The sequence below is a fragment of the Adiantum capillus-veneris genome, chromosome 17, assembly GCF_014529385.1.
Source record: "Adiantum capillus-veneris isolate H3 chromosome 17, ASM1452938v2, whole genome shotgun sequence".
NCBI classification, from domain to species: Eukaryota; Viridiplantae; Streptophyta; class Polypodiopsida; order Polypodiales; family Pteridaceae; genus Adiantum; species Adiantum capillus-veneris.
The window spans coordinates 157802047-157946225 of NC_140947.1; the positions used below are offsets into that span (position 1 = coordinate 157802047).

Below are 144179 nucleotides of genomic sequence, written 5' to 3' on the forward strand. Positions count from 1 at the left end.
TCACATAGAAAATCGGGTAACACTAAGGCCAGTCCAGTGCTACATGAGTCACTATTTTCAACAGACTGGTTTGAAGGACTCGGAACATGACCAATTGCCAAAAGACCGGGAGTTGAACCAAATAAACGCGTCAGACCATCTAATTTTCAAAAATGGGTCAAAAAATACAGTGGATCAGGGAATCCATATGACCACTTAGCAAGCTTTAAGCAAGTGCTAAGAGCAAAACAATTCAATTTTCATACTCAATTCGAGGGGTTTGGAATGACATTAGAAGGAAAAGCATTGACATGGTTCCAAAACATTCCACCAAGGTCAATCATGGACTTGAACACATTAGCTCAAGGATTTGTAGCTGCTTGTTCCAAAACAGGGATCAAACATAATACGGTACCTCAAATCTACAGCTTTAAATAGAGACATGGTGAGTCTGTTAGGGATTTTGCAGCTCGAATAAAACAATACATTGCCAGATGCCCATGGCTAGAGATACCTGCAGAAGAACGACTCGTATCTTTGTTTCTAGAGGGACTTCTAAACAAAGAACTTCATGCTATACTCTATAGTAAAAAGCATACAACCCTAGAAGAGTGTGCATCAGATGCTATTGACAAGAGACAATTGTGATATTTTTAACGAAGAAGATGTCCCTAAGGATAACCAAAGTGAGAAAACAACATCCACTAAACCAGCACAAGTGGGAACGGCTGCTATAGTACCACTTTCAGCCATAGAAGATATGCTCAAAAAGATTAATGACATGATGAACAACATGCAAAAAGCACCTATGAGGGAACCAGGACAAGGGATATCTCAACAGGGACAACCAATTAAGCCACAAAAATGGTGTGAAATTGAGGGTAAATGGACCAACCATGAGACCCACGAGTGCTACTTCAAACCAAAGTATGATGGGAATGTTCAGTACATGTCTATGAGGCCACAAGGACAACCGATGTACAGATATCAGCCTAATATGGCCCAAGCTCAAAGACCACCAATGGGTATGGAAAGACCTCAACCTGTGTTGGGACAACAACCTCCATACCCATGACATAATGCAATGCCTGTGAAGTACATGCACTCCGAAGGAGTCGTAGATGAACAAGCATTAGTGCTTGTTACACCCTATGCGGAGCCTAGTCCATCTAGAGTAATAATAGAAAGAGATTGGTATAATTCACATCCACCACCAATGAAAGAAACCGTCACTTATGCTCCACTAGAGCTCACACCAATGTATTATGTAGCTAATCAAGGTGTCAGACCTCCCATGGTTAGACCCATGATTAAGCCAAGAACGGGAAACTATCACAACTGTGGTGCAGATGATCATTGGAAAAATGAATGTCCAGAGCTTGACAAAAACCTCAAACCAGTTGAAGCCTATTGCATACAATGTTACAAAAAGGGAGGACACTTTCCAGAAGATTGTCGTAAAAATCCTTTAAACAAGGGTAAAACAAAAGTAAACGTAGTCCAAGTGATACCTAGTAGCTCATCAGAGTGTGAACCGATTGTTCCAATCAAGATAATCAGTAGAGCCTACGCCAACAAAAAGAAATACAACTCCTCTGATGATGCATTAGACAGAATTCCATTCGTAGAGGAAGACTGGCCAGGACACTTATGGGAAAAAGTTAGAGAGATCAATGATGGGAGCCTAACTCTAAAGTCAGCTCCTATAGAGGAAGTTTGGTTGGATAACCTACCTTCTGATATGAACATGGATCTACAATCCTTGTATGGGGATTGCGCATCTGAAGCTTCAGGAATGTCGAAATCATTGACCTTGAAAACATTACCTTCTTACTTGGGAGATAACGAAGATGAATCCGTAGTGTGTAAGACCACTCAAGTAAAAAGAGCTGAACAGACCCTAGAAGTAGACAACATTCATTCAATCATGTCTACACCCATCCAATGCACTCTTACCTTGGGAGAATTGTTAAAACTCAGATCATATTTATGGAATGATCTACAGAAAACCCTAAAGAAGGTGGGGATAACGGGGTTAATCTCAAAAAAATTGGGAAAAATGAAAAATGAAATGGACAATAAAGAGATTCAATCTATTCCCATGAACAAAGTCGGAGAATATTACGAAGGGGAAGAAGGAAACACCACCCTTCCATTGAAATATAATGTCATTGAAACCATGGCAATACTGGATAGTGGAGCAGGCATAGCCATAGCCACTAAAGCAGTATGGGAATCTGGGGACAACCAGCCATTAGACAAACGTGAATGAAATTGCAATTGGCTGACGAACACATTGAAATACCATTAGGGTTGCTTGAAAAGGTGATAGTCAATTCTTGTGGAATTGAATATCACACACTTTTGCCATAGTAGACTTTGGAAAAAACCTCAATTATGAAATCATATTGGGAAGACCTTTCATGCGACAAGTACAGCTCATCCAAGATTGGAAAAACAATTATTTGTACTTGAAGCAAGTGGGATCTATAACAAGAGTAAATCTAAAAGATCTCACTTATAGAGATGTCTTGAAAACACCCATACAAAAGTTTAATTCAGCTTCTTTGGCTAAAACTAAGCTTCCATCCCAGTTAAACAAAAACACTCCTATTTGGATGTGTGGAGCTTCAAAAAATGGAAGCTTAAAACAAGAAGAATGTATTCTAGAAAGGGACTGCACAGATGAAGCCTATGTACATGAACCCTTTCCAGAGCATTTGTTTGAGCCATTCGAGTGGACTCAAAATTTAGCGACAATAGATGTATTTGTGAATACGTCTATGCCTACTCAATTTTGCAATGAGGATGGCTACAACATAATTGCCAATCAAATGATTTCAACCCTCAACATTGAAGAAGAAGATGAGAAACCCAAGGACTTGATGAAAGCTCAACAAGTCTTTTTAGACCTCTACTAGGATGCAACTGATGAGTTAAATGAACACTCAGCTACCTCAGAAGGTTTGGGGTCAAAAAAAGAACATATGAGAGCTACGCTACTCTTGAAAGAAGGGGAGGAAAAGTTTTTTTACTTTCCCAACCAGAAATCAAGAAGACAAAAATGGTATAGACGAAAAAGAGACACCAGAAACGTGAAAACACGACCTATGCCATCAATCTCCAGTAGAACACAATTCCTGATGCAGATAGAGGCAAGTGATTGTGTCAAGGACAAACTCACTGACAGATATCCTTTAAACAAAAATTCACAAATATCTAAAACATAGAGAAAATCAAGGAAGGATACTCAAGCAAACCCACAGGATAAGAAACCACTCATGACCCGAGTCGAGCGGAAAAAGAAATATCAAGAGTTGAAAAAAACTCTAAGGAGATATATACGACCGAAATGGAAACCACAGAAGAGGATGGTAAGAATGTAATGAGCGTTCCATCCCATTACAAAAAGTATACTCTCCAAGATAAAAAAATCATAGTCGAACAACCTGTCAGGGAACTACGAAAACAGGGCGAGTCCTACGAAGGGCCTGAAAACGCTAAAAAGATAGACCTGGCTGAACCAGGCGAAGAGCCTAGACTTGCTTACATTGCGAATGACCTAACAGAAGAAGAAGAAGAGCTCTTGTTGAGCTTGCTAAAGAAATACCGAGGTATCTTTGCTTGATCTTACAAGGATCTCAAGGGTGTTGATCCAGAAATCTATCAACATACCATACCCATGAGAGATGATGCAAAACCAAGTAGACAAAGGCCATACACGTATAATGAAACATTTGTCAGGAAGATAAAAGAAGAGATTGAAAAACTAAAGGAAGCCGAATTCATTTACGAAATTGAACACACAGATTGGGTGTTTCCAATTGTGGTAGTATCCAAGAAGAATGGAAAATTACCAGTGTTTGTTAATCTCAAAAAAGTGAATGCAGCTACCATTAGAGACAACTTTCCTCTTCTAATCACTGAGTATGTTTTAGAACGAGTTGCAGATAAAGAAGCTTACAGCTTCTTAGATGGCTTTTCGAGATACAATCAACTTTTGGTTGACCCAAAAGATCAGCATAAAACTGCTTTTGCAACAGAATGGGGTATTTTTGCCTATCGGGTTATGTACTCCAGCCACATTTCAAAGGTTGATAAGCCATTGTGGTAGTATCAACCAATTGTGGTAGTATCCAAGAAGAATGGAAAATTACCAGTGTTTGTTAATCTCAAAAAAGTGAATGCAGCTACCATTAGAGACAACTTTCCTCTTCTAATCACTGAGTATGTTTTAGAACGAGTTGCAGATAAAGAAGCTTACAGCTTCTTAGATGACTTTTCGAGATACAATCAACTTTTGGTTGACCCAAAAGATCAGCATAAAACTGCTTTTGCAACAGAATGGGGTATTTTTGCCTATCGGGTTATGTACTCCAGCCACATTTCAAAGGTTGATAAGCCATGCTTTTAAAGACTATCTTAGGAAATTCTTAGAAGTATATATGGATTATCTATGCATACATTCATCAATCCGAGCTTATCATTTTGAACACCTCAAAAAGGTATTCGAAAAATGTAGGCTTTATAGGATTTGCTTAAATCCTAAAAAGTGCACGTTCATGGGTACACAAGGAAAAATTCTTGGACATATAGTGTCTAAAAATGAAATAGCTACTGATATAAAAAAAATTCATGTCATTGCTGTTTTGCCTAGACTAACAAATAGATACTGATATCAAAAAAATTCATTGCTATTTTGCTTAGACTAACAACAGTCAAGGGGGTACAAGTCTTCATGGGGCATTGTGGTTATTATCGACAGTTCATCTACATGTACGCTATAATTGCAAAACCCATGTATAGCTTGATTACTTTGAGTGGACCGAGGCATGTGAAGAATCCTTCATGAAGCTTAAGCAAGCTCTCACCTCAGCTCCAATATTGAAAGCACCAGATTGGAATAAGATATTCCACATACATGTAGATGCTTCCAATTTTGCTATCGGCAGTTGTATACTAGCTCAACCAGGAGACGAGAAAATTGACTTTCCTATTTCCTATGCTAGCCGACAATTGAACATGGCGGAAAAGAATTACACCACCATCGAAAGGGAAGGATTAGGAATGATCTATGTTGTTAAAAAGTATAGTAAAAAGTATAGACATTACCTATTAGCCAACAAGTTTGTGTTCTTTGTAGACTACCAAGCTCTGTTGTATTTGGTCAACAAGCCATGCAGCACAGGAAGAATAGTGAGATGGTTCATCATTCTTTTGGAATTTGATTTCACTGTGGTTGTAAAAAAGGGCACTACACATCAATGAGCAGATCATTTGTCAAGGATTGTTTTAGGAGAATCATCTAAAGGGGTAGACGATGATCTACCAGATGCCTATTTGTTCTCTATGGAGATGATACCTCGATGTTCGGAAAACATTGTGTCATTGATGACAATAGATCAAGTGGATTCACAAATACCACTTCTTATTACGATGGGATTAATCGAGCAATCGGCTATGTATCAATTGCTAGCTGGTAGGCTATACAAAAGAAATCGAGATGGAATATTGCTCTTATGCATTAATCCTGAAGAAAAAAACTAGTACCTAAGTCAAGCACATGTTACCATAGTAGGACTTCACTTTGCGGAAGACCAAACTATGCAATGACTCTTGAGACTTGGAGTATTTTGGCCGACTATGAGGAGTGATGTTCGATCTTTTGTAAAGGATTGTCCTCAATGTCAAAAACAAACACCCATACCTCATGTAACAATGTTTGAAATGTCACTTGTTCCTAAGTGGAGTAACTATCTATTTACTTACTTATCAAGCCGAACATTTTCTGAGGATATGAGCAACACCGACAAAGAGCAATTTGAGACTGAAGCAAAAGACTATGCTCTTATTGGGAACCAATTGTATCGGAGGGATAAAGATCAACATTTGCGTCTTTGTGCAAACAAAGACGAGTATATTCCGATTATAGAACAAGCACATACTGGATTAGCTGGAGGTCACTTTTCTAGTGAGACCACCGCAAGAGCAATCTTGATGGCAGGCATATGGTGACCAACACTTTTTGCAGATGCTAAAGAATATGTTCGAAGGTGTGATGCTTGTTAACAAGAAAAAATGCCAACACGTGTAGATAGCATGCCCTTAAGACCAATGATAGGAACTAGAGCTTTTGCAAAATGGGGTATAGATTTTGTTGGGCCAATTCAGCCACCTGCTTATAAAACCCAAGCTCGATATATCATTGTAGCTACGGACTATTTGACCAAGTGGGCCGAGGCTAAAGAAACTCAAAAGAATGATGCTAGAACCATTGTTGCATTCTTATACGAGTATGTATTCACGAGATATGGACTGCCGATAGAAATTGTCAGTGATCGGGGAACTCATTTTCTCAATGAGGTAATCGAGTATTTGCTTAATGAGTTTATGGTCATCTATAACAAATCAGCTCCCTATCACCCACAAGCAAACGGACAAGCTAAGCATAAGAACAAAATTCTTAGCTCAGTCTTGACAAAAGTGGTTAGTTCAGGAAGGACGAACTGGGAAATGAATCTCCATGCTGCTCTATGGGCTTATCGAGTTTCATTCAAAATAGCTTCAAATGCTAGACCCTTTAACCTTGTTTATGGTCTTGATGCCATACTGCCGAAAAGCTAGATGAGTAAAGGCTAACTGTTGTAGCTCACATCTATGCACAAAAGCGAAAAAAAAAATAGTTTTTTTATTCTCACTTAATCACAAAATTCCTCAAAAAAGGGGACTTAGCTTTAGTCTATTCCCTTAAGCAACACATTCCCAAGTTTAAGAAAAAGGGAAACGGACCGTTTATCATTGAAGATGTATCTCCAAGTGGAGCAGTAAAGTGTCCACCCTAGATAGTGAAACAATGGCTAATTGGCTTAGTGGATGTCGTTTAAAGAAATACAATTTGCCGCTAACCAATGAATTGCTAGAAAGAATGCATGCAGCCAAGCAAAGAAAGATTAAACGACAGTAGGTTATTGAGGAAGCCCAAGAGGAAGCTCAACTTCGGGTACTCAAATGGAAAGCTGCTCTCAAAAATCAACAGATACCAATTCCCATCAACACTCTGGAAATAGATTACCGACAATGTGAATTACCTAAAGATACAGTTTCAATAGATGATGATTGGTTAGACGAAATGGACCTGCACATCAAAGTACAGCTCAACAATCATAGCACCAATGCTTTGGTCAACACAGGAGCTAGAGTAAATGCAGTCAATTATTTAACGTACAAGAAGGCAACAAGTCAAGCATTGACAGCAGGAATAGCGACAATCAAAGGATGCAACAAGAACACAACCCCAACATTGGGAGTAGTCAACTTGAACGTTATAGTATATGGATGTTCATGTCCTCATCAGTTTGTATGCTTACCAAATGAACACATGAATGAGACGATGATTCTTGGAATTCCCTGGATGCGGACATACAAAGAGTACCAGATTGGGATACAAATTAGCTCAAGCTATCACTTAAAGGCGGGCAACTTATTGTTCCAATTGCACCAAGCAAGGAGGAATGGAAAGGAAGCAATCAGCATACCAAACCACGAAGTAGTCAATCTTCTCCATCCCCTCGACAAGCAAATGCTACAAGTAGCATGCAAGAAGTCAGACAAATTTGGGTACCAAAAGAATAGCTTAAGGATAAACCGATTCAAATCTGGGGCCTAAAACTTCACCGACAAAACAAAAGAAGGTTCCAAGGGTTAAAACACAGAGACGAGCATCTCCGAGCAAGGAACCTAACATGAAATTGGTTTGAAAGAAAAAGGAGCACTTATCTTCTCCACAAACCGTAAAACCAATCAAGTAATGGCGAGTTAAGTCTCAAAAGACTCCACCACACCATACAGCACCAAGCAAACCAAGCTACCAATGGCGAGAAAAAGCTCGACAATAAACAAAATTGCTACCAACAGCTCAAGCAATCAGCATGCTGAAGCATCCTGATGGTACAATCAAATAGAGAGCACACAAGCTACAAGATCTGCTCTTTGGAAGACATCAGCAGCAAACCTTGACATCCGAAACCCTTGAGTTAATTACTCAAGACCCAGCTCTTGCACAGCATAGTGGTTTGAATTGCATTGATCTTCAAAGCATGGTAGAGCCAACGGCTATTCATAAACATGATTGTTCAATCCATGCACACAGTCGTCCCGGAGTATGCCATCTAGGAGGAGTGGAAGGGCACTAAGTACTAAGTAGTTAAGGACAATGTTTGAAGAGGGAGGAAAAAGTTCGATATTAATGTGTGATTTTTTGCAAAATTACCTAATAATGTCATTATAATTCATCATCAAGGGAAAATTGATTGATAATATCTTCAGGATGAGTGTAAATAGTGTATATATTATCAAAAAATCATCAAACCATAGTCCTTTTTGGGTATTTTTAATCATTTTTATTGATAATGAGACTTAAAAATACAAAAATCCAACAAAAAACAATAAATTTATATTTTTTAATAGATTTTCTTAATTATTGGATTTTCACTTTTCTTTTTTAGAGCATTCTGCTATTTTCTTTGATTTTTTTCAATAAACAAGTCAAAAATTAATAATAAATAGAAAGGAAGCTCAAATGGAAAAATGAAAGACACAATGGTGATCAGAAAGACAAAGGTGGACAAGCACAAAATTTTTTGATGAAATCAGAAGATGGAAGCAGGAAGCCTAAATTAGGCGGCCAGACCTACTTTTGCAAAATTCTTGCAGAATGAGCTACAGGAATCCGATCAAGGAAATTTTTGAGTCTAACATAGATTTCACGGCCTAGTATGACTAACGGTGGAATCTGGGAAAAATTGGTTCGGGAAGTCCGGGTATAGATATCCAAGGTAGGCTAAAACCACCTCATTTTCACTTGCGGCCTTTGCAGAGAGAGCTTTTTGACCTCTTTCGCGCATCTTTTTCGGAGTCTACATTGCCCGTTTTCAGCGCCGTCTTGCACGAGACATGAGGGGTAAGTTCTTTACTCGTCAATGATCCATTTTGTACAGCCGGTAGCTAGTCTAAACCCCTAGAAAAAACCCTAGAAATCAAGCAGTGCACGAAGACCTACGACCAAAAACTGACCATAGCGGCCTGTCAGCTCGACCAAATCAGATGGGATTTGAATTGTAGCATGCCCTAACATAATAGAACCTTTCTATATCATCAGGTGACCATTCGGCAAGGGTCGATGGGGTCCCCAGTAGAAAAGCTAAGTTTTTAGCAAATGCCAAAATTCCAATCTGACTCCACAAACAGCTTCCCTACGAGGTTCATATACAATGTATATGATTGGTTTAGTGAAATTAATTAAGCAAAGCCCTCAAAAAGCAGAAAACGGCTCGAAGGCTACAAAGCGTCAAATTCAACATACGAGGTCAAACTGACTCCAAATGAGCCAGAATTTGATGAGCTGCTTCACGACTATGTTGAAGACAAGTCCAAAGCCTTAAAGTTTACTGACCAACCCAACAGACAGTGTAGTCACTAAAAATGATGATTTCAAAGTCGACAAAGCACAAAGTGATGCCGGCATGACCAAACTTGATCGATTCAATCTAGGACTTGTTTTAGGTGTATAGAATGTGTTTAGGTCAAAATTTGTAAGTTTTGCAAAAAAATTGTCACTGTTGTAAATAATCACGGTTATTTTGTTTTGCACAATTTTTGCTTGGAAATTGTACCATCACCTCACCTATCATGTGTACACACCTATTACATGTCAAAAATCAAGTATGAGCCAAAATGAGTACCTATAACTTGGAAAATTGCCAGAAAACGCAAAGAAGTCTTTGCAAGCCAATTTTTGGATTATAGACAAAATTTCTTGATCCAAATCACCTCATATCTCATACACAAGGTCTAGACAATGCCTAAAACCAAATTGTACCAAAAAATGTTGATTTTGGTAGAAAAGTTAATAATCGCGATTATTTACTTTCTAGCCAAATTGGGAAAGTTTTGGTATTTTGCCATCATACATCCAAAGTACATGATGTGTTAAGCCCACTAGCCAAGTTTGAACCAATCTGGAGCTCAAAATCTCAAATTTCCTTTGTATCTACTGTTTCATAGATCTAAAGCCAAAATCTGGTACCATTTTCACTCTATGCATCCAAATGAGCCCATATCTCACTCAGAGTATGTATTTGGTATATACTTCAAGCCTATGAAGCCAAGTTTGCAAAAAGTTGAAAAAAATACCAGCTATAAATAATCGCGATTATTTACTTTGGTTGCAAAAATTTGTTTTGACTTTACAGTTTTGTCCCTTGCATGTTTTTATGCATCTATGCTTGTTCAAAAATTGATTTGAAGCAAATTGGACCAAAATTGTCAACATTTCATACTAAAGGACATTTCAGAGAAAATATTGACAAATCTGCTAACTTTGACACTCTATTCACTGAACAGGAGCCATGCAAGCAGCATAGAGAGCCAAGAAGAAGCTCAACCAGAAAGAAAAGTTGCAAAAGCTGCCCGCATACCAATTGGATCCAGATTCAGTCAAAGCAGCCAAGGCAACATATCTTTCAAAAGAACAGCTAGAAGAGCATCACACTACAGTATTCACCGACAGATTCAAGAGTGAGGAGGGACATCAGGTAGAGTTACAACTTCTACCGAAAGAAGTATATGATATTGCCGCAAAGCCTGAGACCAAAGAAGTCAACCGCAAGCTGGGACTCAAAGATTTTTATGAACAGGAGCCGTGCGGTGTGGATTTCCAAAAAGATTACGAGCTTTTATCCACAATTAAAGAAGATGGAATCGCCCAAATTTCTGACTCGCAGGGAAATAAAGTCGAAGTGGTAATAACTAAAGAAATAGTGGCAAAAGCACTCAGACTGCCCATAGAAGAAATGACCATGAGAGCAAGGGACAAGAAAATGGTAGGTACTTTCACCAAAGAAACCGTCGCAGCCACCTTTGTAGATTTAATTCACAAGCAAATGGAAGAACTAGCTAGGTTACACCACCAGCATTTCCACTTCTTGGCAAAAAGGCCACCAAGGTACACCACGCCAAATCACGCGGTTGCCACCACTTTCACAAAAGTTCTCAAGTCAACAACCAGGCAACCGGTGGACCACGCATAGTACATCTTGACCACTCTGGAGGACACAAAGAAAGAAGGGAAAAAACATGCCTATCAGCGCAACCGACAAGCACAAGGAAAGGACCCGAAAAAATGGGTACCAAGCAGACTTAAGGGCCCAAGGACAAAGCATCACACTAGAAAATAAGCTGAAGACCCAACAGAGTCTTTGGAAAAAATGTATCAAGAAGCAGAAGCCCTGAAACTGAAAGAAGCCCAAGACGAGGCAAGGAAAGCAAAAGAGGTAGAGGACCAGAGACAAGGACCAGAGACAAGCCAAGGAAACGGCAAGGGAAGAGGCACAGCATGACCAAGGTTACGAGTCTCCCCGACCCACTTCACCGTCTACAGAACAGTAGGACAATCATATGCCAAGCCCACCACCATCACCTGCAGGTAGAGACACCGCAAAAGAGCCGACTAAAGAAGTTGAACATGAGAAAGAGAAAGCCACAGAAGCTGAGCCCACGAAAGAGATAGAACCTGAATCAAAGCAAGTAGAAGAATCTACCCAAGAGGCTACTGCTACACAAGAGCAACAAAAAGAGCAAGAAGTGGAGCCGGAACAAGAGAAAGCAGCCAAATCTGCACAAGAGCTTGAATAGCAAAAGGTAGACAAATCTGCCCAACAGGAAACAAGTACTGCAAAAGTGGACAAAACAAAACCCGAGCCAACACCCTCTACTACAGCACAGCAAGAGAAGGCCGAGACACAATCCTCTACCTCCACGGAAAAAGAACAGCCACAGCCTCAAGGGCAAGAAGAACCAGCAGCCACAACACAGCCAAAAGACACACAAGAGGCTGCAGGCACATCAACCCAGCTAGCAAGAAAGGAAGACTGGCAGTCTAATGATGAAGTAATCCTGCAAGTAAACGAATATGCAAGGAAAATGCAGGATATGATGCAACGACTCCGATCAGCAACACTTGGTCGTAGCACAAAGGCCAAGGAGTTGGAGATGGTGATTGACGCTCTCCAAGGAGAGTTAGAAGACAGAATAATGTCATTACCGATCTTCAGAGGCAAGTGTAGGAAATGAAAGCTGAAGCTGAACAACATCAGCTAGCTAGAGATAGACAACAGAAAGATATGGAAGAGTTAGGAGATCTGCTTACAAAGTTATCAGATGCATGTAAAGCCAAGGATGAACAGTTGACAGAAGTTACAAACAAACTTCTAACGACCACCCTGTCAGGTCAGAAAATTCAAGTGCTGTTGGATGTCGCCAAAGCTTCTTTACAATATTCAGAACAAAGAATAAATGATCATGCAATTTTCTTACGGCAAATAAGAGAGAATCCAACCGTAGCCTCGATCAAAGGGACAGATGAAGTGTACAAAGCTTTAGAGAAAAAGAACAAAGACCTCGAGCTGGAGTTAAAGCTGGAGCAATCTCAGCGCAGGGACATGGCTTTTATGTGGTTCCAGAGAGAAGAAGAGTTTCTGAAGGAGATAGCTAAGCTTAAAAGAGTTAACCAGCTTTGCTGAGAGATGAAAAGCCAAAGATACAAGAAGAGGCAGGCACTTCAGAGCAGCCGCAAATAGATATACCCTCAGTGTCATTTGTTGAACTGGAGACACAATCCACAGCAGAGCTGAGTGGGGAGGAGGATTTTCAGGTAAACATTACAGATGAAGACACAGAGCCCATTGTCCAGCTCTCAAAAGCTGAAGAAGACACACTAAAAGAAAAGATTACACAAGAGGTGGATGAGCAGTGGAAGGCCGCGATGGATTGGGAGTTGAGAGTTCTTCACTCTGTCAACGTTACACAACTCACTCCCAATCAAATCAGTGCGCAATGGCATCATCAATCCCTACCATACCCTCTAATAAAAGTGGAGTTAATACAAGTTAAAGAAAGGCTTTACGCAAACATGCAAACAAATGGCACAGATAAAGACCCGGGGGATTCACCATGGAAAACTTACCGCACCATGGAAGTGCAGGGGAGGGGGTTTTTTTTACAAGTTGCATAAGCGTATAAGTTAGGGGTAGGCCCCCAATAATTTATCTCCCAAGCTTAAAAATAAGGAAGGGGGTATCATATTTAGGGGGGAGAGTGAGAAAAGGGAAACATGAGAGGAAGTTTTTGTGTTTCAAAATCATGGCTTCCCAAAAGATTCTGCCCTCAAACTTGTGAGTCAATAGCTACAAAGATACATGCAAGAACTAAAACTGCTTTGCATATAGTTCATTCATTGAGGGATGAAAGCTATAAAGAGTTTGTATAGATGCAAATTTACATGGAGAACCTAACAAAACTTCGTAACCATGTTTTTGGAGTAACAATTGGACAAATAGCTAGAGTGCAGACTGAATGGGCACATAGTTTGAAAGTCAAACTAAGACACATTGAGGGTACATCTAGTTATCAATAGAAGTGGTTACTTAGTACGTTGCCAATCACTATGCTATACGCTCTTTGACTAGTTTTACTCACTTAGATCATGTAAGACCTAATTTTATATGTAAGATAGGGGTATGATAGTTTTTTGCATGGATTGTCGTATAAGCGTAGAAAGGGGGGTCATATTCCCTAATATGAGTCGTATATAGAGGTTTTATCAAAGTTGTCCACTCGCAGGTGGCGTCCCGCTTTGTATATAGAGTGAATCCCCCGGGGATAAAGACCACTCGAAGTGGAGGTTGAGCTGGCTGAACAAAAACCCAAGGTACTTGATTTTGTTCACAAGAGCACCTGCAGCAACACTACAAAAAGATCCCACTTTCTGTCCTGTACCAAGAGTAAGGACTTGGCAAGAGCATGAGGCAGTAACGAAGAAGCGGCCAACCTGGCTGAACTACCCAAGATTGCCAGCTCCACAAAAGGGATACATGGTGAAAACCCTAATGGGCGCCATGTCTTTCTTCAAAAGTCTATCGGATCTCTCTTGTGCAATGTTATCTAAAATATACCGAATGCTGCTCACCCGTATTGAAGTTTTTAATGAGCCAGAGCAAGCAGGCACCTTGTGGATGTCATTCCTCGAGGGAAATAAAGGTTTGTGCTATGCTCTCAGTGGCCAACCTTCCAAAGAAGTCCTCTATGGCTTCTACGCCAGATGTATGTTCTTACCATCACATAATATGCTGGCATTCGAGGAAGCGTTTTACACGGGATTCTTCACTTGGCGAACGAAGATATTTGCACGAGTGATCAACAATCTAACCTCAAGGTTTATAGGCTACTCAGCGGTGGAGCTGAAGAACAGAGTAACCATGCAGTTTCTGCAAGTGTCAGATAAAGAAAGGAAAATCACATACCAAAAGGCACTGAATGCGCTTAAAGATCGCCTCGCCAGCCGCCAGTCCGAAGACTATTTCAGCCCATAAAGCTGTGTCAAGGGACGACACAGGCGAGGAGGGGGGGAATGTTAGCAGCAAGCTAACACGGATACCACAAATACCATTTTTCGGAGTTCTCATTGTAAAACACTTATTATTTTTTATAAATCAAGAATATTGTAACTCCTATTTTCTCAGATAAACTTTGTAATTAATGAGCCGAGGCTACAAGCTTCCAGATGTATCAGTCTATCATTACCTATCTTTGGTAGAACTCCCAGATTATTAGTTTTGACCACCAAAAACCTTGGTTAAGGTATAAAAGCCAATTTTTGTAATTTTTTTATAAGTTTAGGATAATGAAATACACAGCATGAGCTAACAGCGCTCACTCCTCTCCTTCTCGCGCTTCCTACTCCCTTCCCAATTGTCACATTGCAGTCGCGTTTCTTGCATTGCAACCGTAGGTAAGAGCTCTACGCATTGACGTAAGTAGTTCACAGTATTTTGTAGCTTTTGGCATCGCCGACCCGTGGCCTAATTTCATCATAACTAGAAATTTACACTTTCAAATCAAAAACTAAGCATAGGCGGGGTATTGGGACATCATTGCTAAGCATTTAGATGCATTCTGGGTCGAAAACGACTAGGTCAAAAATCCACCGCTGTTAATAATCGCGATTTTGGAACTTGACCTAAAGTGGGGTTTGAGACCATAAGCATGTGTGCTTAGGTCTTATAAACATGTCCTATAAGTTTCATTACGTTTGGATGTCATTTGATACTGTAACAGATGTGATTTGTTTGTCGATGAGCGATTAGCTTTTGGTAATTTCAGTCACTTGAGTGTAGCTTGAGTTAGATGTGAGTTGTTAGTTGTTTTCCACGAGATTGACAACCTCTTGTAGCCTCTATGCACTAGTCGAGTCAGCTTCGTCCCATGGATTGACAATTTAATCGTGGTTCTCGCTAATACTGCAATAAGATAGGATGGTGAGGTTAGGCATGCGTCCCACACACAGAAAGAATAATGGAGATAACGTAGTAGCAGAACAAGGTGCATCAGAAAAGAAGAGAGAAAGCTTGTGAAAGGTGAGAGAAATAAGAGGTTGAGTGATTCGAAAGTGGAAAAAACTATTTGCCACCAAGTGAAGTAAATGAGAACAAATTTCGAGGTGAGCACCAAAGGAATGTGAAGAAATTATATCTTTTTCAATATTTAGAGATATGTACCTAGATAAATTTTAGATTGCGTAGATATGCTTTAAATGACCAAAACGGCCAAATTTGGAGCCGTTTTGACCATAAATGGCTCTACTAATTAGTAAGTTAACCAATTTCTTACACATCCCTTTTTGAATCGTTTTTGGCCCTAATGAGTCTCTCAAGGCTTGGCTATGGGGGCTCGTGGGCTTCATGGGGGGGAAGATGGTGCATTTTTTGGATTCCCACTAGCCTGGCCAGGTGCCTTGTCACCTTTTTTGGTCCCTTGGACACTTACTCCCACCCTTTCCCTGGCCAAAAAGTCACTGGTTGCCCACTTCATACCTAGATTGAGCCCAAAAAAGGACCGATTAAATGGAGCCTTGCAAGAGAGCCTTGTCGGTTGAGGAGAGAAAAGAAATCTTTTGGGATAAAAGATAAGAAAAGCCCTCATTATAATAGCTGCAATTCTCTGTAACACCAAAAAACTTTCCAGAGAGCTCATTTTTTAGCAAGAGAAAGTACACCCCCAACTTCAAGTGGCCATATCTCTCTCATCTTTTATCTGTTTTTAGCCTATGGATGCTCTACAAACATCTACTCGAGGATGAAGTACATCTTTATGTCCTTGGTTTGTCCTAATTCCAAGTGTGCTTCATGCTAGAAGGGTTCTTCATAAATCTTTACAGGTGCTTATCACAGGTGGTTTCGATGGTGCAATAGTTCTTCCTTCCGACGGTGTGACTCGTGCAAGGCTATAGAGGCACTCATTTTCCTTGCCATTTGCAACTAACAATGCACAACCACTCTAGCCCTCCTTGTCAGCACCACAACCATGGCAAGAAGCATCACCCAAGCCCCAAGCAATGTATCAATTGCCATTGGTTTGATCATATTGCTAAGAATTGTCGGCAACCCCGTAATCAAGGTAATTTTTGCCCTCCTGCTGCATATTCTCATTTTTATCCCTCATACCCTCAAGGGGGGACTAGGCCCCTTCTACCCTCACCTTCTTCTCATGGTCAAGCTCATTATGCCGATATCTCTACATATGATAATAACCCTTCTTATCCTATGCAATTATATGGTGTTATTATCCATATTTCATCCCCTAATCTCTGGCTACTTGACACCGGGGCCACCCACCACATGCTCTATCAATTTCATTGGCTTTAAAATTTAACCTATCTCAATACTCCTCTAGAAGTTTGTATCGGGGATAATAGCATCCAACTCGCTGCAGCCTATGGTGATGCCACCATCCATCTACCCAATGGCTTACACACTACATATCTAAAGTTTATTATGTACCAGGCCTAATGAAAAATCTTATTTCTGTTAGCCAGCTCACCTCTTCAAGTATTACCATTAAATTCACAAAAAATGGTTGCAACCTATTTATGGACACATGTTAGACTCTCCTTATGCTTAGCCACATAGTGTGCTTGGATCCTATTGGCTCGGCTAATGAGGGGTCCAATGAGCTTCTAGTTTCATTCAACAAATATCTAGATATTTTCAGGCTCTCTCACTCAAAGGGGTAAGGAGGACACTTGTCGAAAGACTACCCATGTGCTTGAAATGCATGTTGCATGTGATTGGCTAGGGGGAGAGGGGTCCAATAAGCCTGAAGCTTGAGCGAAAAGGGGGGCTCACCCAAAGCAAGCAAGGGGTATGCTTGGGGGGTACACACCTCTCACACGCTCACTTTTTTATTACATTCTCACTTGGTGAAAGTAGAGGAACTCCATCTCCTTCTCCAAGCTTGTTGAGAAGTTAAGAGCCTACTCTTGGCTATGGAATGCAAATCCAACCAAGAGCCATGCTTCAATGCTTAAGCTTGTCATCATCTCCATCTTCATTACTATGCTATTATGTATGCTAGCAAGAAGAGTGATGATAAGTGAGGAACTATTTTTTTCTCATATGGAATGTTTCTTCTTCCTCTTCCCTACCCTCATTCCCTGCTAGCTCTCTCCACCTTCGAAGGTGTTTGAGGCCTTGGGACTGAGGCTTGGAATAGTTAATGCTTTCTACAAAGTTTATGTTATGCTCATGATGCATGAAGCTTTCCATCTTCGTTGCATCACCTAGGTCATAAGGAGCACAAAGATTGTATTGTAGCAAGTCTCTCTTGATGGGAGAAACTACAATCCAAATGCCTATTGGAGGGGGGACCGGCTCCGCATAAATCCGGTCCTCATCTGTTGTCATGTTCTCTAAACTCTCTCTCTCTCTCTTGCAAAAGTATTGTTCATGCCAAGTTAACTAAGTACCATGTTTATGTTGCTACCATCAATTAATTTCACCCATTATGCTCACAAAAGTGTTTTATCTAATTTCCTATTCCGCTACTCTCAAAGTTCATAGGCCGTTACCATTACATTGGTGTAAGAGCATTTTGTTTCTCTTTTCTTTATTAAGAAGAGAGGTCCTTAAGTAGCGTATTAATGGTTGATTTTTTTAATTATATTAGGGTAAGTGGGATTGAGTTCTATTATCGGTTTTGTTGAGTCCAATATGTGGGATCTGGTGCACACCTCGGGAACTTTGGTCTTAATAATGGAGTTTTTTTAGATTTGCCTACGGCTTTACCATTATTGAGCCATAAGAATTCTGAAAGGAGCTATCCCTCGACAACTTTGCTATATTAGCCCCACTCCACTACTCTCTATAATTAACCAATTCGAGCCATGGGTGTAGATCCTTAAGTACTGATTTTCAAAGGCTAAGAGGACAACTAAGGTTTTGAATTGCCAAAGAATACACTAAGTAAACACATAAATTTTGTTAACATGGCTGACAATAGAGAAGTGATTAGGATCAACATTGATAACTCATATTTTGCACATGAAGGTGCTAATGATGATTCCCCCATGTTTGTTAATTATCTTGTTACTAGGTTGCAACAAGCTATGGGCAACCCCGCTTTGCAAGCCGAAGTTACTCAACGATATCGTGCTTATGGGATTTCCTTTCCTCTCCAAGAGGAGAGAGAGCTTAGGAGGCCTCTTGATGAGACCCTTAAAAGAATACTCTCTCCCATACGAGAGGAGGAATCCAAAGAACAAGAAAGTAACGAGTCCCTAAGTTCCTCCAAAGATGTGGTTCCACGAAGACGACGGACTAAACGATCGCCAACTCCTCCCAAGAGAAATCAATCAACCCATAGTCCTTCTCCTCGTCATTCCAAAAGGGATGAGAGGAAACAAAGGAAGAAAAGGGAAAGAAAGAGGTCACCCTCTTCTCCTTCTTCTTCACCTTCCTCCTCTTCTAATGAAAGCTATGGCTATTCTCCTAGAGAATACAAGAGGGGAGGACATCGCAAATCTTACCCATGGCGAAGGTCACATGGTGAAGGTCACAAAAGCTCAAGAAGTTCAAAGAGTGAGGAAAGAGTATCTATTTTCTCACCTATGATGGCACCTTTGGTGCTACCAATAAAGTATTGGCCTTCATCCAACAATTCGATGCGGCCTTTGGAGACGAGGGCTTCTGACGAGGTCCACCAAGCTACGCCATGTAGCTATGCACTTCCAAAAATTGGCTCGTCAATGGTGGGCTAGCCTTCGTGGCAATGGCAAAGCCCAAAGACATGGAAAACTCTACGAGTTTCCATCATGAAGCAATTTCTTGCAAGCGATGCAAAGGACAAAGTTGTCACCAAATGGTGCAGTTTGAAGCTTCTCTCTCATGAGTCTATCCACAAACACGTAGACAATTTTTGGGACTTACATCTCAAGGCTACTGTCTTCCAAAAGATAGACTTTGCCGAGCAAAAGCAACAATTTTGTGCAGGATTACCCAAAGAGATAGCCGAGTATGCCAACTCCCCGGCCTAGATCTATCACCGAAGTAATCCACCACACTATGGTTTCTTCGTGCATCAATTTCCAACAAGGGGTTAGACAGAATGTCAAACCCATGGAAAGCAAAGACAAAAGTGATGCAAAGGAGAAAACCATTGCCCAAAATTCTTCCCAAGGCCATTCCAACAACAACAACAATCGGTCCAAGGAGAAGGGAGTTTACAAAGATAAAAAAAAACTCTCTCCTGAAGAGCTTGAAGCTTTTTGCAACAAGGACCATAAGTGTTCTAAGTGTGGGGAGCAAGGACATGGTTATCGTTCTTGCCCCAAGAGAAATGCCCGCAATGAGACTCCTAGAGCTTCCACTATCGAAGCTCCAAAAGAGGATGCTCATTGCAAAGAATCTCCTCTCTCCTATGCTTGGGGAAAGGTAAGGGAGCATGATGCCTTCATCTTGTTTGACCTTGGCTCTACTCACAACTTCATATCAATGGAGTTGGCCACCAAGTTGGCATTCAAGCTTCCGACCAGGAAGCGCACCATCTAAGAAGCCTCCTTATCGAGTTTCCCAAGCTCAACACGAGGATATCATGAGGTAATTATAAGAATTGGATAGAAAAGGGGATGGTGAGGCCTAGCTCTTCTCCCATTTGTTCTCCAGTCCTTTTAGTGCAAAAGAAAGATGGTACATACCGCATGTGTGTGGACTATCATGCACTAAACCATATCACTATCAAAAACAAATTTCCCGTACCTCGGGTAGAAGATCTGTTTGATAAGCTACAAGGCTCTACCTACTTCAATAGAATTGACCTTAATAGTGGCTACCATCAAATAAGGATAGTGAATGAAGATATCCTAAAGACCATGTTTTGTACAATGTTTGGCCTTTATGAATATCTAGTAATGTCTTTTGGCTTGAAAAATGCACTAACCACATCCAATCATATAATGGTGAAAATATTTAGACCCTACCACAAATTCTCTTGGGTGTTCTTTGATAATATCATCATCTACTCCAAGTCCTTGGAGGAACACAAGCAACATCTCCAAGTGATTTTTCAAGCATTGAGGGAGAACAAGCTTTTTCTCAATCAAAAGAAAAGCAAATTTTTCCTTCAAGAGATTCAATACTTAGGTCATATTATCTCTAAAGAGGTATCCATATGGATCCATCAAAGTTGCAGGTAATAATTTAGCATGGCCTAATCCAAGGAATCTACATGAGCTAAGAAGCTTTAATAGCAGGACCATTACATGACTTACAAAGAAGAACGTTAAGTATTCATGGACTACTAAGGAGAAAAATGATTTTGACAAGCTCAAAGAGAAGCTTACCTCCCAACCATTCCTAATGCTTCCAGATCTCTCAAAGCCATTTGAGGTCCAATGTGATGCTTGTGGTGATTGCCTTGGAGCAGTCTTGCTTCAAGAAGGGCATGCCATAGCTTATGAGAGCCGAAGGCTTAATACAGATGAATAGGCCTTGGAAATTTACGAGAAAGAGCTTTTAGTTGCTCTACATATCCTAGACCCATGGAAGCACTATCTATTGGGGACTCCATTTATTTTGCGAACTGACCACCAAAGTCTCAAGTACTTCATGACGCAAACCAAGCTTTCCGATAAACAAATGAGGTGGGCAAATTTTCTTTCACAATTTTATTTTCATATTGCTCACATTGTTGGTAAGCACAATCAAGTGGCCGATGCACTTTCACGATGACCAAAAGTTAATGTTGTGTCTATATAGCAACTCAAAATTATCTATCTTCTATGATAGATGAGCATGCTACTAACCCTAACTTTAAAGACATAATGTCAGTCCTTGCTTTGGGGAAGAAAGAGGAACCATTCCCTTGCAGGATGGTTATCTTCTCCATGGCAATATGTTATGTGTTACCCACTCCCTTCGTGAGAAAGTCATGTATGAATCCCATGCTCCTCCCTATGCGGGGCATAGAGGCATTCAACCTACTCTTCAAGGAGTAGAGACGTACTTTTATTGGCCTACCATGAAAGTGGACATACAAGAGTATGTTTCAAAATTTGTGGTATGCCAAAAGACCATGTATGATAAAGGGAAGCAACCTGGATTACTCCAGCCATTGCCAATCCCTACTTCACCATGGAAGAGTATATCCATGATTTTATCTTTGGGTTACCCAAGTCTATCCATGGGAATACGAGAATATGGACAATAATTGATAGGTTTAGCAAGCAAGCACACTTTATTCCTGTCAAAAAGACTATTAAGGCACACCAAATGGCAACTCTCTTCATATCTCAGATTTTCAAACACCATGGATTTCCAACATCCCTCGTGTCAAATAGAGATCCTAGAATGAGCAGTAATTTTTGGAAAGGTCTCTTTGAAAATCTAGGTACAAGATTTAATTTCTCTTCGGCCTATCACCCACAAACGGATGGCCAAAGTGAGATAGCCAATCTTACGATTCTTGATCTACTAAAGACCTATGTTACAAAAGTAGACCAATGCTCACAATGGGAAAAGTACTTACCTCTTGTAGAGTATGTGTACAATAATACTGTCCATACTTCTACCAAAAAATCATCTTCTGAAATCAGAGAGGGAAGACTAGTAAAAGTCCTAGCTACTCAAAGTACAGGGGAAGATCTTCATTGCCAATGAGTATAGCTTGACCTGCAAGAATCTTTTCAAACAGTTACGGAGGCTATATCCATCTCTCAACAGAGGCAAAAAGCTATTGCTGGTAAGCACATAAGGGCCTTAATGTTCAAAAAAAATGATTGGGTCTTACTTAAGTTCCCCAAGGCTCAATTGAGGCAAACGACGGGAAAAAATCCTACGGGCCATCAAAAGTATTATGCTAAACTAGCAAAAAGATACTATGGTCCTTTTCAAATTTTGAAGCCAATCAATGAGGTGGCTTATCAACTCAAGTTGCCCAACCATGGCTCATACACAATGATTTTCATGTGAGCCTACTTAAGCCCTACAAAGGAGAGTCACCAAGTGAACCAATTATTGAAGACCCTCCGGAAACCAAAGACAAAGAATAGGTGCTACATCCCGACGATATACTTTGGCATGAAGACAAGATACTACGACATGGTAAGATTATCCGACGGTATCTTATTAAGTTTAAAATTTATCATTTTGAAGATGCTAGATGGATGCAAGGAATAAAGCTTAAGGATAGCATGAACCTTGTCAATTCTTACAATGCTACATTAGAGTAAGCAAATGTACATGTTTCTTTTAAATTATCAATGTTTTTGTCTTATAAGACTAATTCTCTTTTTATTGTGCACAAATTTAAGTAGTATGCATATTTAGAATCATGTTTGTGATGACGACGTCTCTCAAACACAAAGTAGAATTTGTCACTCTATTTGAGAGAATGAAATGGACTAAAGAGCAGACATGCTTGCAGCAGCTATGTCTCCCAAGCACCAAATGGATAAGTCATCCATCTTGGAATGATGTTGTAGGGTAAAAAGGTATTCTCGAAACCCGACCTAAGCTTGAGGTACTTGTTGTGCTTAATGACTAAGGTGCTTGAGGTGCTTTTTGTGCTTGATGACTAAGGTTCTTGTCATGCTTGATGACTAAGGTGCTTGAGGTGCTTGTCATGCTTGATGAGGAAGGTGCTTGAGAAGCTTACCATGCATGGGGGGTAAGGTGCTTGAGTCAAAAAGAAACCCTACAAAGGAGGGGGAAAGCCCCAAAGCTAGGGGAATCTTTGACTTAATCTCCCACTCACCCAAAGGGCACCCCCTTTCGCAAGGGGCACATGGACACATGTCAGACTCTCCCTATGCTTAGCCACATGGTGTGCTTGAATCCTATTGGCTCGGCTAAAGAGGGGTCCAATGAGCTTCCAGTTCCATTCAACAAATATCTAGATATTTTCAGGCTCTCTCTCTCTCTCAAAGGGGTAAGGAGGACACTTGTCCAAAGACTACCCATGTGCTTGAAATGCATGTTGCATGTGATTGGATAGGGGGAGAGGGGTCCAATAAGCTTGAACCTTGAGCAAAAAGGGGGGATCGCCCAAAGCAAGCAAGGGGTATGCTTGGGGGGTATACACCTCTCACGCACTCACTTGTTTAGTACATTCTCACTTGGTGAAAGTAGAGGAACTCCATCTCCTTCTCCAAGCTTGTTAATAAGTTGAGAGCCTACACCAACACTCTTGGCTATGGAATGCAAATCCAACCAAGAGCCATGCTTCGATGCTTAAGCTTTCCATCTTCATTACTATGCTTATGTATGCTAGCAAGAAGAGTGATGATAAGTGAGGAACTATTTCTTTCTCCTATAGAATGTTTCTTCTTCCTCTTCCCTGCCCTCATTCCCCGCTAGCTCTCTCCACCTTCGAAGGTGTTTGAGGCCTTGGGACTGAGGCCTGGGATAGTTAATGCTTTCTACAAACTTTATGTTATGCTCATGATGCATGAAGCTTTCCATCTTTGTTGCATCACCTAGGTCATAAGGAACACAAAGATTGTATTGTACCAAGTCTCTCTTGATGGGAGAAACGTACTATAATACAAATTCCTATTGGAGGGGGGACCGGGTCCGCATAAATCCGGTCCTCAACTGTTGTCATGTTTTTTATACTCTCTCTCTTACAAAAGCATTGTTCATGCCAAGTTAACTAAGTACCATGTTTATGTTGCTACCATCAATTAAGTTCACCCGCTATGCTCACAAAAGTGCTTTATCTAATTTCCTAATTCCGCTACTCTCAAAGTTCATAGGCCATTACCATTACAAAGCTCATACTTGGGATCTAGTTTTGCCCCCGGAGCATCACAACATAGTCACCTACAAGTGGATTCTGAAGAAAAAGTACTTCCCCAATGGCACAATCGAGCGTTACAAAGCCACTCTTGTCACTTGCGGCTACATAGAGGTATGGCATTGATTATTTTAACACATAATCCCTTGTTCTTGGCATGACTGCATTTAGGCTTTTAATAGCTATAACTGCAAAGTACAATTTGCCCATGCATCACCTTGACATAAAACTGCATCACCTTTATATTAAAATTGTGTTTTTGCACGGCCTACTCTATGAGCTTGTTTACATGACCCAACCACCGCACTTTGCAAATCCCTACTATCCTGATTATGTTTGCAAGCTAAATAATCCTATACATGGTCTCAACAAATCTGCACGTGAATGGTACACTCGTATACACAATTATCTCATTACATGTGGTTTGGAGCGACTCAATGTACTTCAATATCTATATCTCATGTACAAGTGATGACCTTTCCATTCTGGGTTTATTTGTGGATGATATCCCGCTCATCGGCACCATCGAAACCATGGTATTGTGCACCATCGACTGTCTTCAACAAGAATTTCCTATCAGCGACAAGGGACCCATGACGTACTTTATCGGCATTCAAATCCTTCGCGACCCCTATGGCAAATGGATTAAGCTCACTCAAGTAAAATACATCGAAGAGCTTCTCAATTATTATGGCATGAGCACTTGTTCTTTCGAATTAAGCCCCCTCCCTTTGAAACACAACTTAGCACCTGAATTCCATGCTTACACTCCCATTGATGAGCTCTATTGGTCCTCTCTTCATTACCCCAAGTTTTGTGGCCAGCTTCGGTACCTCATATCATGCACTAGTTTTGATCTTTGTTACACCGGCCACATTTTATCTAGAGCTATATCACATCCATGCAAAGCACACAAGCAAGCCGCAAAACGCATACTTTGCAATCTACTTACCAACAAACACTATGCTCTCACTTATGCTTATGATCCCACTACACCCATCTCCCTGAGTGGCTATGTCGACGCCAATTGGGCAGGGGACTATCCCCGTTGCTTCTCCACAGGTGGATATATCTTCTTTATTTCAGGTACACTCATATCTTGGCAAACGAAGTGACAATCTTCAATTGCCTCTTCATCGTCTGAAGCAGAACACGTTGCTGCCGCCCTTGCTTCTAGGGAAGCATTATGGATTTATGAGCTTATTCACAAATTTCAGCTCCCATACCCTATCTTTGAAGAACCGATAATCCTCTACTGCAACAACCAATCTACAATCACCCTGTGGCTACTTCCCCAAGTTTCTCTAGCAAACTTAAGCACATTAAAACTAGCTATCACTTCATCAAGGAGTTGGTGGCCAATGGATTTTTGAGGATGCAATATGTGCCCATTGAACAAAATTGCGATGATTTTCTCACTAAATTCGTATCTGCTACAACACAGACGGCATCATGTCGTCACTTGTCCCTTGTGCCAACTGCTTGCCCACCTCATTGAGGGGGGGATTCTGTTAATAATGAGGTGTTCACCCTTACGGGGGGATGTGAAATACCTTTTACTAAATTGGTATGACGGTGCACACTCCATAAGCCCTGAATTCTCTCACCCACTAGCCCCAATCAATGGGCCCCTAAGTTAGCTCATTTACCCTTCAATCTAGCACTTACTTAAACGGCACCTCTTGCCTACAATGTATATAAGGATATGCTGATAGTGCAATCCAAGTGTGTGCAAGTCTTTTCTCTTACCAATACATTGAGTTCTTGAGTCTATGTTTTTGAGTACATTGCAGTGTTTTATTCAAGCTTGATTAGTTATACATGTTGCACTATGCTACCAACAGGGGCAAAGTTGAAGGGTGCAGGGAGTTGAGGTGCAGCCTTTGAATTGCACGCCGCCACGTGCCAGCTCTCATTAATGAAGACCCTTTCATGATTCTTAGGGGCTACTGGGGCACTTGCAAGCGACAACGGGCTGTAGGTTTCCACCTTGAAGTGCAAGAAAGCATTACTTATACGCTATGAGTTGCGAGAAGGGGAAACATAAACCTTTCTATGCTCCTGTGATCGCGTTTCTCCTGTACTACTCTGAGTCTCCCATATCCGGAAAACCAACCATGTTTGCTATTGTCTACTTCAATGACTCAAAAGCAGTAGTAGATGTAGCTGTCCTCCAAAACAAGATGCAGTGGTGGCCCAACTTCTCAACAACCGTACTGTTGTTGGGCTCCTCTGTCGCTTCAAAAGCGGCACCACTAGCTAATTATATCCTTCAAGAAAAGGTGCAATGGTAGCCCTCCTCAACTATCAGCAAGCCTATAGCTTACGACGTTGAGAAGTTCAATCGGTGAGCGTTCTGCAGACGTGCTATAGCTAATTAGGCAAAGCTATAGAGAGCGGAAACAATTAAAGTGATTTTTAGAAATATATTTGAGTCGAAGCTAGGACCAAAGATGTACATGCACCAAGTGCTCATCGAGGTCGAGTTGATGGAGGGGGCATAGTGAACGGAGCACGGTGGCAATTAGGTTGTAGTGAGTGCAATAGTTCTTGCCTCCATTTAATTGCACTCACTGCAACCCTCCATTTCCTCCATTTAATTCAAGATCTTGATTAACACCTCCTTCATATTTGTGCGAGCTAGATTAGGAAAGACGAGCCGAGGGAGGGAAGGAGGGATGGGGTCAGATCAAAAATGCTACGAAGTTGGGACTCGCCGGTCTTTGTCCACTTTTGTGTTGACCTAGTCCCTCATCCAATATCGTACGCTCTATTTCTCAACAAACCTTGCAAGGTTCCAATAGCCACTCCCTGCATCGTCGTCCCCCTATCTCTAGTGCTGCACGCACAATACATTGTCAGTGGTCACAGCTAGCTAGCTGCACCAGCTAAATCGTTTGTGCAAAAGTTTCCTCTGTGTGTAGTAACAGGATGTCGACTCTCGAGTGTTCGTGTGTGTGTGTGTGTGTGTGTGTGAGAGAGAGAGAGAGAGAGAGAGAGAGAAAGAGAGAGAGAGAGAGAGAGAGAGAGAGAGAGAGTACGTCACCATTATTTATGTGTGTACTATGAGAGAGAGAGAGAGAGAGAGAGAGAGAGAGAGAGAGAGGCATAGAGGTTTTGTGTGTTGTGGCTTGTTGTTGGGCACCACCACTTTCTCGTCGACTTGAGAAACCCACAAGTGCCTTCCATCTTCACATCCATAGAAGAAGGGAGTTGGAATGCACATCAAAGGCAAGGTGTGCTACAGGCTGCTAATAGGCCAGCAATGAACATTCAAGGGCGGTGTTAAGAGAAGTTTGGTGGCTGCACAGAGGCAAAGATTATTGGCAACTGCAATGCTCAAGAAGCCACGCATGTTGCATGAGAATGAGAGAAATGTCTCTCTCTCTCTCTCTCTCTCTCTCTCTCTCTCTCTCTCTCTCTCTCTCTCTCTCTCTCTCTCTCTCTCTCTCTCTCTCTCTCTCTCTCTCTCTCTCTCTCTCTCTCTCTCTCTCTCTCTCTCTCTCTCTCTCTCTCTCTCTCTCTCTCTCTCTCTCTCTCTCTCTCTCTCTCTCTCTCTCTCTCTCAAGAGTAGGGTGGCACTAATTGGAGATAGGTTTGGGAAGGTTGACTAGCTAGCAAGACGTTGTATTGAGGTTGATAATATGATAGAGGTCGGAGGGAACAAGAGCTCGCAACAAGCAGCTTATCACAAAAAGGTCGATCGAGGGGACCGTGATAGCTGTAGAGGTTGAGGTAGTTGGAGCCTCGGTTGGAGCATGTTGAGCGGCATCAATTCTAGGGGGAGAGTGGCTTTGATAGCTCATGCTGCCAACTTCATGAAGGCATTGTAGCATACTTTGGTCAGCCAAGCGCAATTCCAAGCAGCATAGCTAGCAACATTTTTTTGTAGCCAACTCGGAAAATGGTGCATGTTGGGTGAGGAATCCCACCAAGATCTTCTTCTATTAACCTTACATGTCTTCTTGAACAAGAGCAATGCTTTCTCTCCCTCTCTATAGCGGGGAAAAGTTGTGGTTGGCTTCGTAGATATAATGATTGTAGCAAGTTTTGATGGCCCTCTTTTCTAGAGGGTGCTTTGACCACCCCCTAGCAAATATGCAAGAAAGAAGCGGCTTTCAAATTTTATGTGAGATTTTAGTAAACTTAGGATTTTTTCAAACACTGTGGTATAGAAAGCTAGAATTACTACTCTCTAGCTCTCAGTAGTGTCTCCAATAATTTGAGTGATCATAATATGCATGTGTGTAGTTTTTGGATGTCCCTTATTCACCTGCTCGCAAAGTGTGTCACTACCAATATACACAAGAGAGACCACCCTAGACCTTGCCACCTTGAAACGTGTCACCTTTGAGGAAAATTGTAGCATTTCATTCTTTCACTTGCTAGACCATTGCAAAATCTCAATGCCTCCTTTTTGGTCCATATATGTGTCACTTGCGACTTGGATCTACTAGATGAGTACCAAACATACTTTAGTAACATAAGCTTAAGGGATAAATATGGCATTGCACCAAACCAAGCCCACCACACTTGCATGATTGATCTTTTTGTGGTCATAAATGCCTTTTCAGAGAATTCACACATTGTAGGGTCTGTCCAACATAGGTCAGGGAAGGAAGATTTGGGGATTTTACAAAGGATGTGAGGACATATCTCCACATGCAATATATACTATCTATTAAGCAAGCAAGGCTTTTGGATTTCCATGTGGTGCAAAGGGAACATCTACAAGGGACTCACAAAGAGTTTGGAGGCAAATAAGTAGTGACTCCTAGGATGAGGTGTTGAACGTCAACAAACGCTTGCGCCGAGGAGGGACAACGATCCTGAGGACAAAGATACAACCAGGAGCAAGAGTTCCTAGAGCACACATAGCAATGATGAATGGATGATTGTTCTCTTTCAACGATTCAGGGTACAAAGCTCCAAGAGGACACTTGTAGCTAGCGGCTACCAACACCCAAGTGGCTGAGAGACTGAGAGGGATTCAAAGCTATACAAGCTAATCCACCCCTCTCTCACCATCATTCTATGGCCTACATACAAAATATGTAACAAACTCTCTCTCTCTCTCTCTCTCTCTCTCTCTCTCTCTCTCTCTCTCTCTCTCTCTCTCTCTCTCTCTTGCGTCTAGAGAACGGGTTACATACTAATTAAATGGCTGCCCCAAATTATTGGCACATAAAGGGCCTTCTCTTGGTAAACAAATTTATGTTTTTCTTTACACTTTTTGAGCTCCTTTCACTTATTGACTGCAATGCTCTTAAACTACTCTCAAAATTTGATATTTACAACTCATTCTCTCCCCTTTGTATCACTCTCTTGAGCCGAATCTCTCTCTGATCCCTTTCTCCCCAATGGAGGCACCGTTGTTGAGGGGGTCAAGCTTGATCATGAATAGCATTAAGCAACTCACTCTTTTGATCCCTTGCTTCCCACTAGAGGAGCCCTTGCTAAGGAGCGATCAAAGAGAGACATCGACGATTCATATCAACTCGGACATCGTCAGACATTGGGACAAAGATAAGTTTCTCATGTAATGCAAGCCTCTAATGTGCTGAAGGAGGTTGCAACCAACTTGGAAACCAAAGACCCATGTGTTTCTAAGCAGGTATGTGAGGCTAAGACTTGAATTATAGAGTTGCAAGTTGTAGGGTGCTTAAATGCAAGAGGCAACGGCTCTCATAGTTAAAACAACAGTCTTTAAAAAATATAGCCCACTTTCCAATTGATAAGAGCTTCACAATTTGACATCTATACCAGAAGGAGATGCAATCCAACCACGTGTCACAAACCAGAAGAACAAGGAGTGTGGGTTCATGAGTGGTAATCCAACATGTGGAGAAAAGGTGAACAAGGGACATGGGGAGTTGAAAGATATAGGAAAACTATGACATTGCACCTAAAAAATAGCAAGGGCCTCTCTCAACATGCAAGGATCTATTCTTCAATCTGGAAGGCATATGGAATAACGTAAAAGTTAAACGAGGTAAACATATTCATGAAAGAGATTGTTTTTTTCTGTGGTGGTGGTGGTCAAGAGGGTTTCTTAGGAAAACATGTTGTGCTACACCAGGGATGATTTATGTATGGAAGCACCAAAAAAATTTAATGATTTTTCTATTCAACTTTAAATAAATTCTCTTTTTTTGCTTTTGCAGGAAGCACCACCTCTGGAGGTGACGAAAGTCTCACTTGTGCCAATAACAAATGAATCCATTAAGTACACATTTTGTTGCAAGCTTTGAAGTGCTTTGACTCCTCAAATTTTTTAGTAAGAAGTAAATATGTCGAACCCAACTTGACATGGGCAATTGAAAGTTGCACTGCATTTCCACTCTCTATATCCTTGAGGGTCTACAAATAAATGATGGCTTTCTTCACTTTCTAGCTCAAAGTAGCAGCCGCTCCCACCTTGTCACAGAGTTTTAGTAGCCCTCCTTTGTCAAAAAAACGCAACTACCCTACCTCATCCTTGACAAGAACTGATTGTTGAGATCTGGCCAAGCACTCATCTAGATTTTTCATTGATTTTTTAAATAACATTGCAACATGCTTGAACTCCTTTCTCTTCTCAGTGATAGATTCAAGCTGCATCAAGTAAAGCAGAATACTATGAGATGTTTCTTGGTGGTCCACTACATCAACTGCCTTTCTAATATAGTCTACAGCATCCTCCAGGTTATTTCAGAAGAGGCCATGGCAATTCTTATCAATGTAGAAAAATGGCATAGCCTTGATACTTTGCGCTATTGATAACTTCTTCCAACAATGGTAATGTAGCCCCACTATTCTCCTCATATGATAGTAACTTGATCCTTGCCATCTTGTTGGTCTCCTTTAAGTACTCCAAGATGGGCTTAGCTTCATTATGGTCCAATAGAGCATCCTCATACTTCTGAGTTCATAGTGAATTCCTAACATTAGGGCCCTTACCCTCCCAGCTTGGAGTAGCATGTCATGTAGCCTTTAATAGTAATATGTGCAAAGCTCACTGCAACTTTAGGGTCTGGTGTATTCCCACACGCTATCCCTACCTTATAGTACAAGGTTGGAAGTTCAAGACTACCCTCCTTTTATGCCTTCTTCCCTATTCTCATGGCATGCTCAAAATGCATTAGCAATTTATGATACTATCCACGAAGGCTCTCTAGCTGCCCTAGTATGTGATGCACACTCTCGGGGGGGTGCACCTTTAAGAAACTATTCATATAACGTGCGTTCAAAGGGTAAATTATCGCAACATTTCAAAGTACAAAAGCCACCGCGCTACACGGAACCACTTTTGCACATGGCAGTGGTGATGGCAGAAAGAAGAGTGGTCAGCTGTGATTTTTCCAACTACCTCCTTGACAATATAGTGGAAGCAAACATCAAGGGAAGCCAAAAGAGCAAGTCATATATGAATGTTGGACCAATGCTTACTAGAATTTCTTACCGGGCATTAGGTATGATTGACAAACTACCACCTATTGAACCACAACTAAATCTAATCCACAAATCTAAAAGAGCAGTAAAGCCAGTAGCAGGACCATCTATGAGGCCACAACCAGAGATCAAGAAAACAAGACAAAACGCAAGGAAAAATGGCACTGGTAGCGAGGAGACAGAATTAGATGCACTGAGCAGCGAAGAAGCTAAGTCAAAGGACAGAGAAACCAGGCGGCAGAGGCAATCCCTATCACACAAGCACGAAGGACAATGGAAGAAGCACAGGCACAAAGGGAAAGACTTCACCAACACAAGCATGAAGAAAAGAGAAGTCTTGGAACGGAAGCAGATGATGAAAAAGAGGATGAGGAAGATGTGCCTCTACACCACAAAAAGTTTGAAGCTTTGGGGAGAATCAAACAACATAAAAGAAAAGAGGCAGTGGAGAATCTGAACATTGCCAGCGAAATGCGACAACGGATTTAGAATGAACTTAAGCATAGAATGGAGCAAATAGAAAGAGAGGATGCAAAATGTCCACGCATCGATTATCTTGAATGATCGGATGAATCTACCAAGGCAGGGGAGAAAGCAGAAGGCCAAGAAGAGGAAGGTGGTCTAGACAACCTTGACAATCAAGTGGAAAACCTACCATCATTGAAAGAGGAAAAGTTACCTTCAAAGTTGGAAACAGAAAGAAGAGAAAACGCCATGGACCCTCCTGAACGAACGACGTACAAAGTGTTGTCACCAAAGCAGGCAGTTCAAGAAGAAGAGACAACACTGCCAAAGATCACAATTCTGGCTGCTCGTGAAGTACAATTAAGAATAGAAAACGACGAATGAGGCTGATACTTCTGACCAAGGACAAAGAAGTCAAAAACAACCAAGGTCACCTCATTCGTAGGCTGTAGTAGATGAAGGAGCACAAATGATCAGGTCCTTTGACATTGACACACACTTAGACCAAATCAAGCTCCAGTTTCAATGCCAAAGAGCACTCTACAACCTGCGTGAATTAAAGCTGGAAGACACAAAGAAGGAGGCAACAAAAGCGGTTGAAAATACACTGAAACTACAAGCCAAAATCGAGGAGTTGCAGAAAGTCCAACTACAACTCCAGTCAGAATTACAGAGAGAATAGGAAAATGCTGCATATTACTACAGATAAGTCCAAGCATTTAATGAATCCAACACAAATCTGCACGTCGAGCAACAAAGACTAGAAGAGCTAGCTAGGGAGAAGGAACATAATGAGAAGCTACAAGAGTTTTATGCAGTGGTCAGCAAGACTCTTACACAGCTTTTAACCTTGCAAGAAATGCCAAGTTCAAGAAGCACGTCAGCTAAACCGACCTCGCTAACTAAAGAGGTCCAGGATCTAAACGATGCCCTTGCTCAAGAGCAGTATGATAGGCAAATCATGATAGTCGAGCTTTGCAAAAAGCTAAAGGTGAAGAGATTGAAGTTCTAAGGAAGCAACTGGCAGAGGCAAAGGAAGAATTGATTGCTCAGTGGGCAACACAGATGAAGCCAGTGCAAATAGTCCCTGTAGAATTCACACAAACATATGGACAAGGACATTTCACATTTGAAGCTCACCATGTAGATATGCTAGGTACAAGCACAAAAACCACAATGCATGAATTTGAAGATCCAGCCATGATGTCAATCTCTGACACTCCAAAAGATGAAATTCAACGATGAATCTCAGAAGTCAAAGACCCTTCACACAAAGACTATTTGCAATACAAGCTCAAGGTGTTGGAGTCAGCTACCCTACTCATGATCACTCCTGATGAAGTGGTGAAAAATCTCGGGCCTGAAATGATCGCACTCCCACTAATGAGGTAGGAGGCTCTCTTATGGAAAAGAAAAATGCTACATGCCCTCGAGCCCAACCAAAAAGGAGATTACATAGACTACCATACACGTACATCCAATCATCGAGAATCAACCAAACTGGCAAAGGAAATGGTTTGAGCAGCGGCCATCCAACAGACAAAACCTATTACAGAAATGCTCCATAGCATCTCCAGATTGACCCAACCTATTGCCCCATCAACAAACGGCGATCCTGGGAAAGCTTTTATTCATGGCAAAGCAGGAGAGTAGCTGTTCTACAATACCCATTCATAACCAAGCCAAGCAATAACCTCCTCCCCTCAAAAAAGTATATGCTTCACATGCTCAAAGGAGTCATCAACATGATGAAGAGAATACCGGATCTTGCATTCCAGTTGCTCGTAAAAATTGCCAAGATGCTAATCACCTGCATGACGCCATTCAATGATATAGAAGCAGCAAAGCATCCTTGGCAGGTATTTGTGAAGGCACAAGAGGACTATGCTGGAATATGGAAATAGAGGTTCCCAGAAAAACATCATCATGGGATTGTATACGAGAGTCATGTTTTTGCCCTCACATTACAAGCAAACCTTTTAGGAGGCATTCATGACATGATTTTTTGAAGTCGACTACTCCATCTTTAATCCCATGACCAAAGGTTTACCAGCTCGGCATATCGCGTATCAGAGCACTATCATCAATAATCCTTTCAGAGAGCTGGCAACAAAGATGGAGATCGAGACAAGGGCAAAAAAATTCATGTGACTCACAGGGACGCTAGAAAAGAGACTGATCAACTACTAAAGGCGACAATCAAATGCAGATTGCATGAGGACGTGCAATGAATAGGAAGGAGGGAATGTTTGGTGGATACACCAAAATGTCACTTAAAAGCCGGATACACACCAAACTTTGTTGTAATCAATCATTTTTTCAAAAGAAGGTGTGTAATTCTGCTGTTGATTATTCTCAAATTGTAATATATTATATCATTCCCTCTTACTCTCTCAGAGCCTACAAACCATGTAAGTGGACAAATGGCCGTGGGAAAGGGTCCCAAGTTTTTAAGTCAAAAAACTTGTATATGTCCTATTTCACCGCTTTACTTATCACATGGTTTCATTGACTAAACAAACTTGGACAGCCACAAAACTTTAGGGGAAGCTATACTAGGTCTTAGGCGACACACCTACACAATCTGATAGCGTTCTGACAAGGTACAAAAATCACAACCCATCATGAACTAGATTATAAAAACTGCAACAGAAGCATTCAAATAGGTCATCCTAAGGTCTATTATCACTCTCCTATCATCAAAATGATGTAAAATGGAATTTTAAGCACTCAAATCTAAAGATAAAGTGGAGAAATAATTTTGACAAACTTCAATAGAACTGACAATGCTTACACCCATATGAAAGTACAAGAGACAAGGAACACAATACAAGTTTCAGAATGGAAATAGGATTACCCAATCCTTAGAAAAGTTGATTACAAATTAGAGCTGCTTGGCCACTTGAGAACACATATACAAAGCTCCTTTCATTCTCCACAAAAAAGCCTCCTTTTCATACTAAGGTTATTATTATTTATATCTAGGGCCTTCTAAATGGCCAATGGCCAAGCTCACATGGGTCTTTACAAATAGGATAGATTGCTACTCTAGACTTAGGATTTACACATAGTATAGCTAAACTAGCATGGAAAAATAATAGAGTATAAATATATTAAAAATATGTCCTCCGACCTCTAGGTGAGCACCCTTATGCTGAAATGGATGAGCACTCCCCCCTTCCTTGCTTGTATCATCCCTTGACACGACCATGTGCAATCTAGTCGTTAGGGTTGTCTTCAGGTTTGTCTCTAAAGTTGATCTTTGACTTTGAAATTGCTTTGTAGTTGATGACACTCCCCCCTTCCTTGAGTATTTTATACATGTTGTGTTCTAGTTGATACGTGAAGTTGGGCTTCTATTGTTGAGGGTTTGGTTTTCGTGTGACTGTCTTCTACATTTTCCCTTTTGCTATATGACTTGATGGACACTACGCTTTGGTATCCATATCTTATTATTACCATTGTAAAAGCCTTGTTTTTGTAGTAGAAGACGAGGTATCCATCTCAAGGCTGTATCACCCTCAATTGTGATTGGCTTCTGTTGGCTCTTGGTTGTGATTGTTTTCCTTTGGGTGATACATGACTGATCTTAGTTGTTCCAAGTTGAGCTACTACTGTTGGTAACCATATTTGAGAGTTACCTTCATAGAATCCTTGTGCTTTGAGTAGCTTGATTGGAATTATCTGTTGCTTCACATGTCTTTATTGGGTAGCTTGTTAGAAGTCTATTGACTTTGGTACCCATACTTACATTCGTATTGCTTGTTTCTTTGAGGGTTCTTCTTTTGCCTTTTGTGGTTGTTCTTTTTCCTAATTAAGGTGTTTGTCTTCCATTGATAGCTCGGTTTTCTCTTTGTAGAAATTTTTCTTGAGGTGAGTAGGTCCAGGCTATTACCTTGGGCTTTTTGGCCCGAACATTAGTGTTTCCTTGAAAGTAGCCTTGAGTAGTGATTGACTCATTTGATGCTACCCACCCTATTACCTTTGATTATTGAGGTTGAACTTGTAATTGGTGTATTCAAATTGTATCTTTGACTTTGATGTGCTCTTTGGATAATAACACTTGGTTTTTTTCTCAACTTTTTTGGAGGCTTAGTTGTGATAGAAATTTTGGTTGATAAACTTTTTGCTTTGGTTTTTATTGCATTGTCAATGGTTTGGCTTTTGATGTAGAGGTTGTGTAGCAAGTTTGATGGATGAAGGTAAAGTTGACTTGTGAGGTTGATTTTCTTTAGTGTATGCTTTAGTATTATCTTTTTTTATTATGGTTGGTAAGTGTCCTTGAACTCCCCAATACTCAACTTGAGTACGGCTTCTACCATGCCAAAGCTAGGAATTGGCGTTTTAGAACTTGTGTACACTATTTCTTCTAGCTCTTTAATTGGTGGCTTTCCAATCATTGTCCAAGTACCATAAGATGTTAAATTATTTGTAGCATAAGGATCGATCATAGGTGAACATGTAATTTTGACTCCTATTTCTCTAGATAAGCTAAATTTGATCATTGTAGGAGATAATCGATCTTTTGCCTTATCCTTGTTCTTGTCTCGATCTTGAGTTTGTTGAACATCTGATGTGGAACTTGGAAACACTGCTTCTTCATCTACTTTCGGTTGTGGTCGGCTTCTTGAAACAACTATTGTTGATTCTAAATGTATGTTAATGATAACTTTTTTTTGTGGTTGCTTTCCTTCCTTTGTTTGTGCTTTTGCATCATGATTCATGACATACTCATTTGTCTCACCTTTTTTGCTTTCATCCTCAGATTTTTCATTAGCTTCCTTCAACACCTTTATCATAAAATAGAGAACTGTGGCATAGCATTTCTCATCACAAAACTTTGTAGGTGTTATTTCATTTACACACATATCTAGAGTGGCCAAGGTTTAGTTCCATCCGAATGGCTCAAATGAATCCTCATTAAATGGTTTTGGGATGTACTCTTTGTCCTCTTTTGGTCTTTCTAGAATACAATCCTCTTTGGCTAAACTTACATATTTTGAAGCTCGGACATCCAAAGGTGTGTTTTGGTTTACAGCCATGCTACGATTTTTGGTTCATTTATGGTTACTGAATCGAACTCCTCAAGAAGTATCTTTGTGACATCTCTATAGCTTTTATGTTCACCCTTTTGGTTGTCGCTTTATGTCTCAAGTAGATATGGTCATAGCTCCAATCTTGAACCATTTTAAGTTGTCTCATGAATGGATGTCCCAAAATGATATCAAAATTGTCGTCTTTCCCAAAATTTACTATTGTAAATGTATGCTCGTATTCTATCCCACAAGATGTTAAAACTATTTGTTCCAGTATATCCATAGGTCTCTCTACATAACCATCTGCGAGTTGCAATTTTAATTTGGTTTTTCTAAGAGCCATTATTTCCCATTTTTTCCAAATTTCTCTGGTGGATATGGCTACTCCAACCTCATTATCAAGTATGGCCATTGTTTTGAGTTCTTTGTGCTCCACTGGAAACCTACTTTAATCACATACATGCCAAAAACTTGCTACTTTAATCACATATATGCCAAAAACTTGTGACAATAAATTATCATCTTAAAAGAAAAGTTGACTGAGGGTTCTTATGCATACAAGAATGTTTTTTTATGTTTTTATATTCTCTATTTAAGGATTCTTCCTAGCCTCAACATATTTTCATAATGCATTGTAAGACTAATGCTCGGGACTTTTGGAAAACAACATTGAGCTTGGTAATGCTTTAATACATGTAATATGCAAATGCTTTAATACATGTAAGACTAATGCTCGGGACTTTTGGAAAACAACATTGAGCTTGGTAATGCTTTAATACATGTAATATGCAAATGTGGTAATCGTAACAAAAAGCACAACACACAAGCTCCTTGTGTAGAATGTCACCTATTTGAGTGGATTGTTGATTGCAAGGTATGCTTGGCATGGGTAGGGAAAGATGTTAGGCTAATTTGTAAGGATGCAAGGTGACCGTAGGGGCTCTTAGAAACCAACATCATGCTTTAGTCCACATCTATGCCACGTGTGTTTATCTAGAAAAAGCACAAGTGTGCTTGATGAGCGTACTACCCATAATGTTGTCGCTGTGAGTGCATCGATTGCATTAATGCCTAATATGTCAAGGCCATGAAAATTTTGGTTGTTTTCAAAAGATGTCAACTAAGGAGCTAAGGACTTCTTTTCAAATGAAATCACGTCCTTGCATCTTGAAGGTGTGTGGCATTATGCAAGATGTTGACATGGGTGAGAAGAGTTTATAGGAATAATACATGATTGCAAACCATCTTTAAGCTGCTTAACCGAATAGATTTAGGTCCAACTTACTAGTGCATTAAAGACCATGAGAATCAGATCCACTCATGTGGGATCTCCATTGCGACTCTCATCACCACAATTCTGGAGCATCAAGAATCACTTATCAGCTCCATACATACTGTATCACATGTATCTTTGGTCCCATAGGTCATATTTGACCTCCGAGGATGACAATAAAATCTATCTATATGTCTCTCTTGCGTGCAAAGAAATATCACTTGAAAAACCCTCTACTCAAATGGTGCCGATTCTCAGGGCAAAATACATCATTGATTACAAAGCAAGCCTGAAGGCGACAGGATACAACTAGCCACATGGAAAACTGAAAAAAAACTGAAAGCGAGGCTAAAAAACCACTCCTAAAGAGAATAATTAGTGGCTTGGTGAGCGAAGTGTAGAGGAAATGATAGCAGTGTATGAAAGATAGGCACTTTCGCTAAAAGCATACTCTACTACTATAAACCAAAAACGTGAACACCAAAAGCCAATAGGGGTGAAAAGGACATGGAACATTTGCAATGACAAGAGCTCTTAACATCGAGTGATCTTACAACAAAAGGCAATGGATAAACAAAATGGAGAGAGCATTTGATGACAAAGATGAGGGAGAAGAGGCAACTATAATCACCCAGAAGCTGCTGTAGAAACCATGAGATGAGCAACAAAGCACTACATTGGAGCTGACAAGGAGCTATCAACTAAGATACAAACCAATCCACTTGTTGAAGGTGGCTCTTGAGGACCAAGCTAAGGAGACAACTCCAAGAAGACAGTGAAGGAGACTCTAATGACAACAACCTTTCACAAATCTGAATTATTGCCGAGTGTCTTGGTCCACCAAAACAACACACTTGACAATGAATCAAATGAAATTACAATTGGGGATGGGGTTTCTTATATACCCCTCACATGAATCGCCCAACCCAATTCTCATGTCAAAAATGTAAAAAAAGCAAAAAGAATAAAAATAATTGGGATCACATACGACATTCAATTGAGATGCGTAACTTTAACAAAAAGACCTTCCATGTCTATTGCTAGGGAACAAACCCCAAAGAATGCGCTTAGAAAGTAAGACATGGCTCTCCATCTCTCGTTCTTTTTGTGGGTTTGCTCATCATTATGCACTCTAATAGAATTGTAGGTATGACCTACAAGATATTTGAACCTACAATAAGGAAATTTCTAATGAGATGATGTAGTCTAGACATCTCTTTGAATGCACAATCCATTATGAAGCTGTGAGCCAAGCTATAGCCAAAAGCACTTGGTTGGCCACCAAGGAGACAACCTAATGATAAATTTGACGATGACTAATGATGCATCTTCTGACCAATAAACTACAGAACTACGGCCAAAAGTGCTGATGAGGGGAGACATTAATCCCAATGTGAAACACCTGACTGCCTCGATCCAAGCTAAGAATAGCCATCCGCTTTGCCTCACTGGCAGCACTCACCCTGCACTCCAATGGCAATCCCATGTGACTTGCTCCAATTGATGAGAGCACCACTAGTCACACAAAATCTGTCCATGATTGGGGGAAAGAATCCAAGATTGGCAAGGATTACTCGACTAAAGAATAGTATCACCTATATACTCCTAATTGAGCAAACAAGCACCCACACCCTCTAGAAGGGCAAACAGAGTTCTCTAATTTGTGGAATACTGCATCACAAATAAGAGGATATGGTCTCAACAAAGAACATAAATAGGTTTGATGTTGAGGACAACCCTAGGATCATGAAAATACAAACGACTCTCTTACAAAACCCTCATTTGTAACCACGTTATCAACAAATGGGTATAATGCTCAAACACCACCGATCCATCGTGTTGAAAAGACCGTCTTATATGCCCTCCAAAAGTCGAGTCCACTATGTCATCATAAGTGTAAGGAAGATTGCCAAGGACTATTGTAGTTGTCTTGCATGTACAGTTGCCTCGTAAAATGTGAAGAGGTTGTCCATGATGTATCAATCATTCACACAACTCATCTAAGATGCATGTACAGCTGCCTCGTAAAATGTGAAGAGGTTGTCCATGATGTATCAATCATTCACACAACTTATCCGAGATGCATGTATCAAATCTGTAAGAAAGGCCAAAGGCTAGCACTAGCAAGAATCTTACACATTGAAGGCAGGAGAGTAATGGGACACCACTAACCCAGGCCAGAGGTATGCATGTAGGTAGTCCACATTAAAAAAACCACACAGACGCCACGTTTTAATTGGCCAAAGCCCGTATGGCCACACGCACAAAATTCCTCCCCAATGTCCCCAGCCTCTGCCTTAACGGCCATTAGGCTTACCAAGCAAGCTGCAAGGACCAGAGAAGGGGGTGTGAATTGTTTTCCGTGAGAGAATTTTCAGGCGTCCTCGCGCGTCGCGCTGTCTGGCTCTTACGTATCCCCTTGTCTTGAATCTGAAGGCGTTTCTTCTGTCCTGGGACTGATCGTTAAGCTCTTGTATGGTGGCTTGTAGTTTCTGGGAGATATTCTACTTACTGGTGAAGCTCTTTCATGTCTGCAGTCGTAGTTTCGACATGAATGCGTGCAGTTGGATGGATGCGTGGCCATCTGCAGTCCAACCTTGCTACCCTGGAAAAGCTTGTGAGACCAAGGCCCTCTTGAAGCACACAGCTTTGTAGTCTCCAAGTCTCTTCCACTTATGCGATGAGGTTTATTGCTCACCAGCGCCGCAGGTCACTCTTTAGCAGCATGCGTTTTGTCCGGGGAGGTGCAGTACGTGAAGGTTGTGTGGCAAAAAGTCCGACACAAAACATGGGTAGCGTGCCTTGTTTCAGTTTCAACAATGATATGGAGCTTCCATTGACTGAAGATAGCAAGCATATGCATGATTTTTTGTACAAGCAGGTATCGTCCTCTTGTTCTAGATTAATCTCTTTGCAATGCCTCAAGGCCCATAGTGGCAGCATGGGGTGTCATTTCTATTCTGACAGATATTCTCATGCAAGCTGCTGGAGGCAGTGCAGAGACTTGTGCACAGTGACTTCCCAAGAAACTAGTGATTTGAAGCCTGAGGTGGGTTGTGTGGATGCAAGTCAGGCAGCATGGGATACCCTCACTTCACAAATGAAAGATCTTAAGGATGGCTTGGCCAAAGGAAAGGTTTTAAAATCCCTAAAAGGGTTGGTGGATCAGCTAGAGCCATTTGCAGAGGCAATTGATCTCAGGCTTGGTTTAGCACGGCTTCGCTTAGCCCAGTCATTAGCAGCTGCAGGGGAGGAGCCTGGCATGTACCTTGGATATGCACAAAGAGCTTTGAAGTGTCTTGAAGCTCTTGTTAAAGGGTCGTGGGAACATGGGTTGTGTCTCTTTATCCTGGGATCTGCCTATGTTGAATTGGGAAAGTTTGATAGTGCTGTGCTACAGTTAGACCAGTGTGTTTCGGTGTTGAAACAGATGAAGGGGACGAGTCGCGATGGCCGCTATGATATTTTTGTTGTGAGTGTGCATCACATACTAGGTCAGCTAGAGAGCCTTCGTGGACAGTATCATAAATCGCTAATGCATTTTGAGCATGCCATCAGAATAGGGAAGAAGGCATTAAAGGAGGGGAGTCCTAAACTTCCAACCTTGTACTATAAGGCAGGGACAGCCTGTAGGAATGCGTCAGACCCTAAAGTTGCAATGAGCTTCGCATTGAAAGCTCTTGAAGGCTACATGACATGCTATGGTCCAAGCTCACTCCAAGTTGGGAGGGTAAGGGCTCTAATGTCAGGAATTCACTGTGACCTTCAGAAGTATGAGGATGCTCTATTGGAATATAATGAAGCTAAGCCCATCTTGGAGTACTTAAAAGAGACTGAAGAGATGGCAAGGATGAACCTTGACATGGCCAAGTTACTATCATATGAGAAGAAGAGTGGTGCCGCATTGCCATTGTTGGAACAGGTTATCAACAGCACCGAAGTATCAAGTCTATATCATTTTACTGCATTGATAAGAGCTGCCATGGCCTCTTCTGAATTAAAGCTGGAGGATGCTGCTGACTATTTCAGAAAGGCAGTTGATGCAGTGGACCACCAAGAAATATCTCGTAGCACCGCGCTTTACCTGGTGCAGCTTGGCTCAATCGCAGAAAAGAGAAAGGACTTCGAGCATGCTGCAATGCTGTTTCAAAAAGCAATGAAAATGCTAGATGAGTGCTTGGCTTGCTCTCCACAATCAGTTCTTGTCGAGGACAAGGCAGGACAGCTGCAATTTTTTGACAAAGTAGGACTGCTACAGCTCCGTGACAAGGTGGGGATGCTACTACTTCGAGCTGGAAAAGTGAAGAAAGCCATTCCCTATTTTCAGAGCTCCCTCAAGGATGCAGAGAGTGGAAATGGGGTGCAACTTCTAATTGCCCATGTCAAATTGGGTTCGGCTTATTCACTTCTTAATAAAAAATCCGAGGCGTCAAAGCACTTCAAAGCTTGCAACGAAATGTGTACTGAATGGATTCAGTTGTTATTGACATATAAATTCTACAGCTTTGCAATAACAAATCGAAGTATTGACCATTTGGGAGCATTGGAGAACTTGGGTATTTGTATGCTGTGGTTCTTTGTGTAGCAGATAATGGGTGGATTTGCGACTTGATGTGATGGGTCTTTAAAAAGTTGATGTCTTTCCGGACTCTCAGAGCCCTCACGTTGAGTCAGAACAAGGTATGCCTTTGAGGTTTTGATGTACATTTTTGTCTTTGTGAAGGCATTAAGAATGTCCAAAGCTACTCTTACCCACCAGATGGAAATGTTTGAAACCCCCATTGCCTTCTCGTGCATCTATCGAGTGAAATTCACAAGCAAGTCCTTGAGCAAAAGGAAGCAATGTGTATGTATTTGACAAACTTCCTTTGGAGCACTTGAAGCCTTTTGTGAAACTTTTGTTGTGTGGTACTTGAGTTAATTGTAGAGGTACAGAAACGATGGAGGTATGCGGTGCCAAGTTGTATGAAAGTTCATGTTACAAATTTTTTCTCTCGTTGCATCATATCTGTCATGTTCACTCGAAGCCTGTTTTGTCCCCTTGGAGTGAAACAGAGGATCACGCCTCTAGAAAGAACCAGTTCAGGTGTGGATAGGCTGCTTTTATTTCACATACAAAGAGGTGTGCAACAGTGAGGTGGTGATGAAGGTGCATTGAGGACCTGGAAAGGAGAAAAAACTCGCAAGTGGCAGTAAGCGCCAAGCTTGACGATAAGCTGTCATGCAAAAGGCCTTGTTGTCTTCTGCGATTGCAATGCTGCTGCTCCTCCCAGGGTAGGAGTGGCCCATGGGCTTGCAACCGGTGCCCAATAAGCTTGCAACAAATTTCGTAGAATTGCCAATGGGAACATGAAATGTTGGGGACTTATTGCCAACCGCAGACCCATGTAAACTGTCTCCAAAAGATGTCTAAACAAAGATAAAAGAACTATCTAAGGTGTCAAGAAAACGTTTTTTTATCTAGGCAAGTCGTTTCTGAAAAGAAGCAAGTGAAAGCACTCCCTTTTTGGACTACATGAGTAGTCCTTAGTTAAGGGTTAGATTTTTGGTGCACCTTTGGACCGTTGGATAAAGCTTGCAGATTAGTGCCACATGGCAAGCATATAAACTTTTTTTCAATTATTTCTTTTAGGCTCTTGTGAGAGGGTGTTGACATTTGTGTATCTTTCTCTTTAAAGAGGGGCATTGAGTATTGTGTCAAACATTACTTTGTAATATGTATGCTTTTGGAATTTATTGTAATCTAAATAGTTCATTGTTACAGCTTTTTTCCAAAAAACATAATATTTTATTGTGGTACTACATGTTTAAAAATACCAGCGTCACAAAGAAGATTCTTATTATGAAATTCTTCTCAATAGCCTTATGTAGGCCATAGTGAATTTTAACCTTATTGCTTTTACATGTGCACATGAGCCATGGACTCTCTCTCTCTCTCTCTCTCTCTCTCTCACACACACACACACAGACATTATCACTAGCATAATTTCAGTTTCACACTCAAGGGTGCGCGTGCGCACACACATTTCAGGATTTGCTCTGAAATGCATTTTGTTTGTTGGCACTCCCTTTTGATAGAAAGGGAGGGTGTATGCGGAGAGAGTTTAAATCCCTATATAGTGGAGTACCCTTTAAACTTTTAAAGCTTCGTTTCGGTTTTCTCCCTCTTTAATCTGTACTAGTACGGCCGGCGGCCTTCGCCTTCGGCGGCCTCTCTCTCTTTCTCTCTCCCTCTTCATCGCGTGCACAGGGGCTTCTTTCAGTTTTGGAGTTTAGCCTTCATGTCGCAGATTTCGGCACGTGTAAAGGGCTCTCCCTTCAGTTTAGATTCTCTCTCTCTCTCTCTCTCTCTCTCTCTCTCTCAACAGGGGTGACAGGCAGTGCCAGTGTTTGTAGACCATCTCCACGTCTTGTTATTTGGTTGGCCTAAGGCCTATTTTTCAACTGGGCCCGCAGCCTCGTCCATGGAGCCCAGTCCTCTGACATCAGATTAGTGGCATCATCGTACGGTCAATCGGTGCTGCTCTGCCTCACTTTTCAAATTTGAGCCGCTCTGCTTTTCAGAGCCAATTGCGTTTCTAAAGCACGCCACTGGCTGCCAGTCTCTGCAGTCCAACCTTGTTACCCTGGAAAAGCTTGTGAGACCAAGGCACTCTTAAAGCACACAGCTTTGTAGTCTCCAAGTCTCTTGCACGTATGCGATGAGGTTTATTGCTCATCAGTGCTGCAGGTTACTCTATGGCAGCATGCCCTGTTTTGTCCGAGGAGGTGCTGTACGCAAAGGTTGTGTGGCAAAAAATCCGACACAAAACATGGGTCGCGTGCCTTGTTTCAGTTTCAACAATGATATGGAGCTACCATTGACAGAAGATAGCAAGCATATTCATGATTTTTTGTACAAGCAGGCATCGTCCTCTTGTTCTAGATCAGTCTCTTTGCTGCCTCAATGCACATAGTGGCAGCATGGGGTGTGCTTTCTATCCGGACAGATATTCTCATGCAAGCTGCTGGAGGCAGTGCAGAGACTTGCTTACAGTGACTTCCCAAGAAACTAGTGATTTGAAACCTGAGGTGGGTTGTGTGGCTGCAAATAAGGCAGCATGGGATACCCTCACCTCACAGATCGCAAGGATGGCTTGGCCAAAGGAAAGGCTTTAAAATCCCTTAAAAGGGTTGGTGGATCAGCTAGAGCCATTTGCAGAAGCAACTGATCTCAGGCTTGGTTTAGCATGCCTTCACGTAGCCCATTCATTAGCAGCTGCAGGGGAGGTGCCTTATAGTACGAGGTTGGAAGTTTAGGACTCCCCTTCCTTAATGCCCTCTTCCCTATTCTGATGGCATGCTTAAAATGCATTAGCGATTTATGATACTGTTCACGAAGGTCTCTAGCTGACCTAGTATGTGATGCACACTCAGGACAAAATTATCGTAGCGGCCATCGCTACTGTCCCCTATGGTCCAAATTTACTTCAAGTTGGGCCTAGGAATTCACTGTGACCTTTAGAAGTATCAGGATGCTTTAATGGACTATAATGAAGCTAAGCCCATCTTGGAGTACTTAACCAAAGTATCAAGTCTTTATCATTTTACTGCATTGATAAGAGCTGCCATGGCATCTTCTGAATGAAAGCTGGAGGATACTGCTGACTATTTCAGAAAGGCAGTTGATGCAGTGGACCACCAAGAAACATCTCGTAGCACTGCGTTTTACCTGGTGCAGCTTGGCTCTATCGCAGAAAAGAGAAAGGAGTTCAAGCATGCTGCAATGCTGTTTCAAAAATTAATGAAAACGCTAGATGAGTGCTTGGCTTGCTCTTCATAATCAGTTCTTGTCGAGGCTGAGGCAGGATAACTGCAGCTTTGCAATAACAAATCGAAGGACTGACCATATGGGAGAATTGGAGAACTTGGGTACTTGTATGCTGTGGTTCTTTGTATAGCAGATAATGGGTGGATTTGAGACTTGATGCGATGCGCTTTTAAAAAAGTTGGTGTCTTTCCGAACTCTCAGAGCCCTTACATTGAGTTGGAACAAGGTATGCCTTTTGAGGTTTTGATGTACATTACTGTCTTTGTGGAGGCATTAAGAATGTACAAAGCTACTGTTACCCACCAGACGGAAATGTTTGAAACCCCCTTGCCTTCTTGTGCTTCTATCGAGTGAATTTTACAAGCAAGTCCTTGAGCAAAAGGAAGCAATTTGAATGATGATGATGCATGAAGAATGATGAATGATGAAACAAGATTCTAGTACATCAAGATTCCCATATGAATGACATGATTGGATATTGTGGTGAGCGTATCAAGAGTTCCTACAAGATGAGATGGCTACACAAAGATCTAGGTGTATCAAGACTTTTGGCCGGATGAGATGACTAAATGATTGAAATTGTGTTCAATATGAACTAAGTGTGTGATGTGTGAACTGCATGTTCAATGAATAAAGAACTTTGAAATGGAAATTCTCGAAGATGAATCTGATTTATGTATGAATTTAATGTTTTAAGAAAGATCCTGTTATTTGTGAACAAATAACAAGTGAAATCGAGAATGAGATGATAACAAATTGGGAGCAATAACAGCTCCAGAATGAACCCGATCTTGAATCGAGACGAGAAACACGAGTTTTGAATGATGATGATGATGAATGATTGAATGAAACCATCGTGAGCGTATCAAGTGTTCCCAAGGGATGAGATTGTTACACAACAAAAAGATGACTAGAACTGAATGATTGAAACACTCTGTTCAATACGAACTTAGTTTTTGATTGATGAACTGGAATTCCCAAAAATAATTACTCAAACATGTCATTGTGTTTGAGTACATGATTGAAAGATGGAATAATTGATGTAATGACTGGAACATTTCAGTCTTGCGTAATCTATGGACATGATCGTAATAAGGATTAGTTAATCCGACATCACTGAGGTTCGATGTAGATCTAGATGCGATTGCTAAATACGTTGTCAGGAATCATGGTCCCAGATCAAAATGGATTCTATGCGATATGATCTGAATGTGATGTGATTGTCGTCTTTGTACAAGTGTTAGATTTGTGTTGTTTAGTGCGTCGGTATTTAGAGTCAATGTCTATTAAACTGGTTTATGGCTTATGTCTAATTTTACATGCGTAATCGAGGGCGATTACAGAGGGGGATGTCACAAATTGATGACGTGGCATGATCTCCCTGGCAGGGAGCAGGTGACGTGGACAGCAGTATGGAATTTTGACGTGGCATATGTACAAAACTCCACATTTTGTGCTAACATGCCACGTGGCAGGCTGTACGGATTTTTTCCATTTGCGTTGGTTGCTTTTGGGTTTATTGCTTTTGAGGCATCCCTTGTAAGAATAAATAAGACCCTTGGGGCCTCACTTTGCAGAACATTTGGACGCAGAGTCTGAGAGCAGAGGTCTCTCGGAATTTGTAACTTTGCTCGAGCACAATCATAAAAATAAATATCGAAAGGGGTGCCAGATTTTGGGGCCAATACCTTTGGGCACGAAACTACGTCGGGCCTTGTCTATTCTAATTTTTAAAGTGTGATAAAGTTGTGAAGTATTTTAAGTGATTCTCTCGTGCGTTGTGCCAGATTTCAGGCTTGGGATGCCCAAGTCTGTAACATCGAGGGTGACGATAAACAACCTGCATTGAAAAGCTTATGTTGCACAGTGAGCCAACACCGACTTTTTTGAGAAAGTGTTAGCAGAGGTTATCATTTATCTCATCTAGCAAATTGAGAAGCAGGAAACGTTTGTCAAAAGCCTCAACATTTTCAACTAGGGTAGAGTTCTAGGCAAAAGACTCCACTCATATATTGCCCATTGTAGGAGTGGATTGCTTTGTTGTATTCAATCTGGTCCCAATGATTTTCTTGATCATCTGCACGAGCACAAAACAAGTGAGGATGTGTGGACGTGATGACGTCGTCGCGAACTGCAAGAACATGCCTAGTTAGATTGAGCTTCAGTTGTCCTGAGCGAACATATTAGATCTTGATGGTTCTGTCATCTGATCCTGTGGTGAATTGGTTGTTTGTAGAGTTGAAAACGATGGGCCTCATGCATCCCAAATGGCACTCAATACCCCACAGCTTTTCTGTGGCCACTGCAAATGAGTAGTGATGGTCTTTAAGAGCTTTGGAATTGGAGCTGATCTCTTCAGATAATTGATTCCAGTGTTAGAATTTACAACTACTGGAAGTCGTCAGTTCGGTTAATCAGATTGAAACGGAGTATAGAAACTGAGATGGAATAGTTACTGAATTGAAATACTCTACTCGAATTAGGAACAGACTGAATGACTGGAAAAGTGTTTCAGATTCAGAGTTTACGGATACAAGGTATTACAGACCGAAGCTTAATGGACCACTGTATTAATGATTACAGAGTAGAGTTACAAGTGAAGAGATTGTCACTCAAGAAGGCTTCGAAGACTAAAACCAAAAGACTAGAAGTAAGAAGTCAAAGAGTGCAAACAGCCCAAAGTACAATCAGTCCGATTACAATGTAATGGATCCTATTTATAGCTTCTTGAGGTTACTGTGGTAACCGCCATGGTAATTACTGGCTGGTCCGTTGTTCGGCTTGCTGGAGATTATTCCCACTTGTTGAGACTATCTCCGTCGTCTACATCCTTCTCTCCTTTCTTGAATTTTGTGTAAGACTCCAAAATTTCTAAAAAAATCCACTGTCTGATCCTTCTGAGGTATTGAGGAACCTCTCTGCCTGCTTGCTGAGTTGGCCGATGTTCCTCATGATTCAGCCTATGTTCCTCATGATAGTGTTCTTCTGAAGTGGCTAGCACTCCTAATATTGCTAGCTTTACCATACTCCATGCTTGTTGAGTGCTTGACACCCCTATAGTTGTAATTCCATGGGTGTCCAGCCAAAGAAACGCCAACACCTTACTGAAAAATCCATCGTCTGATTCTGAAATTGGCTGAAAAAATCCACCGTTTGATTCTGAGAACGGCTGAAAAAATCCACCATCGGATTTTGAGATGGAACTATCCAGTATCCTTCCACTGAACCCGCTTCTTCTTGTCCTTCAGTCGTGTTGGTGTTTCAGAAGTCCCAGTGCCAGCATTGTTCTTCTGGATAAGTCTGTAAATGGCCTCCTGCTCAAGTTGATCTTGCCTTTCTGTGGTCATTTCTACTTCATAAGGCGTGAGAGGATGGTAGGTTTTGGTGTCAGGATCATAGAGCGTGCGTTTGTCTTTTGTTAGACGAGTTTTGACCAATTTGTGACAATGCGAAGCTATATGGATCCATCATTCTGGGAGAGGCTGATTTGTTTTAATCCTAGCTTCAAAGAGAATCTCAACCATCTCTCTGTACAGTGGTCCAAGGCCTAATTTAGCCGTAACATCCTTTTCAAGAATTTTAGAGGACTCCACAGTAAGTTGCGCAGTTGGTTTGTGATCTTGGTGAGACCTCTAAGCTGGATTTTCCATTGCCCCATACACAGCTTAATTCTCTGTATCTCCTCTTTTAATTTCCCAGGATCATTTAATTGAAGAGCATTATTGAGCAGTATTTGCCAAGTTTTTTATTCGACAATAGATCGCTCATACCAATCCCAAAGATCATCAGTAATATTGTAGTATGTGAGACGATCTACTGGTTCTGGATGTTGAGGATACAATGCTGGGAAAAACCTAGGCAGCTCAGCTTCTCCGGCTGGTAAAGCATACAGGAGGACTGGAGAATCGGGTACGACTTCCAGAAAATTAAGGACAACCTGATTCTCCTGCTGCATCATCTTTTTAGTTACTCTGACCAGCTGAAACAGTCTTAGGAGAGCAGTTGCTTGTGCTCCTATTATCATTTGAGTTGAAGGTCCTTTACTGGTGGTAGCCTGGTCTTCAAGAATAACTTGTACCCTCTGATCCAGAACTCTCCTAGCAATTTTCATTTGCAGTAAAACCTCTTTTAATTGACCTTTGACATCCTTCATACATTTATAGGTTGGCTTGTTCCCCAGCATGAGCTATAATTCAATGGCTAGGGAATGACAGTCTGCAGTAGACTGCCGCTGCCAGTGTGGATTAACTATTTTGTTACCAGAATTTAGTACCCATTCAGGCATTCTTTCTAGCAATTGAATTCTGCTAGGATGCTCAGGTAGTTGGCACACCTCTTGGTCATGGAAAGCAGTTGATTTCCAATGTTGGACCATTTCTCTGGCGCCAACATACAGTCGTTGAAACCGTTCCAGATCAGACAAAAGATCATCATCCTCCAAATACCTCCTGGTTAAAGGAGCTTGCTGATGTCTTAATCTCCTGTCAAGTGTGATGAGCTACAATGAATGTTGCTCATCACCTTTTAGGACCTCAGTCACAGCTTTGTCTTTCCCTTTCTCATCCGTACTGTGCTGTGACTGGTGCATTGGTGAATTCCCAGTGTTGCTGGATTGCTCATCCCCAGCTTGCTGATTACCCGACTACTGACCTTCATACTGGTCTGGCTTGTCTGTGCTGGACTGATTTCCTCATGTGGCCCCTGCTCCACCAGCACCAGATCCTGAAGGTGGAGATGGAGGAGAGTCATCATCATCATGCTTTTCTTCTGGTTCATCCTCCTTCTCGTCCTCCCTTTTCCCCTGCCTTATCATCATCCTCATCGAGGCTGTTCTGCTACTCAATATAATCCAAGATAACTTGATTTGCCAAAGCACTGTTGTATTCAGAGAGTTTATCCCGCAAATCACTCTGCATTGTTTCCATGAGTGCTTTTAGATTATCTATATTGAAAACAGCATTTCCCTCTAGGTTCAATATCTCAGCCAAATTACTATAGATATATCTCTCAGTTAAAGTGGCTTTCAAGGTAGTGTGATTAGTCAGCAATGAGTTGAAATCAATTCTCTTCATTCTCAGCATAGTTTTGAATCTGTCAGCAGCTGTTTCAGCCTCTGTCTTTTCTTCTCGAAGCGTCTGCGTCTCAGAATCCATCTTAGACAACTTGTCTTCTAAGTGCTGAATGGTCCTAGATTATTGATTTTGAAGGACACTGTGCCGCAAGGGCTGAGCTTCTCTCTCCTGCTCCAACTTTTCAACTTGCTGCTCACTCTTCCTTAGTTCAGCCTTCAACTTGGTCAATTCATCATTGGACATTGAGGCATCCAATATTTGTCCTATGGGATTCACAATAGTGTTTCAGGATGACAGAATAAGTATAGAACATCCATCATTCATTGTGGCTGAGTCACAGGCAACTGGTTCATATATTGTGACAGGAGCCATATATGGTAGTGTAGTGTAATCAGATTTGTGCAGGAGTAGACGTTGTGAAGGATTGAGGGGCTGGCCTCTACAACACCTCAAACCAACACCAAGAAAAGAGGATGAAGAGTATAGCTCTCTCAAGATAATATGGGTTGATCTTCTCTCACAAATTTTGACAGCCTCACTCACACTCAGCCTCGATTAGCTTCGACTAGCTTCCTCCTACACCACTACAACTCCCACTATACTTGGATGCACCAAAGGAAGCAACGGAACCAAGAAAACCAAAGTAAAAAAGTAAAAAAAAACAATGGAAATCTTTGCACTTTTCCTCATAAAACCAAGAGCTTCACCTCTTTTCAAAGGCCCTTCCATGTGCTAGTAGAGACTCCATAGGCGCTCTCATATATACACATAGCTTGACCAAAACCCATCCAAATCAAGCTCACTTTGAAAACCCATAAATTTCAGCAAAAAAAAATAATAATCAAAAAAAGTGATTGAAAACTTGGGGAAAACCTTGCCCTTTTGCGTATGTACAAGCAAGGAATTGCAGCGCATAGTCTACCCTCGACTAGCTGCACCAAAGGGAACCGAACACAACATGGCTGCCATACCTCAAACCAAGATGAAGAGAAGTCAATATTCAGAGCTAAGCACCCACTTTCATCATCCCATTGAGAAGAGACACACTCTCAACTCACCACACCAGGCTCTCACAAGGCAAGAGGGGCACCTCTACACCAAAACCCCCACGCTTCACCGTAGGCTGCAGCAACACATAGTTTCTTCTTCATAGCTGAATATCCTTCTTCACTCACGACCCCAAGCTGATAAAAGTTCATTTTTTCTTCCTATTTTTAAAGCACTTACTCACACTTTGAAGTCTCAACACTTCTATGTACAAAAACAATAAAACTATGTACCCCACACAACTGGCCCGCATGTGTAGAGACAGCTGACACACACTGCTTTTGTACATTTTGTATAAGCATGCTTTATTTACATCCAAGAGGTCTAAGAGCACCAGAAAACATCTCACAAAGACTTTGGGGTGGTCCGCACCATTTCGCCAAAACACGTCACAACGTCCTTTGAGAGGATGAGTCTGCAAATGTTGTAATTTGTCCTTCTTGTTTAAATGCAGACGTGCTATCTATAAAGAATGGAAACTTTACCCAGTGACCTCGAAGGTACCGCTAGTCCTTTTCCCTTATCAGTCTGACTCGCTGGCTGCTCAACACTGGTCCTATTTGACTAGTCTTTTCCTGCACTAGTGGTTGCTGAACTTTGCCCTGTTGTCTGGCTGATTCCATTAGTGGTATGGACAAGGGGTTGTTCTGACTGACCAGCTGAAGTTTGGTCTGTTGGAGTCTTTTCAGCAGTCACTGTTTTGACTTTACTTTCTAGCTGCCTGAGGAAAGCACTACTTTTGGCCAATGTAGTCTTCGGCCTTTTTGAACTGCCAGCCTCCTCTTGCGTGGCTTTCCTCTTTTGCCCAGTGATGGCTAACTGGTTATCTGGGGCTTTTTCATCTAATGACAATTCCACATTGTTAGTTACTGGAAAGGGCTTTTCGCTCCAAGCCATCCTTACTTGGTCATGAGTATTCAGAGAAGTCGCCCAGTAAAGGAATTGCCAAACATACCAGGCTTTGAAAACATTTTGGGATTTCAACTTAGCAGTCTGCTAAAGTACATTATGTGACAGAATTTGACATAGGTTGATTGGAACTGTGGCATCCAATCTTTTTGTTAGTAACATAGCAAACAATTTTTTTGACTCATAAGTTGGGTTGTTTTTTAGACTCACAGCTTCAGCTACAAAGCCGTAAGCAGTAGGAATGTCCAAACATGCTACTGGAACCCCTTGTATGCTGGCTTTGTGTTTCTTCTTGGCAGCCTCATCTTCTTTCAGCGCTGCACTGATCTATTTTGCTATTGCTACAGCTGGCTTTGGCTCATTTGGCATTTTGAATGCAAAAGCAATGTTCTCAGGTGTTACCGACACCTTTCTACCATAGACCATAGCACTTCCATCCTCCACATTGAAAGTATCAAAAACATGTCTAATGATAGCTGTGTCAAACTCAATTCTTGTGGCTTGCACAACCACATGCAAGTCCCACAGTCGGAGTAACGCTTTGGTTTGCTTAATGAAAATACCGATGTATTTTACTGTGAGGAATAAGTGGAAGAGAAGCTTTTGCAGCAGCAATAAGTGCTTGGGTTTCCTCCACAGTTTCGTGCATTCTTTCCGATATTTTCTTCCTATCCGTACATCGTGAAGACGATGACTTAGTAGAGGAAGAAGAAGAAGGCTTACTTGAAGCTTCAAATCCGTATCCTGGTGTAGCTGGTAAAGATAGACAATAATCAGCAGTTTCCTCAGATGGAGAAGTTTGTGGTTGTAGTGATGAAACTTCAGAGCTTGGCGATGGTGAATGGATAATAGTAGGCAACATCGTGCAGGAGATTTACGAGGAAAAATACCCAAGCGCCTTATTGTTATATGCCTCCGCGCCATAAAAGCTCCACTACTTACCGTTCCTAGAGTCCTGTGCACCGCAAATTACGTGGCACACATGCATTGGCTAATCCTCTCCATCTTCTGAAATGATTACCACTAATAGTCCAACTGACCCTTTTCTCCATAAAGGCTGTTATTGATTTCTACACTTTACTGATTCTGATACTACCATGGTGTTATAATACTGAGACTTTTCTGACCTTTTGACTGGTTCTGGGTTGTACATGGAAAAGGTTTAAAATAGCTTATTCTGGAATTTCCTGGTTCTGAATTCCCAGATTACCAGTACCCTTATTTCTGGAATTCTCTCTGTCTTTTGAATAATAAAGCTTGATTTTGGCCCCATTATATACCCTTGGCAACAATAATCCAGATAAATCTTTCAATCTAATTGTGCCATTGGAGAACACCCAATCCACTTCATATGGACCTGCCTAAACTATTTTTAACTTTGGTTTCTTAGGGCCTAGCTTTGACTGATATAACAGAACCAAATTTCCTTTCTGAAGAGTCCCTTACTCTGATTCGTCTGTCATGCCAGTGTTTCTTTCTTTGCTGAACAATTTCTTGTTCAGCATAGCCCTCTACCTTAACTCATCCAACTGTGTTAACTCCTCCAGTCTTTGCCTCATATTGTGATTAAAATCTAACCCATACTCGACTGCCATCCTAAGACTGGGTATGACAAATTCCATAGGCACAACAGCTTCGATGCCATATACCATTCTAAATGATGTCAATCCCGTGGTGACCTTATAAGCTGTCCGATATGTCCATAGAGTTGTTTGAAGCTTCAAGTCCCATTGATGTGGCTCTTTCTGCACAATCTTAGTGAGAATAGTCTTGATAATCTTGTTACTTCTTTTGGCTTGCCCATTGTATCTAGGATAATATGGTGTGGATTTTCGATGCTTGTCTGAAAGCATATCCATGAGAATATTCATAGTGTCATTGATAAAATGCGTACCTGATCGGACACAATCTCCACGGGACATCCGTATCGATAAATAGTTTCAAATAGAAACATAGCATTAGATTTTGCCGTGTTTTCGGAAAAAGCCGTAGCTTCTACCCATTTGGTCACATAACAAGTGGCCATCAATATATACCTATTCTTCCTTGGAGTAATTTTCTTGAAGAGACCCATAAAATCTAGAGCCCATTTCATAAAAACACCCAGTGGCTGAACCGGTGTGAGAGGAGTCATATCTGTTGTCGTGGGTCTTCCCATTCTTTGGCAAATATCACAAGTTTTACAAAAGCTTCTGACATCAGATATTAAAGTCTGCCACCATAAACCAGCCTTCAAAATATTTTTGGAAGTACTATCAATAGAAAAATGTCCTCCAGAATCCCCATCATGTGTCTCCGAAATGACTTGCATTCGTCCCTCCATAGGCACACATTTGCGAAGAACCCCATCAACTCCCAATCTGTAAAGTGATCCTCCAATGATGGTGAACTTCAGACTCTTAATAATCAGAGCCTTCTTCTTATTCTGAGTCCAGTTATCTGGAAATCCTCCTTTAGAAAGAAACTGATATACCTCATATAGTTCTGGATCAGTTGATTATGCCGCTGTTAACTGGAATAGTTTTGCATCTACTGGCTCGTCTCTTAAAGATACCTCAGAGTATCCATCCGTACTCCTAGACAGGAAATCAGCACCACAATGGTTTTTGCCAGGCTTATGAAAGATACGAAATTCAAATTCCATCAGGAATATCATCCAGCATATCAGTCTGCCTTGAATAATGACTTTATTGATCAGAAATAATAAAGCCTGATGATCCACATAAAATGAAATAGCTTGCCCAGCAAATAATGTCTGAATTTGGTAGCACTAAAAACCATCCCTAAGGCTTCTCTTTCAGGAGTTGTATACCCTTGTTCAGCCTGACTGAACCTGCGACTGGCAAAGTATACTGGATAATCGGTTCTACCTTCGGGTTGAGCCAGTATTGCTCCCATCGCCAGTCCTAAAGCATCGACATGTACGTGAAAAATAACGTCCCAATTTGGTTGTCCAAGAACTGGCTTACTGATAATAGCATTCTTTAAATTCTGAAAACTCTCCTCACATTCATCTGTCCAACTGAACTTGATGGTCTTCTTTGTAAGTTCATACAAAGGTAATGCCTGGGAAGCAAACTTGTGCACAAATTGTCGATAAAAATTGATATATCCCAGAAAAGAGCTTAATTCTGACGGATTTCGAGGTGCCTTGGCCTGTTGGACACATTGGATCTTGTCATTGGCCATTTCTATACCATTCCTGGACACTACGTGTCTCAGTAGCTGTCCTTTCCAGACTAAAAAAAACAGATTTAAATGGATTTAAACAAATCCTCTTTTCCTGACAGCACTGGAAAACCATTTCAAGGAAAAGTAAATGCTTCTCCTCCATTGAATATATAGTAAAATCATCCATAAATATGGCTAGGAATCGGTGAAGAAATTCACTGAATATTTTCATCATACATCATTGAAAAGTGGCTGGTGGATTGCAAAGAGCAAATGGCATTACTAGATACATGAATGCTCCCCACTCAGTAATGAAAGTGGTTTTACTCCGGTCTCCAGGAGAAATCTATAACTGGTTATAGCCACTATAACCATCCATAAAGCTATACATCTCATATCCTGCAATTTCATCAATCAACATTTATGTAAATGGTAATGGAAATGGATCCTTAATTGTTTGAGCGTTCAACTTCCTATAATCCACACACACTCTGAGCTTTCCATTTTTCTTGGTTACCACCACAATAGAGAATAACCAGTCACTACTAGCTACTTCAGTAATGAACCCAGCTTTTAGAAGGTTATCAATCTCTTCCTTGACCTTCTTAGCATAATTTGGATTCATTTTGTATCGATGCAGTCGTACTGGTCTAGCATCTGGTTTCAATGGTATTCGATGTTGACATACCTCTGGATCTACTCCTTTAAAATTGGTATATTCCCATGCAAACACATCCTTGTACTGCTGGAATATATGTCAAGCCTTCTCTTTCATCTTAGAATTCAGATGCTTGTTGACTTTGATCAATCTAGGATTTTCCTCAAAATCTAAATTCCATTTCTCTATTTCTTGGTCATCTGGAAGTAACCAGTTAGGCCCTCCGTCTTTTCTCTTGGTTGATTCTTGAGCGTAATCCCAGGATGGCCCTCTGATTTTTAAACTGAGATTCTGTTCCGAATTGCCATTCTGATTCTCAATAACTTCTTCCAAGTGTTCAGAATCCACTGGTATATTGGAATTAACTGGTTCTTCTTGTCTTCCAGTTAGCTGAATTGGCCTTTCTCCAAAGTTCTGCTCAGTGAACTGGTTTGGGAATTGCTTCTTTTGCTTTTCAGCCTGGTCTTTGTCCAGTAACACTGCGTTGAGATCTATCTCGGCTAATGGAAAAATATTCATTGCTGCCAGCATTCTCTCAATTTTCTTCATCTTATACTTCTGGCAAAGCTCTTCAGGTCTCAGCTCCTTTTTTCAGCTTCTAGTGTTGTTCATCCGAATCTGAATTCTGTTAACTGGCACCTTGTATTGTCAGCGTCTGATTAGCATAGTCGTAAACAGCCTGTGCCGTTCGCAACCATGGGTGCCCTAATAGCATTCCATATGCGCCTTGCACGTCTAATACAAGGAAGCTAGTTTTGAATTTTTCCTTGCCCACTCTTATTTGCATGCCTTCTATCATACCAGTTACTTGCACTACCCAATGGTCCGCCATTCGAACTTTGCAGGTTTCAAATTTGTAATTCCCATCCTTTGCTAAAGAAGTGTCCCCAGGATGTTTACCCACCTGCTCCACCATCTAGTATGACACCAGATAGTGGCTCCCACTATTTTCTAACTTTATAATCTACCTGGATCACTGGCACTTCATCATCTCTGACAGCAGCCAAGTTAACCGTTCTGGCTTCTGCCTCAGCCCTCCTTCGCTGTCTGATGAAATTTGCTGCTTCAGGAAAAGTTTTTCTAATGTCCTCTAACTCCACCATGAGTTTCTAAATTCTGTCACAAATTTAGACATGAATTTCCTCCTTCTCATGATCGAAGTTACTCTCAGAACTTGAAGAATTGGTAGTATTTGCACAATACCATTCCTTTGTTCTAGTACTTTTAGCTCCCTTGTCAGTCCCCAATTCTTCCATCAATCCCTGAACTGTAGCCAACATGGTCTTATGTGTTCCAGACCTTGAGACTGATCTGGTTGTGCTTCCTTAGAAGAATTTGTTGGTATCTTCTGAATGACCCAAGCATCAGAATTCTCTGGCTGCTCTGGCAGCTTCTTGGCTAAATCCTATGTGATTTTCGCCGCCAATTCTCTCTGCTCCTGCCATTCATCAACCACCTTTTCTTTACCCTTGGCTTTCCATACCTCTCTCTGTTGAGCCCATTTGCTACTTTCAGGATTAACTGGTTTTGCTGGAATTTCTGGGATTTCTTCGATCATTACCCCTTTGTTGCGTGTAACCGCTCGTATAGGAACTGGTTCTGGGGCTTTCACCTTAGTAATCGTAGTAACAGGTGTTTTTGGACACTGAGTCGCAAAATGCCCATACTTGCCACAAGTATAGCAATTCACACTTCGACTCTGGAAATTACCACGACCCCGGCCCCGGCCAGTTCCCCCTTGGTATCTGTCGCGTCCTGTACCAGCACCATTGATACCTAATTTCTCTTCTTGGGGTACACTGGTGGTCTCCACTTTTACAGGTTCGGCATTAGTAAATGCCACCACCGACAGATCTTCCCTTTCTTAAAATGATGAATGCGAATGCCACAGTTGTTCCATAGATGGCCGTAAGCTTTGCAGTAAGTACACATTGGACATTCATTGGAAACATGGTCTTTGGATTACACTTTGAACACCAGGTTTCCGCTCTTCTTACTGGTTGGCTGGTCTGGCTGATTTCAACAATCTGCCGGGCCATCTCATCAATCTTCCTAGACCAAGACCTGTCTTTGCTCCTCTCATCTGAGCTGCTTTCAAAACTACTAGAGGTCTTACTGGAATCAAAGTTCTCTGTAGAAGTATTGCTATCATTGGACCTCTTCTTCTTATGACTTCTTTCCTTCTTAGCCTGTTGTTCCAGCTTCAGGGCTCGCTGCACCAGATCATTAAATATCTTTATTGGTGTAGGCACCTCCTGTTCCCTAAGCTTCTTACTAGGGAAACCATTTAAAAATCCATGCCCGCAACCGTTTTTCTGATGGTGGTTCCTGTAGCTGCCTAGTCAGTTCCTTGATTTTCTCAACATAGCTTCTTACTGATAATTTCCTTTGCTTTATCTTATCGAGTTCATAGAGGATATCCTCATCTCCTCTATTATCTGAATATTCCAGTCGGAAAGCATGAGTAGTTTGTTATATGATCTAAGTTGGCAAGCTGGTAATGGTAGTACCATTTCCTGGCTGCCTTCTTCAATGTATGAGGAAAGTATTCCCCCCAGTCATCTTCATTATTGTTTTTTAAATCAGCATATTGTTCAAAGGCTTGGATATGAACATCCGGGTCATCTCTCTTCCCACCCTTAAATACTGGAAAAGAAATTTTCAATGAAGAGGTGTAATCATGTCGATCAGCATCATTTCGGCCTCTTTTCATCTTAGGAACCTGACTCCTTTTTGAAGATTTCTTGTAATGATCTGTATCTGCATCCCAGTCAATTTCTTCTGCAGTCTCAGTTTTTGTCTCTTCCTTGGCTTTTTTGTTGGAACTGTGGCAACTACCTTTACTTCCCTTGGCTCCTTCATCCCCATGTGTGGTCTGAGAACTCCTCGTCTTGCATTCTTTCCTCTCAACCCTTCTTCGTCTAGACTGACTAGAGTGCTGAGAGCTCTTAGCCTCATCAGCTTGACTGTGCTCCTCCGGAGCCTCAGTCTCAGTTCCCGGTTCAGTCTTAGAATCAGAATCTCTTTCTGACTCCTCAGGGATAGGGTCAACGCGGTAGGATGGTTTTCGACCACGGCTGGTTTTGGGTGCCATATCTTCAGCTAAGAATTCAAACTGGGAGAAACGGTCTGGTCAATGAGCAAACAGCTCTAGCCACCATGATCGCCAAAATGGAATTGGAGCTGATCTCTTCAGATAGCTGATTCCAATGTTAGAATTTACAGCTACTGGAAGTCGTCAATTTAGTTAATGAGATTGAAATGGAGTATAGAAACTGAGCTGGAATAGTTATTGAACTGAATACTCTACTGGAACTAGGAACAGACTGGAAAAGTATTTCAGATTTAGATTCAGAGTTTACAGATACAAGGTATTACAGACTGAAGCTTAATGACCACTGTATTAATGATTACAGAGTAGAGTTACAAGTGAAGAGATTTTCACTCACGACAGCTTTGAAGACTAGAACCAAAAGACTAGAAGTAATTAGTCAAAGAGTGCAAACATCCCAAAGTACAAGCCCGATTACAATGTAATGGGTCCTATTTATAGCTTCTTGAGGTTACTATGGTAACCGCCATGGTAATTATTGGTTGGTCCGCTGTTCGGCTTCCTGGAGATGATTCCCACCTGTTGAGACTATCTCCGCCGTCTACAAGCTTCCTGACAACATTAACCATTATTAAACCCATTAGAATTAAGAAGCAAGCCTAGCACGTCAACCAAAAAAGGGGGTAGGGAAATTGAGGAATTCTGGGACCCAAAGCTTATGGTCCGATTGACCAACATCCAACTCTAATTGTCATTGAGGCAGCAAAAGAATTACCACGTGAGCTTCATTTTTATCCTTGGCAGCAATATTCTTATATTTCCTCTTGATAAGGGAAGATGACAAACGAGGCAAGGTGAGTTACAGCGTGTACATATACCATCAAAAGAAGCAATTAGTGAGAGTGAAAATGGAAACTTAGCCCATATTAAAATTGGGCGAGAGGAGAGAGAGGCCACATGATCTAGCATAGGAATCTTAATACATGATTAGGAGATGATAATCACCTCTAATGGCTTTGATACCATTTGTATGAAATAGGGAGGTTTAGAGAGTGTTGTTTTCATGGTAATGACATGCTAATCACAAGCTTAATCACTAAAAGGAAATGAGAGCAGAGTGTAGACACAAAGTGATAAAACTAGATTGATTCAAATTGAGTACAAAGAGGCTCACTATATAGAGCTAGACTAGGCATCTCCTCTGGCATCATGGATGAAATCACAAAATGATAATCACTCAAAGGAAATGAGATTAGAGTGTAGACACAAAATGATAACTAGATTGATTTAAATTGAGTACAAAAGGCTCAATCTATAGAACTAGACTAGTCATCTTTAGAGAGGAGAAGCTTGGAGCACTTCCCCTTGGATTTCCCTATTGATCGGATGATCCATGCTTGTCGTATGGGGCTTCTTACTCCGAGCCAATTGCATCTATGCATTCTCTGCACAAGAGGGAATCCAAGGAGGTACACGTTTTTAGGTTTTCCATAGGTACACCACCCCCAAGGTGGAACTATGTATTGGCTTTATCCATGATGATTTTTTGGTGTGCCAATGTGGCTTGGTTAGAGCATCAATGCTCTCCACAAAATTTCTTGAGTTGTTTTTCATACCAAAAAAATTGGCAAAAATTATCAACATCTTGTAAACATTTTTTTTTTGTGCTAGCCATGACCCTAATGCTAACCCTAGGTGCAATGGGTAAGCACAAGATGGTAGGCTAGCAAAAAGCTTTGTAGGAACTAAGAGAACCGCCAATGGCCAAGCAGCCTAGGCTTGATTCTAGAGATGAATTGCCAAGGAGAGGAGGTGCAATCAAGTGTGGAACCCTACAAGCTCTACAACCAAAAATTCACCACCAAGAGATGGATTGACGAGGAGGAGCTCCAAAAGCATGATGCAACCATCCTGTGGGCGTGCTTCAAAACACCTGTTGGTAAAGAGGTAATTGCCCAATTTTTGACCTCCACCACGTGGAGATTGCATGAAGTCCAAGAGGAAGTAGAGAAGATATGGGGGCTATTCAACATCTAGATTCACTCAAGTTAGAACCATGGGGTCTAGATATGCAAAGATCCTATTATGTGCTACACAACTTAGATGTCAAGGGCCGTGAAGAGCAAAACCCTAATACACCTAACCCACAACTCTCATTAATAGAAAATAACCTTCAAGGAACACATCACCAAAAAGCCTACTTGGAAAGATCTTAGATTTCAAGAGGTAGTCTTGCTGACGTACATGCACAAGAAACATTTTCACCTTTGCCTACCTGACCATTTCACAAAGTGTAAGGTGCAATTGGCCAATAAATACACAACCCAACACCTGGATTAGACAGCCCTCACTTTTGACATGGGGGATAACCATGTACCATGACCTCCAGCAAGATGCCCATAGCATAGTGTTAACCAACAAGAGCAAGGCAAAAAGAAAAAAGAAGCAGTCTTGGCAAAATTTTTAACTAGAGTGGCCTATGCAACACTTGGCCAAGTAGATAGCCTACCACTACCAGTTGTGCCTCCAGTTCAATATTTTAGAATAAGACAAAGAAGAAATGCAAAGTTTGGGCCATCCTCTCACAAATTCCAAGTGTTTAAGAAGTGTTTAAAAAAGCCTATGAAGGGGTGGATAGCTAAAGGATCATGGAAGCCACAAGACCCAAAACTAGGGCGATATGTGAAAGATTAAAGAAATTATTTGAATAAGGGTTTGGTAAGTGGTTACCAATAGGTGTAAATATAAATTCTTTCTCCCTCTCTCGCTCACATCAATCTCTTTGATCCAAGCAATCGGAGGAGGAAGACGAGGACCAAATGGCAACACACACTACATAAGATGAAGCATTACTGTCCACCATGGTTGAATCACCTGTTGGTAGCCCTCCAAAACTATTTAGTAAAGGTGCTCATCAACCCATGGAAAGTGCCAAAGTATTTTCATTGTTCTATGAAGATGATGCAAATGACAATGTTTCAAGCATGGAGGACAAACACTCAATTCTTTATAGTGAAAATTCACCACCACCATGACACCACCTACAAGCTTCCACACCCTCATGGCCAAATACAAAAATGAAAAGGATGATGATTCTTCAAAAGAGGAATCCAAAGGTAAATACTTTTAGGATTAATGGGTTACTAAGTAGTGTTTAGAGTGATGTACTTAATGAAGAGAGATATAACACACAAGAGAGAGAGGGAGAGTAGACAAGAGAGAAAGAGAGCATACAAAAGATATACATGGTTCACCCAACTGTGGGCTATATCCATGGGAAAGTATCCACTCAATGGTACACTTCAAAGTTGAAGTTTTTTACAAAGAGATTAGAAGCCCTTAATGGTCGTCTTGCCTGATTCTCTCTCTAGCTTGCACTTCTTGCTACTTCTTGCATGTGTAGAAGAGGCGTCCTTTTATAGATTCCATGGAGCCTCTATGGGCTTCCCTTTCACATGAGGTTGGCCTCCCATGTGTAGACATGCCCACCCTAAACTGGCCACTAGCCATGTGTCTACCTCTACTAGCCATTTTTCGGCCACCGTCCGACCATGTGTCTACCTCTCCCAACCATTTTTTTGCCACCGTTCGACCTAGATACTTTGGCAAATAGGAATATTTTGGCGATTGATTTTTGGTTTTTTGATGAGTGATTTTTCTCATGCATGATGGCTTCTCTCCATAATGGGAGGCCTTACAAATGTGCTTTTAAAATTCCATAGTTAAATCAGGCTCCATACTTAACAAAGCTCCCACTCCACCCCCAATTCCAAGGGGGAACAACAATGAGGAGCTGATTATAGTGGAGAATTTTTCACAACTTGAGACCATTAAAGAGCCCTCCAAAGAAGTGCCAACACCAAAATACAAAGGCAAAGTTGTTCTTGTGCATGATACAAAAGAGGATTCACGACTTGAGGCTCTCATGCAAGTGGTGATTACATAATCAGTAGCAAGTGACGGCCCATTGAAACAAGTGGCAGAGGAATTACTCTTGAGATAGAGAAAGCTCTACTCCGGGATGGTATCTAAACCTATTTGAAAGAGGCACAAAGTGATAAAGACTTTTGGTGAATAGGGCAATCAAAAAGTGGAAGAGAAGTCTCCAACTTCCACACCTACTATAACACTTGTGGCACCCCGCCTAGAAGCTCATCCAGTAAGCACTTTGCTGCCTAACCCACAAGAAGAGTCTTTGATTGACAATCCAACCAACAACCCAATGTTGGAAGAGCTTCACAAAGATCGACAAACACCCAAAAATTAAACTAAAGATATTGAAGAGCTAAAGATGGAAACAAGAACTACCAAAAGTTTCCACACCACCACAATGGCAAAACTGATGGAATTTTTTACCCACATGGATCTCAAAGTTTGAGCTCTAAAGTAGAAAATAGCCAAATTATGGGGGAAAAGGAAAGGAGAAGCTCTACTAAGCACTCCAAGCAAACGAAGGGAGATAGATGTGGCCATCGACAATATTTAACCATCTACTATCAATACAAGCCCCATCCTCTAACGCCTATTGCTATACGCTTGCTCGAGGGTGGAACCACAAAAGCCAATCCTAATATATCATATCAAGTAGGACAAAGAAGATCCCAAGCTCTCTCACCTTGACATTTTCGAAGGACATGGTCGAGCCGGACTTTGTCATTGCGGATAGACAATTGCTTCAATGGTAGAACGAAGCTCAGAGAATGGCACCAACAACAAAGTGAACTTCTGTGGCTTGGCCGTACAAAAATATTGTAATGCAATATCACTCTTAAAAGTTCAAAAGAAAGTATCTATAGTACAAAATGAAAAGCTCATAGCACAAAGCAGAAAGGCGACAGAGTGACTACAAACACAAGAAGTTCAAAACCTGCCTCACAAACAGATAATGCTAGACCTATCTGAAACCTACCTCGAACAGATAATGTAGACCTATCTAAAACCAATAAATCACTCCCAAAGCTGGCCAAGGAAAGGGAAGCACTCAAGGAGAAATTGGTAGTGGAAATGGGGGACAAAGACATAGCTAAAGAAGATGCCACCTCTAAACACGCTTTACTAGTGATGGCTAAATGAAGATAGAGAGACACTATCCCACTAGAGCAAGAAGAGGTTGTTTGACTCCACCAAGAGAATTAAGAACTCAAAGCAAAGCTACAAGTTAAGGAAGAAGCCTTGTTAACCGAAGCTCAGGAGGTGGACAAACCCATAGTGCCATGAGACATTTCAGAAAGCTTCTTATACATACATTTTTGAGCTTAGGTCACACATCATTGTTGGTGTCTTTGTAGATTTGAGGGCAAGGTTTGTTAGCTATTCCACCATAGATCTCAAAAGAATTCTCTCTACAATGCTGATCAACAAGGAGGAGAAGCAAAGATATCCAATTAGAAGAGGGGGCTAAAATAGCTTACATAGAGGCAACAAGCACACAAACTAACCTACAACTAGCCATCTCAAGGGAAAAAATGGCCAAGGAGGGGGAGAATGCTAGCTTCCAAGCCAGCAAAATCTATTTATTACCAAACTATTGTAGCCATAGTTGTAATTTATCTATTGAATGAAAAGATCATTCGACATTTTTGTCTCCACTTCTATTGTAATTTTATTCTTTTTATAGATGTAAGTGAGTGTTCTCATTAGAGTGATAAAAAGGGCTTATAGATTGTAAGTTATCCATATGTGGCACTTAATTTCAAGATTTGAGAACCATTTTGACTACTAAACCCCATTTTGACCTTTTAGCCAAGGTAGATGAGCCAACTTTTGTAAAATTGAATTAAGATTTTTGGATAATGAAGTGAGGACATTTTCAACTAAGTATCTCTCTTGATGAAATTTATCCGTGATTTTGTGAATGACATTGCTTCTAGGTGAATTTATTTTGCATTAACCTAAGTCTCTTGAGGTATTTCCTAGTTTTGGGCATGACCCTCCTCTTGATATGTTTGTTTGTTTTTCTCAACTTATGATTTTGTTTTGCATTCCAAGAATAGGAGAGCTTGGAGTTTCCCTAATTGGAGCTACTATTGAGTGTATCAAAGGCAAAATCACACCTAGTAACATTAGGTCTATTGATAAGAATGTGCTCTACTTTAAGAATGTGTAATGAGTTTAAGACCATAGATATGTCCTATTAAGTTTTTCCTACTTTTATAGCAAATTTGGTTCTGCTTGAAGCACTTTAGCTTAGTGAAATGTGTCTATAGAGGTTACAACAATGAGAGTAGCTTTTGGTGATTAACACTCACAAGAGATTGACAATTGATTGGAGTAATTTGTGAATTGGTTTTTTGAGGGCTTCAAAACCTCATAGCCTCCATGCACTAGTTGGGTCAAATATGTCCCATGGTTTGACACTTATGTGTGTGATTCTAACTATGATTTCAATAGGATAGAGGTAGTTTGGGAGATCCCTTAACAAAATTTGAATTGGATGAAGATATACAAAGTGATGCTATTAGTGTTCTAATCCATGACAAGCAGTATAAATTTCAAAATAGAAAAATAGTGGTACAACAAGTTATGTGGGAGTTAAAAGAGCCTAGGAATACCTGATGGAGTAGAAGATGCCAAACACATAGATTTAGCTCTACTAGTTGAAGATCTAAAACCTGTACACATTGCCATAGACTTATCCCAAAGGAGGAAGAAATTTTTATCAAAACCCTAAAGGAATATATACATGTATTTGCTTGGTCCTATAAGGGCATGAAAGTGATGGATCCAAAGATTGATGAACTTATGGATTAAAGGTCATATAAATATAATGAAACCTTTGTTAAGGAGGATTTAAAGAAGCTTAGATCGTTTACAAGATCAAACAAACGGATTGGATATCTTCAATTGTGGTAGTGCCCAAGAAGAATGGTAAATTGAGAGTTTGTATGAATCTCGAGAACCTAACCATGCGAGATAACTATCCTCTTTTGATTATTGAACATTTCTTAGAGAGGACAACAAGATAGGAAGCATACAAATTCTTAGACGGATTTTTGGAGTATAACCACTTGGCTATACACCCTAAGGATCAATATGATTACCTTTCCTGTAGATTGATGCATTTTTGCATATAGAGTCATGCCATATGGATTGAGCAATGCTTTAGAAACATTTTAAAGGCTAATGATTCATGCATTCAACAATTATTTACAAATATTCTTAGAATCTTACATGGATAACTTGTGTTTTCATTCTTCATAGAGAGATGATCATCTTTATCATTCAAGAATTGTCTTTGAGAAGTGTAGGCTATATCTAGGATCTACTTAAATCCAAAAAGCTGTGTATTTATGGTACAACAAGGCAAAGTTCTTAGACATTTAATGTTAAAGAATGGGATATCAAAGGATCTTGAAAAGATCAAGTCAAATAATGCAATTCTTTAAATGCACAATAGTTTGTGAAGTACAAGCATTCACAAGGACATTGTGGATATTATCAAAGATATTAATTAATCCTCTTTATGGATTAATTACTAACTTCAAATGGATTGATAAATGCAAGGAGAGTCTTTTAAAAAACTAGAAGATGCATTGATATCAACTACTATATTGAAAACAAAAGATTGGAATACAAAATTTTGGCATTATCTACAAATCCACATTTCTTGTGGATCATGAGGTCATCCTCTGCTTAGTTAATAAACCATGTAATACAAGAAGGATAGCTAGATGATTTATCTTATTATTGGAATTCAATTTTTTGGTTGTGGTAAAGAAGAGTAAAAAACATATAAGAGTTGATCTTCTATTTAGAATTAAGCACCACAAGGGGTAGATGATGATCTATTAAGGGATTTGCCTTTTCTTTATTGAGATGGTACCAAGATGGTTAGAAAATATTGTGTATTTAATGAATATTTTACAATTTGACATTGAGCTTCCATTACCATTAACTCCCAAAATTATTGAACAAATTGTCATGCACAAACTAATGTAGGAAGGCTGTACACATAAACTCCTACTGGAATATTACTTGTATATGTCTAGAAACTTAGAAGCAAAGTTTTTACTTGAGTCAAGCTCACAAAAAAATGACAAGTCTGCTTTTTGCAAAAGATTTGACTTTTAAGTGACTAAAATGGTTGGGTGTATAGTAGCCATCAATGAAATAAGATATCCATGGATACGTAGAACAAGGCAAATAGTGTTGTAAGGTATCTCATATACCATCCACCACAATATTTTAGTTTGTAGTGGTGCCTAAATGGGGTCAATATCTAGTGGAGTTCCTTTCAAGAAAAACTTTTCCTAAACCATTCAGTAAACAGAGACAAAAATCTATTGAGACCGAGGCTCAAAACTCTAATTAATTGGAGGACTATTGTATGGGTGGGGTAAGGACCAATAGCTTCACTAATGTACTCGTGAAGAAAATATTTCTCCTATCCTAGAGCAAGTATGCATGAGATTAATCATCCAAGTCATCTTTCAGTGGAAAAAATAGGCAGATCAGTCATGATGGATGAAATTTGGTAGCTGAGTCTATTCTTATTATAAAGATTAAGTAAAACAATGTGATGCATACAAAGGGCTACAATGCTACATCAAAAGGATAATACGCCATTGAGACTTATGATGATCGCATGAGCTTTTGCCAAATGGAGCATAGACTTTGTGTGCCCACACAACCTCTATCATATAGAAGACAAGCTCAATGTATCATTGTATCCACAAGTTATCTGACAAAGTGTACTGAAGCAAAAGCCATAAGGAAAAATGATGCTAGGACTGTAGCTTTTTTCTTGTGATATCCTTTAACAATATAGATAATCAATGACAAGGGGACAGCTTTGGAATGAAGTGATTGAATGCTTGTTAAATGAGTTCATGATCCTTCACAAAAAGTTTGCATCTAATCACCCATAAGAGAACACCTAGGTTGAACATAGAAGGCTCTGTCTTCATGAAGATTTTCAATTTAGAAATAATAGACTGGAAAAGCATTATGGTAATAAAGAATGACCTACAAAATTGCCTTGAATACTGCATAACCCAATTTAGGCTACAAATTCAATGCCATATTATCAATGAAATTGTTATTGCCTACTTTGAGAGTAGCACATAAAGTTGAACGGATTGGACATGAATTGTTTGATTACATTGGAAGAATTCAAGAAACTATAAAAAGACTTGCAACTATTGCTCAATCTTTACACAAGAGCAAAAATAGCTCTTTGATTCTCACTGATACTGAAAGAGTTCAAGAAGGGGGGACCTAGTTAGGAACTTATTCCAAATCTCAAAATAAAGGAAATGGAATGTTCATTATAGAAGATGTCTTGCCAAGTGGGTCCATTAACTAGGTGCTTTGGATGGAGATATAATGGCCAAATGATTAGTGGATGCCAATCACATAAATATCATATGCTGCTAATCAATGATATGTCAAATAGATGACATGCAGCCAAGGAGTGAAAGCTATGGAAGTAGTAAGTGAGAAATAAGCTCAAGAAGAAGCTTGTATTACGATTTGAAGCATAAAGCACTACAACAAAGAGAAGTTCAACTAGTTGTAGATATAAGTCAAATCCAAGTAGCAAATGAATTTCTTAAGGGTATAAATGTTAAAATTCATGTAGGCTTGGCTACACGTTATACAAGAAGAGCTCTAGTGGATACTAGTGCAACAATGAATCTTTTGAACTACACACCTTATTTTGGCATGACAACAAAGATGATGAAGCCATTTTACATGAATTTGTGAACCACCACATTATGAGAAATATGAACCTTGCATGGGCCTTGTAAGGAATCCTAATTTTTAGGGATTAAGGCTAATGTTGTGTGGGGTTTAGGGGGCAAGGGCATTGAAAAAGGTAGTTTTGAGTAGGCTTTTCTAACCTTTTTTTTAGACAAATGTAGGATGTGGACCTAAAGGGTTGCTTTCTCTCTCTAGCTTTTTTTAAAGTGAAGGAAGCATAGGGGTGTGTCCACATCAGCAATTCCGTGGGTCAAAAAGAGTAAAAATTTGACTTTTTTTTAAAAAAAATCATTTTTATTTGTTTTTTACTTAAAACTCCCTCCCAACATATATACATATCCAAAAATCATTTTTTGACCCATTTTTTAACCCACAAGCTTAGAAAGTCCATTTTTTCAAAAATCTTTTCCCCCAAAAAGTAATAAACATTTTGTTCTCTCCTCCTCCTCCCTCCTCCCTCCTCCCTCCTCTCTCCCTCTCCCTCTCCTCTCCCTCTCTGCCCCTACCTTCCTCCTCCTCCCCACTCTCTCTCTCCCCTCCCTCCCTCCTTCTCTCCTCCCATCCTGCTCGGCCTCTCTACCCTTCCCCCTCTATCTTTTCATCATTTGCTTCCTCACGCAACAGCTTCCATGGTGCTCACGGACATCACAAATGGTTTGCTTCCACCACCACGTACTCCGCACACCAAAAGCATACATATTCGCTTACCCACGGCATTTGCACCGAAGACCACTAGTGAAGGTGATCAAAGGTCATCACAGGAACATTGCACCGCTTGTGAGACCAATGTTGACATTTGGGTGGATGGTCATTTGTACCCTTACGATCCTATAAGCCGCTTCCATCCACCGTTTAATGGCCTTTCCACATTTCTTCAATTTCTTGGGAGGGGAGAAGCAGGCTTGTTAGGCTATTGCAAGCGGCTGTGTATGGATGCAGGTGCTTCTTTGCATATGTGGATGCACGAATGTTAAGCTCTTCACCTCAAGACGACGGCATTACAAGAGAGTGTTGCCTCTTCGGAGAGGGTAGTTAAAAGTCTTGAACAACAAATGCAAGAAAAGGAGTCCCACATCCAGAAGCTTACCAACACCATCACATACTTGAAAGAAACACCCCTTGGTGCAAGGGAACGCAAACGCCCGTATTCATCCATTGAAACTCTTGCACATTCCGGAGAAGCACGCAAACGACGAGTTATAGCCACAAGGTGATTTGGTCTTTACTTACATGCTGCATTCTTACTTCACACTATTTTCTAACATTTATGTTTATTTGTTGCTAGAAACTTTATCCAGGAGGCATGCGGTGGAACAAGCCAAGATAATTGAGTCAACCTTCTCACTAGTTCTCTCAAGACCGAGGACGTTATTTCTATCTTACAATCACCTGGAGGTAAGCACATTAAGGATGCAGTCACCAAGGACCTTATGCGTAAATTAAGAAATGTGGTTAATGATGATGACGTTCAACAAGCTTGTGATGAGGCTAGAATCAGCACCAAAGCCTATCATGTTATTTTTCAACTCCTAAAGGATGCCCTCAAAGAACATGGCATTGTGGAAAACCTATTTCCCGTTCCTCACAAGGTCAAGCTCGCAAAGAAGGCCACAAACGAAGATGTGTTCTCCCGCATTGGGACATACCTACACATTGAGGACACAATGTCAACTTCCCTTTATGCTTCGTGCGCAACAAAGACAAGGGGAAAAGGTAAGAAACAATCCATAAGACCTTCGAATAAGGGCTTTCCTTACACAATGTGGAACAATATTATCGTGGATCTTAGAAGGCTTCAAGAAGCCATGCTTAGATTTTACGAGTTACCAGAAGAAGGTGACACACTTTACTTTTTTCTTTGGTATTATTCTTTTCATAGAAGCTGAAGTTTAAGGTCTTAGCACTATTTATTTTGTAGTGCTTGGCACAAAAGTCGCTTTTGTGCTGAAACTCGATGAGTGTCAAATAGTGAAAGGCCGAAGGTTAGAGAGGCTAAGTGTCACTCTAATGAACGAGGCCCTTCTGCAAACCAAGCGAAGGGATTCAGTCGAGCCATATCCCACCCTATCTTTTAGCGTGCAATCAGAGAAAGACATTTGGTGGTTGGGTGCTATTGAGGTGCCCAAAAAGACCAATGGAGTACTTTCGTGGATTTTTGAGAGAACTCCATGGATCACAGAAGTAATACACTCCCAAATTGCAGGTCAGAAGTTGGAGATTGAGGGCTTTGGTAGTTATGATGTGGAGTGGCACTTAGGTGGGGATTTGAAGACCATAGAGTGTTTGCTTGGCTGCAAACAAGGGGCTTCTTCTCTCATGCCTTTTCCATTTTGCACTCGAGGGTACAAACCTAATGGACAAAAATCACATAAGAGCATTGCAAAGGCCAGTTACATGCTTCCATGGCAAGGGCATGGAGAACAAGGGTTAGATTGTCATGATGTCGGAGATAAAGGTAGAGAATGGGAAGCGTCTATTCTGAGATGTCCCATGCTCAATGCCCCAGACCGTGATCAAAAGGACCACACTTGGAATCCAATCTTTCGATTTCCTCTATCGAATGTACATTTTTGTACATTACACGCATTCATGCGTATTTTTGATAGGCTATTGAAGCTCCACATTGACTATGCTTTCACAATGAAACCGTTGGAAAAGTCCCAGGAAGCGATCGAAAGAGTGGAGGTACTCTTGAATTCCATTGGCTGTCACGGTGGAAATGTGTCTATAGTTGCTGCAAAGAACACAGGGGAGGCCCATGAAATTGCTCAACAAGTGTCAATGAGTGGACAAAAAGCTAGACACTTTTTGAAGAAAGTTTCCCAAGGAAAGCCAAGTCGATATGATGCTCAAAGCAGCTCCAACCAGCAGGCAGGTAACCTTTGGGAGCTTTGGAAGGAGTTATGCAAAGCTACTACTGACAATGATTCAAATGGCGAGCTTGCAAACAAGCGCAAGCAAGTTTGGACCCATTTTGATAAAATGGTCAAGCTTATGAGCCTTAACAGCACAACAGAAGAACAACGGCAATCATTTCAAGAAGCTTTGGTGGATTTTACCAAGGTCTTCACCCTTTCTTGGGGTGAAAATAACATCACACATTACATGGTAAGTCATTCATGGTGTATTCATTACAAGGGATTGTTTTTATTTACTAATGTGGATCGTTTGCTCATGTGAACAGCATATCTTGTTTGCGCATGGTGCATTTTTTATGCACAAGTATGGATCACTTGAAATTTTTAGCACTCAAGGCATGTAGAAGTCCCATTATTGAGCAAGGGGAGTGTACTTCAAAAATACTCGACATGGTGGTGGAATGGTGCAATCCAATAATTTGGAGGAGATGTTCAACTGGTTTTTTCACACAACATTTGCTCGTAAGCTCACAATGGAGCGTGCGCGACAATCCAAGATTGCTATTGAAGTGCGCAAATGGAGTCGTCAAGAGCATAGCAACAAGTGGCAAATGTCGCAAGGTCCCACCAAGCATGCTGCATGGAGGCGATGCAGAGTGCGACAAGGATCAAAGTGGATACTGCGCGAGTCACCAAACGTGAACGCAGGGTCCAACTCTTAGCGACATGTTTATTTAAAAAATAATACTTCTTTTAAAAAAATTAGTGTGAACAGGGCCCTTTTTAAATGGGCCCTTATAAATATTGCATGCTCTCATAAATCACTCATTTCTTAAGAACAGGTGAGCTCTTACCAACGAAATGGCGCGCACCAAACAAACCGCGAAAGAGCATCCGCCTGCCAACAAAAACACCCTCCAAGGATGTGAGAAGCCGTCATGGCTTAAAGGCACAAGAAAACGGCCACGAACACTTGGCCGTTCCAGGAACTCTTCTGGTAGTGGGCATGGTGGTAGGGCACGAGAGTCATCAAGGACTGTTGAATCTCCACCTCCTCAAGATATAGCACCTAGAAAGAGAATGAAGCAACGTGCCCAGCGCTGGAGAGAATCAGAGGGCCAGCAAACATCAGAGTCCGATAGGGAGCAGCCGTCGCGCCCCCAATCACAAGCAGGACCATCCAGGACTCGGGTGGTCAATACAGACACCGAATCAGAGAGTGAGCCACCATGGCTGCGAGAAAAAATACCGCGCACACACTGGGTGGCCGTTGGGGGGAAGACCTTGCCTCAAGGCAAGGGAGCTCTCCCCACACGACAAGATCGGCAACCAAGGGAAGAGGAAGAATCAGAAGAGGCTGCAAAACCAGCCCCTAAGCATGTAAACAAACGCAAGTCTAAGTTTTTCAAGAAGCCTACACGCCGCCCGCCAGCAAATGTGCAAGTGCCCCCAAGACAACCGCAGCGGCGCCGAAAAATAGCAAGGGCATTTGCAGAAATCCGCCACTACCAGAAGACGACGGAGCTCTTGATTCGACGGAAGTGCTTCCAAGCTATGGAAATTAGTATAGAATGCAAGCAATAGCGCTAGAGGCTATTCAAGAAGCTACAGAGGCCAACATCATTTCAGTGTTGGAAGATACCAACCTATGTGCCATTCATGCAAAGCGAGTGACAATACAGCCAAAAGATATGCAGCTTGCACGACGATTGCGACGAGACTTCGAGCATTAGCCGAAGTTACCCCTCTTTTTGTATTGCACACCCTTATCTTTGTAATGATTTGACTTTCCAATGACAATATGATCAACAGTTGTGTCTACTCTGTCTATTATCTTTGTAATTTCAAGTTCTGTATATAATTGCAGTCAATTTCAGTAAATTTGTGCATTTTAAGTACCCTTAGGGGTAGATAAGCCTACAAGGGGCAGAAAAAGGCCTGGCCACAAGGGCGCGCAAATGGCCCATCCATCAGTTCCCTTGTGGCCAGGCCTTTTTCTGCCCCTTGTAGGCTTATCTACCCCCAAGGGTACTTAAAATAACCAAATTTACTAAAACCTATTGGTTTTGCATCAATATTTTATATGGATCCTTATGGACACCTTTTTTTGGTCATTTCAAGCTTTGAATTCCTTATAGGATATCAAAACAAATAACATATTGTGAAACCAAGTGTCCAATGTAATTTGACTTTTTGGTGCAAGGGTGTAGTAGGTAGAGCTAAAGCAAGTGATAGTTTGCTGGAAACTTCATTTCATAATTGATTTGAGCTTTTCTAGTGTCCTTGAGTGTGAACATATACTGGAATTGCCATAAAAAGGTTGCATTTAAATGAATGATGCAAAACCAATCCATTGCAATAAATTTGTGCTTTTTAAGTACCCTAGGGGGTAGATTGGCCTATAAGGGGCAAAAAAATGCCTGGCCACAAGGGCGCACAAATGGCCCATCCAAAACTGATGGATGGGCCATTTGCGCACCCTTGTGGCCATGCATTTTTTGCCCCTTATGGGCTAATCTAACCCCCTAGGGTACTTAAAAATCACAATTATACTCAAATTGACTGCAATTACATACCTTGAAATAACAAAGTAAAAAAACAATTCATATCACCAATTGAAACAATTTTCAAGATTGACAAATCAGATTGAAAAGAATTTGCAATATAGAGAGACAATTTCAAATTTTTTTTATTCCTTCTAGCACGGTGATTTTACATCATGTATCTGAGGAGTTCAGAATTTTTTTGACCATTTCCTGGCGCCTATTTTGCGCGTAAGGCAACTCCCTAGTCAAGAGGGACTGCGCTATGGCATTTGGGTCAGTTGAGTCAATGGAAGCATGAATCCCTATCTGGGCAAGCACTTTACCACGAAAGCCAGTGCCAAACGCTGTGCATACAAGGGATCTACGCACTAGGAACACTTGATGCGCAGTTTGAGCAATGGTACTCAAACACAAAAACTTGCTCAAAGCTTTTAACGACCAAGTCATAAAATGGGCTTGGGGAGTAAATTCATTATGGATAATGGCCACATCGCCAGGGGGGAGTTGTCCGAGGTAATGCGCAAGGGAAGCTTGAGGTCCAAAGCCCACCCGCTTGCCACCCGTCCTTGCAGCAAAATCATCAACATCCACAACATCCTGTCATAAACCGATGAAGGTTGAGAAAAAAGACAACGAAGGATAAAATAGTAACATGAAAATTAGGATATATTTTACCTCCTGCTCCTTGTCGTCCTCCTCCCTGTTGCCCTTTGCATCCAAGTCAATGCTCCCATGCACCACAGATACAAGCTTTGGATCATCAGATGGGAGGTTGCATAATGGCATAGGCATCCTAGCAGCCTCAACCTTGGCTTGCATGGCTTGGAAATCTTCATCAGCCACGTGCAACTGCTCTGCTGCCAGGACCTCCGCACATACAACTACAATAGTGTCAGCAACAGAGTCCCCATTTGGCAAGAGCTTGCTTTCTAGGGCATCTGGCGTATTGTCTAAGGGACATTTGCTGGTGTTGCATAGCACGCTCAAGCATTCATCCATGCGCAGGCCAAATGCTTTTTCCAAATCATGTAGGAACACAAACTCCTCCCCATCCACTAACACTGAGGAGAAGCGGCTAATTTCTACCTCTGGGATAGCCACATCCGTCAGTGGTAGGGGCACTGGAGTGTCACTAGGGCCAGCCGCAACTATGGATTTCTCAACCACTTCCTCAAGACCCCTAGGGTACTCGAGCTGGTGTGCTTTTCCTTCCGCTGCAGGGTTCATGGGGATAACCTGCTGCTATTTGGTGTCCTTGATAAAGGACCCAACTTGAAGGTGTGGTAAGTGGAGCTCCTCCAAATCTGGTTCCTCGCTCACCAAGAAGATAAATGTTGCGAGCCGAGAAAGGTACTCCACTTGCGCTTCTTGAGCGCTGACACCCCAGGGGCTTGCTCGTCCAAGTAATGGCCTACATCGGTTGCAATTTCTTGGAATCGTTGCAACCGCTTGGAGAATGGGCGATCACCTTTGTGTATATAGCGCAAAAGATCGCAAGGCACCCAGATCCCTGCATGCGGGGGGATACAGAATATTTTATGATGTGCTCCTTCATGAACGCAGAAATCTCCTCAAATGCATCCATGTGAAGGGCAACTGTGGCGTCAAGGTCAGGGAGACGAGTAAAAAAGGTGTGGAGGTCCAACTTCCCTTTGTATTTGGTGTCCTCGAGGAAGAGGATGAAGCATGACAAAGGGGTGGATGTGGGTACAGATGCAGAGGCTGTGGCAGCATCCATGTTTAGCTTGGGGTGTGGATAGAGAGTGGAGGAGCTCAAGAGTTGCAAAAGTGAAAATAGTGAATGAGTTAGGTGGCCCCCCTTTTATAATGTACCCTTTTTTTAAGACATTAAAAAAAAAAAAGCACTTTCACCAAAAAATGATTTCTCATCCCAATGCAAAAAATTATATTCAAAGGCATGATTTGCCGAAGCAAATCATGTTGATTACAGTGGGGATCAATATGAAAATTGCAAGAGTTACAAAGTTATAAGATCGATAGCATAGTTCCATCTATCCCCCAGTCCTCCTCGACCTTCAATTTGTCTTCCATTCTCTTCCCAATCTGCGGACATTCATTACAATAAGCATCTAATGATCGACAAACCATGATGTATTGAAAATGTGGTGGAAGGATTCTCACCTTGTGACCTTGTAAACGAAATTGTGCTTGTTGAAGGGCCTCAAAACCCATAATAACCAAATGTTCTCGAACATTACTGAGAGTCCAATGCTTGTTCACTTGGACTGCCTCCAAAGCATCGTTGGGCATCTTCACTGCAATGTCAAAGCTTGCAATAGCGCCGTCTACACTCTGTAAGGGAGTCGACACTCCAAGCTTGCACATCCAACGATCATAGTGAAATCGTATGTACAAGGAGGTGCGGGATTTCAAATAGCGCATTCCAATACCTGAAGCTCCAACCTTACAATGGTACCGGTCCCCGTTGTGCATTCCCTCCACAAAACCCCAGTCCTCTTCTAAAAGCCTTCCTAATTCCTCGTAATGCGCATCTTTACATACAAGCATTGTGGTAGTCTCCACAAATCCAAACTCTTTAAAAATGTGCACAAAACAATGAATAGGCAAACACCAGCTCAAGCCCACAGACCTAGAAGCTTTAGAGTATTTCAAAGAGTTTTGGATATCCATTATCATCTTTTGCTTGAAAGATGCTACCGACCACAAATCTGGGACCGGCCACTCCATACTTAATAAGGAAGTTACTTTGATGGGTTCAAGCGTTCCAAATGCTTGTGTAGAAGTAGGGACAATATAGGAGTGAGAATAGAAGAAAATCCTTCTTTGAACCAGTTTGGTTGGGCAAAGATGCGGGAACATTATTGCTCCAATATCCGCATGTATAGCATTGAATGTGCCGGAGAGACTATGTAGTGGCTGCTCCTCCACTAACGTGGATGGAAATATGACTATAAATGCATGACAAATGTTAAGTATGAATCCATAATAACATTACACTGTGATTTCACACCTAGCTTTGTATTCTCAAAACATGTACTTACAATGTGTTGGAAATCGAGGTGGTTGTTGCAAGTGCATGGTTGACATTGAGAAAACATGTTGCACAATGGCTACGGTCCCCTTGTCTTTGCGGTTCTTGAAGCCAAGGAGCTTTCCTTTCCAATGAAGATCCAAGTTTGCACAATTCCACACACGATGAGGGCCAATAGCAGATGGTTGCATGTATACCCAAGCACCTTTGGTGAACTCTTGTGGCACCCACTCATCATCTACACCTCTAGTGTTGTGGCATGCAAGTGCTGTGACCTCATCCTTTGGCCGCCTTTGCGAAGTAGAGTTGGCCATGGTTGAGCAAAGCAAACTAAGAGGAGGAGAAGAACCTTGCTTGTTGCTACAATGTAGGTGGGATAAAGTGATATGAGAAAATGGTCAACCCTTGTGGCAATGGGAGGAGAAGGTGGACAACCCTTGCTTGGTGTGGCACTGGGAGGAGAAGGTGGATAAGCCTTGCTTGGTGTGGCAATGGAAGGTGGTAGGGGAGGAGAGAGGAGCTTCCTTGCTGCAGCAATGGAGATGGTGTAAAGAGAGAGAGTGTTGGAGTAGAGGATGAGTGTGATGGTTGCAACCAAGGAGGGGTTGGAAAAGGGGTTCTAGAGAGAGAAAATCCCTTTTTGCCTAATAACTACTTTTGGGGGAGCTCTGGATAGCAAAAAAAGATTTTTTTTAAGTTTTTAAAAAATTTTGAATTTTAGGGTTTTTGGATGCACGTTTTGACTTTTTGAGATCAAAAAATGCTTTTTTGACCATAAAATAGTTTTAGGGGGGTTTTCAGAAGATGAAATTTGAGTTTTGAAATTTTTGAAAAAATTCAAATTTTTGGGATTTTTTCATAACCGGATCAAAGTTGGAGGTTCCATATGGCCCACCGACCCCCCCCCCCCCCCCCCCCCCCCCCCCCCCCCCCCCACCCCACCTTCTCACTAGGTAAGAGCCCATTTAAAAAGTGTAAGACTACTTTGTCCCCCTACATTTTTGAGGGCATAGAGTGTGTCCACCACCCTCTTCTCATTGGCTGGCCTCTAATTAACCTTAATCCCAAAGGGCCCCTAGAGGGTTCATATTTTTCCTAATGAATACATCTTTATGCAAAATCCTAGGCATAATTTATATATGCATCGTTGTAGATGGGTTAACTTCTTGATATTTTTAATACATGTAACTAGGTGTAGAGCTTGCTAAAAAGGATAATAATAGGCACCCCATGGATTTCATTATAACTTCTAGATTGGGATGCTAACACTCTCACAATACACTCTAGAAGGATCTCAAACACTACCTTTTTCTCCTAGTGATTTTTCCTTTATTCAACAACTTCCAAAAGCCCCTCAATAGAGCAAACAAGTACAATAGTCTTGCATAAGCAATCAAGTAGCCAATAAATGTTTGATACCAAAGCTACACTTGGATACCCAAACCTAAACTACAACAACAACCACAATAAAAATAGGAAAAATCTCCTCGAAAGACCGAGATGGTGTAGAGATAGAAGATGAAATAGTACCCAATGGAACAGACTGAGATACAAGCTCCTAAAGCCTAATATTTGGCCACAAACAAAGCTAGACCAAGATCAAAGCCACACAAGGAAATGGGTATGAAAGTCAAAGCAAAAGACCAACCCTGAACAAGTACCAAGGCTATCCATCAAGGAAAGATTAATCGCATTGCAAGATTTTCTCTTCAAAATTGTAAGACCGTGGGATACTAGCATGATTTTCTCTACCCATCTACTACTTTGCAGTCCTTAGTTCTAGAGACCCATGAACATGCATGCCTTACATGTGGCACAATGCCTGACCTAGTGTAGATGAGCATACGAGAAAGTATATGTATTTTAAGTCTGGTGGAGTGAAGAAAAAACATTCCAAAAGATACTCATTGAGCACTTTGAGATTTGAGATATCCTTGTCATAGGTCATGTGTAGAGAGTACTAGGTGCTTTGATGTTGTGTTGGTAGTCATTTGTGAGTTTGACAGTGTGCACATACAGTTTGATATAGTCCACTTTATGCCTATTTCTCACAAAGAATTTCTTTGTGCTTGTGTATTGCACTTTGACAGTCACTGGAAGTACCTATCAATTCCATTTTTTCAATGCATGTGTTTTTTTTTTTAATTCTCTTGTATGCATATAAAGTGTCACGTAAGTGGCACTTGCATCAGGCGCACTTCTTTTTTCCTCCCAAGCACTCGCCTTGCATGAACATGTACTTAAATGCCAAGTGCTCAACCCAAATAAGAACGTATACTAATAGCACTTTTTTCTCATGGGGGTTTTTCCCTTTGGTCATCTAGGTTATGGACGATAGTATCGAAACAATCACCATATCCTTTTGTACATATTCATTCTACTTTGTATAATGAGAAATCGGGAGCTTGCTAAAGGTGCTCAATGTCAAAAGAATAAGAGTCGGGATAAAATTTTGAGTTATGATTTGTCGATAGTAGATATGGCTTCAAGGGTAGAAACAAATATATTCCATCAAGGAGAATGGGAAATAAATGAAAAATTACAAGGGATGCAAGAGAAGGACTAAAAGATGCGCTAAAGTACCAAACATTGCATAAAGTGGTAGAAGGTGTGCAAAAGTTGGCATTTTTGTAGGTGTACCATGGTATAAAAAGCTATAAAAATTGTCAAAGCTAAATTTGGTTCAATGTTCCATCACCAAAACCAAGGTGTGGCCATGTTCGTACCGTGGTTCAAGGATTTGACCTCAACTTGGAAAGCAAGTCTTGTGCTTGGTTTCAAACTCTATAAGCACCTATTTTAAACAATTTAAAGTTATGATCAAGGCGTTTATAGAGGTGAACGCCAAGACCCACATCAAGCACAACACACTAACTCAAATCTTGAGTTTTAAGTAGGAATCAAAAGAGAGTGTGTGCAGTGCAATCAATAGACTAAAATCCTATATCTTGAGGTGTCAAAGTCATCAAAGGAGCACTAGATCTCTTGCTTCCTAGAGGACCAGACCTTATATATGCACTTATTTGGTAAGCATCACTCTACACTTTAAATGAATACTACATTATGCGGATGATTGGAATGTGGAAAGAGATGGTGATGCGGCTAACAAAACCTCTAAAGCCTCAAGTGCACTTCTAGATGCATCAACTCAGAAGCTATAAAGGACAAAAATTTGTGGAGGATGTGGCAAGAAACAAGGGTACCCAACTACTATATGAGAAATCAAACCCTCTAGCCAAGAGCATATGTTTGCATAATCTGCACAAGTAGCCATCCCATGAGGAGTTTCCAAACATGTATGAATATTGCTCAAGGTGCTAGTGGTATGTTGTGGAGTGAATTATGTAGGAGATGGGTAAGCATGACACACAAAATGTCTTCTTTAGGTCACGAGCACTTAATGACCATAGGTGGGGATCATACCAATCACCAACCCAAGGGTGGAATGATCAAAACGCAGAGGGGGCTCAGTCGTTAACCTACTCTGGTCTAAGGGGCACATCCACCTCTCACTAGATCTATGGCTCTGAGTTACATGGAGGTAGTTCGGAAGAAAGGGCAATGAAACCACATATTTGGTTCCTATGGCTAGCTATTATGAAGGGAGTATGATACCACATGTTTTCATGTGGGCAGTGTAGAGAGACTAGTAGCTTTTATGAATATGCTAGTGATAGTTCTCTAGATGTCATGATCATGAACCCTAGGAGGGCTAGACCTCTGATGCCCCCAAATAACTCAACCTCGAGTCCCTAGATAAAGTGACACTTGCTTCAAGTGTGGTTGCAACCACTGGATGATGCCCCTATGATAAAGACAATGCCTATCCCAATGTCAATGGCTAGTAGTTAGAAGATACAGTGGGGAATGTCACATCACCCACTTGAGCCAAAATTTCGCATATAAACCCAAGAAGATAACCCTCCCAGGGCTACCCTAAACCTAGTGCAAGTATTAGGCTCATTATCTTCCTCACCAAGCTAGAAAGAAGGGAGGTATCCTACAGTGACTTTGAAATCTCTTCTAGATTTGATAGATCAGCTAAGGAGTTGAGATCATACAATGGGCTAACCCAGATGAAGCAAGTATTACAATAGAATTTTTGCCAAATGAGGTTAAACGCCTCAAGAAGCACAAAAAATGCACAAAAAATAATAAACTTGAAGGGTGTTAAAAGACCCAAATAATTCAAAAACAATATGAAATATCTACTTCATGTTGCATATGATTGCACTAAAAATAAAATTCAAAGGAAGCAGTGAATCGACTACAAAATGAATGCTACTTTAGCTAAAAGCAACAAAACCTATGCACAAAAATCAGGGCAAAAAATAAACCCAAGGAGAAGGGTGACAAAAAGGGATCCAAAAATTTGAGACATATAAAAAGGATAAATACAAGCCAACCAAGGTTGATGAGCATAGGGAATACATCAAGCATCAAAAACAAAACTTAACACTAGATTGGTGACAACACACTTTTATGTCCTTGGACAATATTATGTCCTCTTAACCAAGCCATTTCCTAGAATCATTACAAGAGATGCCAATGAGGTCTTAGAGTGTTTGATAGCTTATGAGCTTTAAAAAACTTGGATTTTTTTTTAGCTATGGATTTTAGGTATAGAATTGTCTTTCATAAGCACTTTCCAACCTAAACTGTGCCAAAAATCATGTGGTGTTTTTGCACATTTTTCATAAAATTGGCCATAGAACACCCTAAAACACCTCTCATTGAGTTTTAGGATGTTGCATGGTAGCCTTTGTCATTATACACGTTTTCAAATGTTTCTAATTCATGGATACTCTTATGTATTTGAAGTTTGACCAATTTTTTGGCAATGTATATGGAATAGAAATGCAATTTGATTATACATATAGACTCATCACTATATATTGCATATTTCTTGAGTTTTGGGACACCTAATATCCCCAATAGCTAACAACACAAAGTTGAAAAAAATACATTTTACAGAAATCAAACTCATTTTGAGGTAGAAATGTATCATGTCAAATATTGCTCACTTCCTTCAATGAACATGGTCAATTTGTAGCTTAGGTCCAAACCTAAGCATACAATACCAATCTGGCTATAAGTACATACTTTTCAAAGAGATTGAGATGCCCATAATGTGGAAGTTTTTTCCTTAGTGCAGTTTTTGGGCTTTGTAGTTATGTTTAGAATTGTCAAAGAAAATATGTTTGAATGTTCTTGATGCTTTGTTGGTGTTAATATGAAGGTGAAATACCCATGGTATATTGATATAAAACATATACGAGTAAAATTGGGTATACTCATGCAAAAACTGACGATAAGTAAGTAGAATACAAAATAATGATGCTCTGTGGGCGTTGATATGAAGGTGAATTACCAACATATATTGATATACAACCTATATACAAGTAAATATGGGTCATGCAAACACCGACGATAGGTATGCAGAATACAAAAATGAAACTCTTTTATAATTAATTGTATGCACAATAAAAAAATACATGTGGCTATAGAAACCTTATACTTACATTAGGATCCCATTCAAGCTAACGAGAAAAATAAATCGGTTGCGTGAAAACTTATCTATGTGGTGTAGCATGGGGTTAATCATGAAAAGATGTTGTTTTAGTCAAATGAAGCTTGTCATGACCTAGGAATCAAGAAATATGCATGATAACTATTTTTCCCATGTAGAATGGGTTCTTAGAATCAAGCTCATGTAAGGATGCTTGAAACTTCACACATATACAAGGAATATTGAATTTTTTTCCAAAACCTTGAAAGGACACTTTTATGTCATGTTACGCTACCAAACAAGTGTTAAAGGAGGCTTGGGAGGAGCTAGTAGAGAGGAGTGCTAGAGAAGTTGATCTATCCTCACATTTTGAATGCTACACTATCAAAGATAGAAAATTTGAGATATCCAAGTGCAAACTAGATAGAGGGGAATGCTATAATGGTCGTGAAAATGCAAAACAAGTCAACTTGGTGGGACTAGAGAAGACCTCCAAAATGATCTGGATAGCCACAAATCTTGATGAGGAGGAGGAATTTTTTTTTCCTTTATGCTCAATTGATATACAATGTTTTCTCATGGTCCTTTAAGGATTTAAAAGGGGTTGACTCCTCTATCTACTACCAATGTATCATTCTTCTCAAGGATGTTGCCAAACCAAGCAACAACATCCCTATACCACAATGAGATGTTCGCTAGGAAAATTGGGGAGGAAATAGATAAGCTTTTGGATATTGATTTTATCCACCATGAAATCAAGCATATGGAATGGGTGTCTCCGATTGTGGTAGTCTCAAAGAAGAACATCAAGCTTAGGGTTTGTGTTAATCCCAAGCAAGTAAATGCCGCCACAAATTTGTGATAACTGCCCTCTTTTTATAATTTAGTACATAATGGAACGAGCAGTAGAAAAAGAATCCTAAAGTCTTCTTCATGTATTCTCTATCCATAATCAGGTGATCACCACAAGACCAACACAAAACAATATTTGCCATAGAGTGGGGAATTTTTGCCTATAGAATTATGCCCTTTGGACTGACCAATACCCCAACCATTTTCTAGAGGCTCATGTGCCATGCAATTTGAGAAATATCTTTGGGATTTCTTGGAGTATTCATGGATGAATTGTGTGTGCATTCTCAAGAGCAAAAAGATCACATCCACCACTTGACCTTCGTATTTGTTTAGTGCCACACTTAAAGATTGTACCTAAACCTAGAGAGGTGTAAATTTGTGGTCCGGCATGGTAGAACGCTTGGCCTTATAGTGTTCAAAGTGATATCACTATTGTTTAAAAAAATCTCAATTATTGTGAGCCTTTCCAAGCTAGCCAGCCAATGAGATGTTCAAGTCTTCATGAGTAGTCATAACAGGTTTTTGGTTGTGTGCTATGGTTGTGGATGTACGTAATGGTAAATTGGTTATGGTTGCTAGTGTTTGGTGCTTGATTGTGTGCTTGATGTCTATTTTCTAGGTCTTGATGGTTTATTTGTGATGCTCATGGGTATGGTTGTGTGCCATGCATCAATTGCTTATGCTATGGTTATGGGTGTGTGCTTATGCATGCTTATGGTTGTGTGAGCTTGTTTATATATGCTTATGGTTGTTTTTTCTGCTTATGTATGCTTATGGTTGTGTTGTGTGCTTAGGGTTACTAGGTATGGTTGTGCGCGGGTGTTCATAAAAGGGCTTTGGTTGTGTGCTATGGATGTGGTGGTAAATAATTGTAAAATAGTTATGGTTAGTGATGGGTTACCAAATGTAGTCATGAGTTTGAATCCGATAGAATGCCATTGTATGGTTTTGAAGATGTTAGAAATCTTATGTTTTATGGATACCTTTTTGGTCAATGTAGCTATGGAGATTTTGCACATGGTTGTATGGTTTTGTTCATTGGGTCTATCTATTGTAAGTAGTGATATGGTCATTGTAGCTTATGCCCAATGAAGAGTAGTTTGTGCATGTATTGGGAAAGTCATATATCACTTGACAAAATTGGGCCACATGATCATGGGATCAGTTTTCCTATTGTAGCACTTATAAAGCTTTTGGAGATGATAGGGATCAATGGTAACCTCTTTGGAGCGGCTCCCTCTCATCCATACCTTGGCAAAAGCCACATTAAGAGCATCTTTAGGTTTATTGGGTTTATGCCTTGTCTTTATAAAAGGAGAGATAGGTCATGCTCTGATTGATCACTCAAGTTTTGTAGCCCACTTACACAATGAGAGATAGGTCACTTATGTGCAAGAGGAGAGATAGTTCATTCGAGTCTTCTATCATTCCTCTATTGTTGTTGATTGCTCTAGTTTTGTAGCCCGCTTCTTTTCTTGTGCCCAATACTTTGAGAGGGCATGTTGATCTTTTTCTTGTTCCATTCAAACTTTCTTCTAGACTTGAAATCCTTGAACCTTTGGCTTTCTCTTCTTTGGTAGGTCTTAGGCTTGGTCCATCTTTTCTTTGTTCTTTCCTCTAGCTTGACCTACTCATCTTCTTTGCCACCTTCTTCACCATTGGTAGATTCATTTTCTCTTTCCTTATCTTCATTTGTGTCTTAATCTAAAGATTATACATGGATGAGCTTCTTGGCCAATCTTGTCCCAATAGGTGGAGCCTTCCTCTACTCGTCATCTTTTGATTTGCACCACTCATTTTGCTTTGGTGTCAACGATAGGTTATTTTCCATGCCAAGAGCATGGCATGCAATTCGATTCAATTCCCTTGATGTAATTCACTTTATCACCTTTGGGGGTGGGAATAGTTTTCAAACTCTCATGAATGTATTTGGAAAAGATGACGTGCTTCCTTGAAATTGTTGTTAGAATGTGGGTGAAGGTGTTTTCCACTGCATGATTTGGGGTGGTGTATCTTGTTGGGCTTGTTTTTTCAAAGCGGAGATGTTACTGATAGAGCCTATAGGGGATCTCCTTGCTAGGTATTCAAATTTTTATTGCAAACTTGCTTTTGTGATAGCTTCTATTGTGTACTTTTCTCTTGTTCTCATCAATTCCCCTATAGTTGGTAGCCTCAAAGCTTGGCCACTACATCTTCTATTATTTTGACTTCTATTTTCTTTGCATTGGTATTAAACACTTGGATTGTTGTACCTTTTTTTATGATAGATAAAAGCTCATGTGCTTTTATAGAGTTTAGTTTTCATGGTGTAAGATCAAAGTAACTCTAGATGCCCATTCTTTGAGCGATCTTCTTTACTTCTGATACTTTGGTAGGTCCTCTAGCTCCTTTGGCATAATTGGAACCTCAGTAGTTGTTCCTTCTATATCTTTGGAATATCCTTGGAACATTGTTTTAGAGTTCACCCAAAGTTTGTCTTTATCTAGACAGCTATATGAGGCTTGTCTGATAGATTCCTCTTCAAGCTCGTAAGGTTATAAGTTTACCACTCTATGTTGGAGGGACTCCTTTTCTGGAGTACTTATATTATTTTGACTTCTCTTTTCTTTGCATTGGTATCAAATACCCCTCATACTTGTGGTATCAAAATAAGGCAGTCTCCTTCCCCGCTTTTGACTTGAGTGCAACAAGCCTACTCCATAGCTAAGGTCCAAGGTGAATACAAAAATGAAAAATCAACCTTAGTAAATGAAGGCTTTTGTGTAAGCAATTGAAATGTGAAGCTTGGAAGAAATGGGGGAATCTTGAACCTTGAGCATTGCCAGTCTGTTGGACTTCAACTTTAGGAAAATTTGTAAGCTTGAGATGCTAAGGCTTGGAGGAATTAAAGAATTCTAGAAATTGCAAGGTACCTTTTTCTTACAAGGGTGAAAGTTCTACACACACACACACACACAATTTCTTCTGTGTATGGGTTTTGCATCGGCAAGGGAGTGTAGCAAGGTGAGTGCATAGTGTGTGTAACACACACATGACCAAATTTTGAGCTTCAACATCAATTTGAGAGAGAGAGAGAGAGAGAGAGAGAGAGAGAGAGAGAGAATCAAAATCAAATTTTGAGCTTCAACATCAATTTGAGAGAGAGAGAGAGAGAGAGAGAGAGAGAGAGAGAATCAAAATCTCTCCACCATTGGATTCTTTGATTTTGATATCAACCTCGGCGACCACATCAACCTTGAGCTGACTTTCTGGATTTTTGGTGTTTCTGACATAGCAAGAGTGAGAGAGAGTGACTTGACTATCCTCTAGCATAGCGTTGTTTTTTGACATCATCACAGCCTTGGCCTCCCCAACATCCATGACCTTTCTTGGCCTACCATCAACACCCAGTCTCAAGTTTTTCCTCGATGACATAGAGGGATAGATTCTCTCTGGCATCCAAATTTTGACACATGGAATTTGACACCTTTTTTTGGTGCTTTTGGCACTCATTCAGTGAGTGCATTGGCATTAGCATTTTGGTTTTGGAGCATCAGCACTTTTGGCACTTTAATTGATAATGAAGTTGTAGAAAGAATGAATTCAACAAGCAAGTCACATCCATGCTACCTATGGTGAATCTTTCTTTAGATTTTTTGGGTAGAGAGAGTATTAATAGTGGCACATCATTAACATGTCACCTACTATGCCATTGAATTACCAAATTCCAGAGGATCTGTGGTCTAGAAAGAAGCCATGCTATGATCATTTGTGTGTCAGACAGATGGACTCGTGCCCAAAGAGCATCGAAAAAATCTAGACCCAAAGTTAGACAAGTGCATTTTCCTTGGTTATGGTGCAAATGGAAAGATGGGAGCACCCAAAATTTTGCAAAGTAATTTTCAGTTCACACGTCATCTTCAATGAATCAAAGATACACAAGAAACCTATTAAAGAGTTTTAGAGAAATGTCAGATTCAAGAAAATTGCCTTAGAATGAAAGCTCAAAATACTACTGATTTACCTTCCTTTATTAGTGCTCCAATTGACAAGGCAAAGAGCAGTAGTCAAGCTTTGAAAGTATCTACTAAATCCTCATATCCACCTGAGTGGTTTTTGCCAAGGATGGACTATGTCATGCTAATGGTTACACCGATGCAGATTATGCGGGTTGCAAAGATAGTAGGAGATCTATGTCTTTCTACATTTTCATATTTGCAGGAGGAGCCATTTCTTGGAGATAATCTCTCCAAAATTGTATGTCTTCTTATACTACAAAGACAAAGTAAGTTGCAATGTCAAATGCTAGCAAGGAATACATATGGATGGCACATTTAGTAGGAGATTTATTCATTCAATAGGTTCATTGATTGATAAACAATTGGACAACGAGCCTAACTATGGAGAGGTTGTCCCATTGCATCGAGATAATGGATATAGGGTGAATAGATTTGTACAAGGGTGAAGTTTTCCTGCATCACAGATGTACATACTAGCTTTAGTCATAGCCACTTATGGCCACATTGGCCTTTAAGTGGGAGATTGTTGGGGCAAAGTCTTGTGGTTGCCTACACATGAATAACCTACTAACACTATTTTACCCTTCTCATATATACAGTAAAGGCAATGCATGACAGAGGCTCTTCCTCATCATACATCTTGACTAATCAAGATACGCTTCTTTTGTAGATGATACAACTTGTAACCTTTACATTTTATAGCCTTTCCATCTAATTTTTGGTGATGTTGCTCAAGCAGTAAAGCATAAGTCAAGCAAGCAACTACACATAAATGACAAATGGATGGCTTTCCACCATGCCACCCCTGCCAAAGTTTTTCATATAAAATAAAATTTGAATCTAAAATTGTGCATGCTAATCTTTCACACACATCTTATATGCATTGAGCTCATATAGCTAATGAAACAAAGTACTAGATGCCATAGTAGGATCCCCAAATTTGAGATCATGCACAATACATTTGTCACCCACCACAAACTTGACTACAAGACCAAGTTTTGCAAGTGCAGACACAGGCAAAACATTCTTCTTGATCCCAGGTACATAAGATAATTAAATACTTTGACATGGAGGAAATTCTCAAAATGCTGGAAACACACTTTATCAGCCATAGGTCTATCATCCAAATTTTGAAAAAAGGGTTAGTCAAAGTTAAGGCTGCATACGAAGACAAAGTGAATGAAGAATAAGGCTTAAAGACAAGAGTGCTGGACTTGGAGAAAGAGACAAGCTCCAAAGGGAAAAGCAGCTCACATATGCATACGTAGAGTCTCTTACTGCACAAGATAACCAAAACCAAGAGACAATGTAGAGGTTGGATGAAGAAAATAAAGAGCAAAGAAAAAATTATGAGTAGCTAGTGACAACATACGACTTGACAAATCCACATTGCTAGCACTATTGCTAGATCCAATGCCACATACTTCAATGGCCACTCCATCAAGCTCAACAAATGATGAAGAATTACCAAAGATCTAGAAAGAATTGGAAGAATAGAGAGCGCAAAGGAAACTTTTACTCAGTGGCATCATGACTAAGGCTACCCAAAATGAATCAAGGATCAAAGAAGTGGAAGAGCAACTAGCCAAAGCATAGGAAAAAATGGAGATACAAGCCGCACAACACAAAAGAGAGTTTCAAGAAAGGAATGATGAGATCTATGTTAGAAAGATTTTTAGATAGCTAAAGATCCAAACATAGCAACCAACTTAGCCATAGAGTTGTTTCAACAGAGCCAGTAAAAGTATTAAAGGCTAGACCAAATATACCCAGCACCTCTCTAGTGACTTTTATCTATGAGCTAGATAATCAAGGGACAATGGTTGATAAAAAAGAGGAGATGGAAAGTGGATTGAAGAGATGCTAGAGGGCACAACCAAGGAACACATGAAGTGGGAGTTGAAGGTAATGTCGTCACCTACCCTACAATTTATAAAGCCAGTCATCTGGTTAAGAACCTCAGCCATGAAATGCATCCACTACTACTACTCAAACAAGAAGTATATTCTATGGAAGAAGAAGCTGCTAGTACCAACCTAAGAACCAAATATGCCATAAGATTACAAAGGGGTTTTACTAAGCACTAGGAAGTGAAGCTAATTTTGGAAAATCAAGAAGATGCCTAGAGAAAAGAGTGATATATGATACATACTACAAAGCAACACCATAATATATCAAAATAGGCCCAAATTACTGGCTAATCTTTAGAAGTTAGAACATGGAAAACATTTTTTGGATGGAGGGATCTCCGAAAGACAATGCTAAGCTATCCAATTTTGGAGTCCCCAAAAAATTGAACATCCTTAGAAATCTACATGGTATAGGCGTAGCAACTACAAAGCAAAGCAGAAAGCAAATTGAAACTACAATTTTCAATGCAAGTGCATCTAGCGCATGAGTTTTGGTGCATTCTACAACATGGACACATCAATTGCAAAGCAAAGCATATAGCAAATTGGAAATGCGGATTTTGATGTAAATGCATCTAACCCATCAATTTTGGTGCGTTGAAATGCTTTTGCATTACCATTAGAAACACCAGTAAAAGCATTGCAAATTCAAAATTTGCATGAAGATTTATAGGCACCTAAAGGGTTACAATAGGAACCACTAGACAACAAATTTATGCATGAATTTAGTCAGAGCGTTTTGCCATCATCGAAGGTCAAACACAATGATAGGTTTGTAAATGATCCTGCATCCATCGCCTGTAGTGTGCAATCACCTATGACTCTGGGGGATATATAGAAATGAATGCTGCTAGCATTGTCTGACACACATATTTCCTATGAACATTATGTAGATTGAGATGAAAATTTGTACCAAAAGAACTAACCAATCTTTAAGAGGCCTACATACCAGCTCATAGAATTATGCCCAATGCTGAGACCAGAAGAAGGGTTTATCTCTGAATAAAATATCTTTTATTTCCAATCTTCTAGAGTTGAATGTCATAACTTGATTGAATCCAAAAATTTGTCCAAAGCCAAGTTATCATCCACCAAAAGTTTAGCTTTGACATGATGCCATGACAAGCACATATCATGACCAAGATGGACGTATTCTTTGGGTCTTGAACCCACAAAAGCTCAAGTCATAGGAGACCTATGAGATAGACATGATCAAGGGGAAGATAATGCAATTTATAGCCTATCCTGGGGAGACATATGTCATGTTTCATGGAGATACATAGGAAATTATGTAAAAGGTTTGCAGATGTCAAACATTGTCAAAGTAACACATAACATACTATCACAACGCCAAAAAAATGAGTTCAAGTTAGAGCCAAATGGCATTGCATCTTGCTCTTAAAGAAAAAATTAATGATCACCCTAGGAAGGGCCATCAAGTTCAACTCCTGTACCAAGAATCACAACATCAGTTAGAAGCCCTAGAGCCTCTAGCAAGACCTTTTCAAAGCAAACATTACTACTAAACTATATGGTTGTTAGAAGCTACCAATTGACACAGATTCCATCAAAATTTGCTAGCAAATGCCTATATGAAGATTATTAAGGAAGGAATAAGGTTTTAGGTGACTTCTAAAAGTAAAAGTCAAAGGCTGATCAACCCAATTATGTTCAAGCAATTGCATGTAACCAAACTCGCATATGCATATGCATATTGAGATGCAAATTATAATGAATACCAACAAGTTCATGGCCTTCTACAAACCCTAATGGATGGCAAGTCTGAAGTCAAAGTTTGTGCAGAACATCAAGTTGCCAAAACACATTTCAGATGGCTCAAAATTGGTAGAAGCTAGAGCTCAAAAAGCAACTCAATGTCAAAACTAAAATCTCCTCCAAATAGGCTTTAATGTACACTGGATCTTTTAAAGTCAAATGGTACTCAAATGTAGGTAGATAATGTGCAACAATTGAAAGCAAAAGGTGCCATATCATAGGCTAAGTGATCCAATGTCTACTATAGCAAGTGATCAATGTAAGGAAGCTGCAAATAAAGTTCAACCAGAAAAACCACACAACAAGAGAATATTGTGCATGAGTAAATCTTGAAAAGATCAAATCCTGAAAAGATCAAGTGCAGCATCCTTTGTCAAAGTGGAGATAAGTTGTTAAGGGAACTAAGCTAGATTCTTGTCTAGGTAAGAATCTCATATGTTTTTGCACGTGGCAAAAATGTGGCCAACGATAACTAGGTTATACTCTAAAATCATTAGCATGCCTGAAAACCAAACAAGCAGAATGCTGGAGAATCATTTCCACCACCATTCAAGTAGATTCACACATCCTCAAAGCCAAATTTCATGTCATGATAATAAAGGATGTACTGACGACATTGCCTTAGGAATGCCACTAGCCCAAATAGTTTTAGAGATACAGAGTTAAAAAGAGATGCAGTCTTCAAAGGCAACCAAGAATGAAGAGAACCAGAGATTTTCATCGATGAAAGACGACACAAGTTCATCGAGAACAACATACATGAAGACTGATACCAAGGTAGAGCCTATTGAAGATGTTTGAACTCCACCCATAGAGCCCCATATGAGCTTGAAATAGATTAGGTAGCAGTAAGTGTTGTTAACACAAAAGGTAGCAACCATGAAAGTTGTTGAAAAGGAAGTGCCATAGGTAAAGGAGATCGAGGCTATAGAAAACCAGGAAACAAACTACCAAAACAAAGCTGACAATGTCAAATTAACCAAGACACAAGTGGAGCTTCATGATGGAAGTTCGAGAGGAACAAAAAGTCTCAAACCACTTTTCCTAGAGATCAAGCTATTAATCTCCTTTTCAAGTGGTAATAAGCAATTGTTACAAGTACTTCTAATGCTCGATTCAAAGTTTCAAGTGCCACAAAAATCATCAACATATCTTACAGACAAGGGTCAAGCTAAAGTGGACCTTCCAACAACTATCTTAAAAGATGTAATGACATATGCCTGTACATCAAAGATCCCTAATGGGTCATTCCCCTCAAGTTTTAAATGTCTCAATCATTCGCTAAGCCAAACAAAGCCTCAATAGAACAACACAAGAAAACAAAGGTATTTCATCCTAAGTACTCATGAAAATAGGGGAAACTTAAGCAAGTGTTTGTCTTGAGTAGTCTTGTACAACTTAGTGATCCCATGTGCATTGAAGATGAAAGATCAACACCAAAAGATAACCACATGGGATGGATAGCAAACATGAGTACTATAGAGATAATAGATAGGTATGGGTACCAAAACCAAATATCATAGCATATGAAGTGCAATCAAAACCCTCCCAAAGAAGAAGGCCAAACGAATATCAACCTTGACAACATTCTTAGGACACCTAGGAAGAGGCAATACAAAAGATCAACACCTTGTGATGCCAAAACCTACCAGTATCCTCAAGAAGATAGAAATCAAGGTGGGTTCCAAAGAATCTTCTTCTTGCACAAGGATTCTACATTGGATATACAAAAATTTGGCTACCAATCATAAAAAACCAAGGGCACTTACAAACAAGTTGCATGAAGATCCGAGGAGCTCAGCAATAAACAAAGATCAACAAGGAAGTTACAAAGGCAATAAGAAGATTTGGATCCGTAGTCTTCCAGTGATCCTTGGTCATGAGCCAAGTGCCAACAATCAAAAGGTTCACTATTACTCTTTGGTATAGTCAATCGGGTTGCTAAGTCGTGAAATGAGCAAAATGTTAGTCCCAAGCTTCAAGTCTTAATAAACTCTATGCTAAGATTCATAGTTATTAGGCTTACACTCAAGGCGGAAGAGTTGAGCTTATCTAAGTCATGTCGCTCATTCTAAAAAAGATGAGCATAGAGTCAAGGCTATTAATTTAGAAATGTGGAGTGGCATAAAGTCCTACAATCACAACACAATGAGAGTACATATCCTCAACAACAAAAACCCTTCTTAAAGGGGTGCCAACTTGTAAAGCCATGTCATATGATTTTATAGCTACACCTTCTTTATGAAGAAGTCCTAAAAAAATCTTTCTTGCACATCATATTATTTTCCATGCATTTACCTGTATACATATAGGATGTCCCATCATTGGACATATGCATTAGACACTCTTCTTTCTTCTACCTATTCACCTTGAGTGGGCTTCGAAATTCAACAAGCAATACACTTCCCATATTGCTACTCTATTATCTGCTACCATCTTATTTCTATGTCCATCCACAAATAATCCCCTCGGTACTTTGTTAATATTTCCCATGCTATTACTACTACACTAATGAGTGTCTTTGAAAATCACTTCTTTTTCAATGGGTTTTTTTCTCTTTGGTTATCCAGGTATGGAACGCTGACATAGATTCTCAACTCTGTATTTCTTTTGTACATACTCTTAATAAATAATGAGCAACCTTGCCATTAGTCTGCTACAACAGACAATGCAACAACATCGACTCACACCACATATCTCCACAAATTTGGACCTTCAAGATGCTTCAACGGAATAAACATGGTCAACAAATTCATCAACCAATGAAAACAATACGTCCGTTGACAACCAATCAACAACTTTCCAACCTCCATAGACAATTCTCAACAGTGCCTACGGCCTGGCACAAAGTTCAAAGGGGAGAAGGTTAACTAAGGAGACATCAATGCTAAAATTGATAGGGGAGAATGTTAACTAAGGAGACATCAATCAACAGGATCCTGTTAAAAGTCCAAGTCTAGTGACTGCACATCACAAATGGATACAAAGGAGCATTAAAGATTGGGTGGAGTTACACATTTTTCCAACATGGGGAAGTATTGTAATTTCTCAGTTTATTCTTAGTCATTGTAATAATTATGATGCATTACAGGCTCAATAAAAGTTCCAATTTGTAAAGAAGATGTCAAAAAGTGTGCCCTTAGTTAGCATGTATAGTAAATATGGAGCCTAAAGGCCCTGGGCACCCAGACATTACACATGTTAACCCTGAGCATAGAAGACAATATGAATAGAACTAGGGTTCTCAACCTCATTTGTTGAGAGGACCTCTAGTGAGAGCTCATGATTTTTATGTCTATGGAGTCCTTGAGCTTCTTCATGCACATGTGACTTGATTAATACTAATCAATGCTCTTAATTCTCTTTCACTATCCCTCACTCACTCTCTATTGATTATCTTTGATGCCTTGATTACATACATCTTAATTAATTGATACTTAATTACTCTATAATCTTGTGTGATTTCCCTCTACTCTTTGTGTGTGCATGAAGATTTTATTAAAGCTTGGTTTCTTGGTAAGTCTATGTTGTGTGCTTGTGATTAGTGTATAGCATGATGGGATTAGTGATGGTGTGCATCATTGGAATCATTAGTGTGGTTGATTGTGTTGATTTAGTTGAGGAGAAGTGGAATTGGAGATTGCCAATCTTGTGGCTAAGCTCCTCCATATGCCAAGGTCACCTCATAGAATTGACTATTTGTGTTGCCTCCATTAGCTCACTAATCTTGTGTGAGTGTTTCCACGTCCTAGCTGGGTAGCTCGTCACTTCAAATTGACATTTATATGTTGCTCATTGGAGGTATGCTACGATGGACGTTCAACAAGTTGCTTTCATAATCAAGGGCAATAAAAACATGGAGACACTTCTCCTCCTCTCATCTTCATCTTTGTTCTTTGAAAGGTTGAATTTGCCTTTGTCTCTGCTATTGTTGCTACTACTGTGGCATTTTTTCAATGGATGACCTTTGATGGTGCATTTGCTACAAAATTTGTTATTCTAGCAATCTTTAGAAAAATACCTTAATTTGTCGTACTCGTAACATATCTTGTTATTTATCCTAGTTGACGAAGATGCCGTCCTAGATGATAATGCAATGAAATCTACTCCATTGATTGAATTTTTTTTGTTTTTTGTTTTTTTTCTTTTTCTATTAAAGCATTCATGACATGTTGCAAATAAGGTGTTGGGTTCCTTTATTCTAGCATTGTGACAATGTTTTTAGAATTTTTGGGAACAAGACTTAAGAAACAACCATGAGGGAGGCAACGTGCTTGTACATGTGCGTGTGGGAAGGGGAAGTAAAATAAAAGAGTAATTGGTGGAAATACAACACTAGAAGGAGAGTGTTTGATGATGCACAAAATGCAAGATTTTGCTTAGTTGCAATGCAATTTGAGTATGATTATATCATGAAGAATGGCACATGGTCGTTTGTGTGACTTGCATCTTAGCAAAAGGCCATTGGTACAAAGTGGGTTTTAAGTTGAAATGTAAGCCTGATGGTAGTGTCTATCACTACAAGGCTAGAGTTGTGGCAAAAAGGTATGCTCAAAAAAGGAATTGATTTTGATGGGTTTTTTGGTCCAACTTATCATACTACCATTCATAGCATTTGTGCATTGGCAGCTCGTATCGGTTGGAATGTACATGAGTTGGACTTAAAAGTTGCATTTTTGAATGGTGATTCTCTTGCTTGTCAAGGAGCTCAAAATCCTCTTGGGTGTTTTGTCTATCACAATTTGTAGCTCCCACAAGCATCAAAAAGTACATTTTATACTTGATTTTTAGCATTGGATTTTCTCTTGTTTTACACAATTTCTTGATGTGTTTGGATTTGTATAGTGTCTATCATTTTTATTTTTGATTATAAAGTCATAAAATTTATCCTCTTTTCTCGTGACTTAGTTTCTTCTTCTAAAGCACTAAAATTATTGTCATTTGCTTCCTCATGCAATGGCATGATTGATTGGAATCATAAAAGACTTCCTCTGGTTCAAAGACGTATCTTATGGAGATCTCATCCCTTATTCACATATATGGTACCTCATCTTTTTCATTCTCTGTTTCTTTACTATCGTCTGTCTTTATCAGAGCAGGTTGCATCCTCCCGAGCTTGGTCAGCAGCTCCAGCACACGCTTGCTCACTTACTCAGATTTTTCATTCGGGATCATTTCGGCCTTCGTTTCCACTACATGCAGTACTGCACATGCTATTTTGTCATTTTGTGCAAAAATTTTGTCAGTGCTATTTCCTGCATAACAGGTCCCAAATAGTCTTCTACGGTTTGTGCTATATAGCATGTGTTGTTCTCGCTTTGTTTCTCCTCTTTTCGAGCAGTTTTTACATCAGGTATAGGCATTCGCCATGGCCTACAACAACAGAGATGTGTTCAAGATGTTTTCTACTGAGGAAAGATTGGATAGGGATAATTACCCTATGTGGGCTTACATGATGCAACATGTTCTTGTGTCAAAGGGTGTTTGGGATATTATGCAAGGCATTGATGTACGTCCTAGTTCTGAGGATGTAGGCGATGTTGAGGATGTTGCAGGTCTTGCTGCAAGGATTGTTGATGTTAGAGTTGTTTTGCCTACAACAGAATAAGCTCATTGGGATGTAAAAGATGCACAAGCTCATGCATTGATTGTGTTGTTTGTGAAACGCACTATTACTCATCACATTCATTTGATGAAATTTGCAAAATAGGCTTGGGATATTCTGGTTTGTCTTTATGCACGTTGCAATGAGGCTAAACTTGCATTGATTCGTAAAGAGATGGAGTCGAAGATTATGCATGAGGAAGATTATATGGACACTTTCCTTGTTGGTGTCAAGGACATCAATGAGCAACTTACTGCAGGTTAAGTCATTTTAGGCAGTTCCCTTGTGCACACTGTTCTTGATGCCTTGCCATATTCTTACCAAATTTTTGCTAGTACTTGGAGACTTATGACTCAAGGAAATCCTTCAGTTGTCAAGTTTGATGCATTATGCACATTGCTATTGCAACAGCCGCTTTCCAAAAAAAACAGGACTAGATAACGTGCAGTTGAATAAGCCTTTATTGTTGCTCAAAGAAAAGGGGTAACAGTAATGCAACCACTTCTTATGGTTCTTCTACAAGTGGAAAATCATCTGTTCCTAATGCTTTTGTTGGCAGCAATTCGTTTGGAAATTCTAGTGATAAGGGCAAAAAGAATATGTGTTGACATTATTGTAAAGCTAATGATCACTTGATCAAGCAGTGTCCTAAATTGAAGGCCAAAGAAGCTAAGAAGAAAGAGGATGGCTCCACTACGAATGTTGGTTCCACTACATATGCAACTATTGTTCAGTCTTTTGTGAAAGAAGACTGTGATGCTGATGTTGATGTAGAATGGGCTTTTAGTGCAGAGTGTATGTTAAGGCAGTTACGCCGCTAGCGGAAGCTAAATAGCGAGAACTCAACCAACAACAGAATTTGTCAGACGAGGACGAAGCTTGACCCGCAGGCGCATGGAAACAACTAGGTGGGTGTCAAATCACCTACTCGACCTTCTAATGACAATCACTACTAAGGAAATCAAATCTAAGTTCTAAAATACGCAAGTGACTGAAATCCGTACTACGAACGAATGCTATACGAAACAGGATCTAGAATCATCGAATCGATCTCAAACTCAAGGGGAAGTCTATGCACTAGGTAAGAACAACACCCTAAGGACTTGAACTGCAAAATCAACCTATAACCACTCCGTGCGGTAAACGCGTATGAAGACAGGCCGAAAAATACAGGTGACCGAAACTTGACCCGATGGTACGAATGTGTAGCTCTACTCGTTGTGGTTCTATAGATATGCTGCACACTCTATTCCAACACACGAGTTAGAAGAAAACTCACACCGAAGCTCGTAGGAACTTACCACACGTAGAAGCCGATAGCGCGCACTCTTGGTATCTGTGCGTAGCTCTCACCGTTGCTAACACAATGGCGGTGTCGCTTCTCCAATGGCGGCCCCGTAGCTCGCGTAGCAAGAAGATAAGACTCTCTCTCTCTCTCTCTCTCTCAGACACAGTCACGGCGCTCAAAACTCACTTTGATTAATAATTGAATCCCCCTTAGGTTACAAAACTTTGGCTTATATACCTCAGCCTTGGAGGTGAGAACATCTCTAATTATGTACATCAGCAGGTGAAATTACGTCGGGATTACAGACTGGAAACTCAATTGAGTCCCATTACTTAGTGAATGGCTCAAATCAAAATTAATGTCGGAAAGACATTTATTACAATCAATGGTTACAAAATGATGGGTGTGAGCAAAAATGCGGGTGTGATCCTCTGCTGGCTCAACACTCCCCCCCTCCGCGTTCATGTCGTCCCTGACATGACTTTTAGGCTTGATCAATAGAGTCCTGTCGTCTTGAGCATCTGCAATTGTGATTCGTAGCGTAGGTTGCCGATGGTCAAGGTTGGGCCGAATATTTTGCTTTCGTGAGTGAAAAAGCCGGTGTAGAAAGCTTCTTCGAATGTTTGCATGTGGAAGCTAGGCAAAAACATAATTCTTTGGTATAAGAGATGTAACACCTTTGGTGATGGCTGCAATGAAAGATCATACATCATATCCGTCACTGTGTCGGCCGTCGATAGTAGACTCGAGGTCGTGGCTTTATCTGGCGCGAACACTTCAATGCATGCTAAGAGAGTCCTGCAGATTTTCTTTAGCATCTGAGACGAAAGGTCAGGAGAGCCAGTAAAGAGTTTGATGGTGCCCGTTAGGGTTTTCACCATATAGGCTTTACCTATTCTCTCTCCTGTCTTTGGTCCTGGCATCCTTGGGTAATTAAGCCAATTTGGCTTCTTTTCTGCAATCCTGCCATGCTCTTTCCAGCTTCTGACTCTTGGCACCGGGCAGAAGGTTGCATCCTCCCGAATCTCCTTTGGAGCCTCTACCAAGTAGATGAGGTAGGCTGGGTATTTGTTCAGCCAACCTTTCCTCCATCTAGGTTGAGAGTCTACAATCCTCTTTGATTGTTCATCCTTTGTGATGTCGCCTTCGTAAAGAGCGACATACTGCTCCTCCTCTATTCTCTTTTTCGTCTTTATCACTTCAAATTTCATTAGAGGGAAAGGCAGGCTTGGTTGCATCCACTCTTCATGGAGCACTTTTGTGTCTAAACCTTGAAGTCTAATGGAGATGAGGAGTCTCCTTTCCCATTCCATTTCCGCCTTGGCACTTTCATCTGTTGACTTTTCTATTTGGTCCTGGAGCCTTTGTTCTTCTTCTTCAGAGATTCCTGAAGTTGAGGCCACTTCTTGAACTGGGGCTGAATCTTCAATTGTGGTTGCCTCTCCAGTTTCTGGTAGCTCTATGGCTGCTCCCCCTGCTTCTTCTTGTGGTGTCTCTGTTTCTCTTCTTTGTTGCTCTTGGAGGTCTTGGAGCTGTTTGTGGAGGGCCTCATTTTCTGTCCTTAGTGTTTGGTTTTCTGATGTGAGCCTCTCCTCTGCAGCCAATGATCCCTCCGCCATGTGCAATCTTTGCACTTGCTCTAACCTCAGCTCTCTTTGCAGACTTCTTACCTGATCTTCCAGAGCTGGTACGAGGGCTCCCTCTTGTTCTGTTCCTGCTCTGCTAGCTCTAGGGGTGGTCCTGAGTCTCATGATTGATCTTTCTTGAAGTTCGACTCTTTCCCTTAGCTCAATGAGCTCATCCTTGGCTGCCTCCAACTCATCTTCTATTCGCTCCTTTGCTTCCTGTGAGCTTGTTACCTCTCTTGAAGCTTCGGCTAGTTGGAGTATCAAGCCGTCCCTCTCGTTTTCTGCGTCGTAGAGTGATGCTTTATGACTTTCAGATTCAGTCATAGCATTCTCTAACTTCTTCTGCAACTCTGCTTCCTTTTGTTTTGCTGTCTCAAGTGCTACTTCCTTTGCTCTGGATCTTTCTTTAATCTTGCTGAGCAGTTCATGCACCATGTGCATGTCTTTTTCATCTTCATCTGTCAACTTGACAGCTCTTTCTACCACCACCTCCAATGGCTTCGGCTCGTCCATTTTTTCTTCACTCTCCATTGTACCCTTTGTCTTTTCTTTCGTCCCTTTCCGATCATCTTGTTTCCGTAGGGATATCCCATAAACTGCCTCCAGGGCCTCTTCTTCACTGTATCCGATCGCTACCAGATCCTCATAATCATCTTTCTTTTGCTGAACTGGATCTATCTCCTTTTCCTTGGTCCCGGCCTCCGGCTTTTCCATAACTTCTGTTTCTATTTCTATTGTGGTTTCCTCCACAATAATTTCCATCTTCTTCGGGCTTGGTACAACAGTAAAAGAGGGCTGATTGTCTTCAGTCACCTTGGCTTTCCCTTTGTTTGCTTGCCCGTCTTTCTCTTGAGGTTCAGTAGACTCATTTACTTTCTTCTTCCCCTTGTCGTCCTTTTGCAGCTCAGCTTTTAAAATCTGTACTTCCTCTTCAGTATAAGGCTCTACAGGTTGCTGCTCCAGTATGGCCTCCGACTCCTCATAAGCTCTAATATATTGATCATATTGATCAACATGTGGCCTGGCTGAGCTGGTTCCGACTTTACTGGGGTCTGGCACCCACATTTCTTCGAAGTCCCCCTTTAGAGCTCTTTTCGCTCTAAACTGCTCCACCAGCCTTTCCATTCTTGCGTATTTTTGACTTTTGGTTTGCTTGGGATCGGCCTTCTTCTTCACTTTCTTCTTGAGCGGCTCGTCCACAGCCTCTTCAGGTTCTGAAACTATTTCTAGTTTTCGGCGTGCTCTTGTGGACGCCCTCTTGGATACTTCTTGCTGTTCTTCCTCCTCATCGGCTTCTCTAAGCCACTCATTCTGGGAGGGAATCTGTGGCCCTTGATCCCTAGCTCCAATAGCTTCATAAGCTATTCTTGTTAGGATTTCTCCTCCTCCTATGTACTTTGGCTTCTGGTTGTGCATGGCGATTACTTGCTCGTGGATGTATTGAGCATAATTCACCTCTTTTGGCATGTTGCTCTTCAGTGCCCATGTGATGGTTGTCGCAATGGCATGGGGTGGTGTAGTATACTTCTGCGGTCTTTTACTGCACACATGGAAAAACTGGTTGTATAATCGGCAAAGGGTTGCCGCTCGTTGATCTGCCATATCTCCGTAGGTTGTATTTTGTTTCTTTGATCCATAGACCTCTATGGCCTCTCTTCTTTCTCTGACAGAACTCCCTTTGTTGTGCAGCTTCAATGCATCTGCAATGAGCTGTGGAGTGATCTGTACTTCAACTGTTTCTCCATCCATGGCTGTCAACGTGGCTTTCCCATCCTTCTGAATGGATGTTGCCAACTCATACACTCTTCTTGTGTCTACACCTGATGGTCTCGAGGTGAAGAACCTGTGTAAGTCAGCCTTTTCCAGGTATCTGCTGATGTTCTCTGATCTGCTATAATCCACTAATTCTCGTGGGATCATAGGTACATCGACCGATTGCCCTTGAGGATCTCTGAAAGTCCCCTGGTAGATCTTTATTCCCTCTTTTTCTGGTACTGCTTCCTCCACCCAAGTCTTGGTTGGCTTGAGGGTTTCTGTTGGAATATCAAAAGGTTCTGCTTCTGCAAGAGCATCCTTGATGGTTGGTCTTTTTCTCTTAGTTGCCGATGACTTAGCGGAATCCATGGATCCTGTAACTCCAATTTCAGAAGTTAGCGTCTTTTTAGTACTGAAAGCCGAAATGAAGCTTTTAACTATTCAAATGACTTGAAAATTGAAACATGAGCTATTCAGGGCCTAAGGATGCAATGTAAGGTGAAAAAATATGCAAACAGGGCTCAAAAACATGCTTGAGACATCATACGCGTATGATGTCTTTTGTGTCAGAATGACTTCATATTGGTTGTGCTTGTAGCTGATAGTGTATACATGAGTATCATATGCTTGGATTTGAGTTTGGATCCCATTTGGTCAAGTTTTGGCCAGTTTAGTCCAGTTCAGGCTCTTGGCAAAATTTTGAAAGGGAAATGGATTTTATGATCCAAATTGGGTAAAACTTGGTGGATTACTTTCAAATGGCATGTAGAACACTTCTGTTTGGTGGTTGAAGCCCTTAGATGCCAAAATCACATAGTGAGACATCATACGCGTATGATGTCTTTTGGTGCATTTTTGGACCAATTTTCTCTATAAGCTTGGATTTGGCTTTAGATAGGCTTATTCAGTGGATTTATGAAGTTTGGATAGATTTTGCGCTAAAAATGGCTCTGGAGACATCATACGCGTATGATGTCTTTTTCATCAATTTTTCATGGGATTGGTTCTGTGGACTCTCCATGTGCTAGTGAAGGACTGTTTATACTCAAATCTTGGTTTGGACTTGAATATGTTGGATTTGGGACAAAAATAGGCTTTGTATGAAGGATTTTCTCTTAATTGGGCTAATGGGGTGATCCACTTGACCAAATGGTTCCAAACTTCATATGTAGCATGTATTAGATATATATAATGGATGTATGATGACAAATGAGCATTTTTGGCTCTGTAAGTGCAAATAGACATTATACGCGTATGATGTCTTTTTGTCAAAATGGTGCTTTTTGGTTCCAGATAGCTTGTAGATGTGTTAATCAACAATCCTACAAAGTTTCAATGAGTTTGGAGTTATTTTGACAAAATTAGGACCAAAAATCAATTTTATGGCCTACTTTGCGTCTTTTTGGTTTTCCTTGGGTTTTCTAACTCCAATTCTCATGATACTTGGTTCATAGGATGTGATTAACATGTGGAATGAGGCTATGCACTCAAATGTTGAAATGGATGTGAAAATCATGCTGTGAGACATCATACGCGTATGATGTCTTTTCTTGAAATGTTGGTCTTTTTGTGCAAAGAATGCTTTGTGCTAGTGCCCTAAGCCCTGCTAACTAGTTTTCAACTTAAAAAGTCATCAGTTTAGCTAAAAAGCCCCCTTATAGGCATTTCAGTCTCCGAAGTCGTCTTTTTGCCTTGGAGTTGAATTTCTTCAACTTTTCTTCTTGAGAGTTGCATTTCCAGCTCATTGGATATGTTGTGAAGCCATCCAGTTGGTTGGACTTGACTTTGGCTCCCCGTTCTCCATCTTTATCCATTTGGTTGCTCGAAAGCGTCTTTTTCACCATCGGTAAGTGAATCAGCTTTCTTTTGGGTTTTGCTTGCAAACATAAGTCATCCATGTATATTGAAACTGCTTGTGAAGTTTCATGTCATTTGGTCGTCAATTTTAGCCGTTATGCCAAAATGACGCTTTGTGTGTCCACAGCCGAATCGGTTGTTCCGACCTACTTTTGGTGGTCCAAACCTGGAGATACTCCATGGTTGCATTTCCCTCGATGTTGTTAAGCTTCCTGAGAAGTTTTGTGTCGTTCCGACAACTTTTTTCTGTTTGCCTCTTGCAGGCTCTGTTGACCTAGGGTTTTTCCAGTCGTTCTTTCTCGAGCTTTGAGTGCTAGAAACTCATCTCCTATACTAGGGTAACCCACCTCTAAGTTCTTGCAAAGTTTGGTTAGGCGGTTGTGCCCCTACCTAGCGTTCTTCCCCATTCCCCGTCTGCTCTTGTTTCTTGGTTTTGGTGAGTTTTCGCGACAAAAGTTAACGATAAGCATCAAAAGCTTATGGCAACGAGTCTACCTCTCATGTCTGGTGTCCTCTGAGCTCTCGTAGCAGTCGTAGAAGGCGGTAGAAGGCCGGATGCTCCTGTGTGCTCTTTGCTCTCTCCAAGAAGGTAATAGTGGAAATGAGCTTGATAGTGAAGTGAAAAATACTTAACTCGGGCTTCCCGGATCACTTGTTACCAAATTTGACATGTGCTCCTATCTCGTCGTGAAATGCACTTTAGGATTTGAAATTTCTCAATTTGGACTCCGTTTGACCTGTTTCTGAGAAATCTGTCCACTTTGCCAAAATTCTGTCATTTCGGGCTTTCCGCAACTTTTTCAGAATTGTACCCATTTTTACCATGGGTTGCCCTTGTCATTAGGACCATCACCATCTATTCTTTTCTTTTTTCCGATCTCATTTCACCTGCTTTTTTATTTTTCTTTTATTTTTATTAAGAAAATCATAAAAAATAAAGGAAAATAGCAAATTGAAGCCAAAAAATTACAAACATACACGATAAATAGCTGGTAACCCTGTGTATATGAATATACACTTCTTTGTGATTTTTGGACTTGGATTACCACTTTTTTCCACTTTTTAGCTCCAAAAACACTCTTATTTAGTGATATTTACACATCTAGAGACCCAAATTCATCATTTGATCTCTTCTTGTTGCAAAACAAGGTATATAAGGGCATAAATATTATCAATATCCGCAATCAAACACAAAAAATTGCAAAATCATGTAAGACACTGCCCTTGTAATATAATTTTTGTTTTTCTTTGTTTTTTCCGCTTGTAGCTGCTTTGTAGCTCCTGTATACCTCCCCCCCTCCTAGTCTGAGTCCTCCCGGACGACTATGAAGTGTCTGTGGGTGAAGCATTGTAGTTGTTTTGGTCATAAGTTCCCAATGTAATTGTAGAGCGATGATACAACAGTCTTTCCAATAAAGCTGCTCTTTGTTTGATTGAAGGATTGGTGGTCGGGTTTTGGGTTGGTTTTGGCACTTCGGTAGTAGAATCAGTAGATGGATTCTTCGTTACCTTGTTGTCTTTTTTTACAATCCAAATCTGCTTCCGCTTGCTTGTGCTTGCCACAAACTCTTTGCGACCCAAACCTGCTTTGTTCTGTGTGTTGATTTCCTCGCCTTGAAATACCTAGGAGTTTCCGTTGATTGTATTGAAGGGAGTTCCTTTTTACAAATCTTTGGGATCCAAATTTGCTTGCTGTAGCTTTGTGCCGTCATGAACTTCTTTGGAATCCAGATCTGTTTCACTGTCCTTGATTGTCTGGGATCACTCTGTTGTCTGGTATTGAAGACTCTGTTTTCCACCTTTTTGTTCTCTGGCACAGCCTTTTTTGGTCTCCATACCAACTTTGACTCCGTTTTTTCCAAGGTTGAGCTGTTATAATATTGCTTGTCTTCCTTATCCAATGTTGAGAATTCCTCGTCGAAGAGTAATCCGGTTGTATAGAAACTTTTGGTTGCCATTGCTTCTCTTTTTCTCTGTTTGTTGTTTGCCCTTGTCCGTGGATTCTTCCTTTGGAGTTGGCTCTGCTCCTTTGGTGAACTTAACTGATTGACTTTCACCTTCGTATTTGATAAGCACTGATTTAGAACTCCAGTCAATCATTGCATTGTATTGCTTCTGCCATGGTTGTCCTAGCAATAATGGATGTTGTGTAGCTTGGTCTTCAACCACGTAAAACATATGAGGATACACATATTGGTTAATCTGTATATGTAAAACTGTGCATCCGACAGTTTTGATTGCATTCTCAGAGTAACTCTTTAACTCTTGCTTGGCAGTTTGTAGTTTAGTGTCATTTGTCAATTGTCTATACAAACTGAGTGAAAGTAGGTTAGCTTGAGCTCCTGAATCCAATAGTGCTCTGGCTTTGATTTGGTTGGTCCCTACTTTGCATTCAATGATGGGTTCTTCTTTGTCATTCCCCATTTCTGTTATACTGACTGCGTTTATTCGTATTGCTCCTTCATTGCGCTGTTTCTGACGCAGTAGTCTTCTTTTCTCCATTCTTTCCTTCGCCTCAGCTTGCGCTTCCTCTACAATCTTTTTCTTTTTTTGGACACGCAGCTTTTCTTGATGTATTTTGAGAAGCATGTCTTGGGTTAGCGGCAAAAGATACTTTTTCACTCTGCATCCACTAATCCAATTGGGCATTTCTTCTCCGTCTAATGTAGCAAGCTTGACGGCTCCACTTGGTGATAGATCTTTAATCACCAGAGGTCCCATCCCTCGCTTTTTAAGCTTTTTAGCATGCTGTTTCAGAGTGTAAACTAGGACATAGTCCCCAACTTTAAACTCTTTAGTCCGCACATGCTTATCAAAAAATTCCTTTTGTCGCCTTTTTTGAGCGTAGATGGAAGCTACTGCTTTTAGGCGAAGCTCATCTAGCTTTTCCAGGTCATCTATTCTATCAGAGAGCTCGTGCCCTGTCCACTCTAGATCCTTAGCCACCCTTAAGGTTGAAATCAAGAATTCTATTGGCAAGATAGCATTTAGCCCAAAAACCATGTTATATGGGGTCGTTCCTATTGATGTTTTATATGCTACCCTATATGCCCATAATGTTGAATGTAACTTTTGGTCCCAGTCAGTTCTCGACTCAGATACAATCTTCGTGAGGACCGTACATATGGTTTTGTTTGTTGCTTCAGCTTGTCCGTTTGCTTGTGGATGATACGGGGCTGATTTCCTATGGATTACCATGAATTCATCTAGAAGGATCTCTATCACTTCATTTATGAAATGTGTGCCTCGATCACTCACAATTTCTATTGGCAATCCATATCGTACAAAGACGTATTCATACAGAAATTGTGCCGTGGTCCTGGCATCTGCTTTTTGAGTTGCCTTTGCTTCGACCCACTTTGTTAGATAGTCTGTAGCCACAATGATGTATTGTGCATGAGTCTTATATGCAGGAGGTGAAATGGGTCCGACATAATCAATCCCCCATTTTGCAAAAGCCCTTGCCCCCATCATTGGTCTAAGCGGCATATCATCTCTTTTAAGTGGTACTTTGGTCCGCTGACAGTCATCACACCTTTTAACGTATTCCTCAGCGTCCATATGTAATGTTGGCCACCATATTCCTGCAGCTAAGACAAGTTTTGCTGTCTTATCACCTGAGAAATGGCCTCCACCTACTCCTCCATGAGCTTGCTCTAGGATTATCACATACTCAGACTCTGATGCGCAAATCCTAAGCTGGTTGTCTTTACCTCTCTTATAGAGTTGATCTCCTATTAAAGCGTAATCTCTAGCTTCTGTCTCTACAGATTTCTGACGAGCTTTTGACGTTCCTTCTGGGAAAGTTCTATTTGTGAGATATTCAACAATATACTGACTCCATTCTGGAGCGATCATTATCTGATATAATGTTGAATACTCGGCTGGCGGTTTTGATGAACATACAATACATACTGTGACGTATTCATGTACGCTTTCTTTCATTCCTGGCCAATAGACTCCCAATTGTAACAAATTCCTATATGTGTTCCTTCTTGAACAATGAAATGCACATTCCTGAACATGTGCTTCGCCCAGATATATATTATATTCCTCAGGATTGATGCATAGTCGTAAGACATGATCATTTCCCAATTGATACAACCTTCCTGCAATCAATTGAAGATTCTTGGATTGCTGAATAGCAATATGTTTCAGGTTGTATTCTCTTCTATCAAACTCTCCTCCATAGGTTAATAGGTCAACGACATTTTGAGACCACTTAGGTATCATTTCTATGTTGAACAAGTACGCGTCTGGCATGTCGTCATCTACTCCTATAGGGTCTTCTCCATTCGTTAATCGCGAAAGATGATCAGCTCTAAGATGTGTTTTTCCTTTCTTTACTACTACCGTGAAGTCGAATTCCAGTAAGATAATGAACCATCTCACTATTCTCCCGGTATTGCATGGTTTATTCACTAGGTAGAGCAAGGCTTGGTGATCCGTAAAAAACACAAACTTGTTGGCTAGAAGATAATGCCGAAATTTCTTCACAGCATAGATCATTCCTAATCCTTCTCGCTCTGTTGTGGTGTAATTCTTCTCTGCATTGTTGAGCTGTCGACTGGCGTAACAGATAGGAAAATCCATGTTTCCTTCTTCTGGCTGAGCCAGAATGCATCCTATTGCATATGCCGAAGCATCTATGTGCACATGGAATATCTTCTCCCAATCTGGTGATTTCAAGACTGGAGCAGTAATGAGTGCCTCTTTCAATTTCTTGAATGATTCCTCACACTCCTCTGTCCATTCAAAGTTCACTATTAGCCTGTAAAGTGGTTGGCCTATTATAGCGTACATGTAAATGAATCGTCTATAATATCCACAATGTCCCATAAAGCTCTGTACTTGTTTCGCATTGGTTGGTCTAGGCATATCCACTATAACTTTTATCTTCTCTAAATCCGTGGATATTCCGTTTTGTGAGACAATATGTCCCAGAATTCTGCCCTGTCGGACCATAAACACACATTTCTCAGGATTGAGACAAATGCGATATGTCCTACATTTCTCAAATACTTTTCTTAGGTGTTCTAGATGCTCATCTCTCAGTAGAGAATGTACACATAAGTCATCCATGTATATTTCGAGAAACAGCCTTAAGTATTCTTTGAAAGCATGCGTCATCAGCCTCTGGAAGGTTGCGGGAGCATTGGTTAGACCAAAAGGCATAACCCGATAAGCATAAATTCCCCACTCCGTTGCAAAAGCTGTTTTATGTTGATCTTCCAATGCTATGGCTAGCTGGTTATATCCTGAAAAACCATCAAGAAAGGAGTATGCTGTTTTCCCTGATACACGCTCTAGAACATGATCAGTTATCGGCAGGGGATAATTGTCCCTGATTGTTGCAGCATTCACTTTCTTTAGGTTGACACACACTCGGAGTTTTCCGTTCTTCTTAGGTACTACCACAATCGGAGATACCCAATCGGTGTGTTCAATCTCGTATATGAATTCAGCTTCCATTAGCTTATCTATCTCTTCCTTGATTCGCTTAGCAAACGTATCATTATATGTGTATGGTCTCTGTCTGCTAGGCTTTGCGTCTTGTTTCAGTGGGATTGAGTGTTGGCATATCGATGGGTCAACTCCCCTTAAGTCCTTATAAGACCATGCAAACACATCCCTATACTCTCTGAGAAGACTCAAAAGTCTCTCTTCCTCGCTTGGAGACAAATCTGTGGCTATGTACACCGGTCTAGGCGTCTCACCTGGAGCTGCTAAATCAACTTTTTTTGCATCCTCCGGTCCGTCATAAGATTCGTTCTCCTTCCTCTCTCGAATAGGTGGGGTTAATATCACCTTCCTATCCTCTATTGTGAATTTCCTATAGTGAGAGGGAACATCCATGTTTTCCTTGATTTTGACGTTTTCGTCCTCTCCACTCTCAATTTCAGCTGTCCAAACTTCCTTCAGAGTTTTCTTGAGCTCTCTGTACTTGTTTCTACGTTCTAACTTGGACTCCGTGTATTCTCTATTGCGCTTGTTCTTTTCTGATTTTTCTGTTTCAGTTTTCGTTCCATTATTTTGAACTTGATTTCTTGAGCCTCTTTTGTCTTTTCGTAAGCTCTTTTGATCACTGCCTCTCATTCTTCCAGAAATCTTATCCTTAACACAATCTCCAGCCTTTACTAGCATTAGGCATTGATTTTTTCCTCTTATTCTAGGCATCGGATTGGTTCTAACCCCCTTTGTTTTTCTCTTTGCTCTATAGCGTTTCTGGCGTTGTTTAGTTTGGTTCGGAAAATCATAAAATCGGACATCCATTATAGTTTCTTCGTTTCCGCTTGAATTGTCCGTTGACTCGTTGTCTGCTTCATTTCCCCACTCCGGATGATTGGGAATGTCGTGAAACACCTCTTCTTCATCTTCATTTTCCAGTGTATCGTTCTTTTCAGTTTCTTTTTTGAGTACAGTTCTCAACATGAAATACGGAACCACGTCGTACCCGTCCTTGTCGCAAAATTTCGTTGTGGGACCCTCCGGAATTGCACAAACATCTAGGGTTGCTAGAATGTGTGTCCATTCTAATGGTTCAAACGTGTCCTCTGGAAAGGGTTCTCCTATATAAGTTTCGTCTTCGATAGCCCTTTCTAAAACACATTCTTCTCGTTTCAAACTTCCACATTTCGAAGCTCCACACATCCATAACTCCTTGGGTTTACCTAACCAAGCTGGAAATTCGGATCCCGCCAAAGTAGCTGAATCAAACTCCTCTACCGGTGTTCGGTTCACATCTTTGTAGCTATGGTCTTTCAGGTTCACACGTGTAGTGGTTTCCATATTTCTCAAGTATATGTGATCGTAGCCCCAATCTTGGACCATTTTCAACTGTCTCATGAATGGTCTTCCCAATATGATATCATAGTTATTCTCCTTGGCAAAATCGACAATAGCAAAAGTATGTTCGTATTCAATGCCGCAAGAAGTCACTACAACTTTCTCTAATAACCCCATAGGTTTCTCCATGTGTCCATCTGCTAATTGGAGTTTCAACCTAGTCTTTCTTATTGCTGGTTTCCCCCATTTTTTCCAGATTTCTTTTGTAGCAATGGCTACCCCAGCTCCGCTGTCTAGTATTGCCATCGTCTTCACTCCTTGGAATTCAACTGGTAAGGTTGTATTCCTCTCTTCACCTTCGCAATACTCTCCGACCTTGTTTAAGGGTACAGGCTTAGCGTTCTTTTGTGGCTTGCTCAGCTCCTCAATGCTCTCTTGCAATCTCGATGTTGGATCTTTTATCCCGAATTTCTCCAAGCATTTTCCTACAGTGGTCCACATATATGGTCTTAGCCTCAAAAGCTCAGCTAGAGTGATAGTGCATGTCACTGGTGTTGACAAAATCTCTATCAATCCTTGCGAGTCCATGACTTTTTCTGATGAGATTTTTTGTGAGGGAAGTGCTCTAATCTCGGATTTTGCTTCATACTCTCCTAAGTATGAAGGTAAGGTTTTCAGTGAATGAGGTTTGCTCTCCATTGTTCTAACAGAGCCCCCATCTCCCCAGTAAGATTGCAGATCCAAGTCCACTTGAGATCCTGCCTCAAATTCCACTATGGGAGGATTCCTGATGTCCTTTTCCCAATTTGTCTGATTAGCTTGGCAACTTAGCTCGTTTGCAAAGTTTGCCTCTCTCACTTGTTTCCAAAATTCATTGTAATCCTCATCTTTTCCGTAAATCCTCTGTATGACTGGATGAAAACTCTCTATCTCGTGATCGGTTGTGTTCAATACTATACGGTCATCCTTTTGTGTATTTTCAGGCTTTTGTGCACTGGGAGTCTTTTCAGCTACCCGTGAAACGATAGTCTCTTGCTGAATTGGGTTTTCCTTTCCACAATTCATTGTTTCTTTTGGTGGTTCTAATAAGGCTTGTGCAGTCTCGATCATTCTCTGGCACATTTCAAGTCTCTGCTTTTCCAATTCTGCGTTTGGGTATGTCATCCACCTCTGTTCTTGTGTTTGGTTGTTCTTTAACCTAGCTTCGTAAGCTCTCATCAGTGCGTCCAATGGTTCGTGTACTTTGTCGACTAGCACTGATCCTCCTGAGCTTAAGCTCGTTGTTTCTTTGATACTCTTTTGTTTCATTCTTTCCGGGCTCATCTCTCGTTTCCCGTTTTGACTCTCAAGTTTTTCTAATCTAGCTTTAGTTTGCTTTAGTTCCTCAGCTAGAATAGCGTCTTCACGTTCTTTTCTCAACTTCATGCGTGCTTTTCTAGCTTTCCATGTGTTTTTCTGACTCCGCGGTCCTTGACTAACCACTTCAGTCGCTAACTTTCCATTCTCAGGTTCTCTAGTGGTTTTCTTAGCTTGAGCTCTAGTAACAACTTGCGTTGGTATCAGAGTTTCATTTTCAGACCCACTGCTGGTAGGAATAGTTTCTAGCATATTCAATGTCGTCTTTTGCACTTTGTTTGGATTCTTTGAACAATCCTCAATGAAGTGAGTAACCCCACACTCAGTGCAATAAGCGTTAATTCGAATGATTTCCGTATGTGGGCAAACATTCATCAGATGGTCACCTCCACACTTGTAACAGGGTCCTAGTGCTGGTCTTGGTCCCGCTTGATTCGTCCTTTGTGGGTAGGATGGTCTTTGTCCTGTTAACCCTCCATGAGCTATGAACATCAAGGTTCTTGCGTCCATATTGTATCTCTCTTCATCAGAAGCACTGGTAACTGTGGGTATTCCAACATTCCCCATCATGCCCCATGGTTCTGGTTGTTTTGGTTCTTCTGGTGGGTAATAAACTGTCGGAGACATGTGTGCACCCGATTCTTCGTAATAGGCTTGAACAGGCACTAAGGCTTGTTCTTCCTGATTCTCTAAGGTTGGTGCATATCTAATGCCCACTGGTCTTGCTCCTGGTAAAGGTGGTTGTTGCCCCAATACCGGTTGCGGTCTTTCTATCCCCATAGGTCCTGGTACATTTCCCGTTGGGTATCGAGGTACTGGATGTATCTGAGGTGGTGCTAATTGAGCAGGAGGTGCATACTGGCGCTCCCTTACATACCCTTTGTTATAATAGCACTCCTCTGTTGGATGATTTGTCCATTTTTGTTCAATAGCACACCATTTCAGTGTTTTTGGCAATGGTTTTTGGTATGGTGCCATCCTTTTTAGAGCATCTTCTATCATTTGCTCTACATTTGGCATGGTTGTTGTTTGAACATTCTTTTTAGTGGTAGTCTCGCTCGCTACGGAGGAGGAGCTACTGGATGCAAAATCTGTATCCGCTGACACCTCTCCATAAACCGTACAGTTATCCACTAAGTACAATGCCTCTCTCGTTACTTGCTCGAAACTTGTACAAGCTTTCAAGTGCAAGTCCTTCTTGAGAGTGTCGTTCCTCAGTCCCTCAATAAAGAGAACAGATAGTCTGTCATCTTGTGGTCGTTCACGTACTGGACATCTCTCAATGTATTGTTTGAAGCGAAGTGACGCTTCCTTCACTTTTTCGTGTTCTCTCTGTTTAAAAGCATATATTTGTGAGACCGTATTGTGCTTAATCCCTCGTTTTGAGAATTCCTCAGCAAACTCTCTTAGCAAATGGTCAATGTCATGGAATCCCCCAATGTTCATTGGTTGAAACCATGTCAATGCGGTACCTTCTAGAGTAAGACCAAATCCCTCGTATTGTGTATGGAAATCTGTTATCTGCTCAGCTCTTAAGACTTGCTTAAAGAGTGACACATGTGCATACGGATCTCCTGAACCACCATACTTCTTTGGCATACACTTGGCTACTTGAGATGGTCTCATACGTCTATGATCTGCTACCAATCTCATTGCTCCTGTGTCCCGGCTAAAGCTTTCTCTAGCATCATGGACTTCATGGGTTACCCTTGTCGGTTCCTCTGCCCTGAATCTACTACTGGGAGGTAAATGTGATGGTTCCGCTTCAAACCTTGGACCTGGAGTGGTATAGGTGGGGATTGTAACAGCACTACCTCGATTCGTCTCCATTGACTCTCTGGAATGTAATGATCCCATTGGTCCGAGCTTCGAGTCCCAAGGTTGACTGAAAGAGTCAGCAACCTGAGTTCTTTGTCCTCCTGTTGTCATTGAGTTTCGCAGTCCATTTGTTGGTGCTGGTCTATGTGAGCTAGAAGTAACATAATACTGATGTAGTGGTCCCCCAAAGTATGTATATCCTTCTAATTCTTTCTTGCCCATTGTTGAGTATTGCCTGCCATACTTATCGTAAGCGGCAATTTTCACTTCCGATCCCTCTGTGTAGGTAAAGACATAGAGTCTTTTTTGGTCTGTCAACTCTCCGGTGTAGGGTTCTTCACATCTATAATAGAGATCTTGCTCCCCATTATTATATTTGTACAGCCCCACATAGATGTTATCAGTGTTGATCCTTGTAGTTTCATTCTCTCTTCTTAACCTCGCATTAGGGAAGTTCATTATTGGTGCTTTCTCCTCGAGTTCTTCATCTATTTTGGCTTTGGTGCCCATCAATCCCCACTTGTCCACAATGTTAGGGTTTAGGACTACCAAGTACATGGTACCCTCGTCATCTAGATATCTATCTCCGCTATAGCTCACAGGCACTAAGTCCTTGAACTCACTAGGTCTATCTTCTATCTTTACACAATAGCGGTCCATTCCATCTTTGTAGATCTTGGCACCTTGCTCATTGTCGTACTGGTATTTTATGAACAATAGCTTCATGGTGGCGGAAGGGTTTGATGATCCTGCTGCCATATTTTCTCTGTTGTTCAGGTTCAAGTGTTCCAAGTTTTCGGTGAAAATCTCGTAAGATCTCTCCGAAGAAGTATCAGAGACACTTCCTTCAAAGATCGGCTCTAATGGTTGCACCCAACTTTGGTTTACACTCCCCTCGGTTGATATGACACTTGCTGGTTCCCCTTGTTTTGGTTGATTATTCCGGAGATTCCTGCCTGATCTCAAATTCATCAATTCCCCTAAAGGATTGTAACTTTTCCGTCTTGGCAATTTGTTTTCCCAGGTTTTTGTGGTCAGAATTGATCCAAACTGATTGATTCTTTGTCAATTGTTTAATCTTGTCAGTGGGACAACTTCTGTTTCATCAAGTGAGAATTTTGTTACTGTTATGCTGAAAAAGACATTATACGCGTATGATGTCTTTTTTCACAGATTTTGACTATTTTGGTTATGCTCACTCTCAGTGGCCCCTTTATGCTCTGTTCACTCACAAAATTCAGTTTGCACTCTGTTTGAGCAAGTTATGGCTAGTTCAGGCTTTTCTTGGCAATTTTCTGCTTTTGACTTGTTCTTTGGGTCAATTGTGATCCAATTGGGATGAAACTTGAAATATAACCTCTAGACAGCTATTACAATGGATCTGTGTTAGCAAAGTATCAAAATATGTCCAAAATTAGGTCAAAGACATCATACGCGTATGATGTCTTTTTCATCAATTTGGGTCCAAACTTGATATTTATGCTTCCAACAGTGTTTGTAACAATCTTGTCAGGTCAGATTTCAAAAATAAGTAGTGGATGTGCCAAAAGACATTATACGCGTATGATGTCTTTTTTCCCAGATTTTGACTATTTTTGGTTTTAAGCCTTCTCCAATGTTTATAATTGAGTTTCAAGTGTTTTTGTCAGGTTTGAATGTAAAAACAAGATCTGAATCCAAAATTTCCTATTCTTTGCGTTTCTTGGACTCCGACTTGTCTTTTTTGGGTTTCTTTGAGTGTTAATGCCCTTGTTTTAAGTTGATCTTAGGGTAAAACCCCCTTTCTAAACACTCTGGCAATGTCAAATTTTCAATTTTAGTCTCTGTTTAGGTCCTAAGACATCATACGCGTATGATGTCTAAAGTTGCAGATTTCCAGTTTTTCAGCACAGAACTCTTCCAATAGCTCTTTTAAGTGCTCAGCAACAATCAGTTACACAGAAAATTTTTCTGAACTTTGTTTATTGCATATTTCACTACCAAAGAGACTTTTTCAGTGATCTAACATGCAATCAAACACATCAAGCAAATAGAACACCAATTGATAGCTCTAGATCAGGATCAAATCAGGCCCTACCTAAGCTACTTCTAATCATAAAATGGATTTTTTGCAATTGAAAATATAAAGAGATTTACTACCACACAAGGAGTAGCAAATGCTTTTTATGTCAACAACCACTTAAACACCATCAAAAACAATCTAATCTAAGCTAAACTAAAAATACTGTCAACACGGAAGACCCAGGAATACCCCACTTCCTAGTATCTCTCGAGACCTTCGGAGTCCACCACTCCTAGATCTTTTCTAACTAAAGTATACAAAGTAGTTTATACGACTCACCTCGTAGGATTAGTCTAAGGTCACCTACTTAGGGCTCTCGTCCCCGGCAGCGGCGCCAAATGTTAAGGCGGTTACGCCGCTAGCGGAAGCTAAATAGCGAGAACTCAACCAACAACAGAATTTGTCAGACGAGGACGAAGCTTGACCCGCAGGCGCATGGAAACAACTAGGTGGGTGTCAAATCACCTACTCGACCTTCTAATGACAATCACTACTAAGGAAATCAAATCTAAGTTCTAAAATACGCAAGTGACTGAAATCCGTACTACGAACGAATGCTATACGAAACAGGATCTAGAATCATCGAATCGATCTCAAACTCAAGGGGAAGTCTATGCACTAGGTAAGAACAACACCCTAAGGACTTGAACTGCAAAATCAACCTATAACCACTCCGTGCGGTAAACGCGTATGAAGACAGGCCGAAAAATACAGGTGACCGAAACTTGACCCCGATGGTACGAATGTGTAGCTCTACTCGTTGTGGTTCTATAGATATGCTGCACACTCTATTCCGACACACGAGTTAGAAGAAAACTCACACCGAAGCTCGTAGGAACTTACCACACGTAGAAGCCGATAGCGCGCACTCTTGGTATCTGTGCGTAGCTCTCACCGTTGCTAACACAATGGCGGTGTCGCTTCTCCAATGGCGGCCCCGTAGCTCGAGTAGCAAGAAGATAAGACTCTCTCTCTCTCTCTCTCTCTCTCTCAGACACAGTCACGGCGCTCAAAACTCACTTTGATTAATAATTGAATCCCCCTTAGGTTACAAAACTTTGGCTTATATACCTCAGCCTTGGAGGTGAGAACATCTCTAATTATGTACATCAGCAGGTGAAATTACGTCGGGATTACAGACTGGAAACTCAATTGAGTCCCGTTACTTAGTGAATGGCTCAAATCAAAATTAATGTCGGAAAGACATTTATTACAATCAATGGTTACAAAATGATGGGTGTGAGCAAAAATGCGGGTGTGATCCTCTGCTGGCTCAACAGTGTACCTATAATCGTGTTGTCCATGATGCATGCATGTCAGCTGCTGCATATTCACGTGTGTGGTATTTTGACAGTGGTGCTACAAAGCACATTACCTCACATTGTGGTTTGTTCACCTCTCTTAAGTCTATCCCTCATGGGAATTCTCCTACTTGTGCCAACAATGCCTCTTATATGATTCAGGGAGTTGGAAAGATTGTGCTTACTGCTACAAATGGTAGTTATTTCACACTTGTTGATGCACTTTATGTACCTAAGATCAAGAAGAATCTTTGGTCTGTATCTGCAATTGCTAGACTTGGACTTGTAGTCAAGTTTGTGGATGACAGATGTACAATACATGATCTCAATTTTGGTGATGAAATTGTTGCATCTGGCATTTTATGTTGTGTGATGTATAAGCTCACTTTGCATGACAAGTGTGGGCAAAATTTTTCAAATGCAGTTGTGGATTCTAAGGCTATTTCAGATGCAAAACTTTGGCATGCATGTTTTGGACATCTAAATTTTTCCTGTTTGCTGCGTTTGCAGAAATATGATATGGTTGCTTCTTTTCCGCCTCTTGAAGCACCTATCAAACATGTTTGTGAAGGCTGTATTTTGGGTAAGATGCAATGTTTGATGTTTCCAAAGGATGGTTCAGTTAGGGCCACATGCAGGTTGCAACTTGTGCATATTGATGTTTGTGGGCCCATGCAAAGTCCGTCCTTGGACAATTACCTTTACTTCCTGACTTTTATTGATGATTACTCTAGGCATGCATGGGTGTATCCGCTTAAAGAAAAGTCCGAAGTTTTTATGTGCTTCAAACATTTTCTAGCTATGGATGAAAATGTCTCAAAATGTACTATGGGCACCCTCCATTCCAATCGAGGGGGAAGTATATGTCTCATGAATTTAATGCATTTTTGGCTAGTCGTGGGATAAAACACCAATGTACCCCTCAGCAAAAATGGTATTGCTGAGAGGAAAAACAGGTCACTTACGGAAATGGCACAATGTATGCTCAAAAGTCAAGCTTTGCCGCATTCATTTTGGCTTGAGGCCATCATGTGTACCACTTATGCACTAAACATGTGTCCTACAAAAGCTTTGCAATCTATTACTCCATAAGAAGCATGGCATGATAGAAAGCCTTCTATGACCATATGCATGTTTTTGGTTGTTTGGCATATGCTTTGGTGCCACAAACACAGTGAAGAAAATTTGATGATAAGGCTGTCAAATGTATTTTTGTTGGTTATAGTGCTAAAAGCAAAGGTTGCAGGTTGTATCATCCAGAAACAAAGCGTATTCTGGTTTCGTAGAATGTTGTGTTTGTGGAAGATTTTGTTCAGCCCTTGTTGTCATGTACTAGAGACAGTAATGTAAGCTCACAAGACATTTATGACACTTTGTTGCCTCTTTTCACTGGTGGAAGTTTGAATGTACATTCCAATGAGGCAAATGTATAGCCTATGGGGGTTTCTGAAAATGTTACAAATCAGCCAATTAGTGATGCAGATGTACATGATGTACCTAATGAGGAAAGGGTTCAAAATGAGCAGGCTAGAGGTATCCCAAAATGGTTGGTGCATACATTGCATGGTAGTAAATTGGATACACCTTTGTCTAGTCGCACTCATTCAAGCTCTCGCCGTGCATCTTATGCATCAAATTGTTATGCTTTGGCTGTATCTAGCTTACATGATGTTGAGGAACCTTTGTCTTTTGATGAAGCACAAAATTCAAAAAATTGGATGGCTGCCATGCAATTAGAATATGATGCACTTATAGAAAATGACACATAGACTTTATGTAATTTGCCTCCTGGCAAAATGGTCATTGGTACAAAGTGGGTTCACAAGTTGAAACGCAAGCCGGATAGTGAGATTGATCACTATAAGGCTCAACTTGTTGCAAAGGGTTATGCACATCAAAAAGGCATAGATTATTAAGAGACTTTTGCTCCCACTTGTTGTATAATTACTGTGCATTTTCTATGTGCATTGGAAGCTCATTTTGGTTGGGATGTACATCAATCAGACATTGTTACTACTTTCTTGACTTGTGACATATTTGAGGAAGTTTATGTAATGCAGCCTCACGGTTTTGTCGAGAAAGGACAAGAGGATAAGGTGTGCAAATGTAACAAAGCTTTGTATGGGTTGAACCAATCTCCTTGTGCTTGGCATGAGAAGGCTGACACTCATTTTGTCAAACGAGGCTTTTGTAACAGTCCAACAGAAAGCACATTGTATGTAAAGCATGAAGGTGATGCACTTCTCATTGTGGTTCTCTACGTGGATGATTTGTTGATCACTGGACCAAATGAGAGACATATTGCTGAATTTAAGACTGATTTGAATACTACTTTCAAGATGAAAGATTTGGGGTTGTTGCATCATTACTTGGGTATACAGTTTAAGTAGTCTGATGCTGGTATTGCCTTGTGTCAAAAAAGTTACATAGAGACATTGGTATGTAAGTTTGGATTTGAGGATTGCAAACCTATTGCCACTCCCATGGAAACACGTTTGAAATTGAGTCTTTATGATGCTGGTGATCCTGCAGATGTCACTCTTTACCAAACTGGCGTTGGATGCCTCATTTATGTATGCAACACGAGACCACATACTCAGTTTGCAATCTCACAGGTCATCAAATATATACATAGCCCAAGATCTAAGCATTGGCATGCTTTCAAGAGAATTTTTTGCTACTTGACTGGCACTTTACATCTTGGCTTGTTTTATCCCAAGAGGGGATCAATGCCGCCAGATTTGCATGATTTTTTAGACTCGGATTAGGCTGGTTGTTTTGACACACAAGTGTCCACAAGTGGTTTTTGTTTCATGCTTGGCAACTCATGCATATCATGGTTGAGCAAGAAGAAACCTACTATGGCCACTTCCAATTGTGAGGCTGAGTACAGGGCATTCTTCATAGCTACGGTTGAGTGGGTATGGCTCAAACACCTTATGACTGATTTGGGTGTTGGACAGGACAGTATCAACACTATCTACACTGACAATCAGAGTGCATTGGAAGTTGCAAGGAACCCAATTTTTCATGCTCGCACAAAGCACATTAAGGTGCATTACCACTATGTTAGGGAGATCTCTCAGCAGTAGAGATAAGGTTGGCTTATGTGCCAACACAGGACAACCTTGCAGATCTTTTCACAAAGACATTGTCTTGTGAGAAGTTCGAAGCTTTCTGCAAAGCTTTGGGCTTACTCCCCTTTGTGGATTGATCATGTCCTTAGGGCATGGCACTTCCCTTTACTCTATGTGCTAGCTCTCATTCACCGCATCACTCCAGGGGGGACTTGTTACCATATACATGTGGTAGTGATGTGTGTGAACGCACTTAGGACCACCGGGCCATTTTTTCCCTCTTTTGGAGGCTTTTTCCCCCGTGCATTGTATATTGTCCATCATTCTAGGGCTATCTATCTTTCCATTGCACACAAAGTAATACACTCTCTATTGTGTGCCTTGAGCTTCCTTCGTCTTCTCCAAGCTATGTGTATTTTCCTGTGACCCTAATTTTCAGGCATTTTTTCCCTCTTTAGGAGGTTTTTTTCCACGTGAATTGTATATACGCCCATCATTCTAGGGCTATCTATCTTTCCATTGCACACTAAGTAATACACTCTCTGTTATGTGCCTTGAGCTTCCTTCTTCTTCTCCAAGCTGTGTGTTTTTTCCTGCGGCCCTAATTCCAACAATTCTCAACAACCAAAAATTGGTATGTAAGCATCATCTTGTGATGATCTCTTTAACTTACAATCTAGTTTGTCAAAACCTAAGTCTCGACACATCCAAAGATGGACTTTAGGCTGCACCCATGTAAGATTTACAGTTCTTTTATTGGGGTGGAATCAAACTCTTTAATAGGTGTTCAATCAACATTTTTATAGTCGTGATTCCCCAAACATACTCTTGTAGTAGTTTCCTTATAACATAAGTATTTATGGTTGTAACCCTAATCTTGAGCCATTTCAAGTTGTCTCATGAACGGACGTCCAAAAATAACCTCAAAACTATTGTCTTGCCCAAAGTCTACTATTGCAAACAGATATTCGTGTTCAATTCATCAGGACGTGACTACTATATGTTCTAACATTCCTATAGGTTTTTCCACGTAACCATTTGTTAATTTTAGATTCATGTGTGTCTTACAAAGAGATGGTTTTTACCAATTTTCCTTTGTAGCAATGGCTACACCCACTCCACTATCAAGGATAGCCAAGGTTTTGAAGCCCTAGGTAAGGTTGTGTTTCCTTCCTCACCCTCACAATAATCATCTATTTTATTGATAGGTATTGCCTTTGTTTTTCCCCGTTTTTTTTCTCTTTTCTTTATCTTTTAATCCATACCCTTGAATGGAAATTTGTTGCCCACATTAATAAGTTTTTGCCCACTTCAGTCCACACATGTGGCTTGATTTTTAGCAATTATGTTAAGGTTATCGTACTGAATAGGAGTAGACAACAACTCATTTATACTCCTTGCATCAATCATTTGTGGCATTGCCTTCCACTTTCATGGTACAAACATCACTTTCAATTTGGCTTCAAGCTCCCTTGTACATAAAAATAGGGTTTTCAATGTGTTCAATTTACTTGTTATGGAAGCCATGGATCCAATGTCACAAAATGTGCCTAGAACTCCAAGGTTTAATGCTCATGCTCTAAGATTATCCCCGTCATGGTCTTTTGACTCCCTTAGAGTGTGTGTGTTTTTGTATCTCCCTTAGATGCATATCTTCATTAGGTATGAAGCTGATTGAAAAAAGGTTTTTCATTTCATTCTCGGTGTTACACTTCTCCTCCAATTTCCACTTTTGGAGGCTCTTCTCTAAAAGACACCGTTCTAATCAAGATGTTCATAGCCCTCTTGTCAAAATTGGGTTTTAAGCTCAAGAGCACACGTGTCTATGGTGGCTAAGACATGCATCCAATCTGATTGAATGATTCCAAATTTAGGAAATCTTGGTAGACATATTCTTCTTTGAAGATGATTATAGCATCAAATTGGCAATATTTACCGCTAGTAACTACCATGAGTTGTCGCATGAAAGACGTCCTAATATGATGTGGCAATTTAGGTCTCTTCCAAAGTCTACTATGGCAAAGATGTGCATGTATTGCACTCCGAAGCTGATGTTGTAAATATTCTCTTGCAACCCATGGTTTTTCCAACCTTCCATCTTCCAATCGAAGGACCAGTATGATTTCCTAAGGTTGGTCTTCCCATTTTTCCCAAGTTGTCTTTGTTGCAAGACTTACTCCTGCTCCCATGCCCAAGATTGTTATTAATTTATGGACTTTGTATTTTATGGGCAAGTTAGCATTCCCTTGGTGACATCATCATCTACATAGGAGGATTAATGAATAGGCACATGTTTTTGTTTCTTCCATGTTGTTGGTTTAAGGGATTTCTAATCCTTTCCATATATTGTGCAATAATTGGGCACCAAATTTATCTCTGAAGATCCTTCCACAAGTTGGGATGTACCTTAAGCAAATATTCCAATGGAAGAACACACGAATCTGATGGTGACATGACTACTTGCAAGTTGTTATTCTCTCACTTGGGTTTTGATTGGAAGAAGGAGCAATAGATGTAATAGGCACTACTTCAACTTTAGTTTCAAACTCCTCAGTAAAGCTAGCCAAAGTTCTTTGCATTATATGACTAAGTGATGGAGCAGATTGTGTATTTGATATGCGTTGCCTCTTGTTGTGTGGATTATCGTATTCTAAGTAGTAGAAATAAAAAAATAAGCGGTTAATATCCAGTGCAGCAAATCCATGAGAAAGCTGGTCTTTGAAGCTTATGTTTGATATTTGAAGGGTTATTGTTAGCAACAAGCTAACTCGGATAACATTTTTCGGAGCTTTTATTGTAAAAACACTTATTATTTTGATGAATCGGGAATGTTATAACTCCTACTTTCTAGATAAACAGTGTAATTAATGAGTCGGGGCTACAAGATTTTAGATTGTATCAACCTATCTTTAGTTAGAGCTCCCAGATTATTAGTTTTGACCACAAAAACCTTGGCTAAGGTATAAAAGCCAATTTTTCTAAGTAATTTATAAGTTTTGGATAATAGAAACACAGCGTGAGCTAACGACGCTCATCTCTCTCCTTCTCACGGTTCCTACTCCCTCCTCGGTTGTCACATTGCAGTGCCGTCTGTTGCATTGCAACCGCAGGTAAGAGCTCTACGCATTGACGTAAGCATTTCATGGTAATCTGTAGCTTTTAAGGTTGCTGACCCGTGGCCTAGACCCGTGGCTTAATTTCATCATAAGTAGGAATTTAAGCTTCCAAATCATAAAATAAGTAAAGGTGGGGTATTGGGGCATCATTGTTAAGCATTTAGATGCATTCTGGGTCGAAAACAACTAGGTCAAAAACTCACTGCTATTAATAATCATGATTTTTGCACTTTATCTAAAGTGAGATTTGAGACCATAAGCATGTGTGCTTAGGTCTTATAAACATGTCCTAAAAGTTTCGTAACGTTTGGATATTGTTTGATGCTGTAACGATTGTGAATTGTTTGCTGATGAGCGACTGGCTTTTGGTGATTTCTGTCATTTGAGTGTAGCTTGAGTTAGATGCGAGTTGTTTGTTGTTTTCCAAGATATTGACAACCTCTTGTAGCCTCTATGCACTAGTCGAGTCAGCTTTGTCCCATGGATTGACAATTATACTCGTAGTTCTTGCTATGTCTACAATAAGATAGGAGTGAGGTTAAACACCCATCCCACATTTGGCGCCACTGTCGGGGATCGAAGAGACCTAAACTTTCTTTTTAAAACCACATAGCTTAAGATTGTTGTCTTTTGCTGTGTAGAGGTAGGTTGGAAGTAAGCCTACTTGCTAAGTACCTTTTAGGATTATAGAATTGTAGAATTAGATTGGATTTTGAGAATGATCGATAGACGAGGCAAGTCTTAAGATCAAGGCTTAGAAAACCATAAAAAACAAGAAAATGAGTGTTTGTGGACACTTTTCACAACCCCATTACAGTAGAATCTAGGAGTAGGGTAACTAGAATTCGAGGTGGGATCTCATAACATTTCTCACTCCAAAAGAATCAATTGTGAGTTGTATATGTGACGTTGCAGAATTTTAGGTCTACGGCTAAACATAGCACCAGAAGACTGTTCACCATTGAATCTGACTGGAGATTATGCTTTAAAAGTTGTATGAACCAGTGGGTAAGCTTAAGGATGCATTTGAGGTAAAATTTCAAAAGTTTGCAAAAACTCAGATTATTTACTTTTTCTTGACATTTTAGCTCAAATTAAGTTTTGACTTGCCTTAGAGGCTTAAAATAGATCTTAAAAAGACTGTCCACTAAAAAAGTTGAAAAAAGTGCTCATTTTAGGCTAAAAGTATATAATCCTGATTATTTACTTTCAGCTCAAAAGTGGCCAAGGTTGATACCAGAGACTCTATGCATGTGTACAAACATCTTTTGTAAAGGCCCATAGAATTTGGATCACCAAACTGACCAAAAACTTGGTAAAAACTGAAATCTGTGCTAATTGTCAAAAACTTGAATGTAAATTCAAAAAATTTTGTTCAAACTCAGTGAAACTTGACTCATAGGCTTATATTGATGTGTAAAACGAGTGTACATGCTCAGTTGACCAAAAAGATGCAAAAATTGCCTGAAGTAAAAATAATCACGATTATTTACTTTTGTCCCATTTTTCATCTTTTTTTACCAACTCAGTATACCACTAGTTTTACCATGTTATATTAAGCCCACAAACCAAATTTGTAAGATTTGGATCATTGGAGTGAAAATTGTGACCAAATTTATAAAGTCAGTCTGCATGCACAAAACTGTTGACCATTCGAGCAAGAATTATCCACACTTGATGAAACTTGGCTAGGGAGCCTAAGTTGAGCTGCTTAACCATTGTGTGTCAACATTGTGGCAAAAAATTGCATAAAAATACCAAAAGTAAATAATCGCGATTATGTTTACATCTGCTAAAAAATTGGATATTTTTGCACATTTGAGTATACCTCAAGGTCAAGTATATTAATTAGACCACACAAATCAATTTTGGTGAAAATTGGATCACAAAAGTGAGACTTAAGCTAAACTGAGTCTGCGAACACGAAACAGTTGATAACTTGGACAAATTTTGTTCAAACTCTGTGAAACTTGTACAGAGACCTTAACAAGCTGATTACTTGGCAAAACAAGCCAAAAAGTGTAAAATTTTGAGAAAAGTACTCTATCCAGGGCTTCACAAGTTTATATGAACCTTAGATCTGGTCATATACTAGCAAATCATGGCATATTTGGAGAGACCGCTCGTAGAGTATCCACAGAAGAGAGTGTGAATCAAGGCGATCACTTGGACGCTATCTTTGAAAAAGTCTCAGACACTTTTTGAGAATCAACATCTGAAATGTCTTCCTATTTGACTCATTCAAGAACCGGAACAACTGTGCGATATAAGCACATACTCACCTTTTATAAGACTAATTGCCATGGAGCTCAGGTTTACCTAGATCCTAATAAATAGTATGCTATTCGCATTGATGACCATGATATAGAGTCTAAAGAGGAAATCAAGGCAAACAAACAAGGAAAAATGTATATGGATAAAAACGGAACTCAGTATTTACAATTTGAAAACCTTGATGTGATAGACAAATGGGGGTTGGAAGTGAAAACCATAATTCCAAATATGGCAGCAAAAGAAGGACCACCGACTTTAGAATTTGAGGGATACGATCAAGTTTATTTGAAGCTTTTGAGATGGCTTAGCACGGATAATCCGAGGATCATAGTCTATTGTTGGGAGGATAGAAATATCAAAGATCTTCTATGGACTTCTCATACCAAATCAGAATAGTTAACACCTATGAAGATCATCCATATCTTCAAACTCAAAGACAAGGGTTCAGCAGATCTACCAACCTATTTCTTTAGGGATTGTTATAACAATAATTTTGTTATGATGAGTCATGAAGAGGTTGAACAAACCAAATACCAAGGATACTCCATAAGAGATTGGATATTGAACCAAGGACCAGAAAGTATTCCAAGAGATGAACTCCATGAGAGATCTTTTGAGAGAAATGATAAAAAAACCAGAAACTACCTCATCACGAAGAAAACCGGGTGACACTAAAGCTAGTCTAGGGCTACATGAGTCACTATTGTCAACAGAGTGGTTTGAAGGACTTAGAACAGGACCAACTGCCAGGAGACCATGAGTTGAACCAAATAGACGTGTTAGACCAGCTGATATTCAAAAATGGGTCAGAAAATATAGTGGATCTAGGGATCCATATGACCACTTTACAAGCTTTAAACAAGTGCTAAGAGCAGAACACGTCTTTGATTTCCATACTCAATTCGAGGGATTTGGAATGACAGTAGAAGGAAAAGCACTGACATGGTTCCAAAACATTCCACCAAGGTCAATCATGGACTTAAATACGTTAGCTGAAGGATTTGTAGCTGCATGTTCCAAAACGGGTATCAAACCTAATACGGTAGCTCAAATCTATAGCTTCAAACAAAAACAAGGTGAGTATGTTAGGTATTATGCAACTAGAATGAAACAATACATTGCAAGATGCCCAGAGCTAGAAATACCTGCAGAAGAAAGATTAGTATCATTGTTTCTAGAGTGACTGCGAAACAAAGAACTTCATGCTATATTGTATAGCAAGAGGCATATGACCCTAAAAGAGTGTGTGTCAGATGCTATTGTCTTAGGAGACAATTGTGATATTTTCAATGAAGAAGATATCCCTAAGGATAATCTAAGTGAGAAAACAGCATCCACCAAACCAGTACAAGTGGGAACGGTTGCTGCAGCACCAGTTACAGCCATAGAAGACAGCTCAAAAGGATGAATGAAATGATGAATAACATGCAAAAATCACCTATGAGGGGACCAGGGCAAGGGATACCCTCAACAGGGACAACCAATTAGGCCGTAGAACTTGTGTGCAATCGAGGGTAAATGGACTAACCATGAGACCAATGAGTGCTATTACCGATCGAATTATGATGGGAATGTTCAATACGTGCCTATGAGACCACAAGGACAACCCATGTACAGATATCAACCTAATATGGCCCCAGCTCAAAGACCACCAATGGGTATGGAAAGACCTCAACCTGTGTTGGGTCAACAACCTCCATATCTTGGACATAATGCAGTGCATGTAAAGTACATGCATTCAGAGAGAGTCATAGATGAACAAGCATTGGTGCCTGTTACACCCTATGCTGAGCTTAGTCCATCTATAGTAATCGTAGAAGGAGATTGTATCATTCACATCCACCGCCAATGGAAGAACCTGTGACTTATACTACACCAGAGCTTGCACCGATGTACTATGTAGCTAATCAAGGTGTTAGACCTCCGATGGTAAGACCCATGATTAAGCCAAGAACTGGGAATTGTCATAACTGTGGTGTAGATGATCACGCAAAAAATGAATGCCCAGAGCCTAACAAGAACATTAAGCCAGGTGAAGCTTTTTGTATACAATGTTGCAAAAAGGGAGGACACTTCCCTGAAGATTGTCCAAAAAATATTTTAAACAAGGGTAAAACAATAGTGAACGTAGTCCAAGTGATATCTAGTAGCTCATCTGAGAATGAACCTATTGTTCCAATCAAGGTAATCACCAGAGCCGAACTCCTCTGATGATTCAAAGAATACTAAAATTTCCTCTCAAAAGACCAAGAGAAGCAGAAGCAACAGGTATGAGATGAAAAAACAGAAACAAAGGGCTGAAATCGAGGAGAAAGCCAAGAAACTATTCCAGGAAAAAGTGAAAGAAACTGGAATTGAAACCAAGGAAACCACCGTGAAATCTGGAGGATTAATTTTGGTAGACAAAATTTTTGAGCCAATCAATGCAACCTTGGAAACTTACCAAGCGAGACTAAAAGGAGACCAAAACATAGAAAACAAATGGAGAAACTATCCTTCTTCAGATATGGAAGCAGTTAAGCTTGAAACTTATCAAAATTTGGTAAGAAGTACTCAAGAGATGCTGGAAAAACAAAAACCCAAGCTCGAGAGTATAGAAAAAACTGAGGAGCTTGTGGAAGGAACATGTAAAGAGAAATCTGAAGTGGTGGTAGAACCCCACCTTGAAACTTAAGAGCCAGAACTCATAGTGCCTGACAATGAAGATGCTTTGGATGGAATTCCGTTCGTAGAAGAAGACTGGCCAGGACACTTGTGGAAAAAAAGTTAGAGAGATTAATGATGGGAGTCTAACTCTGAAGTCAGCTCCTATAGAGAAAGTTTGGTTAGACAACCTACCTCCTGATATGGACATGGATGTAAAATCCTTGTATGGGGATTGCGGCTCTGAAGCTTCAGGAATTTCGAAACCAATGACTCTTAAAACACTACCCTCTTACTTGGGAGATAACGAAGATGAATCCATAGTGTGTAAAACCACTCAGATAAAAAGAGCGGAACAGACCCTAGAGGTAAACAACATCCATTCAATCATGTCTACACCTAATGCACTCTTACTTTAGGAGAACTGTTAAAAATCAGACCATATCTATGGAATGATCTACAGAGAACTCTAGAGAAGGTGGGGATAACAAGGCTAATCGCAAAAAATTTGGGAAAATTGAAACACGAATTGGATAACAGAGATTAGATTTGTTCCAATGAACAAAGTTGGAGAATACTATGAAGGGCAAGAAGGAAACACAACCCTTCCACTGAGGTACAATGATATAGAAACCATGGCAATACTGGATAGTGGGGCAGGCATAGCCATAGCCACGAAAGCAGTATGGGAATCATGGGGAAAACCAGCCATTAGACAAACTCGAATGAAATTGCAATCGGCTGACGGACACATTCAAAGACCCTAAGGACTGCTTGAAAAAGTGATAATTAATTCTTATGGGTTTGATTATCAACACACTTTTGCAATAGTGGACTTTGAAAAGAAACTCAATTATGAATTCATCTTGGGAAGACCTTACATGCGACAAGTACAACTATCCACGATTGGGGAATTATTTGTACTTGAAGCAAAAAGATCACACTTATAGAGATGTCATGAAAATACCCATACAAGAATTTGACTCGGTCTCTTTGGCTGAAACTAAGCTTTCATCTTGGTTGAACAAAGACATACCTATTTGGATGTGGGGAGCCTCAGAAAACGGGAGCTTAAAACAAGAAGAATGTGTCTTAGAAAGGGATTGCATAGATGAAGCCTATGTACCTGAACTCTTTCCAGAGCATCTGTTTGAGCCATTTGAGTGGACTCAAATTTTGGCAACAATGAATGTATATGTAAATATGTCATTGAAGACGAAATTCAAGAATCCAAGGACTTAATGAAAGCTCAGCAAGTCTTTTCAGACGTCTACTATGATGCAATAGATGAGTTAGAAGAACATTCAGCTACCTCAGATGATTTGGGGTCGGAAAAAGAACATGTGAGAGCTAAACTACTCATGAAAGGAGGGGAGGAAAAGTTGTTTGACTTTCCAAACCACAAACCAAGAAGACAAAAATGGTATAGAAGAAAAAGAGACATGAGAAACTTCAAATCTAGACCCATGCCATCAGTCTCCAGTAGAACAGTTTCTGATGCAAATAGATGCACATGATTGTGTCAAAAACAAAATCAGTGGTAGATATCCTTCAAACGAAAAGCAGGAAATATCAAAAACATTGAGAAAAACGAGAAAGAAAACTCAAGCAAAACCTAAATACCAGGACAAGGATTCAACCATGACACGAGTTGAATGGAGAAAAAAGTATCAAGAGTTGAAGAAAGCTCTAAAGGAGGTATATACCACTGAAATGGAAACCACTGAGGAGGAAGGTAAAGATGTAATGAGTGTTTCATCCCATTACAAGAAATATACTCTCCAAGACCGAAAAATCATAGTCGAACAACCTGTCAGGGAACAACGAAAACAGGGTGAGTCCTAGGAAGGACCTGAAAACGCAAAAAAGATAGATCTGGTCGAACCAAGAGAAGAGTCTAGACCTACTACATTGCAAACGATTTGACAGAAGAAGAAGAAGAGCTTCTGTTAAGCTTATTGAAAGAATACCGAGATATCTTGCTTGGTCTTATAAGGACCTCAAGGGTGTTGATCAAGAAATCTATCAACATACCATACCTATGAGAGATGATGCGAAACTAAGCAGACAGAGGCCATATACTTATTATGAAACATTTGCCAGAAAGATCAAAGAGGAGATAGAAAAGCGAAAGGAATCCGAATTCATTTATGTAATTGAACACACAGATCGGGTGTCTCCAATTGTGGTAGTACCCAAGAAAAATGAAAAATTAAGGGTGTGTGTCAATCTCAAGAAAGTGAATGCAGCTACCATTAGAGACAATTTTCCTCTTCCGATTACTGAGAATGTTTTAGAAAGAGTTGCAGGAAAAGAAGTTTACAGCTTTTTAGATGGCTTTTTGAGATACAATCAACTTTTGGTTGACCCCAAAGATCAGCATAAAACTGCCTTTGCAACTGAATGGGGTATTTTTGTCTATCGGGTTATGCCTTTTGGGTTAACTAATGCTTCTTCCACCTTTCAAAGATTGATGAGCCATGCTTTTAGGGAGTATCTTTCGAATTTTTTAGAAGTATATATGGATCATCTATGTGTACATTCATCAATCCGGGCTGATCATTTTGAACACCTCAAAAAGGTATTCAAAAAATGTAGACTTTATAAGATTTTCTTAAATCCTAAAAAGTGTCCATCTATGGATGGACAAGGATAAATTTTTGGACATATAGTGTCTAAGAATGTCATATCTACTGATATGGATAAACTTCATGTTATTGCTGATTTGCCTAGATCTAAAACAGTCAAAGGGGTTCAAGCTTTCATGGGACATTGCAGATATTACAGACGATTCGTTTACATGTACGTTATAATTGCAAAATCCATGTACAACTTGATTACACTTTTTTAATGGACTGATGAGTGTGAAGAATCCTTCATGAAGCTTAAGCAAGCTCTCACTTCAGACCCAATATTGAAAGCACCAGATTGGAAAAAGATATTCCACATACATGTAGATGGTCCCAATTTTTCCATTGGGTGTATACTAGCTCAATCAGGAGACAGAAAAATTGATTTTCCTATTTCTTATGCTAGTAGACAGTTGAATATGGCAGAGAAAAACTATACACCAGCGAAAGGGAAGGATTAGGAATGATCTATGTCGTAAAAAATTATAGACATTACCTATTAGCTAACAAATTTGTGTTCTTTGTGGACCACCATGTCTTATTGTACTTGGTCAACAAGCCATGCAACATAGGAAGAATAATGAGATGGTTCATCATTCTTTTGAAAATTTGATTTCACTGTAGTTGTCAAAAAGGGCACCACTCACCAAAGAGTAGATCATTTATCAAGGATTGTTTCAGGAGAACCACCCAAGGGAGTAAACGATGATCTACCATATGCATATCTGCTCTCCGTGGAAATGATACCCTGATGGTCAGAAAATATGGTATCGTTGATGACCATAGCTCAAGTTGATTTTGAAATACCACTTCCTATTACAATCACATTAATTGAGCAATCGGCTATGTATCAATTATTAGCTAGAAGGCTCTATAAAAGAAATTGAGATGGAATATTGCTTTTGTGCATTAATCCTGAGAAGAAAACCCAATACCTAAGTCAAACACATATTAACATAGTGGGACTTCACTTTGCGGAAGACCAAACTATGCAACGGATCTTGAGACTTGGAGTGTTTTGGCCAACCATGAGGAGTGATGTTCACTCATTTGTAAAAAAATATCCTCAATGCCAGAAACATGCACCCATACCTCATGTGACATTGTTCCGAATATCACTCATTCCTAAGTGGAGTAACTATCTAGTTACTTACTTATCAAGGCGAACATTTCCTGAGGATATGAGTAAACGTCACCAAAGAGCAATTGAAACTGAAGCAAGAGACTATGCTCTTATTGGAAATCAGTTGTATCAAAGAGGAAAGGATCAACATCTGCGTCTTTGTGCAAATGAAGATGAATATATTCCCATTATAGAACAAGCACATGCTGGATAAGATGGAGGTCACTTTTCTAGTGAAACCACCGCAAGAGCGATCTTAATGGTAGGCATATGGTGGCCAACACTTTTTGCAGATGTCAAGGAATATGTTCAAAGATGTGATGCATCTCAATGAGCTAAAATGCCAACCATGTAGATAGCATGCCTTTAAGATCAATGATGGGGACCAAAGCTTTTGCAAAATGGGTTATAGATTTTGTTAGGCCAATACAACCGCTTGCTAATAGAACCCAAGCTCAATATATCATTGTAGCTACGGACTATTTGACCAAGTGGGCAGAGACTAAAGCAACCCAAAAGAATGATGCGAGAACCATAGCTGCATTCTTATATGAGAATGTGTTCACAAGATATGGACTGCCAACACAAATTGTCAGTGATAGGGGAACTCACTTCCTCAATGAGGTAATTGAGTATCTGCTTAATGAATTTATGGTTATCCATAACAAATCAGCTCCCTATCACCCACAAGCAAATAGACAAGTTGAGCATACGAATAAAATTCTTAGCTCGATATTGACTAAAGTGGTTAGTTCAGGATAGACTGATTGGGAAATGAATCTCCATGCCGCTCTATGGGTTTATAGAGTTTCATTCAAGACAGGTTTAAATGCTACACCCTTTAACCTTGTTTATGGTCTGGATGACATACTGTCGATAGAATTTCTATTGCCGACACTAAGGGTAGCTAAGGATCTTGAGTGGACTAGACATGAATTGTCAGAGAGGCTTGAAGATTTAGAAAAGGTTGATGAGCAAAGGCTAACTATTGTAGCTCACGTCATGCACAAAAGCGGAAATAAAAACTGTTTTTTAATTCCCATCTAGTTACAAAAATCTTCAAAAAAGGGGACTTAGTTTTAGTATACTCCCTTAAGCAACAGATCTCCAAGTTTAAGAAAAAGGAAAACGGATCGTTTATCATTGAAGACATATCTCCAAGTGAAGCAATTAAGTTCTCCACCCTAGATGGTGAACCAATGGCTAATTGGATTAGTGGATGCCGTTTAAAAAAGTAAAATTTGCCACTGACCAATGAATTGCTAGAAAAGATGCATGCAGCAAAGCAAAGAAAGATAAAATGACAACAGGTTTTAAGATGAAGCCCAAGAGGAAGCTCGGCTTCAAGTACTCAAAAGGGAAGCTTCTCTCAAAAATCAACAAATACCTATTCCCATCATCAACACTCTAGAACTAGATGAACGACTATGGGAATTACAAAAAGATGAAGTGTCAACGGATGATGAATGGTTAGATGGAATGGACCTTCGCATCGATGTATAGCCGAACAATCATAGCACAAAATGCATTGGTCGAAACAAGAGCTCAAGTAAATGCAGTCAGTTATTCCACGTACAAGAAAGCAACGAATCAATCTTTGACTTTAGGAATATCGGCAATTAAAGGATACAACAAGAACCCAACACCGACACTGGGAATAGTCTACTTAAATGTGATAGTACATGGATGTTCATGCCCTCATCAATTTGTATGCTTACAAGATGAACACATGAATGAAACAATGATTCTTGGAATCTCATGGATGCGGATGTACAAGGCAATACCAGATTGGGATACCAATCATCTCAAGCTATCACCTAAAGGCGGACAACTCATTGTTCCAATTTCACCAAGCAAAGAGGAATGGAAACGAGGTTACCACCAGAACAAACCCGAAGCAATCAATCTTCCCCATCCTATAGACAAGCAAATGCTCCAAGTAGCATGCAAGGAGTCAGGCAGATATGGGTACCAAAAGCACAACTTAAGGACAAGCCGTTTCAAATTTGGATGCCCAAAACATCATCGATTGTACCAAAGATGATTCCAAGGTTCAAAACACAAAGAAGAGCATCTCCAAGCAACGAACCTAAATCAAAATGGATTTGAAGAAAAAACGAGCACTTATCTTCTCCGTAAACTATAAAATCGATGAAGCAATGGAGAGTTACGTCTCAAAACACTCAAGCACAACATTTCATTGAAGAAAAATCAAGATACCAATGGCGAGTAAAAGCTCAAAAACCATCATTGTTGGTACCGACAGCTCAGGAAATAAGCATGCCAAAGTATCCTGAGGGTACAATAAAGCAAAGAGAACACAAACTACAAGATTTTCTCTTTGGGAGACAGCAAAAGGAAACCTCGACCTCGAAAACCCTTGAGTTAATTACTCAAGACCCAACTCTTGCACAGCATAATGGTTTGAATTGCATTCATATTCAAAGCATGGTAGAGCCAACTAAGGCTATGCATAGGCACGATTGTTCAACCCATGCACACAGTTGTCTTGGAGTACGCCATCTATGAGGGGTGGAAGGGAACTAAGTAATTAAGGAAATGTTTGAAGAGGGAGGAAAAAGTTGGATGTTAACGTCTAATTTTTTGTATAATTACCTAATAATTCCCTTACAAAATCATCAATGGGGAAAATCTAATTGATAACATCTCCCTGATGAGTGTAAATATTGTAAATCCTATCAAAAAATCATCAAAAATTGATTTTTAAAAGTTATTTTCATCATTTTTTTTAAAAATGGGACTTGAAAATGGAGAAATTCACCAAAAAACAATTAAGTAGTGTTGTTCAAAGGATTTTCCTAATTATTGATTTTTCACTTTGCTTTTTTAGTATATTTTATTATTTTCTTTAATTTTTTCAATAAACATGTCAAAATTTAATAATCAATAGCAAATGAGCTCAAATGGATAAACTAAAGATATGCGAATGATTAGAAGGACAAGGCGGCAAGCACAAAAAATTTCAATCAAATCTACAGAGGAAAACGGGAAGCCTAAATTAGGCTGCCAAGGCCTACTTTCCGCAAATTCTTGCAAAATGAGATAACGGAATCCGATTGAAGAAATTTTTGAGTCTAACATAGATTTTACGGCCTAGTAGGACTAACAGGGGAATTTGGGGAAAAATAGTTTGGGGAGTCCAAGTATAGATATCCAAGGTAGCCCAAAATCACCTCATTTCCACTAGTCACTCTTGGAGAAGAGAGCTCTTGATCTTCTTCGCGCGCGATTTTCGGAGTTCACAGTCGTCCATTTACAGCACCTCTCACACAAGACATGAGAGGTAAGTTCTAAGCTTATCAATGAGCAATTATATATGGCCAGGTAGCAAGTCTAGGCTCAGGAAAAAAAACCTAAAAACCCAACAGTACACGAAGTCCTACGACCCAAGATTGACCATAGCGACCTGTCAGCTCAATCGAATTGGACGAGACTTGAACTGTAGCATGCCCCTATATAATAGAACATTTCCATATCACCGGATGACCATTTGATAGGGGTCAAGGGGGTCCTAAGAAAATAATCTAGGTTTTTGGGAGATGCCAGAATTGAATTCTGACTCCACGAATAGCTTATAAACTGGGTCTATACACAATGTACATGGATGGTTTCATGAAAACAGTCAAGGCAAGCTCTCAAACAACAGAAAACAGCTCGAAGGCTACAAATCGTCAAATTGACATATGAAGTCAAACTGACTCCAAATGGGCCCAAACTGGATGGGTAGCATCAAGACTATGTAGCGGACAAGTTCATAGCTTCAAAAGTGACTAACCAACTGCACATGCCATCTAGTCACAAAAATTGATGATTTCAGAGTCGATAAGAGCAGAAGTGATGCCGACATGACAAAACTTTACCAAATTCATTTTAGGACTTGTTTTAGATGTATTGAATATGTCTAGGTCATCAAATTGTCAAGTCTTGCAAGAAAATTGATTGTTGTAAATAATCGCGATTATTTACTTTTGTGCTTGTTTGGCTTGAAAATGATATCTTCACTTCACCTATCACTTGTACACATCTATTACATGCCACATTTCAAGTATGAGCCAAAATGATCAAGAAAAACTTGGAAATCGTCAAAAAATGCACCAAAGTCTTTCCAATCCAAATTTTGAGTTATCTGTCACATTTTTTGATCCAAATAACCCCATATCTCATACATCATGCCTAGAACCAAGTTGCAACAAAAAATGCACATTTTGATGAAAAGTTAATAATCGCAATTATTTACTTTCTTGCCAAAATGGGTGAAATCTACAAATTTGACCTTATGGGACCAAAGAACAGAATTTCCCAAGTCCATTGATCAAGTTTGAGTAAGTTTGGATCTCTAAAACTCAAAATCTCTTTATCTCTATTGTTTCAGAGTCTGGAAGCTTAAATCTGGCACCATTTCCACCGAGTGCACTCAAATGAGCCCACACTTCACTCAGAGTACCTAAATGCTATTTCAAGCCCACGATGTCAAAAATACAAAAAGTTGGAAAAAATCCCCAGCTGTAAATAATCGGGATTATTTACTTTTGTTGCAATTTTTTGCATGAACTGTATGATTTTGATCTCTACTTGTTTTTATGCATCTATGCATGCTCCAAAATTGATTTGAAACAAAATGGACATCATTTGTCAACAATTCAGACTCAGGGCATTTCAGAGCAGAATTTGCAGAATTTTCTAACTTTAGCACTGTATTCACTTAACAGGAGCAATGCAAGCTGCCAAGAAGGCAAATAAAAGGGTGTCTCAGAAAGAAAAGTTGCAAGAGTTGTCACCCTACCAATTAGACCCAAGTTCAGTGAAGACAACAAAAGCAACTTACTTGTCTAAGGAACAGCTTGAAGAAAACAACACCACGGTTTTCACTCGCATGTTCAAGAGAGAAGAAGGACACCAAGTGGAACTGCAAATGCTACCAAAGGAGATATATGATGTAGCTGCAAAGCCAAAGAAGCCAACAGAAGGCTAGGCCTAAGAGACTTCTATGACCAGGAACCATGCGGCGTGGATTTCCAGAAGGCATATGAATTACTGTTTACGATCAAAGAAGATGGGTGAGCCCAAATCACTAATCAACAAGGGTAAAAAGTAGAAGTGGTTATCACTAAGGAGATAGTGGCCGAGGCACTGAAGTTGCCAACTGAAGGTATGACCATGCGGGCCAGAGATAGAAAGACAGCAGGCACTTTTACCAAAGAGACTGCTGCTACCACCTTTTTCGATCTCATCCAAAGGCAAGTGGAAGAACCAGCTCGCCTATACCATCAACACTTCCACTTCTTATCAAAGAGACCGCCACAGTACACCACCCCAAACCATGCGGTTGCGACCACCTTCACTCAAGTGTTGAAGTCGACAACCAGGCAGGTAATTGATCACACGCAGTATGTGCTTACAACATTGAAAGGCACAAAGAAAGAAGGAAAAATCTGTTGGGATCGGAGAGCACACACACAGAGAGCCAGCACGAAGAAGGAGATAGACGCAGTGTGTGGCGGGGCGGTACTCACACTACAATGTGTAGTTCTGAGTATAGTTATTATGAATGAGTAAATGAATGGCTGTACATGGGCGGCTGAACAACGGGCAGCCGGGCACACGGGCCTTTAACCCAACAATCTCCCACTTAAAGGCAGTGTGCCTTTAAAGTGGCCAAAGTACAGCAAAAGAAGTCAATCCATACCCATCAGCGATCTGCAGTGTGCAAACCGCTGTGAGGCTAACGACTTCGTGAGTAGATCAGCAGGGTTATCGTCAGTGTGTACCTTGACAAGCTCTATGCGCTTGTCCTCTAGCACCTCTCGTATGAAGTGATACCTCACCTCAATGTGCTTTGTCTTCGCATGGAAGACAGGATTCCGTGCCAATGCTATGGCACTCTGGCTATCACAATGTAGAATCGGAGCATCACAAGCCATACCAAGATCTCCCACTAGTCGTGAGAGCCATACGGCCTCCTTGGCAGCCTCAGTGGCAGCCATATATTCAGCCTCTGTAGTGCTCAAAGCAACGCATGGCTGTAAACGTGATGCCCACGAAACCGGTCCACCTGCAACTGTGAACACATAGCCGCTAGTAGACTTCCTCGAGTCCACTGACCCTGCATAGTCTGAATCTGTATATCCGCAAACAGACATATCCTTCTCACCATAACATAGGGACAACTCTGAAGTCCCTCTCAAGTATCTGAGAATACCTCTCACTGCATCCCAATGACGCTTGCCCGGGTTAGACATGTACCTGCTAACCACACCAACTGCATGAGCAAGATCTGGACGCGTAGCCACCATGGCATACATCAAGGAACCAACAGCCGACGCATAGGGAATCTGAGACATCTCTGTAGTCTCCAAATCTGTCTGAGGGCAGTCATCATGGCTGAGTTTTACATATGGAGGCAACGGGGTACTAATGGCCTTCCCCCCTTCCATATGAAAACGTTCAAGCACCCTGTCAATGTACTCTTTCTGACTAAGAAAGAGCATCTTGCGAGAACGATCACGAGTGATCCGCATACCCAAAATATGACTGGCATCCCAAGATCCTTCATGGAAAAGGTCTCATGTAGCCTATGTTTCAAGGCATCCACATCAGAAATACACTTCCCTACGATTAGCATGTCATCCACATACAAAACCAAAACAATAAGACTACCATCTGCAGCCTTGCGAGTATAGAGGCATGGGTCCTCATAACTGCGTACATAACCCAATGAACTCATGAATGCATCAAACTTACGATACCATTCACGAGATGATTGCTTCAGCCCATACAAGGTCTTAAGAAGCCGGCATACCATCTTCTTTGAACCATGAATAACAAACCCTCTTGGTTGCTCCATGTACAAATCCTCGTGCAAGTCCGGATGTAAGAAAGCTGTCTTTACATCCATTTGCTTCAACTCCATGTCTTCTGTAGCTACCAAGGCAAACAACATACGCAAAGTAGACATCTTCACCACTGGGGAGAAGATCTCGTCAAAATCAATGCCCTTCTGTTGCTTGAATCCTTTAGCCACAAGCCTTGCTTTGTACCTAGGCTTTGCATCCATTGAACACAATTTTATCTTGTAAACCCACTTGCATGGTAGTGCCTTCTTACCCTTTGGCAAAGGAGTAAGCTCCCACGTTTTATTTTGGATCAACGAATCCATCTCTGACTGCATAGCCTGCTCCCACTTGAGCTTGTCAACACTAGACATGGCCTCATCATAACATGATGGCTCCCCGCAATCAGTCAACAATACATAATCCATAGAAGGCACAAAACGCTGAGGCTGTCTTGCACGCCGCTCTGAACGCCTCAAAGACTGTGCAGGAGGTGCATCTGGCTGTCCCACATCTACATGATCTCCCAACAAGGGCTGATCTGGCTGTCCCACATCTACATGATCTCCCAACAAGGGCTGATCTCCCACTTGAGGGTCAATGGGCTGCCCACGAGCAGCCATGGGACCATCATACCGATGACCATCCTCCTCAAATATCACACGCCGAACCTCAACCGTTCGCGGTGATGCTCTATACATAGAGTCCTCATGAAAAACAACATCATGGTTGCGCACAATCTTCCTGTCAATAGGATCCCACAATCGATAACCCATCTCACTAGAGCTACCATAACCCAAGAAGATACATCTCTTGCTCTTTGGATCCAATTTACTGCGTTTTGCCTTAGGTACATGTACATAAGCTTCACAGCCAAAAACACGAAGGTGACCATACGAAGGTGGCAAACCTGTCCATACCTCTTCAGGCACTTTGAAGCCCAAAGGAACACTAGGTGAACGATTTATCAAATGCACAGAAGTGGCAACAGCTTCAGCCCAATCCATTTGACAAACCAGCCATAGAAAGCATACTACGGACTTTTTCCTGTATAGTCCTGTTCATGCGCTCTGCCACACCATTTTGAGGAGGTGTATAGGGAGCACTAAGCTCGTGCCGTATACCCTTCTCAACACATAATGTTGTGAAAGCATGAGACATAAATTCACCCCCATTGTCCGTACGTAAGCACTTCAACTTACAACCTGATTGGTTCTCAACAAGAGCCAACCATTGCTTAAATATATCAAACACCATATCCTTCTTACGAATGGGGTATGCCCATACCTTCCTGCTAGCATCATCAATGAACGTAACAAAGTACATAGCACCTCCAAGAGAAGCATTGGGCATCGGCCCACATACATCACTATGCACCAAAGCTAGCTTTTCCAAAGATCTGTGTGGAACACTTTTCTTATGAGAAGACCGAGCATGTCGACCATAAAGGCAATGCTCACAAAACTCAAAACCACCAAAATCTGAAACGGGAATGTAATCCGCACGTGCCAACAACTTCAAACCTTTTAGTGACATATGCCCCAAACGCTGATGCCATAAAGAAGCAGGAGGTTGCTCAGTGATCCCCACAATGTGATCAGCCACACTAGCTATACAAAGGGAATACAACGTATTCCTCTTAGCACCTTTAACCAAAACAAGGCTGCCCTTAGTGATCTTCCAACCTCCATCACCAAAAGATACATTGAAACCAAGTGAATCCAACTGACCCACACTAATCAAGCTTTTTGCAAGAGCCGGCACATGACGCACACGCTGCAAGACAAACGTAGTAGAGTTTGGCATAGCCAAATGAATATCCCCAATGCCATGAATCTGCATAGAACGCCCATCGGCAATCCTGACAGTACCTGTGCTCGAAGCATCGTAGTCATGAAACCACGACCTATGAGGCGTAACGTGAAAAGAAGCACCACTGTCAATGACCCAATCCATAGGCATACTACGCTCATGAGTGAGAAGAAAAGCGTCATCAAAATAGGATGCAAGCAACACATCACCAAGCTCTTCACTAGTAGCACTAGTCGGAGCACATACATGGTCATCTTGAGAGCTACACTCTCCCTGTGTTGCATTTAACTCCTCAATCTTGACATTGGATTTAGGCTTGTCCTTAGCATCATGGTCTTTCTTCTTACCATCTCCATTTTCCCTTTTCCACTTGTAACAATCCTTTTTGAAATGGCCTTTTCTACCACAATGAAAACATTCCACATCCTTTTTACTTGTGCCTGCACGGGACTTGCTTCTAGATTTACCCCTGTTGGACTTATACTTGTCCATAGTCCTGCCTCTGACAACCATTGCACTAGAAGACTTACTACCTGCATTATTCTTTCGATTAATCTCTTCCGTGAGAAGACTAGACTCCACATTAGTACTTGTCAACTCATTCGCAAGAACCGAGTTACTTATGGCTGTCCTAAATGTGTCCCATGACTCAGGCAATGTGACAAGTAAAAACATAGCTTTTACATTTTCCTCAAACGTAATTTCCTGCGTAGCAAGTTGGCTGAAAATTGTATTGAACTCATTCAAATGCGCATTCATGGAAGCACCTTCCTCCATTCGCAAATCAATAAGCTTTTTAATCCAATACACCATAGAAGCAGCCGAATGCTTATCATACATATCGCAAATCCGCTGCCATAGCTCATAAGCTCCACCCTGTGCATCTTTCACATTGTAATAAACAGACTTTGAAAGGGAAATCCTAATGGTAGACCTGCACATCTCATCCAACTCCTCCCAATCATCCCTCTCCATGTTCTCTGGCTTAACTCCCTGCAACTTTAGAGGTCGAATCTGTTTCTTCTGCACCAAGACATCCCAAATCTGATCTTTCCAATATGAGAAATTAGCACCATCCAATTTCTCAATATTGAAAATTGTGTCCTCTTTAGTGCCCATTACAACAAGAATGCAACAATGAGAAACCTGTAACCAACCAACAAACTGTCACAACAAAGTAGTGTTGCAAATCTGACAACACCTGCTGCTCAATCAAAGAGCAAACGCATAGAGTATAAATCAGCCCATAATATGGTCAAAAAACGTACGTAGAAATCCACAAACAAATGCATAAACCCGTGACACCTGTAACTCAACCGGCCTAGGCAAACCGTGCCACAAAATGCATCAACAATGAGCTGTCATAGAGGCATAAACATACTCCATGTCTGAATAACCACAATAGATTCATAAGCTGACCAAGCTTACACAAATCCGTGAGCATAAATGGATCCAAGTGAGCATATAACCAATGCACAAGCTCAACGAAGTCCAATCTCTACTGTCAACCGAGTACCTGTCCGTACTCAAACCGCAACACTGCAAGCAAGAGCAAACCCGCTCTATGTATAAGTGAACCAAATCTCCACAATATCATGCATAAAGAGTGTCTGTCAAACTGCCATATCCACATCCATCAACATACATAGATGATGTCAACCTGTAGCTCAAGAACACGCATAAACAGATTGCCCAGAAGAGTAGAAGCTCCCACTCAAACCACAACCATATGCATGGCTGTCCCACAGTCAAAATACATGTTTTGTAACCACAGAAGAAACCTGTATCCAAAGCTCCCTGTAACCTGTAACCTGTACCCGTACCTGTACCTGTACCTGTACCTGCACCTGTACCTGTACCTGTAGTCGAAGAAGACAATGTCGCCAAACTCCCACTCTATCTGTGTGTATGAGGCCACTCCAAGAAGAGGCTACACACTCTCAAATGAGCTGTGGGCTCACGTAAGTGGAAGACACTACAACAATGGCACCTGTAATGGCTATGGAAGCTCTGGCAGCAGAAAACTACCAAAGAGAGCTGAAAAACGCAGCTCCTAGTCTGTAGCTCGGATGGGATTTCTGATGGCACGAATGGCTCCGAAAGGGGGGTTAAACCCCAGGTCACCTGTTGAAAATACTCGCGGAGTGCTGAACCTTCCAATGCCAAGCTCAGAAAAACCTTCTGCTCTTTAGAAATGCGCGCGTGCGCGAAACCGAAAAACGGCAATGAAACAGCATCAAGTTTCAACACACTCAACAATGATGATGAAGCTCTCAATGCTCTCACTACCAAGCTCTGATACCACTTGTTGGGATCGGAGAGCACACACACAGAGAGCCAGCACGAAGAAGGGGATAGACGCAGTGTGTGGCGGGGCGGTACTCACACTACAATGTGTAGTTCTGAGTATAGTTATTATGAATGAGTAAATGAATGGCTGTACATGGGCGGCTGAACAACGGGCAGCCGGGCACACGGGCCTTTAACCCAACAAAATCACATATATGGGCGCTCCTGAAGAAATATCTGACAAGAATAGCATATCATGCTATTGGAATGGTTGAAATTTGTCATCAGCCCCAGATCAGAACACCTAGAGTGTGGCTGCTCAACCTTCTCCAAGAACCACATGTTCAACAAAGAGAGTGTATAAGTTAGATGAAGAATCTGCAAAAAGCTCCCATGAAGCTCATAGTAGTGAAAGCTCGAACAAGGAAGAAAGACGGACAAGAATTGAAGAAATGAAAAAGAAAGCAGTAGCCGCCACACCAAGAAGAACCTCAGCAAAAGAAGGCGAGATTTGAAAGAGAAAAGCAGACTTATGAAAGGAGCCGCCAAGCTGCAAGTGAGGACCCTGAAAGATGGGTTCCAAGAGATATAAGAGGACCCAAAACCAAGACCCATGCACGAAAAGGAACAAAGGATCCCAAAGATTTTCTTGAGCGCA

The 144179-nt window shown here is 40.6% G+C and overlaps 1 protein-coding gene across 1 annotated transcript; it reads left to right on the plus strand.

Moving 5' to 3' along the window:
- Positions 1 to 40608: 40608 nt before the first annotated feature.
- Positions 40609 to 43259, plus strand: LOC147438399 (protein KINESIN LIGHT CHAIN-RELATED 1-like). The gene has a single exon (XM_086487697.1). The coding sequence runs from the start codon at positions 41045 to 41047 to the stop codon at positions 42947 to 42949; it is 1905 nt and encodes a 634-aa protein (XP_086343823.1). The 5' UTR covers positions 40609 to 41044; the 3' UTR covers positions 42950 to 43259.
- Positions 43260 to 144179: the final 100920 nt, after the last annotated feature.

What these genes read in the sequence shown, in the direction of transcription:
- LOC147438399 (XM_086487697.1), top strand. Translation starts at nt 41,045, where the DNA reads ATGAGGTTTATTGCTCACCAGCGCCGCAGGTCACTCTTTAGCAGCATG.